This window comes from Manis javanica, chromosome 15 (assembly GCF_040802235.1).
Source record: "Manis javanica isolate MJ-LG chromosome 15, MJ_LKY, whole genome shotgun sequence".
In the NCBI taxonomy this organism is placed as follows: domain Eukaryota; kingdom Metazoa; phylum Chordata; class Mammalia; order Pholidota; family Manidae; genus Manis; species Manis javanica.
The window spans coordinates 77,002,163-77,128,012 of record NC_133170.1 but is presented as its reverse complement, the minus strand read 5'-3'; the positions used below and the strand labels follow the sequence as shown (position 1 = coordinate 77,128,012).

Below are 125,850 nucleotides of genomic sequence, written 5' to 3'. Positions count from 1 at the left end.
GTTACACTAACTGGGCAGACTGGGCATGCCCTCAAGGGGGTTGTCCGTCTTCTTCAGGGTAGTCCTTGTGACAAGTTTCCCACCTGACATTGCTGAGAGAAGCTCATACATTTTAGGGCTAGTTAACAAGCTACACAGTTAGTTTTCAGCTTGACAAGACACTTCTCATTGTCATCATGTCCATTCAGGTTGCTATAACAAAATGCCACAGACTGGGTGGTTTAAACAACAGACATTTATTTCTCCCAGTTCTGGAGACTGGAAAGTCCAAGGTCAGGGTGCCAGCAGCTTTGGTGTCTGCTGAGGGCCCTTGTCCTGGTTTGCAGGTGGCTACTTTCTTACGGTGTCCTCACCTCGTGCAGAGAGAGCTCCTGTCTCTTCCTCTTCTTTTAAAGGCACTAACCCCATCACGAGGGCCGCACCCTCATGTCCGGATCTAATCCTAATTACCCCCAAAGGCCTCACCCCTGTAAGCAAATCACTGAGGATTAGGGCTCCAACACATACATTTTGGGAGGACATAAACGTTCAGTGCCTAGCAGTCCTCGGCCCCCCAAGTCAGCCCATAGCAGATACTTCTCTACCATTAATAATAACAGTGGTGATACCAAAAATAATAATACCCTTGGTCTTTTGTGTATATAGCATAGTACTATGTCCAAGACAAAAACCCCAATAGTGTATTTCAGGATAACCTCAGGCTCTTTTAAAGATGAAGAAACTAAAGCCCAGAGATGCTCGGCCGCTGGCCCCAGGTCACACAGCTGAGTCTAAGTGTGAGTCAGGTTTGCCTGATGCCAGAGGCGCTCTGTACCTCCCTCCCCACCTGCTGAGTGAATGAATGAGTATATCACACCGGGGGGTGTCAACGTGGCAGTAATAACCCTCTGGGTCAGCGGGTCTCTGTTGCGGCAGGCTGCTCTCTGCTGTGCAGGGTACCTCCAGCTTCCGCCCACTAGATGCCCTAACATCTGCTCCTTCCCTCATGTACTTGGAAATCAAAAATACCTCCAGACATTGCTAAATATCCCCAGAGCACAAGAGCCCCCTGATGGAGGGCCATGCTGTCAGAGATTAGGGCGTCCGTTTGGTCTGGATTGAAGGCAGGCTTCCATTGCCCTCATTTAGAAACCACTGGGTTGGATGGTTTTGAAATTTCCTACTTCAGGTCGAAGGGCTCTCAGTGCTCCCTGAAACCACGTACTCCGTGCGTATGGCTATGAGGGCCTGCTCACTCTTTTCTGGGGGGACAATTAACGGTCTCCATGAGATTTTTATGGTGGTCTGAGACCCCCCCGTTCTGTGGCTCCTTCCCAGTCTGATGATTGGACCTTTGAGGTTTTAAGCTCCTCTTTCTCTATTTTTTCTGCCTCCTAGTCATATCTCCCTCCTCAGTTGTCATAACGAAAGGGTCTCAGGTCACCCTTTCCTCAGCACCGTCTCTCCTGGGGGAGGGCCTGTCCCGTCGCCTCCACAGGCTGGGGCAGTGACAAGGGAAGGGGGGCGGGAAGAATTCCTGGAGTCACCGGACTGTGCAGTAGGACCATATTGCTTGGCAGTTGCCATAGGAACCTGTAAACCCGCCTTGCCGCTCAGAACCCAGGGTCTCTGGACGAGCCGGCTCCCAGCTGCTTCCCCAGGGGCAGGCCTGTCCGCACCTTCACCTCACCCGGGGCCTCAGGCCTAAGGGGCTCCTCTTCTCATGGTTGCTGTCTTCTCTTGTCGCTGATGCTGGGGCCATCTTCTCCCTGTTCCTTTGCCAGACCCACCCCTTCCTTCCTGGCTCTGGGCTCATTTCTCTCCCTAGGATGCAGTACAGGGGTTAACTATATGGACTCTGAAGCCAGGCTGCCTGAGTTCAAAGTCCAGGTCCATCATTTCCCAGCTGCATGACCTTGGGAAAATCACTTAACCTCTCTGAGCATCAATTTCCCTGGCTGTAAAGTGGGGAGACCGAGTCTCTGCCTTCCAGGGGTCTGGTGATGGTTCAGTGATGTTATATATGTGAAGCTCCTAGCACAGGGCCCAGCATCCAGTTAGTACTGGATGAATAGTACACCATCATCACCATGAGCAGTTCCCATTTCCTTTTCTCCTCGACCATTGCCCGGGCAGGGAGACGATCCTTCTATCCATTCACTATAAGCTTTGCAAGAGCTAAGAGGCTGGCAGGTGGTGGTAAATGTAACCGATGTATTTGTTCTTTCATTGGCTAAATATTCGCTCATCACCTAGTCTCTGTCTGGAGGCACATGGGAATCTGGAGGAGGAGGCATGGTTTCTTCCCTAATAGAGCTTGTGCCTTGGTAACACAGAGGCAGAGACCCCAAACTACTGATGTGACTGCAAGAATGGCGTGTCAAGCATTGTCATCAAGAAGGTAGAGGAGGAGCTGGTCAGGGGAGGCTGCCTGGAAGAGGAAGAGCCTGCACCCAGCATTAAGGAGGCGAAGACATTAGTCGGATGCAGGTGTTCCAGGTGGAGAGGACAGTATGAACAGAGGCATGAAAAAGGTGAGAACGAGCACACTGTGCGCCCATGGGCTTTGGGCAGTGGTGTGCTGGTTAATACTTAACAACTGGCTCTCCCATCCCCCCCCAAAAAAACAAAAAAAACCAACAAAAAACCCTGCCCAATTTGTACCATTTGCCAGTTTCCACGGTGTAAATACTGTCACCACAGTCAATTTCAAAATGCCAATGTGACATCACTGAACGTGAACTTGAGAAGAGATGTGCACAGTTGGCTCTTGAGAGCCAGTAGGACTGGGCTGCCCCATGCCACTGGCTCTGGGGTCCCAGCAGTGGGTGGGTGGCTGAAAAAAAAGCAGTTCAGCATGACTGCAGATAAAATTCAAGGCATCTCAGGGAAAAACTTAGGTCTGCTTTGGCTGATGACTTGTGGCTTTTCTCTGAGTATCTTTTAATATTCCTTGATTCACTTATTCAGAAAATCCACAAGCATTTCCTTAGCACTTACTGTGTGCCTGGTCCTCACTGACCAGTTCTTGGGATACATAGATGGTGATGCTTGGGAAGCCATGGATGCAGGGATGGTGTCCATCCTTTGTATGCTTCTGCTATCATGGTGCCCAGATTGGCTGGGCTTATCCACAGGTTGATTGTAAACACAGCTTTGCCTCCAGAAAACTCATAGGATCTCTCCTACCCACTCCTGGGCTCCATCTGTTTGGAAATCTGATTCAGAAGGTCTGAAATAAGGTGTGGGCATGCCAAGTTTTGGAAGCCCAGGTAACCGTGATGGTGGGTTGGTTACCTAACTCAGGTCTTGGAAGAGAATGTGGCTCCCGAGTGCCCTCCCCCTTCCCTTTTGTCCCCTGCTTTAGGCCACATACAAGGCTTGCTCCACCCAGATGGACTCTCTCACTTCTGGCTGAATGTTCATTCTCCATAATTGTGTAGCAAACAACTCGGGAATATCCAAAAATCATTTTGTTGCAACAAATTGCATTGCATAATGCCTGTTCATTTCAATTAGCTGTCAGAGGTCTGAAAGAGAGATGCGTGGTCCTGCTCAGATAAATCACCACCTTTCTTTGAAATTGCATTTAAGGCAGCCAGGGTGTGGGTGGTGGATTGAGGGGATAAATATTTTATCGTTTCTTCCTCTTCAGGGTTCTGCCAGTTTGTTCTCGTTTCTGTGTTTCTCCCCCTGCACGCCGGCAGATTGCAGACAGTAAATTTGAGGGGAAATAGTAAACGTGCAAACATGATAAATAAACATGTTGCTTTCACAAGGACTGATATTATCATCCAGATTTACAGCTCTCCGCGCCTGCACGTTTTATTGCATTTGGGGAGAAGCTGAGTGGAGTTTCTGTGTTACATTGATCAACTTTCTGCCCTTCGCCCCCATCACCCCATCTGAGTCATTGAAATATCAACCTAGACTGGGACACAATTCATCTCCCTGGAACTGAATGCATCCTGACAGGAGTTTCCTTTGGGGACAGTTATTTATAGCTACAAAAGCCATCATACTGTGGGGCTCTTGTCACCTCCCTCCTCCTCTCATTTCTCTAAAATTGAATATATTTTTGTTTTCCTGGTGGGAGAAAGTGCCAAATCCATGATTTAAATCGTCCTCTCTTCCTCCGTCTCTCTCTGTGCATCTGTCTCTTTCTCTGCCTCTTTCTCCATGTCTCCATATTCCACTCTCTTCTCTCGTCTACCTTCCAGATGGGCTCTGGATGGGTCTGAGGTTCCAATCCAAGTGTTGTTACCAACTTTTGTGTCACCTGAGCAAATTGCTCCTCTTGTCTGAGCCTCTCACCACCCTCAGAGCTGTGCTTGGTCTCCCGTGTTCCGTGTCTCCAATTTACAGGGAGAATTAAATGAGATATTTATGTATGTCTCCACCTTCCCTTCCCCAGTCCCTCCCCAACTAGATGGCGAACTCTTGGGGACAGGGCGCTGTCAGCCACCATCTTTCCTCCCTCCCTGTCCTGCCCCTCTGCCCACCCCACCCCACCCCTGCCCCATGTCCTCTATCGCAGAGAAAGGACCTCCTCCTGGGGGGTCAGGGGCAAGGCCTTAGTGGCCTCTTTGCCTTCTTCCCATATAAGCCTCTCTCTGACCCCTCAACCCAAAGCGCCAGGCACTGAGCTGGTCTCGGCCAGTGCCCCCTCTCACGGGGACCACTATGGCACTGTCTTGCCCTACTCACTGTCCCCAGGCTTGCCGCCCCCTCCCCCTCCCAGCACTGGCTGCACTAGCTCAGTGGAGCCCGCACGTGCTGCAGATTGATTCTGTTGCTAGGGAAACCACTTCCGTGGTTACCAGCCCGGGTAGCATTTGTCTCACTGTGTCTGGAGCCTGCTGAGTTGCCCCAGCTCTCCAGGCCAATGAGGAAGAGGTGGTGGAAGAGGACAACAGTGTTGGGGCAGGAGTCAAGAAGAAAGGGCGCAAGAGGCAGGCCGAGGGACAGTGCACAGAGGTCAAGAGACAAGATGGAGAAACACTTGCGTAAAGAGGTAGAAATGGTGAAGGAGATAATGATAAAACAAGGGAGAGGGAGGGAGGGGGGAAGAAGACAGACTAGGAAGAAAGAGATTTAATGAGCAGGTGGAGGAAACAAGCCTCAAAGAGGGAAATTGAGACCAGGAGGCAGTGAAAAGAAAAACAGGGAGAAAGGGTGGAGGGATGGGGAGAAAACACCAGTGCAGGGGAGAAAGAGGGAAGGGGAGAGGGGCTGGGCCTCTGGGAGGAGGTGGGCCCCCACAGGACCTGCCCCCACACCCCCTTTGCCTCCCTACCCTTCTCCCCCTCCCACAGCGTCCACCAGGAATACGTGTGCAGCAGATACCAGGAGGAGATCCCAGCCCACAGCAGTTGCTGGGCCCCACCTGCTCTTGAGTCCTGGAGCCCCTGCAGACTGGAGGAAGCCAGGCACGTCCCCTGCACCGGGGGGCCACTGGGCTCAAAGCTCTCCTTCCCCTTCTGTGCCAGGGTGCTGTCACTGTGTGGACAGGACTTTTAGGAGAGGGTGCTGGCTAGCCCAGTTCTGTTACTTCCATGTGACTCAGGCTAGCCGTGGCTAGTGTGTGGGTGCACCAGTGTCCCCCTGCACAGTGGGGTTGATAATAACCTCTGGGTTGACCAGGAGCCCCCCGAATCCTTTTCCTTCTTTGACCCACCGTCATCTCCCCAAAAGCTTTCTGATCACTTACAAGTATCTGCTTGGTACCTGGTAAAATATAAACTCTTCAGGAACAGGGATTTTTATCTGTTTTGTTTCTTTGTAAAATCCTAGAAGCTAGAGCAGAGCCTAGCACACAGTAGGTGCTCCGTAAATACTTCTGAATGAATCCTGCTGCTACCTTGGTTCCTTCTGGGTCTGAAATACAGATCTGATTTAAGATGTTTGCTGAAGTATGATAAACAGGGCAGAGCCTGGCCAAAGAAGAGGGTGCTAAACTGCCCATCTCAGCCCCACCGCTGGCATGGAGGGCTGAGACCCCTTCCCCCCTGCCCTGCAGTGACCTGGGGACGGAGGAGGACAAAGCATAGATCTGAGATCTGAGCAGAGTCCGGGAAAGCCTGAAACCAGAGGCTCTGTGTCTTCTTCCCTTCTAGTCAGGGAGGAATGGATATGCGTTAGAGAAGGAAAGGAAATTGGCAGATTGGTTCAGGGTTCAACATGGCACCAGAGTCCGGGCTCCATCTGAGGTCAGGTAAGGCTCAGGCCAAGGGCCAGGTCAAGGCTCAGAGCGACCGATGTCAGGACTCCTCCAGAGCCAGAACTGGGGCTTGGTCTGCAGATGCAGGCTCAGTCCAGACACTAGCAGTATTTGTTCTCGCAAAGGTCAGGGCTCAGCCTATGACCTCAGCTGGAGTGCCGTCAATGACCAGGGTCAAAACTCACTATGGGTAGGGCCAGACTTGGGACTTTGGCAAGGGTTAAGGTTCAGTGTGGAGCTGGGGTCAGGGATCAGTGTGTGATCAAGATTAGGGCTTAGTTGTGACCCAGGATCAAGACTTCAGGATTGGGGCTCACTCTGTGACCAGGTAAAAGGTGGTTTGAGATTGCGGTCAGAGGTTAGCCTGCGGCCAGGTGAGTCATCGCCGGAGGGGGATTTCTGGAGCTCCCAAGGAGAAACCCCCTGCCCTTGGTCCTGGAACCCCTCATGCTCTCCCCTCTCTGAGCCCTTCCTTCCCCTCCCTACTTCAGAGGGCCCAGGACTCGGGGCAAAGGCCTCCTCCCCTCTCCCTCCCCTCCCTCTGCCTGACTCAGCTGCTAGCCGCCCCCTCCCCCACTGTCCACATGCCAGCGTGGGGACATTGTCCCTCCCCGGCTGGGAACAGCCCCCTCCACAGAAGCCCTTCCTTCTGGCCCCTTGTGCCCTCCCCGGCTTCCCTTCTGCACATACATGTGCACGGCACCGCACACCCAGGACCCTCTTTCTCTCATGCACCAGGCACTCCCAAATCACACAAAAGGGACCGCTCCCCTAGGTGGCCTCTTCCATACCCACGCACATACCAGAGCAGGGACACAGCTCTAGCGGTCCCTTCCTACCCACCCGCCCCCAGTTATCAAGGACGAGGACAACAGACACACTCCTGGTGCATGTGGCTCCCACCCAGGCCAGCCCTTCTCCGTCATGCCCACAGTTCCACCCAGACACATTAGAAATGGGACGGTCGCCACACCAACACAGGGACAGTCTCATGACACAGAAGGGCAGTTGAACACACACAGTTTTACACACAGTCACCCTGACACAAAAGCAGTTATACATCCCAGCACATTCTGTCTGCCTCTCACACACACAGGCACACACCAGAAAAACGTCCTGTACGCAAACTCGCCTTACACAGGAGCAGAGTTATCCTACATGCGGTAGAATTATCAACAAAACTCGCTTTTAATGATGGTGTTGACCTGAGGAATCTTCAAAGGCTTGTGGCCTGAGGTGACCACCAGCAAAGGACTGGCCCAGGTCTCGGACCCGGAGTCCCCCAGGCAGAGCTGACCTTTAAGTGGGAGGGGAGGCCACCCTGTCCCCTGCTTTGTGAAAAGAAAACTAGAAATTAGCCCTGGGGAAACAAACACTGTACAAAATACATTCAGAGCTCCTGGCTGGGCCCTGGGGTGGACCAAATCCTACAGATGAGGGGACCAGGGAAGAGGACCACAGGCCCAAACCCAAGGCCCTTCTCTTTGCATGGCCAGGTTCCAAGGGGTGGAATGTATGAGTCATATTCCTCTTAAAAAAATATATATCTTCACACTCACCTTCTCTGTAATCTCTTGGTTATTTGGGAATGAGCATTTACCTGCACCCCAGGGCTTCCGAGGGGCTGCTCCAGATAGAGTGGCAAAGATCTATACCTATGGCTTTTCCATCTACACGGTGGGAAATAGTGTAGGTGCTAGTGTATGGGCCAGATGTGAAGCCACTGGTATCCACGTGTGGGGAGGAGATGGAGTCTCAGGTCAATGCCTTCTAAGAGATGACCAGTGACTCAAGTCCTTGGCGGGGACGGGGGCCCTCTGGGGTGATGACTCAGCATCCAGGGTGCCCCATTCATCCTGCTCCTTAAAAGGCCCCCAAGGGAGGCTGGCCCTGTTGAACTATGACCAAGGGGAGGTGGATAGTCTGGGAGGGTAGTGGGGTCTCCCTTGGTCATGGCCCCACCTGATTTGGAGCACCCTTGCTCTCACCTGGATAGCAAAGGACCCACTGGCAGGGGGCAGAGGGCAGTGTAAGATCAGCATGTTGGTCCCAGGGCAGAGGTGTCCTTGGGATGCTCATTCATACTCAGATATAGCAAGTGGCCATCCTGGTGGGATAATTTTTGGTGCCTAAAGAACCCTGGAAATGGGATCAAGGGTCCCAAGAGCACTTCCTGGATACTGTGAAGGACGAAAGGGCAGAATTCCAGCCCTAGAGGTGGACAGGCAACTGGGTCATGTCTCCGAAGCATGTGCCCTGGGATGGGCTCCTGCTGCCAGTAACCCCACGGCCCTGTCAATTAGCCCGCTGTGAGCGCCACTGCCCCTCCACCCCACCCAGAACGTCAGAAACCTAGGGCCACAGAGAAACTTCCTAGCGATCTTTCTTCAGACAGAAGTGGCCTAGATCAGCCTGGGTGCCGGGGCTTCCTGGGTGGAGAATGAGGGAAGGCTGTGAATGCTCAGCCCAGAAGGGACAGAGCCTGGGCCACCTTCTTTCCCAAGGGTCCCTTTAGGTCTACATCCAGGTCCTCCACCCCTGTCGTGGGGGCCCCCTGTCTGTGGCACACCCTTTCTCCCACAAGTGGAACCCGAGTGGTGGGGACAGGGGCACAGGAGACAGGAAAGGGCCATGTGGCTGGAACTCCCCAAACCACTGTCCCCTCCATCTCCAAGGGGTGTGTGGGGAGGGTGGGGAGTCCCCGGACAGTCTCTCCCCTTGAGCCTCCTCTGTCATGCAGGAAACTCACTGAAGGCCAACAGCAGCCAAGGGGATGGTCCCCAAACCAAAGAGAGGACAGATGGGGGGCTCCCCTGGGCCCTCAAGTCCCCCACCCGGTCAGGACTCCCAGGGCCCCTTCTCCTGCCACACATCATCTGGGGCAGTAGTCGTCGGGGACGCCCGTGAGGTTCCTCGCTTTGAGGGCTGCATCCACCATCTTGATGTAGGTGGAGATGGCCTTCTGCATGTCCCCCGTATAGGGGTCGTACTCGAGCTTCCGCAGCCCGGAGCGCTTGAAGTTGCCGTCCTTCTGGCCCTCCACGCAGAGCAGCCGGTCCTCCCGGACGGCCACGCCCAGCAGGCGGATCATACGGCCCAGCTGGACGAAGAGGTCCTGCCTCAGGTCCTCGAAGTGCACCACCAGCACCTTCTTGCCAAACTTGAGCCAGTCCAGCGTGTGCGTGGCCCACCACGGGGCGTAGTTCCTCACAAACTCTGGCCACTCTGTGGGGAGACGAGGCAGGGCCCGTCAGGGGTAGGAGGGGCTCAAAGGCCGCAGGTCAGAAGGCGCTGGCCCCCCACCTCAGGGCTGCTGCCCCTGCCTGGAATGTTTCAGCCCTTCTCTTTGGGGACAATGCTTGTCTGGTACTTACTACATGCACAGACTTATATGTAAATGTATGTCTCTGTATTTTTATATTTTAATACATAACTGTTAAAATAGAATAAATATGTTAATATAGCTATCAATTCACTTATTCTTTACAATAACACTATGAGGGCAGGGATTGTCGTTTTTTTCATTTAACAGAAGAGGAAACCAGAGCACAGAGAGGTTGAGTAACTTGCTCAAGGTCACACAGCTAGTAATGGGCAGAGCCACGATTTGAAGCCAAACATCTGGCCTTCAAAGGCTGGGCTTTTAACTGCCAAATTATCCTGGGTAGTAATAGTTAACCTGTGCATAATAGTATCTATCACAGGATGATCATAGGGCCTTTGTACATAAAAGTGGGAAAAGCACATAAAGCTTTTTGGATGGTGCCCTGTACCCACTAGCTGCTCAATAAATGTTGGCTGCTATTGTGCTTATTCCATTTTCAGGTAAGATACCATCCTCCGTGACTCCCCTGTCTCCAGGAGGTGCCTCCTCTGGGTTCTCACACATGCTGTCTCCCCAACACACTGCAGGCTGAGGGCACCATGTAAGTCGGATTATTTATATTGTCATCTTTACGCCTTTCTTTCTCTCTTTACCTTTTATTGAAGTATCACATGCTATTTCGTTTTGCTGCTTGTCTATTACCTTGCCATGGGAAAAATGACATGAGGGATTGTCACCAAAATTGGGGGTGTGTGTATGGCACCGTCCAACTTGAAAACCAGGCTAGAACAAAATGTGGGAAATTCCCTGGGAAGACTTTGAGAAGACCTCAAAGACACAGTCGGCAGGCCCTGGAGCTGCCAAAACCCTACTAGGAGCCAAGCCCTGGCACTGCAGTGGGGTCCTGGAGGATGCTGGGAACACAGACACGGATTTGCAGCCTCCGTCTGAGCCCAGCTGGAGAACCGTGGGGCAGACCCTCCGAAACCCTGAAGCCAGGCCCACTGCTCCTCAGCGGGGCAACACCGCCCTGCACCTCAGGAGGGATATGGTTACCGAATGAGGGTCAGTGAGATTCCCAAGCTAGATGGGAGAGCTCAGCTGGTTCTTAATAACTAAACCCTCACTCTTTGCTGGGTGATGGGTACCCATGATCTCATTTAATCCTGACAACTACCCTGAAAGGAAAGGACTACTCGTTCATCACCAGTGAGGAAACTGAGGCTCTGAGAGGTGAAGTAACCTGCCCAAGGTCACACAGCCAGAAAGCACCATCCAGACCAGGCCTGTCTGATTCCAGGTCCCCATCTTTCCCTGGCTCCAGCAGCCTCACCCCCATTTCCTCCCACTGCCTTAAACTCAGCAGGGGCTCAATAAATGGTTGTTGAACTAAATTGAAAATCCCAACAGCCAGACTGAGATGTGATAAAGGGCTCCTCTTTCTTTGCAGAGCACATCAGAGTCTGTGGTGAGGCTCCTGCTCCCCAGTGCCCCCCTGGAACACCACGGCTGCTTGGGAAGCATTTATGCTGGTGACGAGGATATTTTTTACCCTTAAAATAGATTATTTACAATGGATCAAGCTAATTGGGCCCGCACTGTTATAATGGGTTAAGACCAGATGTATCTGAGTGATTAGAAAAAAATCTAGCATGTGTATAGTCTGTTTTACTTTGTTTTTTTCTTTAGGAATTTCTCCACTTCTAAGTCCTCTCATAGTCTCCCTGATGGCTCAGGACAACTGCTGAGCCCATGACAGAAGCCCCGGTGGCTAGAGATGATGGACACAGAGCTTGGTCACTAAGTAATACACAGATTCGGACTTCTAGGCTTGACCACTTCTGACCATCTCAAGTGTGCACTGCAGGAGGGCTGTCAGGGGTCCTCAAAGAAAAGGAAGGACCAGTTTGCACAGTGGTCAGGGTCCCCCAGATGGTGCCCCTAGCCATGGGTGCAGGTGGGATGGGGATGACAGGGTGTCCTTGCTGATTACAAACCTCCGGGGTGAGAGGGTAATGGCCTGAGCACAGAGTGCCAGGGCTGTGCTGGGCACTCTGTATGCATTATCTCATGCAGTGCTCCCGAGAAGCCCAGACAGCGGGAATTACCAGCTCTGTTTTACACGGAGAAAAGGCTCAGAAGCAGGAAGTCACGTGCCCAAGGCAACAGGGTAGGCAGGACTTGAACCCACGTCTGTCCCAGACTGACCTGGCTCCCACCCTCCTAGCAAACCTTTTAAAAGCTCCTGATCTGATCAGCCCCAACCCTCCTTGCTGCAGACCCTTGTCTCCCATGGCTCACTTCACCTTCAGGTATTGGCTGAGACTTGGGGTCTGTTCACAGATGACCTGAGAGTCAGACGCCAGCATTCAAACCTCAGAAACTCTTTACAGCGGCTGTGTGATCCGGGGACCTTACCGGATCTGCTTGCCCATCTACAAAACGGCAGTTGTGCTAAGACCTGCATCCTCCGCATGCTGTGCAGATGAAATGGAGTAAGATTTGCAAAGACCCTGGCCCCAGGCCTGGGATGCAGAAGGCGCCGATCAGTGTGAGCTGCTGTTACCATCATTCTTGATGTTGGCCCCCAGAGTCACCGAGATGCCCCACTGACCCATCGCCTTGGTCAGAGCTTCCCTCCAACACCACGTGTGACACCCACCCCACCCTCATATGGCAAAGATGCCTCACTTGAATCTCCTAAATTACTGTACTGAGAAGAATAAAAATTAAAAACAAAAGCCCTCAGTTAGCTCAGGATTCCTGGTAATTGATTGCTGCCTTCAGACTGGGTGATAAAGGCATGCTTTGGACCATTGGCAATGAGTGCTGGTTCTGCCAGAACTGTCACACACGTGAGCCTGGCAGGCCATGGGCCGGCCCCTCTTCGCTCCAACTTCTTGTCGACAGGAGGAACTGGGGCCTGATTCATAGCTGAACTGTGCTTAATTCCCTGCGGAATCATTAAACACAGTCTCTCTTTCATTAAAAGGATCCAGGACAATTCACCTTGTATAATCATATCACATAAAACTTTACTTTGGACCCTCTCCAGGGAGACTGTAAAATTAATGTTATGGAACCAAAAGCAGGGAGGGGTGAGGATTGCAAGAGCCTCAATCTAGCTATAAATGGGAGGAGAACCCCGGCAGGATGTGGTAGACACCCTCAGCAGCTGGGCGGATTTGGCTTTTAGCAGGGTGACCCTCACAGAAGCCAAGAGCATCCTAACGCAATGATTCTGAAAACTTTAAAGTGCCCACAAAGATTCTGAGGGAATCTTGTTAAAATGCAGATTCTGATTCAGTAAGGAGGAGGGGGGATGAGGTTCACTTTTCTGAAGACCCCCAGGTGAGCAACAAGGTTCTTAAAGTGGGGTTCGTAAACTGGAGCATGCATCAGAAACATATGGAGAGACTGCAAAAACAGATTGCCAGACCCCCCTCCTGGGGTCTGATTCAGCAGGTCTGGGGCGGGGCTTGGGAACTGCATTTCTAACCAGCTCCCAGGGTTACTGCGGTTGCTGGTGCAAGGTCCCTAAAGCAAAGGTCTCACACTCAAGTGCCTACAGGGGCCAGATGTCAATACGGATGACAGGAATGGTCTGGGTGGAGGCTGTCGAGGTTGGGTTCTTTGGGGAAGGTGCTCAGCCACAGCATTTGAAGACCTAGGCCAGGCCTGGGAGGGGGCACAGGACCCCTATCCCAGACCATGTGGAAGGCTCAGAGTCCCAGTACGAGATGGTGTGTGCTGGAACCCCTCCTGGCCCCTGCCACCTCTAGGCTCCACCTATTCTGACCACGGTGCACCTAAATGACCTTGGCAGGTCCCTGCCTCTCCCAGGGCCTCAGTTTCCCCATTCATACGTAGAGAATGAGTCAGTGGTTCTCAGTATGGCCTGCGCCCTGAGAGCAGCTGGGAGCTTTAAAAAAATCCAGGTTCTGTTCTAGGTATGGTCCAGGGTTGGGCCTGGGCCCTGGGATTCTCCAGCACACTCCAGGGACTGTTGCTGTGCAGCCAGGGCTGAGGACTGCTGGGTTGGGTCCTCTCCAGCTCCACCAGCAGTGTCTGCTCCCAGTGCGCCTGCCAGTTGCATTTTCTTCAGACTTCTCAGCCTGGCCCTGAGCAGTGTTCTTTTTCAGTTATTTTACAAATAAGTAAATCAGAGGCCTCATTACTCCCAGGAACAAGGGAACAAATGTCACTACCTGTCCCAGCTTCCACCCCCTCACTGAGATGGGGAGCAAGGCCAGGAAAGGACAGAGGCTCCCTTGGGTGAACTGGGAACCGAGGGTGCAGTTGGTCAGATAGGCCCAAGGGCTTTAACCAATGACATCAATGTCAAGGGTGTGATCGGTTGTGATTGGTGGATTGCTGAGTTGAGGTCACCCTACCACACTCTGGTCCTCTCTGGGGAGGGGCCAGTGCGTCAGAGCATCTGGAAGCCAGGGTTGGGGAGGCTGGAGGAGTGGGAAGCACCCCCAGGGTTGAGGCTGGATGAGGTAGGGGGCTCATATTTACAGAGCACTTACTGGGGGTCAGGGGCTCTGGGCCGGGTGATTCGCATCCATTGCGGTTCAATCTAATCATTTATCATAATGCCGTGGTTAATGGCATGGGCTCAGGAGCAAGACTAGCTGGGTTCAAACCCCAGCTCTGCTACTTCCTGGAAAAGCTTCACCCCCTTCACTTCTCTGATCTTAGCTTGTCCCATGTACAAAGTGGGATCAAAAACACTCATCAGCGTGACTCTCCATGCAGTGATGGAGATGTGGGATATAGGTGATAATTGATAAGGGACTTTGAGACCCAGGAGGGTTAATTAAAGACACGAGTCAGCAGACGCTGGGTCTGACCTCAAAGCTCTCATCACTAGCCTGGCTGCCACTCTGCACTGGGACAGTGCACCCATACCAGAGTTGACCCTCAGACCCTGATCATATTAATGAAGTTCAGTGATTGGGAACCTACACTGTCACTTCCCAGCTGTGTGACCTGGGGCAAGTCACTTAATTGCTCTGAGCCTCCCAGGCCAGCTCTTGTGAGGGTTCATTGAAATGGTTGCTCTGTAGGGGAGCTCTTAGGAGCTCATAGAGGACCTCATGGCCAATCAGCCATGGACCCCTTAGGCTGGATTCAAATTCTTAGAACCCCAATTATAGAACAACCTTTCCCCAGGGAGTGGTGGAGCTGCGGATAGAACCCAGGGGAACCTGCTTCAGAGGCTATGCCCTTAATCACTGGGCTCTGATGACAGCCTGGCTCACAGAGGCTCACACTTGTGGGTGCGGTGGGATGTGGGAAGCCCACCCGCTCAGATGCGGGCAGAGCAGCTGGAGCCTCACTCCCATGTCCCGGAGGATGCCCTCGTGGACCCCCGGCCAGAGTCAGCACTCCGGTCATTCCATGCCTGCGCGCCAGGTCCCACCCGCACCGCCCCTCCATATAAGTACCTTTGCCCTTCCAGTGGGCATGCGCAGCAAAGCCGATGTGGCCGCCGTACTTGCGGTTGAACTCAGCCATGAGGGCCTTGTAGGGGTTCCGGATGAGCAGGATGGCAGCGTCGAAGGCCTCGATCTCCTTCTGGCCACTCTCGTGTGTCTTGATGCAGATGGTCCTCCCGCTGCGCCAATGGTCTCGCTCACCTTTAAACCCTTCCCACAGCCAGGGGGCGGGGAACATGGCAGTGAGTTTGGGGAAGCAGGAAGTCCGGCCCACGTTTCTCAGCAACCTGAGGAATCCTCCTATGTTCATTCATTCACTCATTCATTTACGCACATATTTACTGAGGACCTACTATGTGCCAGGCACTGTCCTGGGAGCTGGATACATGATGAGTGTTTACTGTATGTTACTGTCCAATGACGATGTTGTATATCTAAAACCAATATAATATTGTGTATCAACTGTACTTCAATTTAAAAAATTTTAAATGTGGGAAAAAATAATTTGTCACAACAACATCCATGAGTCTTAACTGTGTGAGCCAGACATTCAAATAGTGACATAAGGGAACGTAAACTCACTGCCATTGTGAGTGTTCATGCTTAGTTGTCACAAGAGGCCTGACGGGTGATCTGGAGGGTCCCCTTTTGGGTGGAGTCTGTGTCCCCAGCCCATTAATGTTGGGTGTGGCCATATGACTTGCTTTGGCCAGCGGGATGAGGACAGAAGAGGATTTCTGCCGAAGTCTCAAGAGGCACCACATGTTTCTATTTACTCCTTGTGCTCCCGCCACACTGTGAGAAGGCCGTTGGTCCCAGACAGTGAGAGACAGATGGAACAGACATGCATACAACCTACAGTCTGGTGCTGAGTGGCCCTGCTGGTCCACCCGAGATCATGACCTGGTCAGGAAGCATCAGAAAGGTTTTCTGTAGGAAGAAGTGCTTAAGCTGAAAACTGAAGGATGAGGAGGAATTTACTAGCTCAAGAGAGGAGGGAGAGATGGTGGGAAGAGCAAGTGCAAAGGTCTTGTGGCAGGTGGGAGGAAATGTGTCCCATACGAATGAAGCAGGAGAGGGTATGGGGTTGAGATGAGTTCAGGACCAGACCAGAAAAATGAGGTAGCTCTTAAAATGATTTAAACAAAAGAATGGAGGGTCATGATCAGGTTTCCATTTCAAGAGCTGAGGAACTGAGAATTTCTGGGTAGTTGGAGAATGCTTCCATTGCCCCAACTCTGTGCTGGACACTGGTCTGAGCCCTGTACATATATTAGGCAATTCAATCTTCTCGGTCCTACGAGAAATTTTATAGGTAAGGAAACTGAGGCACAGAGAGATCAGATAACTTGCCCAAGTTACAGAGCTAGTGAGAAATAGAGCCAAGACTCAGACCCAAGCCATCCAGGCTCATGAGATGTTCTTTACCAGCAAAGCTTCCTATCTTCATAAGAGTGAAGGCATTTGGATGGTATCTTGAAAGCCAAGTAGAAATGTTATTGTACTAGGCCTTCAAGATATTGGCTGTGTTTCCAGCTCAATGAGTGATCCTGGGCATCATGTCATTGATTTGGGCCTCAGTTACCTTATCTGCAAAATGGGCCCACATAGCTTCTCTTCATAGGGCTGTTTAAGAAATCAATGAGGCACAAGTAAGATTTCAACAAATGGCAGCTAGAGCAGAACACACGATGGGGTGAAACCATGGGCTGAGAAGCCACCTGCCTTATCCAACATTGGAGTAATTTTTTCCCTCCTTGCCCTTCAAAAAGGTTTACAAGGCTTTGCACTTAGCCTTTCAAGGTGGACTAAGGTGAGGCTGGCATAGTGCCTACTCCTGTTCCTGAAGACAGGGGTTCAGAAGATCCAGCCTCCTCTCTACCCTCCAAGGTCACAAAGTCATTTCCTGAGTAGATTCCACCCTGGGATCTGCTAGGTTAAATGATAGGCATTAGTGTCACCTTGCAAATTAGCGCTAGCCCATGCCCACAAGACAATGTTTACCCACAGTCTTTGAGATCCAAGAGAAGCATAGTGTCATGGGACAATGAGGAATGAGAGTTTGGGAGCTTGAGAGAGAGCTTGGGACCCAAAGTTTTACACACAAGGCAGCACTAGATACAATTCCATGTCATGTTATAATGCATTCCCTTGGTACAGCTCTCCACAACATAGGCAAAGGGCTTCCCACCTGTGATTTCATTCACCTGCACCAAAATCCATTTCACCAAGAGCACAGCAATGGGAAAACATAGGCAGAGGGTCCTATGTTTTCCACAGAGTTTCTCCAAGAAGAATAATCAGAAGCATGGCATAGTGGTCAAACTGGTTTAAATCAACTCCATGTGTTGGGAGACCTAAGTCACGCTTCACTTTGTCAACCTAGTGTAGTATTTATTAAGATAAAAAAAGAAAAAGAAAGAAAAACTGTGAACAATGGGAAAGATCTGCTCTAGAGTCCAGATTTTGGTTGCCTGAGGGTCTGCAGGGCACATTAGAAATGTAGGAGGCGGGGAAAATTCCACTGAGCAGCATGCCTCCCAGAGAGAGATGAGTTCTGTGTCTGGGAAGAAGCCTTTGAGAAGCCACACGGAATGAGCTTGCCTGAGGAACAACACATGGCCACTCAGCTGTGCCCTAAGGAGGGCGCTCAAGGTAACTGCAGCAGAATCAGATATGCGAGCTGGGGGCCAGAGTGGAATTGCTGAACGCCACCACCAGGGGGTCCCCTTCCCAATCCTTCCCTGATAATGACCCAGCCCCTCCATTTTAAACCTGTGGAAGATTTAAATCATATTCCTTTGAAGGGTCACCAAAATACCAGCACCTTATCTGGGACACCCACACAACCCCCAGAAACTCTTTGAGGGGGGAACAACTGTTCTAGACTTTGGAGAAATGACCTTGTGGGTTTGGAGCCACATGGAGAACAGGATATATTTTCTCCTTCTTAACCCCTCCAACCCCCAGTATTATGGTTGCCGATGTATTTTGCAGTTTGGGAAAATGAGGTGCAGAGAGGAGCAGTGGCAGAGACTTCGGATTCCTGCATGCCCTGGAGTTTACTGGGGCAGGCAAGGCCCACTCCTGGCTCTGCACATGGACACCTGAGATTTACAAACGGGCAGAGGGACACAGTACAGAGACAACCACATTCTGCAAACCTTCCTGGGTAAGGGGAAGAGAGGGCAGAACTCAGGTGGTACATTCATTCATTCATCCACCCGTCCAGACATTCTCTCCCTACCTCCTTCACTCAACAGTCCCTCATGGGACATGCTGTTGCCAGGATCAGGGAAGAGAAGTTCACAGAAAAGTGGGAGGAAAGTGGGAAAATGGCAGCCATTAGATCTAGGAGGACCCTGGGGGATCACCCACCTAAGACAGCTTGTTCCAGAGGAGGAAATCCCAGTCTCAAGCTTGGGGCACATGCCCCAATTTGTCCAGCTAATGAGTAGCCAGGATGAGCAGGAAACTCTGAAGGACTTCAGTCGCAAGAGTTGCAGGGGGAGGAGCTCATCAGACAGAAACCACCCGGCCCCTCTCCCAGGCCCTCTCACTTCTAATCAATGACCTCCTAGATGTCCCTCCCCACTGTCCTCTTCTCTCCACCACTGTCACTCACTCGGAGGATCCTGAAGCTGCAATGTCCTCCTATCTAATCTCTGTGGCCAGCAGGCGTCTCACAGATGCAGATCTCAGCACAGCACTCTCTGCCTGAAATCCCCCGAGCGCCTTCCTCCCCACCTGCCCACTGCCGCCAGGATGACGTATGTGGTTCTCAGAAGCACATTCCAGGGGCTTCCGCACATCTGGTCCTCTCTGTCACTCCTGACTGACACTCCCAGCCTTCACTTCTCCCGCCATCCAACATTATCAAGCAATTTTCAATCACCAATCATACTCTGTCACTCCTTGTCACATCTCTGCACCCACCATGGACTCTGTGCAGGACTCTCTCCTCTCCTTTTGGGTAAATCCTATGCACCTTCTGCACACACCCTAAGACTGAGTTACAAAATATATGAAGCACCCATCACAGTGCTGGGCCCAATGTGGACATTCAGTAAATGCGCACAGTTATTTGCTACTTTAACTTAGTTATGAACAGTGACATGAGATATTATTCATAATAAAGGCCACGATGAAGGAGTGCCCTGGGTACAAGGAAGATAAAGGAGGATGCCGAGGTCTGCCAGAGACATTGCAAAGGAAGATGTGACCTGTAGCTTGAGGAGCAGGTTGCCAGGCAGATAAGCTAAGCTGAGGGTGGCGGCAGGGACCGGTGGCCCAGGAAGAGGACCCAGCATGTGCAGATGGCTGGGCTGTTTCTGAACCACAAAGAGCTCAATATACCTGGAGTCTGATGTCTGAAAGGGGCCTGCTGCAGAACTGCCTTTCAATGGGAGCACAAACTGGGACCCAGCAGTTAGCCCTCCCTCTAGTACCACGGCTCCCTTCCCTCACCCCACGCTCCAAGACCCACCAGGGTTTGAGGACTTCATTAAGTATCTCTCAGGTGCAAAGGTGTGGGAGGGACCTGGGGATTAGCCAGACTGACTGAGGCTATCGGGGGGCAGGTGGTCCTCTCTCTGCCTGCACCCCACTGCCAGCCCTGAACTCCCAGGGACAGCTCATTGTTACCTGCAAGGGCTTGGGCCACAGGAAGCATTTTTAAGCCCCTAATGAAAGGGCAGCTGTGCTCAAAGCCTCCGCGGCTTGTGACCAGCCCACAAAGCCCTCCCTCTCTGTGGGACTTAAGGAACATTTACACAGCCTGAGCGAGAGGAACTGCCCTGGTGGGCTGGTGTTTTCTCCTATCCTTTCTCTAGTGTGCTCTTTCCTTTAAAAAGCTTAGTAGACACCTCACTCCATTAATTATCAACTCTTGATATTCTTCAAGACTCAAGTATAAAAAACTTAGGGCAAAGACCAATTTTTTGGATTTCTGGAGGTGAGAATACTGGGTTCATGGTCTAGGGTCAGGGCTCTTACTCTGACTTTGCATTCGAATCACCTGGGAAGCTTTATAAAAACATCTCTGCCCCGGCCAGCTCCCCGGACTCTGATGGGGACGGTCTCAGTGCAGCCTGGGCACCAGGGCTTCCAACGCCGCAGATGATGCTGACGTACAGTCAAAGACCAAGTCCCTAGGACTGCAGAGTTGGCTGTCCCGGTTACATGTCATTTTTCAAATGTGTATTTTGTACTATAGCCTCACACACATTATCTTACTATATTTTTTCAAAATTGCTCTGAGTTCAATATTAACATCCCCATATTATAGATGAGGAAACTGAATCTCAGAGAGGTGAACAATCTTGCCCAAGGTCCCATAGCCAATAAGAAACAGAGTTCAGACTGAGAATTTGATCTCCTGACTCCATCTTGAGATTCAATTTCCCTTTCTCTGAAGTTAGGAGGTGGAGTTACATCAGAGATGGTAAATACCTCGCCTGTAGAGCCACTGCTTCCCCTTCCACACCCTCAACAAGCATCACCGCTAGACTAATGTACTTTGTTTTCTGAAGGAGAACAGAGCCTCAGAATCCTTTTTAACCCATCACTCTAAAGCAGAAGTTCATTGGAACTGACACATGAAATGAAACCACTTTCTAGTCCTGAATTCAATGATCCCGAGGGACCCTTATATTTCTAACATTTTAGTAATGCTGCCGCAGCCAGGAGAGTTAGAATGTGGGCCGGCCATGGGATGCATTCTGGTCGGCTTCCCTGTGCCACTGCCCCAGGACAAGCCCGAGGGATCCTGGAACCTGCCTGGGCTCCTTTTGGCAACTCCAAAAAAGCAGATGAGCTGGAGTGGCAAAGGGCCTGAGTACGCCTGGGTTCAAATCCTGGTATAAGCATTTAAAACCCCCAGCTTGGAGTCTTGTACATAAGTGCTCAACAAATGATTGCTTTAAGCCAAAACTAAAAATTAGTAAATATACTAATCCCCACTAAAGTGGGCATTCTAGGGCAGCTCCCTTCCCCTTGCCAGTCCCGGCCTCTGACCTGTCCCTTTTCACTGTCTGGCCTTTTCTCCCTCCCTCTCTGCCTCCCTCTTGTGCCCTCTTGCTTCTCATTCTCGAATGGACACACCCCCTGGCTCTCTCCCTGGGCTGAGGGGATGGCACCCTGGCTGATGGAATTCACAGCCTCCATTTATTGATTACTCACTAGGTGCTAAGCAGTTTAAATGTATCAGCTCATTAACCTGCACAACAACCTCACCAGCTCCACACCATTACCTCTAATTTGTGCATGATGACACAGGATCAGAGAGGTACAGTAACCTGCTCAAAGTCACACAGCCAGGAAGTGGTCCTCAGCTGGTTTGCAGACACAAAGACCCACTGCCAACGGCTGCTCCATATATAGACTCAAAACCCCTTATAATCAGAGTCCCTGCTTCCCTGATGTCCCTTGCCATGCTGGGAGAGGGCTTCATGCCCACCAGGCATTCATCCAAGATTTCCAGTTCCCCAGTAAGAATCCCCGGGGCTTTCTTGCCTGTGTGATGGAGTAATAAGAGCGTGGGCTTTGGGACTGGGAGACACTAGTGTGCAGTCAGCCGTCAGCCTACTGAAAAAACTGTGACTTTGGGTAAGTTCCTTTTCTCCAAGCCTCAGTTTTCCTATCAGGAAAATGGTACCATCACCCTACCTCCCAGGGTTGCTGTGCAGGGCTAATAAAATGAAGCACCTGGAATAGCTCTTGGCACCTAGTAGGTGGCCAAGAGGATGTCTGTAGGAAGTGCTTGGCACACAGTCGGTGCTCCATAAATGCTTTTTGGAAACCAGACTCAGGAAGCACCTCCAGAACACAGCAGTGCTCAGTGAACATCTATCTGTGAATGGAATGAAAATAAAGCACCGGCCCAACAAACATCACTGGCTTAAATGCAAATAAGACACCTGACAAACAGTGTAGATTTTCAAGAAATGTACCCAAAGTGAGCATACTTATGGTACGGCTGTATACAGTGAAGAGCAGCTGGTCAGTACGTGTCTATAGTGAGGTACCTGCACAGAGTAAGCACTCAAGGAATGTCTGTGGTGACCTACATGGAGGGAAGGCACCAGGCGCATAGTAGGTGCTTGATAAAGGTCCATTGCTGAACAGACACATAATGAACAGTCAGTGTTTCTGTGATATAAGTGAAGGGAAGGTACTAAGCATGTAGCAGGTCTTAATACACACGCTGGGGGAAGGGTACACAGAGGGCCTCAGGATGGCTTTTCCCACGCCCTCCCCGCAGGTCCTGCCCACCCCCTTACCACCCCCTCACCTTTGTTGTAGAGAGAGCCATCAAAGTAGTAACTGCCCGTGTAGAAGCCGGTGGCCAGCTCGATGAGGTGGCGAGCCCACGTGTTGCCAGCACCTGGGAAGCTGGCCAGCGCAATGAGTTGCTTGGACTTGATTGGGAGGAATCTTCTGTCCATGCAGCGGTTGTCTGCCGAGGGCAGGGCAGGAACAGGGGTCAGGGGCAAGTGCAGAAGTGATCAGGGTGGGAGTCGCATGCCTGCCACTTCCCAGCCACGTGGCCCGGCGCTCATGAGGGAAGCCCTTCTGGGCCTTAACTCTCCCATCTGTGAAATGGGGTAACAGTTCCTCCCTCACAGGTTTGATGTGAGACTTAAGTGAGATAATGTTTGAAAAGGGACAGACACATAGTGGGGATTCAAAAAAAGTCAAGCTAGGAGGATGTCTTCTCTCCTGCCTCCATTGCCTCCTGGCCCAGTGGGTCATCCTATCTATCGTACCCCACCCTTTCCTCCAGATTAAAACCCTCAAATGGCATCCATTTACATGGGGTACAGTTCAAGGCTCTTACCTTGGACTTCAGGCCTTGCATGGCCTGACCCTCCCATCCTCCCCTCCCCTCTCCACCCCCACCCCCCGCCAGCCACCGGGTGTCCCTTCACTTCCTCCTCTGTGCTCTGCGCCTTCCTGATGCAGCAGCTGCAGCCCCGCTGTTCTCTCCCCTGCCCTGCGTCCTGTCCCCTGTCCCCTTCTGCTGGGCAGGCTGCCTCATTCCCTCCCCTCTGCTGACCTGGGCCCCCCCCCACCGCCTTCCTTCCCGGACTCTGGCTGCCGGCTGCCGTTAGTGTGCGTCCGCCTCCTGCCAACACTTACTGCAACAATAACCCAAAGAACGGCTTCGTCAGGGACCCGGCCCAGACTGCTCTTTGCTGATTCTCCAGCACTTTCCACAATATCTGGCGTACAGTAGGGATAATAAATGTGTCCTGGATGGGCAGATGGAAGGGCAGATGGATGGATGGATGGATGGACGGATGGATGGGTGAATGGATACAATGGGTTGGATGGTTGGGTGAATAGATGGCTTGGTGGATGGACGGATACAGTGGTGGTTGAAAGGATAGGTGGGTAGATGGATACAATGGTGGTTAGATGGGTGGGTGGATAACTATTTATTTTGTAGGATTCTTATGAGGACTGGGATAATACACGTAATATGTTAATACACTAAAGTGTTCAAAATAATAACTGCTATTTTTTCCTAGCCCTCAACTTCCTCACCTATAAAATGGGTTGGGGCAAGTGAGTCCCATTCTGATACTCTGGTTCTCTGGCTTTAGAGAGCCCTCCCTCAGGATGCCTCGACTCTCAGGTCTCATGGAGAGTACATATCTTGGCATCTCCCACTGCAGCCCCTCCTGGAGCTGGGAAGGCGCAGGGGTGACTTCTGTTGGCCCCTAAGATGTAAAGGTAGTTGGGAGCAGGCCCAGTGGAGGGGATTTTGCAGTGGGAAAGGAAGAGGAGAGAAGCCTGGGTTTGGGGGTCTAGCCCTACTTCCTCAACTGGGGCCGATGACCTCAACCCTCACTGATCAGGAAGGGAGAGCAGGCAAGCCCCTCCCTTGCCCCTCGAGCTCACAAGACTGCTCTGCGTCCCACCGCTCCTCCTGCCCTCCCACTACTTCACGGAAGAAAGGGCCACCCCCTGCTGAAGCATCTGGTCCCACCTCCCCCGCTTCCCCAGGCTCCCTGCTCCATGGACTCCCTTCCGCCTCTCTCTCGGCTGGCTTGGCCACAGCATTCAAACATGAGCAGATAGCTCCGTCATTAAGAGGTCCTCACCCGTTCCTATGGCACTCCTGGCAGAGCTGCCCACACTTCCCGTTTCATTTCCTCCTCCTACTTGCTCCCAACCGTTGCCACTCCAGGCTGCCTCTTCTCACTGCACAGAACCAGCTCCTCCTCAAGCCCTAGTGTCACCCACGGTCCAATCTGGCCTCGCCTCACTAGACCACAACAGCATCCCACCCCACCCATCATTCGCCTTTCACGTAATTCCTTCCAAGATTTTATTTGGGTTTTCCCTGTGCTGTATTATCTGCCATTATTGAAGTATTACTAAGCGCCACAATGATTTCTCACAAGGCCTTTCAAGAGAAAAGTTTGAAGTCTTAAATTTAAATTCCTATCTTACCACCTATTTGCTAGGTGACTTCAGAAAAATGAGGGATCTGAGCCTCAGTTTCCTCACCTATAAAATGGGACTATTGACAGCTATCATGTCTTGCTTGGGCTGTCAGCTAGATGAAATTTGAGAAGGTGGATTGAATGTTAGCACAGGATTCCCCCACGATGCGTGCCAATCAACTGTTGCTCTTAGTGTTGTTACTACCAGCCAGAGGGCCAGCTGTCTTCCCAACCACGCCATTTTAATCTGTTTGCTTAGAGGAGAGCAGACTTTGGAAAAAAAATAAACCAACCCTCTGTCTTCATCAAAGCCAAGCAGGCATCTGTGAAAGATTTTCACAGGAACACACTGCAAAAATGAGCTTAGATGTAAAATTTTGTGGAGTATGATGGTTTTATATTTTGAAAGGAGTGCGGATTACCCAGTTGTTACTGAATAGCACACTTAAAATTTGTGCATTTTGCTCTATGTAAATGTTACTTCAAAAATCACAAATGTTGAATTATAATGAATGATATGCACATGGTACTGTAACCATGCTTGCAACTTCCCTTGAAATGCATCAAAAAATAAGAAGCATTGAGGGATGGAGAAATGGAGAGATGTATGATAAAATAAATAAAACAAAATGTTGACAAATGTAAAATCTAGGTGGTGATTATATGGGTGTTTACTGTGTAATTCTTTCAGGGTTTTTATCTGGAGGTTTGACACTTTTTTTCATAATAAAATGTTGGGAAGGAGAAAGAACCTGGTCCCTCGGTTTCCCTGGAAAACATAATTCTCCACTTAAATACCATCTGGGGGGTCAAGACCAACTCTGAAATAATGGCTGTTGTTTTCAGTGCCAAAAATAGTTTATTTGGTGTGCAAGCTTCATAAATCAAAGCAGATGCTGGAGGCAGTATTGTATATTGCTTTGGAATAGTACAGAGCCAGGTTTCAATCCAGGGTTGTCATGGCCTAGCATGTGACATTGAACAAGGCTCTTTATTACCTCTCTGGGCTTGTTTCCTCACCTGTGAAATGGGGCTAATCAACCTTACAGGATTAAATGGATACTATGTGTGAAGTTCCTTTGCAAAATATGTGGAGAAGCTGTGGTTAAGAATGTAGCAGTCTCAGGACCCAGACTGCCTGGGTTCGAATCCCCACTCTGCCCTGCCCTAGCTTTGTGACTCTGGCCTAGCTACTCAACCTCTCTGTGCCAAGTTGACTCATTTGTATATGGTAATGATAACAGCACCTTTATCGCTAGACTGCTGTTGGAGGATTAGACAAGCCAATTCAGTCTGAAGGGCTCAGAGGTTACCTGGCACACAGTAGTGCTCAGTCATTATTTAGTTCCCAGCAGGAACATCAAGGCTTAGCGCACAGTAAGTGCTCAGAAAGTGACAGCTGTGGTGGACCAGGCTGATGGCAACATGATGAATTGTATGACTACCAAACCGCCACAGTGTTAGAGACAACAGCACGTTGTAGAGATGCAGGGGCAGTAAGGGCCTGGGGGCAGTACACTGGGATGGGCAAACTCATCGCTTAGGGGCTCTTTATTTGCTGTTGAAAAAAGCTCCAGTGTCTGTTCTGTCCACGTCCAAGCCATTCATGGTCACGGGGTAACTAATCTGTATATGACTCTCCCTGAGGCTAGACCAACGTTTCCTGAAAACTAACAAATGTTCGTCCTTCATCTTTGGAGTGTAAATGAAGCCAAAAGCTGCTCTTGCTAACCATGTTCCCACTCAATGAGCTCTTAACAGGACTTCAGCTGTCACAAAAGCAGCCACAGCTGTCTGCCACTGGTACCTCTGTCAGACCGAACAGGGCACAAGCGATCGGTGGGACTTCGGCCAGTCCTTTCAGCATCTTTGCGCAAATCAGGAAATGGCACCCTCCCCTTCCTCTGGGCAATGCCATCCAGAGTGCAGGGCATGGCATGCAAAGCTGGCTTTCAGGCATCACTTTCCTTGTAGGTTGTGCCTTGCAGTGCCCAACCTGCCCAACTGTGCATGGTGGCCTGGTTCAGGCTGACGAAGAGGAGGTCTAGCCCCATGGTGTTGTGTTCACTCTCCAGGCTTCAGAGTGTGGGGGTGTTCTTTACACTGTGGGCCAAGGTTTACAGCAGGGGTTTTGGAGTCAGAGACCTAAAAGCAAATCACCCTTGTAGATGTGAAATTGTGGTCAATCTTAACCCCTCTGAGTCTTCTATAAAATGGGGATGATATTGCCAATAGTTTCTCCAAGTGCCACACCCCCCTTCATAAAGCCTTGGTTAGGAGGAATGTTATAAACAGTGGGAACTCAGGCAAGTTCCATAACTGTTCTTAACTGCACAGTTTCTCTACCTGTAAACTGGGTATAGCGGCAGTTCTCACCTCATAGGAGAGCTGAGTGGATGCAGTGAGAAAAGGCAAATGGACTCAATACTAAGTCTGCCTCAAAGGACATCCTTCAGAAATCTTAAGTGCTACCACCACCACAATTGTCATCATCAATCATCACCACCACCACCATCACCACCGTCACTACCACCATCACCACCACCATCACCACCACCATCACCACCACCATCACCACCACCCCACCACCATCACCCCACCATCACCACCACCACCACCACCATCACCATCACCACCACCACCACCATCACCACCATCATCACCACCATCACCAACACCACTATCATCACCACCACCACCACCATCATCACCACCACCACTACCACCACCATCACCACCACCACCACCATCACCATCACCACCACCATCACCACCACCATCACCCCACCACTATCATCACCACCATCACCACCACCACCCCACCATCACCAACACCACTATCATCACCACCATCACCACCACCATCACCCCACCATCACCACCAACACCACTACCACCACCATCACCACCACCATCACCATCATCACAGTCTGGTGGCCCCAAGTAACAGAAGAGGAGATAAGCAGAAGTGTTGGTTCCACTAACAAAGGAAGGAGGATAGAAGTGGAAGAGATGAGTGAGGCAGAGAAAAAGAAAAATTGAGAAATAAAATTATAGACTCCAAGGGAAGGGGCCCTTGGAGGTCACAATCTACATCTTTATTTATAGATGGAGAAACTGAGGTCCAGAGAGGAGAAGTGACTTGCCCAGGACCGTGCAGTGAGTCTGTGTTGGTCACCCAGGTATCCCACACCCATCCTAGATGTCTTCCTGCTCAATCTCATTGCCCCCATCACAGGAAGAGCCACCAAGAAGGTCCTCAGGATGAGGAATAGAGATGGGGGTCCTCAGGACCCCCCACCCCTTGCCTGGAACCCTCCAGGATCTCTGAGCCTGGCCAAGTTCACCAGTCATGCCCTATGCCCTTTGCCCTCTGGCCTGTACAGCATGGCTGTATGGAATGGACTGATGGGGGCACCTCTAAGAGGGAAGCCATGGGGAAAACATCAGGGGCCTCCGGGGGAGGCCTGGCTGACCTTGAACCTGCGTCTGGTACACGATGAAGTAGCTGGGGGTCCCGCAGCTCTCAAACTCCTCCGCGCTGCACTTCTGGGCACAGAGCTGTTCATCCTCTCTCTCGTGGAGGGGAAACCGCGTGGTGGGGAACCCGCAGTGGCAGGCAGTGCCCGCAAGGGCTGCCAGTGGGTACTCCTGGGGATGGAGGGACAGATGGAGAGGAAGAAAGTCGCTGAATCCCAGAATGCCCAGCTCTGTTGGCACAGCAGGGTAGCATTTGGACCATCCCGTCTCTGTCGCTCTCCAAGACCTGAGGATCCCCAAATTTCATTAGCAAACCCTACCTTTATGATTTTGCCCTGTTTGTGTACCTCGTATACTATCATTTTTCTAGTTTTATTGAGATATAATTGACAAATAAAAATACATATTTAAAGGTGTACAACTTGATGTCTGATATATGTATACCTTGTGAAATCACCAACACAATCAAGCTGTTAAACATTCACACCTTGCATAGTTATCGATACCTTTTTCCTTTTCCTGTCCTATTATTTATTTGTTTCCTTTAAGTCAACTCACCTTTTGAAACTTAACTTTCAAAGGAAACTTTATAACACTCCTGCAAGTAGTACTTGTGAGAAGCAGCCCTTCCATGTTTCTATTCTGTAAGTACAAATACTGTAGAAACAATGTCATTAAATTCTAACTAGGCACTCTGTCTGCCAAGAAAGACCCTGAGCCTGGAATCAGCTCCGTTTATCCCGCAAAGGAGAGATTCGTTGAGGGTAAAGAGGGGTTAACAATGAAGCTTTCTCCTGAAGCACTTGAAAAATGAAAAAGAAATGCTTTTCTGATGGTCAAGCAACCCACATGGTAAATCCCCTCAGCCTGACAGTGATATGAAACCCACGCTTTTCTACAGGCTGTCTGAATCTCTTCCTTTAAGACAAAGAAGATAATGTGACCCCTATGAGCTGTCCCGATCTTGGCTGGGAGAGCTGCTCCTAACTGCTTCTATTGTTCTATGGAACAGTTAAGCGGGAGCAAGACGGACCTGAGATTTAGAAGGAAATTCTTGGGTGACTTGAAGTTGCCTGGCTGCCCTTGAACAGCTCCTGGAAGCTTCTTTACAGGGTCTCTAGGGTAGCTCAGAAAGTAGGAGCGTAGATTTGGAGTCAGTCTCAGGTGTCAATCCCAGTTCTACCACTTGCTTGTGCTGTGAGCTTGGGCAAGTGACTTCATCTGTCTGAGCCTTGGTTTTGTCATCTGTGAAATGGGGGTGAAAATTATGCTTAGCCTTGTGAGAGGCAGGCTGTGCAATCCATGGTGCGGAGGGCCGCACGCAGGGAATGGTCAGTAAGCTGCAGCCTCTGTGATGCCATGCCTCTTCCTGAAAGGTGCATCATGGACAAGGAGTCTTGGGAAGACCAAGGGCCAAGCAGGATGCCTCAGGGAAGGTAGGGGCATTCAGGAGTTGGGGTACGGGCTGAGCACCCAGCAGGAGCCCCAGAGCAGGTCCCCAGCAAATGCCAGAATCCTTGAGGATAGAGACCATATCTTGTTGACTTTGCATTCCCAGCACTGAGCACAGGGGCCTAACAAAGTAGGTTCTCATTACATATGATCTGAATGAGTATATGAAATGGGCAACCGCCTTCTTGTGGTGTGGAAAGGGTGGTTCTCTGGTGGCCCCGCACACAATTAGCTCATCTTGAGTGAAGGATGGAGCTCCTCAGACATCACTGACATCCCTAGTTCTGCTGGGCATTGGGGGGCACAAAATGTTTAAGGCAGAGCCCCTGTCCTTACAGAGTTCACCATATGGCTAAGGACGAAGGGTAAACAGTGAACCGTCAAGAATCTCAAGCTGAGAAAAGACCCAGAGATCATCCAGTCCAACTTCTATCCGACACCCAAAGTTCTGCACGCCATGTGTGCCCTGCCTCTGCTTGCACTCCCCCAGTGATGGGGAACTCACTTTGTCCCAGGTCGCATTGTGCTTGCCTTTACCTGGCAATTTTCTACTCATGCTTCTAGGCCCAGATCAAATGTCACTTTCATTCCTGAGCATTCTTCACTATGAGAACAAACACAATTAGCCAGAGAGAGAGAAATTGACCCTGTGTAACTCCTACCCCTCGGATCCATGGGAAAGGGTCACATAACAGAACAGAGCAATGCCTTCCTTCACCCTGGTTGGGCCACTGCTTCTCTGCCAACATCCCTTTCCTCCAGCTGTTCCACACCACTCCTCCCCGCATGCTGTGAGCAGGACCCTGGGCTCACCTTCTCTGTGCAGAGGTCCACGCACTTGTCCACGGACATGTTCGGCATGGCAGCCGTTATGGGCAGGGCCAGGGAGAGGTTGTCAGGCCTGCGGAAGCAGCCTCGGAAGACAGCACTTCCATCTGGAGAGCCAGAGGGAGAAGAAGTAGTCAGATCTAGACAGGCAGAGCTACCTTCCGAAGGGAGCACTTTTAAATTGAAGCCCAGAGAAGGCAAGAGTTTTGCCCAGGGTCACACAGTGAATCAAAGTGGAGATGAATAACCTAGATACTTCAGAGTGTCCTCCTCAACCCTGTGTCTTTGTCAACAGTCCAGGTCACTGAGATGTTGCTGCTGGGCCACATTATCTCTTTTTCTTTGTCAACATCCTGTGTCTTGCCTCCCCATTCTCAACAATGGTAACTCCCCTTTGAGGGAAAAGGAAATGTTTGATGCCAGGGAGGATTCTGATGATCTCAACAGGAGAGTGCTGAGCGTTTGCAGGTCAAGGGAAGCAAAAGGCTCAGGGCTGACCCCTCTCTCCTCACAGCACCAGGGTACCCCCTCTCCCTCCCATCACCCTGGGCTTTAGGGGGAAAAGCCCTGAGCCTCAGTAGTCTCTGCCCGCCTAGTGCTGACCTGCAAGGGTTACCAGGGACTCATCCGTCAGAGGGAGTCCTATTAGGAACCTAATCCAGAAATATCCCAGGCACACAATAGGGAATTTGGAGGCCATTGCTGCCTCAATAGCACCCCTCAAAATAATAGTCAGAGTTATTCTCTGAGGCCAGTTTACTAGAAGCATAACCTGAGACTGTTTAATTGAGAGCATGCTCTAAGGAGAAGGGAGGGGGCAGAACACGGCAGGGAGCAGCTAAGCAAGCATGTGACCTCAGCTGGGTCCCACCTTCAGCCTGGAGAGTACACTGCAGCACAGAGTCAGTTCCACTGTAAGGTAAGGGGCCACCCTTGGCCCTGCGATGCCCTCCCCAGTGGCCGTGGGACCTAACTTCCTGGGAGAGGCTGCTCCTGTTGGGCCAAAAATCATTTTTCACACAAGGGGACAGATGTGAGCTTCTGGCCACAAACAGTCACCATGCCACAAACAGGCCACGGATAGGAAGGGGCATGTAGGTGCCCACCCATTGCACCCACTACACATATCTAAAGATTTATCAGTAGGGATATTCATGGCAGCATTTATTTTCATTAACACGTGAGTGACTAGAAACAGCCTCCGTGTCCAACACCAAGGTATTGGACAAGTAAATCACAGAATGACAGCACAACGGGGTTCTACGGCCCCATTGAGAATAAATGATATTAAAGATCATGTTCGAGAGATGAAGATGCGTTCAATATGTGAGGTTAAATAAAACCTGAGACTATAAAACTCCACAGGTTATAAAATATCAATTTTGTACAAAAATTATCTTTCAATATAAATCTGTAGAGGGACATATCCTATATATTAACAACCATGGTTATCTCTGAATAGTAGGTATGATGGTTAACTTTTATGTCAACTTGGCTAGGCTGTGGTGCCCAGTTATTTGGTCAAGCACTAGTGTAAGTGTTGCTGTGAAGATGTTTTGTAGATGTGATTAATATTTACAATTAGTTGACTTTAGGGAGAATTAAAGATTACCCTTGAGAATGTGGGTGGGCCTCATCTAATCAGTTGAAGGCCTTAACAGCCAAAACAGGTTTCCCAGAGAAGAAGGAACTCTGCCTCAAGACCACCGCAGCATTAACTCTTACCTGAGTTTCCAGCCTGCTGGTCTGCCTTACAGATTTCAGACTAACTAGCTTCCACAATTGCATGAGTCAGTTCCTCATAAATACCTTAATACACATGTATATATAATCCCCATATCCCACTGGTTCTGTTTTTCTGGAGAACTCTGACTGACAGAGTAGGATTATAGGCAAATTTTATTTTCATCTTTTTGTAAAGCTCTTCCCTAACTTTTTCTATAGTGAGTATGTATCTTGTAATGTAACAAAGACAAATTTAAAAATGAGAAATGGCCCCTGTCAAATGTATTGAAAGGCTCATCAGGCCCATTTAAGATGAGGTTCAGTCGGTCTCACCTTCGAGTCGTACATATCTTTCTTGAAGCATAGCTTCTGTGCAAAACAAAGGACACTGTTGATACTGTGCAGCTCAAAACCAGGAACAAAAGAATAAGTGTCATTTACTGAGTACCTACTATGTGTGGCCACTCTGCTGAGAACTTTACTGACATTATCTTATTTTACCTTCTTGAAAACTCTGCAACAAAACATTAACCCTTGGGAAAAAGTGAAGCCAGTTGCAAAGACGGTGCAACTCCATCCGTATCTGTAGCTGAGTCTGTCCTTAATGTCAAACCACTCTTTTAGCATATACGCATGTTTATTTACAGGCAGAGAAAAGGATATGGAGTTACTCCCTGCAAAGAAGGGGGATGGAAGGGGGCAGGGGGTTTAGAAACAGTAATTTAAATTTCAGCTGTTCAAAGCACCCTAGTGATTATTTCTACCTCCTGCACCCAGGAGCGTGAAGTTGCTCATTGTGGACCCAAATCTAGCAAACCGAGGAGTTATCTGGACGTCAACGGCTCATTTCCAGAGCATGCCCGGGTGTGTGCTATTGCCTCCACTTCCCTGTCTCTCCCTCCAGCCCCCGGTGGCGGGGGGTGGGGTCAGGATGCTGCCGACTCACTGTGTGGCCCTCCCGGCCTCTGTTTCCCCACGTGTTAGTGGGAAGGAGGAATTAGACTATGCAGATGCTCTCTGTACAGGACAGCCTTCCACCCCTCAAATGAAGAATTGTTCCACCCCACATGCCACTAGTGTCCCATTGGGGAACATGCGACAGCCTCCCATCCCATGGCCTGCAGTGCTCTGAGGAAGGCCCTGTAAGTAACCCCAAGAAAGATTTGGTGATGCTCAGAGAATGTCCCATACAAGGTGAGGACAGCAAGGGTGTCAGGCATGTGAACTAAAGATTGACAGCAATGAAGCGGAAGCCCCGAAGCAGTGTGGGCAAACCCTCGTGTAACCAGCAAACTCCGATACTGGATGCCAACTCAGGTTGCAGGGTAAAGAGATGCTGGCCTTGAGAAATCAGGGGTCACCCTCTCTCTTTAGACCCTGCTGGCATCTATTGGGCCACCACTGATGCCAGGCTCTGTGAGGGGTGCTTTGGCTCAATTCATCTTCACAACAGTCCTATGGGGTCAATGCCATGACTACCTACACTGCATAAGTGAGAAAACTGAGCTTCAAGGGGGGCTCTCTGACCTCCACCATTACAAAGCAGTCAGACAAGAGTGAGATCGAAGCCAGGTTTCTCTGTCTCCAAAGTCTGCACTTCTTCCAAGAGTAAGGATGCTACTATTATGATTAGATTTTTATGGTAATATCATAATATTGTTATCATTATAGCTTCCATACACTGGTTATGTGCTATCTGCCAGGAACGAGGCTGAGCCGCTTGCACATGTGGCCTTTTTGACCCCTCAAATACCTTTGGGGGTGTAAGGATCCCCATTTTTTCCCAACATTTGGTTATCTCTTGTCTTTCTCTTTTTTTTTTTGGTATCATTAATATACAATTACATGAGCAACACTGTGGTTACTAGATTCCCCTCATTATCAAGTCCCCACCACATACCCCATTACAGTCACTGTCCATCAGCATAGTAAGATGCTGTAGAATCACTACTTGTCTTCTCTGTGTTATACTGCCTCCCCCGTGCCCCCCCTAAATTATGTGTGCTAATCCTAATGCCCTTTTCCCCCTTATCCCTGCCTTCCCACCCACCCTCCCCAGTCCCTTTCCCTTTGGTAACTGTTACTTCATTCTTGGGTTCTGTGAATCTGCTGCTGTTTTGTTCTTTCAGTTTTTGCTTTGTTCTTACACTCCACAGATGAGTGAAATCATTTGTTGTCTTTCTCCACCTGGCTTATTTCATTGAGCATAATACCCTCTAGCTCCATCCATGTTGTTGCAAATGGTAGAATCTGTTTTTTTCTTATGGCTGAGTAATATTCCATTGTGTATATGTACCACATCTTCTTTATCCATTCATCTACTGATGGACACTTAGGTTGCTTCCATTTCTTGGCTATTGTAAATAGTGCTGCCATAAACATAGGGGTGCATCTGTCTTTTTCAAACTGGGCTGCTGCATTCTTAGGGTAAATTCCTAGGAGTGGAATTCCTGGGTCAAATGGTATTTCTATTCTTAGTTTTGTGAGGAACCTCCATACTGCTTTCCACAGTGGCTGAACTAATTTACATTCCCACCAGCAGTGTAGGAGGAGGGTCCCCATTTTTACCGAGGAGGAATCTCAAGGCTCAGAGGGCTGAAACCACTTGACCCAAGTGATCCAACTTATAAGAGGCAGAGCTGAGCCTGGAATCTCAGTCTGAGATCTTTCTACTCTTGATACTATCAAAGACTCTCTGTGTACCAGGTGCTGTGCAAACACTTGCTATATTTCACCCACCTGTTTCCTGCAAGGCAGGCCTCACTCACCCCACTTTACAGAAGGAGAAACGTAGGCCCCAGGGAGGGGGGCGGGGAGGGATTTTCCCAAGGCCACACAGCTGACAAGCAGCAGGGTTTGGATTCCAACCCAGGAATGGCTGAGCTCTGAGTCCCCATGCTCACTGGGCCGTGCCCCTTCAGGAAACCACCTGCAGACCTTGTCTTCGCATTTTCTAAACAGTGTGACATTTATTTTCTCTCTCCTGCCCTTCTCATTCACTCCACTTTTGACTACTAATCACCCATGAAGTCAGGGCTGTCACTCTAGGATATCTGACACTGGAGTCCAATTCTCTTTAAGTGTCCAAAAATACCCGGGTCTTGACCCTGAGTCTCAAGAACTATATTCAAATTGTTAACCTGTCTCTTCCAGGACAGCCTTCCAGCAATCATCCTGTGATCCTTTTGGCTCACAGCTGGGTCCCAGAAGGTTGCTACGGGCAATAGTTTTGGGGTTGAAGCCAAGGGACGCCCTTTCAGGATTGGGCAGTCCTGGGTACATTGTAGGGGTCCGAAGCCTACTTCTCTTATTCTCCTGGATTCCCCTCCCACCACCCAGAGGTGAGGGTGCTGAGAACTGCACAGGGAGGACTGTGCAGCGCACACAGAGCTGTGTTAAAGGGCAAGGGGTGCTCGGGTGCTTGTGGGGTCTGTGCATCAGTAGGGCAGGAGGGGCTGCCCATGAGGGTGGCTGTGAGCCTGGCGGTAGTGAGGGTGTGTTTGGGAGGTGGGACATGTGTGCACAGTGTGTGACAGGGCAGCAGTTTGTGCATGCATGCGTGTGTGTGTGAGACTGTGTTGGTGGTGGTCTGAGTACAGATCTACCTGTTCGGGGGTGTAGATGCCAAGCTCTGAGGCTATAAACGTGGCCCTGTGGATCTGGTTCACGCAAGGGCATATGGGTCTGTCTCTGTGGGAATATAGGACCCTGTGGGGGCAGGTGCCTGTCCTGAGGGTGGACATCTGTATGCGACTGTGTGGTCATGCATGGGACCTCTGTGGGCTGGAGACAGAACCTCAGGTCACCTCTTTGGGTTGCCTGGCAACCACACAGCTGTGAGGAGGGCTTGCTCTCTCCTGGCAGAAGGCCATGCTGAGTTCTGACCAACCTCCCCCCAGACTGCTCAGTGCCACCAGGGGCTGGGCATTTCTCAAAAATCCCCTGAACAGCCAACACCTAGGTTCCAGAAAAAGTGTTTTTTTCCCCAGGCAAGGCCACTTTATGCTTATACCATACAAATGAGTAGCAGGAGGGGTGGGTCCTTCTGCTAGAGGCCGGCCCAGGATGCTGAGAGCCCAGGAACCCTCACACCTGGATCTCACAGGGACACTGCTGGCTTCTCTCCAGGTTCATATCACAGTGGACCTCCCACATGATTCTCTATGCAGGAGTGTGTGTGACGGACCGTGGGCATGTGGGAGAGATGGGGGGCACTTAGGTGGTCTTTGGGGTCACCTGCTGCTAGAAGCCCCCTTGCAGACATGATGTGGAGTAACTGAGGGCACCAGGGCCTCACTCAGGGTCCTGTGAGCCCACATGCTCTTCTTCCGGACCACCTCGGCCATGTGCTCTGTCGAGCGATCGCCCCCAGCTGGGTACCTGTCTCTTGGGCTCCATCTGACATTGAGGCTCCCCTGGCATGTGTCTGCAGATGCTCATGGCATGTGTCTGCAGAGCACCCAGGGGCTCAGGAGAGGCTGCCCCATCCGATGATCCACCAGAAGGCCATGGCACCTGCCTGGACCGACCGGCTAAGGGCGAGCTGCCCTGGCCAAGGAACGGAAGTACCAGCAGCCAACACAGCTGAGCTCTAGTCCTCATCTGCTTCTCCTCCACACAGCGCCTACCCACTGGCAGCTCTTCCCTTTCCCACGGGTTGGCCTCGGCCAAGTTCCCTCTCCTTCTGGAGCCTCAGAGTTCTCATTTCTAAAGTGGAAGCATGAATATTAGGTGGATCATTCCAAGATGGACACGAATGAGCCTTGTGAGCTGCAAGCACAGTGGGAGGGGCAGGCAAAGGCCTGTGGGTCAGTCCGGCTCCTTGCTGGCCTCCTTGAAATGGAATAGCGTGGGAGGAGGAAGCTGGATCCCGGCCCTGGCATCTCTCCATGGGACTTTCTCCTGCTCATGTGCACATCAGGGGGGTCAGACTACACGCGTGAGAAGAGGAAGGAAGACTAGAAACCCAGCTCTGCTGATGTGGGTCTCCCTCTGATATTTAAGCATCTACTAACCAGTCCCTGACCCTCCCAGCTTAGAAAGCAGGGGTTGAGTTGAATGCTTGAAGACCAAATAAGGCGAGGTTTTCAGAAGCATTAAAGGGCCCAAGAAGGATCAGGAGCTACTGCTGTGTCTCCGGTCAAAGTGGGTGCTGAGGTGGGGTGGCGAAGGGGACAGGTCTGGGAAGCTGGTGGCAGGAGTGGTCAAACTTCCTACAGTCCTGCCCTTTCTGTTTTTGGGGAGAAAGCACATGGTTGCAGAGGCTTCATGATTTCCAGTGGCTGGGCTGGACTGCCAGGGATCTGAGGAATGCTCTGGAGGCCATTTCTCTCTGCAGGTTGCTCTCCACTGTGGTTTGGCGATCAGAACACTGAGAATACGCACAGTGGCCCAGACATTTAATCCTCCCACTACCTTCATTTTCTCCATTTGTAAAAATGGGCACCTGGTTCTCCCCACCAGTGGAGAGAAGCTCTATTATCTCTTAAGTCTGCAAGTGACAGAGAAGAGACCAGCCTGGATTCCCCAACCTTCCTAACACTCTCTTGTGACATAAGGAGTTGTGGATTTCCACAGCAGGGGGTCCACACCTCCTGTCTGCATGACACTCTGGTGCTCAGCAGGAAGAGAATGGGTTTTTTAATTAGACAGACCTGGATCAGCCACTTAATTAGCTATGTGACCCTGGGCAGGTGTCTTTCCCTCCTGAGCCCTGGTTTCCTCTTCTGTAAAGGTGGGGGGGTCACCATATCTACCCTGCAAAGGCAGAGAGGAAGCCTGTGAAGTGACACTGGCAGTGCCTGGGTCCCAACCCGGACTGTCACTGTCTTCTCCCGCTCCTTTTTCCATCACTCGTCTGCGAGATGTGAAGGTGGCTGGACCTACACAGAGACGCTGTTGGTTCCCACTTACACGTGCCCCTGGGTCTCACCATCCTGCGTTAGGTTGACAGTGACCTTCAGGAAACACCCAGGACTCTGCCTGAAGGCCTTTGTGGGACAGGCTGGACCTTCCAGGGAGTTAAACTCCCCAAGAGCCACCCCAGCCCACAATGGGTAAGAGTGGGAGGCTCCAAACTAGAGCTTCCTGCCCCTCCAGTGGGACACCTCGGAAGCATGTTTCCACCGTCTCCCAGAGCTCCCTGTGCGGTCAGCCTTCAGTCGTCCCCAGTGGCGACATGCTTTGTAAAGGACCTGGTACTGGCTCCTTCCATCCCGTCTCTCCTCTCCTGTCCCCGACAGGTGCATCCTGGGGTTCCAGCCCAAATAAACCAAGGTTCACATCCTCTCTGGGGAAACTCAGCTTACCCTATCCTGGATCTCTGAGCATTTTTAATCCACAAGGAAAATCCTGCATGGAGTTCAAGGCCATTGCTCTTCACAGCCCATAGTCTGTGAGGCACCCCTGGCAACGTGCAGTACATAGCCCATGGACAATACCCTGAGTAGTGTCTTCCCGATGACCAACACTGACCAAAGGATAACAATGGAAATAACAGCTGTTTGCTGTATGTCACTGGGCTAAGTGTGTTACATATAGCATATCTCACTTAATCTTCATAGCAACCCATAAGGTCCACGATACTGTTATCCTGTTTTGCAGACAGAGACCCTGAGATGTAACAAAGGGCAATTACTTTTCCAGGTCACATAGCTAGTGGGGAGCAGCATTGGGGTTTGACCCCCATCTTGTTTGACATCACATCCTAGTTTCCCACTTGTCTGCTATTCTGCAGGAGGCCTGCCTAATTCTAACATGGTTGGGCTCCAGAGACCCCATGCCTGCCACTTGAATTTCCCAGAAATCCTCTCAGGCCCCACAGTAGGGATCCAAGAATCACAAAGCCCATGCCCCACATTCTGATAATGTCAGCTCTTCATTGCCAAGCCAGCTGGGATGGTGCGTGACCTCAACAGCTTGGGGTTTTTACTAGCAAGAGGCGAGCAGAGCAACTGTTCATCAACTCTCTCTGCTCGGGGTGGATGAAGAACAGCCTGGAACCAGCTGCAAGTATCTCTGAAGTCCTATCATCTCTTTGTTCTGAAGCTTCACAAAAAGGAGGAAAATTTCACCAAACATCAGCTTAAAGGCAGGCGTGGAAGAGTTCTCCTTGGTTTGAAAGAGGCCACCACCCCCTGGGTAATTAGGCCAAGCCTCTACTGCATTAAAGATGCCGGCGAGGAGACAAGGCAGTGAGCTGGGAGCTGTTAGCGGCTACCTATAATCAGAGGAGATTGAATTACACAAAGAACCTAACTATCCAAGGAGAATTGAAACCAGCTATTTTAGGCATCACCAAAGGCTCCAGCAGGCTGCTGGGAATTCAAATAGCTTGAATTGGGTGCTGCTCAGAGGGAACTGGGGAGTTTTCATTTTAGGAAGAAAGAGGTACCAGTACTACTCTGTAACAGGCTCTGTGCTGTGTGCTATCTTGATTTCACCTCACTTGGTGGTCATAGTAATCTTTAAAGGTTGGAACTGTCCCCATTTTACTGATGAGGCACTTGAGGCTCAGGGAGAATAAGTGGGTTAGCCAAAGTTAACACCACAAGTAAGTGACAGAGGTGGGGGGCAGAAACAATGTCTGCCTGGTTTCAAGCCTACATAGCTCCCACAGACTTCTTGGATTTTCCTTAGGGAAGAAGCGCAAACCAATTCTCCTCCATTATGACCATTATGATGCAGAAGAAAAATTTTCTAGCTATTATTTCCTTGGCCCTAAACAGCAGAACTCACGAAGGCCTATATGAATTATGAAAGTCAGGGGTCCCGGGCATATATCAAGGGGAAGGAGAGGGCAGCAGGCCTGGCAAAGAAGGAGCTGGACATGGTTCATGCATCCAATGGGACTTTGCATGATCATGTGAGGCTCCCCTCAGCCAAAGTGGTTAGAATGGAGTATCAGTGAGCACAAAGCACAAGCACTGTATAAAATTCCCCTCCTAACTTTCTAAGACAAAGAATTGCCAGAACTAACAACAGTGCACAAAATCCACTATGTAAATTGTGAACCGTAAGTCAAGAATCTGTTCTTTCAGTGATAATGTAAGCTTCATAATACTTTCACCAAGATAGAAAAAGAAAAGAGAGCAAAAAGTTGGAATCGCAGAAGGGGGGTCTGCCCTCATGGGAGTTTAGGCAGCACTAAAGGGTGATCAGCACCATGGACAGCATCCATTGGCCGGATACATACACATACATTCAGTGTAGTTCCAACCTTGCAAGACTCTTGGTGGCAAATGAAATTTCCTGCACCATCCTATAAAGCCATAATGCTCTCAAGCCACCAGCAGGTCTCTGCTCTCTGGGAGGATAGTTACACTTGCAGACACATTTAGCAAACTGCTGTGTAAAATGTAATCCAACCTAGAAGGAAGTCCATTTCTTGGTTCTTTTGTAACAGGGGCAAAGAGTCCATGTACCTGAGAGACTGTGTCAAGGCAAAATAGCAGGGTGCCTGCAGATGTTTGCTCTGCCAACCTTTTAATGGTCTAGCTACTGTAGGAGAATTCCATGACTTCAGAAACACATAGGCTGGCTCCCTATACAAGGTGGACGCCCTACCAGAGAGGTGCTTGGGAGATAATAAGCCTTCTTTTAATCTCACAAACATTAAGAGTTCTGCACCACTGCTCAGGGAAACACAGTTAGAACACAGTGTTAATACCAACTAATGACTCTACAAATGGAATCTGGTCTCCACCATACTTGTTTCCTGGTGTGTTTGCTCATTTGCCTACCTTATGTAATACACACTAGTGTCACGTATCAGTAACTTGGAAGGCCCCCTTTCTGATTTATCTGTGTATAAATCCGATCCAGGAATGGGAAGCCAAAGGTACCACTGGATCAGCACAAACACTTGGAGATTTCTGTTTTGCCTGGAGTCAGGAAGTAAGGCAGAAAGTGAGATCAGGGGCCATGGAAAGAAGGAGGTAAATTGGATCCAAGGGGTCCTCCCAAAAGAGAAGAGATGAGGTCTAGGATCCAATATAGGAAGTCAAGGTATCTACAGCACTGTAGTGAGTGGGTACCCAAACTAGGAGTCAGAGACCTGGGTTCCAGCCTATGCTCAGTCCCGAAGGAGCACTGTGGCCTTGGAAAAATCATGCCTGCCCATCATTTCCTGAAATTACCTCTAGGCTTTGCACACTGTATTCTTTTTGCCTATATCTCTCTCCAACTGCTTGGTTCCTTGTCTTGAGCCTGGATATCCTCCTCTTCTACACCAGGCAAAATCCTATGCATCTTTCAAGGCCCTAATCAAATAGCCCTCTGCTGTAAAGCGCCCCACCCCCCTACATGGCTGTTCAATTTAGCCATTTCTGTTCTCTAGGCCTCAGTTCCTAAACAAGTAAAATGGGACATTGGCAAGGAAGGTGCTTCTGAGTATTCAACACATGACTTGCTGACCCTGGACTTTTTTGCTCATAGTTGGAATATATGTCTCTCCCTTTCACCTGGAAATCTCCTTAGAATAAGAGTCAGCTCAAATGTTGCTCCTTTGGCTCCTGCAAACAGAGCCCCCACAATCCCTGGTACATAACGCCCATTGCTTGAACAGATCCCACTGGTCTTGGGTGTTTCTCCACCAGATGGTGAGTTCCTTGAAGCAGAGACTGTGCTTTGTTCTCCATTGATCCTCTCCATGCCTAATCCACGTGGGAGCTCATCAAGTGTTTTGGTTCAATGAACAGTACCCACACATTCTCCTCAGAAGTCCCAATTTGACACATTGTTAGCCTCCATCTCCTTATCCAAGCCACCTCCATTCTTATCTCAGCCATAGGAATCTTGAGGTTAAAAAGGCCTCAATTTTCTTCCAGAGCCTTCAAATGAAGGTGCCCCAGCTTATACAGTGACGATTCTGAACAACTGTGGTGGACTTAGAGGATCCAGGACTCCACTCTCAGTAGACATGAATGTGTTCCCCTCCTGGGCCTAAACACAAAGGCTCCTTTCTCAGATGAAACACCACCCTGGGTAATTTTGCTGCTGCAGAGGTGGGCAAGCTGAGGGGTGCCACAGCATTCCTACCAGCCTGAGAGGCTGTCCTCCAGCAACTACCCAAGCCCATCCGTGCCCACAGGGCAAAACATACACTATTATAGCAGAATCTAGTGTCTCTGTGTGCAGAGGCTTTTATATTTCAGCTGATTGAAAAATCTTAGAAGGTCCTGACAGTGTTATTATATCAGGTGATCACAATAGTGTGTGCGTATGTGTGTGTGTGTGTGTGTGTGTGTGTATTTGAGTGAGAGAGAGAATGTCCAGATTATCCAGCCAATCTTATCATTAACCAAAAGACATAAATGTCTAATATCTGGCTAATGACCTACACAGCCTGATTGTTGTCATCTGATTCTTCTCCACTCTCCAGGCTGTTTTAAGGGTAGCTGCTTTCCCTCTAACTTTCCCATGACTCTAAGTCTATCTTGACATAGGCTTATATCATTCAGGAAAACGTTATGTGTAGTTCAGGAAAAGAGCCAGGCCCCGGGTGAGTCAAGAGAAGCTTGAGGCCAGTTTGTGTAGCCAGGCGGCAGAAGAGGTTAAGCAAAAACAAGCTAGTGAGTTTCTAAGAAAATAACTGATAGCAAAACAGAAGGCAGTTAACTGGTTCAGAACAACCAGATTTGAGAATGGGAACAAAAATAACCTGCCCTCACCCCAAAGCTCATATGCTCATTAACATACTAAAAACCACACCCCTTGCGGCCTTGACCGTTCCAAGGCCGAATCAGAACAAAAAGAGGGCCTAGCCCCTTCCTCACCCCAAATCCCCTCCCTGTTCTGAGAAAACCCCACCTCTCCCAGTGAATATTCTACCCCCCGCTTAAACTCCAGCTCTCAGACCACCCAACCCGAACCTCAGCGCGCTGCTCATCTCTGGAGCACACCTGCCTTCCCTCCTTTCATGTTATTAAACTATCCTTTGCCCTGCCTGACCCACTCGTGAATTCTTGATCAGAGTCAGGAACGCTCTTCTGGGTTGAGGTCTCACCTAGGGCAGAGGGAGACCTCCCCGGATTGGATTTCCCAACAACAATCTCTTCAGATGGTCAAATCACCATCAAAATAATGCAAATATTGGCATAAAGAGATCAGTGGTAAAGATGGTAATCTGCCATCAGATGAAAACCTCATTATACTAACGGCCAAACCAGAAACTTGCTGTGTGGACGTTCTCCAGTCGGGGTTTCACACAGCGCCTCTGTCCTCTGCCAGCCAGGCCTTCAGACCTGGATGGACTCAGGCAGCTATGTGTAAGTATATCCATTCGTAGAAATCTGCCCCTCTGCAAAGTAAACTGACAGCACACTCAACGCTACGGCTGAGCAAACCTTAAACTGGGTTCAGAAACATCAGATTTGAAACACAGAACACGCTATCAAGCAAAGCAGCAATAAATTTTTATGTACAATGACATTCCCGTGGAAAAAGCCTTCCTCTACATGCAAACAGGCGGGAACATTCTGCCAAGTCCCTCTGGGTGGGCAGGCCTACATTTTGGGCTGGATTTGTGAGCTCCGCTGAAGTCTAAGGCCTTATTATACAAAGTGTGGTCCAACGGCCAGCAGCCTAGCATCACCTGGCTGCTCCTCAGAAATGCAGATTCCCACCCAATCTGCTGAGTCAGAATCTGCATTTTAACAAGACTTCCACAGGATTCTCTGGCACATTCACACTTGGGAAATGCTGACCCAAGGGTTGGAGACTGGGTCTGAGATTTCTCTTCCACCGTAGGGACTGCATCCTAAGGGTAACCTGGAGATATCTCAGCCTTCCATCTTTTGTCAACGCCATTAGCACTTTTTATAGGTTTGAAGGTCACCTTTAATTTGTGTGACCTTGGACAGATTTACTTAAATTTGTAAAGCCTCAGTTTTCTCAGTGTAAAATGGGTTAAATCACAATGGTAACTGCCTGAAAGGCTATAGGGAAGGCAAAGAAATCAGGCCTGTAGTAGACTTAGCACAGTGCCCTGTACATAGCAGATTGTTGATAAACAGATATTAACTGTTATGAAATATCCAGAGAGGGGACAGTGGAATGGTGTTCACAGAAGAGGGGGCTCCCTTGGAAACTGGAGAGTTTTCCCGGGACTGAAGTCTGGTTGGGTCTGTCTCCCCAGGGAAGTCCAGAGCGAAGAGGTGAACAGACGGTTCCCACTGGGTACACCTGGCATCATGACCAGCATTTTGCAGGCTGTGATTTAACCCCATTTTACACATTTAATCCCCGTCTGTCTCAGTCTTTGTCTCTTTCAAGCCCTGGTTTTGGGGGGTCCTCGAATATAATCAGACCCATTGATAGAAGGAACACTTCCAGGAGAAAGCACTGGTACACAATGAATAAATTCTCCCTGGGAGCATTAAAGATGTAGGCTCTGGAGTTGGGTTTAAGCTGCTTATAAGCTACGTGGCATTGAGTCTCAGTTTCCTCACCTGTAAAATGGGAATAGGGGAATGCTACCGCCAATTTCAAGGGTCATGGTGAGGACTATGTATGCTGTTCCATTTAAGGCACTTAGCAAAGGACAAAGTGCTTGCTGTTGACGCTGTTATAGCCCTCCTCATTCATTAGAGACAATGTGCTTTCAGAAAATCAGGAAGGCCGGCTGGGCGCAGGCTCTAGTCCCCTTTGTCAAGAGGAAGATGTATGAGAAGGAGGCGTGCACTGGGGCAGGAAGCAGCCCAGGAGGGGAGGGAGAGAAGAGGGCAGGTGGGAACCTTCCGAGGAGCTGGAGCACAGAGCTCTATGCGGATGTAGCAGGCGGGGAAGCTGAGGCAGGGCTGTGATGGCCTGGGAGGGTAGCCGAGGCCTTGCGAGTGGTGGGGAGCCAGGATGGGCAAGCGCAGGGTTGCGCGGCCAGGGCCGCCGCCGCTGTGGGAGGAGCTGCGGAGAAGGGCGGGGCAGCGGAGGGGGCGGGGCCAACTCACGTACACCTGCGGGCCGACTCCTGGGCCAGCTGCAGCCGGTAGACGGACAGGCGGTTGGCGCCACCGCACACGCTGGCCCGCTCGCCCTTGCACTCCATGTCGCACTCTGCCTCGCTCACGTTTGTCGCCTGGATCTTGTGCCCGCAGTAGCACTCAGCGCCGAACTCCAGCCCGGCATACAGGTAACCCCTAGGGGAAGGCTGCTGTCAGGCCACCTTGCAGACCACGGGGACAGGGAGACTCACAAAGCGTGGAGACCTGGGGGATCGGAGGGCTCTGGGGACCAGGACCCCCAGGGACCACCCACCTAACGTCTTACACACCCCATCCACCTACCCACATGGACCACAGTGTCCATACTGACATCCACCTGTATACACCTTCAGCATGTGGCACGCACACACCATTCCTGTCCCGTGGTTCCACCACTCTCCTGCTGCTCCCTGTCAAGAGCCGCGAGCCAGTCATAGCTCCAGAATCCAGCGCCTTTATTCCAGGAAACATTCTCCAGGAACAACACCCCCAGGCCCCTTAGGAGGACACTGGAAGGAGGGAAGGAGGCTGGGACGCTCAGGTCCCTTTGGAAGATGTCAAAACCAACATCCAGCCAAGTAGAAAATTCCTTCCCCTAAAACAAAAAAACATCCAGGCACTGCAGCGTTTTCCACTTTTTTCCCCATAGCCACGGAAACCTAAAAAGGACTGTTAGTGGACACGAATTCTGTAAACAGATGAAAAGGTGCTGCTCACTCTGGCTGCAGGGGGTTGGTGTGGAGCAAGGGGCAGAGGACCAGCCCTGCTCAGCTCTCTTGCCCATGGCCGCCTCTTAGGCCAGAACCATGAGGGCTCCTGGGGAGCAGCCTGCCAAATGCTGTTCACAATGCCAGGTGTACCCAGTGGGAACTGTCCGTTCGCCTCTTCACTCTGGACGTCACTGGGGAGACAGACCCAGCCAGACTCATGCCTCCGCTCCTCACACCTCTGCCACTCGGAGCAGCAGGGGTCATTGCCCGATCCAGCCACACGCTCACCTGGGCAGATGCAGCAAAAGCAGCTTAAACTGGCTGGCGTCTTGGTGCCTGAACCCCACCGAAATCCTGGGGCTGAGCCAGCCTTCTTCTTCCTCATCTGTCTCAGTCTTTGTCTCTTTCAAGCCCTGGTTTTGGGGCATCCTCGAATATAATCAGGCCCATGATAGAAGGAGCACTTCCACGAGAAAGGTCCAATGGGTGTTATACCCCAAAGCAAGTGTGGCTTTCTCCTGTTCTCTACCTTGGGTGGCTCTCTGGGGGAACCCAGCCACCGTGAGAGAACATGCCAGCAGCGCCACGGAGAGGCCCCTGTGGTGAGGACTGAGGTCTCCAGCCAACAGCCATGTGAGTGCCTTCCCTGGAGGCGGTTTCCCCAGCCCTGCTCAAGCCCTCAGGTGGCTGTAGGCCCTGCTGGTATCTTGACTGCAACCTCATGAGAGACGCTGAGGCAGAACCATCTGGCTAATTCCACTCCTAAATTCCTAATTCCTGACATTCAGAAACCATGTGAGATAGTAAATCTTTATTTAAAGATGCTGAATTTGGGGGTAATTTGTTACCTGGCAGTGGATAACTTCTATAGAAAGGGAAATGGAGGCAGCCTCAATATCCTTATGGCCACCCCATCAGTCCCTGAGAACACCCCAGACTACTGATCCTAATCTCCTTACTGTCACCTTGCCAGAAGGATCTTTCAAAAAATAAAATCTATCACACCTTTCCACTACCTAAATCCCCTCAGTGGCTTCCATCCAGATAAACTTCCCAATGGCTTAGCGTGGCCTACAAACCCTCGTGTCTGGTTCTTTATCCGAGATGCCCATTAGAATCGGCTGGGGACACAGAGAGTCTAGTTTAACTGGCCTGGGCAGCAAGATTTTAAGTTTTCCAGGTTTTCTCATGTGCTGCTGGGTGTGCAAATCAGAGCAGTGGTGCTCCAGCTGTGGACCCCAGATGGGCAGCATCCATATGGTTCTGGAACTTGTTAAAAATGCAGATTCTTGGGCCCTGCCCCAAACCTGCTGACTCAGAAAGTGGGAGTGGGGTCCACAGTCTGTGTTTTGCAAGACTCCAGGTGCTGCTGATGCGCACTGCAGGCTGAGCACCCCTGGTCTCGGTGATCTGGCTCCCCCTCCCCCTGGTCCCCCCCAGTCGCCTCCTCCTCCTCGCCTCCTGCCTTTCCCCAGAGCCTCTGTCCCCGCCTTGCTCTGCCTGGGATGCTGACTCTGCTCTGCAGGGGTTGGTTTCTGCAGGTCTGCCAGGGCCTGGTTCAAGGGTCCTTCCTAGAGATGCCTCCCTGACCATCCACATACTGCCCCCTCCTGCCGGGCACTCCCCTACCACCCTGTTTTCTTATAGCGAGTACCACTTTTGAAACGATCTTGTTTACTTCTGTATTTCTCTTGGAAATTGCCCCTCTGTCTTCTGCTCTAGAATATAATCTCCATGAGCGCAGTGACCCAGTAGGTCTTGTTTACCTTGCTCATATCCTGGCACAGTGCCAGGCATATGATGGGTATTTAATAAATATTTGTTGAATGAATGTACACCACTCCCCCGACTAACACCCTCCAGTGGCTCCCTATGGCCCATGGCCGATCTAGATGTGATGACGACCCTAAGGTGCCCCCAGGGAGGCAACACTGGTGCCCAGGCCTGGGCCAAGGAGGGCCCCATCCCCACTTGCCAGTCCTTTGGGGTCTTGTCCACTCCTGGAAAGTCAGCTCCCACCCCCAGCGCATATTCTAGTGAAGAACGTCATGTTCTTCCTAGATTAGAGAACACTGTCTGCCCACGCGATCCTCCCCAGGAGGAATACAAGGGATTCCTCTGCTGGGAAACCGTTAAGTACCCGATACCCAGGCTCCCACCTCACACTTCCCACAGAGATCTCACTAGACTCATGCTCACACTCACATCTGTGTGTGCATAAACACCCATTTGTGCTTTTCCCACACACAAGCACAATTCCAGATCCTTACACGTATATTCACAAACTCTCCCTCACACACAGCCCCTACTATTTAAAGATAATTGTGTATTGGTATTAAGCTCACAAACATAACCAGCTCCCTTGCACACCGTATGCTACAAACTCATCACTTATGCCTGGTGGCATACAACTGCATGACACAAATCCCACAGATCAACTCCTGAACCATCCTGCTTATCTGCATGCCTGTGTGCACGTGTGCACGCATCACACACACACACACACACACACACACACACACACCCTTGCATCACTCTTTCCTTGTGGCCACATGCTCATTCTACAACACAGCCTTCCGTGCAAAAGGAAAGAACCCCATAGGCAGGGACCTGAGAAGGAAGGGGTTGGAGATGAATGAAACCCGGGGTGTCAGGGCCCTACCGTTCTGCACAGTTGTCCTGGCAACGGAAGACGGTCATCTTTTTGTAGTCAAAAAAGGACACGCCTCGCAGGGCCCGGCTTTGGGTGTCATCCAGGTAGCAGCCGATGTACTTGGCTTTGGGGAAAGGAGAGAAGTCAGATTTGGCTGAGCACAATGTGAAAAGGGTTTCAGGAGCAACCAGGGTGCCTCTGGCTATGTGGCCTTCTTGACATTTTGGTACTAATCCCTTCCCCTGAGCAAAAAAGCAGAAATAAGAGAGACTGAAAGTCATGTGCAATGGCAGAACCAGATCCACAAGGGTAGTGGAGTCCAGTGGATATGTCTGTGGGACCTGGAGGCCAACAGAGAGGGTGAGGGGACTGTAGCCAGGGTTAAGGTCAAGCTCTTGGGCTGTGCTGGTGACAACTGGGCACCCAGGGACCCAAGCCAGGGTCATTCCCTAGATACCAAGCAGATAAGACCCGTATTAAGACAGCTCTGCAAAGCTGGATGGTTGATAGCATGTAATCATTTCTACAAGCAGCCCTAAAGCATTTATTTTCCCTTGGAAAGGACACTGGGCTTAATATCTCACAGTCCGTTCTCTTCTCTCTCTGGTTTCTTCCAAGCACTGGCCTTGTAACTTTAGCCTAGTTAACCTGAGGCCTAGTTTTCTTCCTAGTGGGAATGAAAATACAATTAAATGATTGCATTGGTTACAACTGAATGATTTTTCTATGTGTTTCTACCACAGTGTCATACGTATTATAGGAAACAAAGTTAAGGTGAGTGGAATAAGAAACTTGCCATTCACGTGCTATCTAAGTACTTTACAGTTTGCCTATATTGTGGGCCAAGGAGAATGCTTTCATCCAAAGGAAAAATTTAAGTTATATAAAACAACCAATTATAAACCATATATTTAGATTTTTTAAAGTAATAAATGTGTCCCTGTACTTCATGGTAAGGAGTAATTCTCACACACAAAGATAGCACTTTACAGTTTATAAAGTCTTTTCCCATATGTTCTTACAATAATTATTTGGACATGCACTTTGCTCAGTGCTGTATACATATTGTCTCATTAAATCTTTACAATGATCCTGCATGACAAGTACTAATATTCCTATTCTATACAGAAGAGGAAACAGGTCCAGAGAGGTTAAGTGACTTGCCCAAGGAAACACAGCTTGTACATGTGGAGCTAGGATTGGACCCAGGCGATCTGGCTCCAGAGACTATGTTTCTGAACTACTACTTGCTTCCTCTTGAATCTGGGGATCTTGGCAATGACCCACGTGATGAGGGAACACTGGCATGCTCGTGCTCCTTCCTCAGCTGACTGAGCAGAGGCCCAGGAAGGTGACATGGCCTGCCGGAAACCTGTAGCTAACTAACTGGTGTCAGAACAAAGTTTAAATCCAGGTCTATCGGACTCCAAACCAGTGCTCTTGCCGTTATTCCACTTGGAAGTAACTGGAGGTTGGACTAAGGATCCAGCCAGCCTTGGAATTAAACAGCTGTCGTATGGAGTGACTACAAAATGCTACATGCCACTTGCTCACTTTCTCTGGTGAGGCTACTATTTAAACTGTGGGCTTCTTGCCGCCCTGGCTGCTGATGGAGAGCAGGACCCAGATGAAGGTGCCAGCCAATTCCCAAGCCTTTGTGCCCCACAGTGCACCCTGCTAAGTGCAGAATTTGTCAGCTCTGCTGGAGATGTGCCTCGACCCTGATCCCCTTGAATCGCTCTTATAAGATAGAGGTGATTTGGTTGACAAAGAACAGTCCATCTTAAAAGAAACATCACCTCCCTGGAGCAGGCACATCAGATGTTGACAGTGTTGCAGAAGCCCACGTCTTGTCATTGTGCTTGTTCAACAATGTATGTCCCTCCTGTCACAGATGGAATCACTGCCCCATGACCTGGGGGCGTGATGCTGGTCACACCTGGGCTGGGCGAGAGAAACTTTCATGGGCCGTGTTGGTGAGGGCTTTACATCAACTTCTGCTCAGTAGTTCCCTAGAGGACAGAGTGTCCAGGGATGCATTATAGGATGGCAGGAGGAGAAAAGAAAAGAGGGAGTAAGAGGGAAGGAGAAAAAGGAGGATGGGAAGGAGGGAGAGGGGATGGGGGGAAGGTGGGTTTCTTTTGGCAGCATGAGGTCTTTGTCATCGGATCAGAAGATTGTGTGAGTGTGTGTGAGTGTGAGCATGTATATGTGGGGTGGGGAGGGAGAAAGGGGGGGAAACCATGCACTGAGAACCTACTATGTGCTACTTTCCTATGGACCATGCCTCATTTTTTAAAAAAACTCAACCCTCGCATCCTCACTAACCCATTTTGCAGATGAGGAAGCTGATCCTATGACTGTTACATCTGCCTGCCTGAAATGCGCCTCTTAGTTTGGGCATATGGTATGTGTCTGACTGGTCACTACTGATGCTACTTCTGTGTTTTCTCTTTTCTAAGTGGAATCTGAAACTATGTCATCTGCCCACATTCCCCCAGCTTGTAAGTGTCTCACTTAAAATGTAAGCCCAGGTCTGTCGTCTGACCGTCTTACACAGTCCACCAGCCGTGAGGGTCTTGACCCAATCCACGCCCAGTGCTGTCTGTTCTGAAGCTGCCCCTTCCCATGCACCTCAGTGAGTCCCAGCTTGGGAAGAGGGCTTCTTGTCCCTTATCAGAGGGACCCACGCCGGGGAGGCCGGGAGAGGGAGGGTCCCTTGGGGGAAGAGCTGGCACTGCACCATAGGTCCTCCTGCCCCAAAGCCTGGCATTTGAAATGCTGTGCCACCCTGCCACCAGGTATCAGGCTGAGGTGTCCCATGCAGCAGGTGCTCAAAGGCTTGTTGGATGACACTTCGTTACCTCATCTGTCGATAGGAGACAGGAAGACATGCGGTCTTTCACTAATGTACTGGAGAAACGTGGGCATGTTGCTCTGTGTGACCTGATGAACAGGCTGAGCTCTGGGAGTCCAGAAAAGGGTATCGAGTCATGCCTATCCCTGGGCACGGGCTGGTGACTCCTTCCCCACCGACCCTTCAGGGTGGGCTGTGGCCAACACACCCAGGGTGTGGCCATGACACCCTGCTGAGCTCATCAGCATGCTTACCGCCTGCCTCCCCTACCCCAGCTACTTCCCCAGGGCCCCATCACATCCCGCCATGACGGCAGAATCTCTGGGAGGAGAGGGGGATGTCAGGTCTGTACCACAGGGACAAAACCGCAGGCCACTTGAGGGTGGATTAATGGCCGAGTTCACACAACTATCAGTCGTCTCTACAGCCATCCAAATATTGCTGAAATGGCAAAGCCACCCCAGCAGGGTTATTTATCTGCCGCACGGAAACCAGCGAGCCGTGAGCCCAGGATGGCGCGCAGGCTTCTGGAGAAGAGCTCTCCTGATGGTGGGTTTTTCTTTCTTTTTTTTTTTTTTTTTTGCTTCCATGAATCCTTTTCAAGAAATTTTGCTCTGCTCGCTAGAGGTAATTTGTTAAAAGGTAACTAACTAAACATGAACTAATTTGTATTCCTCTTATTTATTGTTTGTGAGCAGATTCACAAACAGGAGGCATCACAGTGGACTGGGAGGACAGTTTTGGGGTCTGCTAGGTCTGGGTCACAATCCTGACGCCGCAGGAGCCCTGTGGTATGACAGAAGCTCTCGCAGAGACAGTTCTCCTGCCTGGAAAATAAGAGTAAAAATGTAGAGGTGATGTGGGTTGAATTGTGTTTCCCCTCCAAGAAAGATATGCTGCAGTCCTAATTCCAGGACCTCAGAATGTGACCTTATTTGGAAATAGGATCATTGCAGATGTAATTTGTTAAGTTATGAGGTCATATGGGAGTAGGGGCTGTCCAATCCAATATGACTGGTGTCCTGTAAGGAGATGGCTGGCTGAAAACACAGGGACACAAGCCATGTGGAAATACAGTCAGAGACTGGAGTCGTGCAGCTCTGAACCAGAAAGTGCCAAGGGTTGCTGGTGGCTCCTGAAGTTAGGAGAAGGCCGTGAACAGATCCTCCCTTAGAGTCTTTGAGAGGGCACCCCCTGACAGCACATTAATTTTGGACTTCTGGCCTCCAGAACTGCAAGAGAATGAACTCCTGTTGTTTTAAGCCACCCAGTTCATGGTACTTTGTTACAGCAGCCTCAGCACACTAATGCAAAGGGTATTGTTAAGACGGACTGTAAGTTACATTGAGCCTAGGACTGGGCCTAGCATTGAGTGTAGACTCAAGAAATAATTCCTCTCCTGCTGGGGTCTCCACCATCCTGGATTCTCTGTCCTTTAAGATGACCACTCCAGTGCATGCTAGGTTTCCTGCTCCTGTCTCGGCTTCCCTGGGGTAGAAGAGATGCATCTTTCACTTTGGTTAAGGCCTTCTGAACTGAAGGACTCAGCTCAAATATCTTCTCCCCCAGGAAGGCAGCCATGATACATCCCCCCACCATGACTGAACAGGATCTATCCCTTGGGATCTCAGACCCAAGGGCTTCCACCACTGTAACATTTTCTAAACAATTCCCAAGTACTGTCCATTACTTTTCCTTTTTTTAACCTCCCCATCCCCATTACTTTGTCAAATTAGAAATAATTTAGGCTCACTGTAGAAAAGTTTTAATTAAATGAAAAAGTGTCATAGTGGGAAAAATCAGGACACAGTGTTAGGTACATACATTACACGCTCCAGAAATACATATGTAAAGGGAAAAGCCAGGAAGCCAATACACTAACAGTGTTGACCATGGCTGTGGTTGGATGGTGAGACTCTGGGCCATTTTTATTTTCATCACTCTCTTTTTCCATGGGTTCTAGTTCTCCTATAATGAGCATGGGTGGCTTTGATAATGAGGAAAAATGTTTTTTTAAAATATAAATTTATCTTACTTGCCTGTCTTCTCCAGGGGGCTGTGAATATTCCTTAGAGGGAAAAACTGCTTGAATTACTCCTGTCTCCACCTCCCAGCACAGGGCAAAGTACACAGTAGGTGTGCAATAAATGTGGAATGCATGAATGGAGTTGGAGATTGAATAAGTCAGTGATTAAGAATAAGGGCTTTGGACTCAGCAGAATTGGGTTGGCGTCTGCTCTGCCTCTTAGCAACTGTGTGACAGTGGATGAGTCACTTAACCTCTCTTAGCCTCTGTTTCTTCACCTATGAAAGGGGCTCAAATTCCTACCTAATGCGAGACAGGAAAGAGAGAATGGACACACAGTCCCTGACACAGACCAGATTCTTAATAATCTGCAGAGATTGTATCATCAGTGGGGAGGTGCCCTGCTATCCCTTCCAGCAATGCAAAATCTCCCCGTGTCCTCCTTCATGCCCAGCCCATGCCTCTCTGTAATTTGTTGGGAATAGAAACAGCACAAGCTTTGAAGTCAAACTGGATTTGGCTCCTGGCTGTGCCTCTGAGTATCTGTGTCACCGTAAGCAAGTCACATCACCTCTGTGCACCTCTATTTCTCTTGCAGAATTACAATATTAATAATAATAGCCATCAGGTATTAAGTGCCCACAGTGTGCCTGACTCTGTGCTGCACACTTCCCATGCACTGCAAAGTGAGGTGATGCAGTGGTTCAGGTTCAAGTATAAGACTCAAACCACCTAGGTACACATACTGGTTTAGCCCTTCCTCCAGCTCAGTAACCTTGGGCAAATTACCTAACCTCTCCATGCCTCAGTTTTCTCCCTGCAAGATGGCATTAACAGGTGTCCACCTCATGGGGTTGCTATAAAGCTTATGCGACGTAATAATAGATGTAAAGTGCTTAGAACAGTGTCTGACACTTAGCATACACTTGATTTATCTTACATCACCATCATGACAACCATCTGATGTTAAGTACTTTTTATCTCCCAAAGGAAGCTGAGGCTCAGAAAAGCAAAGTGACCTGCCCAAAGCCGCACAGCCACCAAGTTGCAGGACTGGGATTTGAACCCCGAATGGGGGATATAGAGGATCTAGCAAGGCGACTGCAGGCTCCACCCAGAAGCCTGGGATCAGCTCCCCCACCTTTCCTGGCCCACGATGGGCTCAGAGTCCTTTACAGCCAAAGTCCTGTGTCACTGCATCAAGCAGAGCCCTCACCCGCCTTAGAGAAAAACCAAATGTGTGCAGTGTCAGGTCAGAGAAGCATCTCATTTTTATTAGCATTAATCTAATATGTTGTCTTTCCTTGCAGAACTCTGAATAAGTTAATTAAGGACAGGATGGATTCATGTTTTCTTAATAAAACCATCTGATTCCAAAGATTGCCTGCTGAGATCTTATTTTGGAGTCCACTCTGGGCCCCAGGCTTCCTTCTTATTTTCTTTTCCTTCTCTCTGTACATTTTATAAAAGACATGATTTTCAAGGGCAAGAGGGTTAGCATGGTACAGAATAAGGCTCACATACTTTGGAATTAAATGAAACTTGTTTCAAACCTTAGTTCCTCTATTCACTCCCTGGGTAACCTGGGGTCAGTGACTTCTAAGTTTTAAATTTTCCCATTTGTGAAACAGGATAACAATAGTCTCTAACTTTTTGAGTTGTTGTGATAATTAAATAAGGCAATGAAGTACATATAACATGATCTAGTCCATAATGGTCTTCAATAGATTTTAGCTATTACTACTACTACTATTAACAGCAATTATCAAGTGACCTATTATTATGAATCAAGAGAAATGATAAGCATTTTACATATATCATTCCATTCAAATAATATATGAAAAGCAAATAGGACACTGGCCGGCATGAAGTCGGTGTTGGAAGAATGGTAATAATCACTAGCAGTAGTGGCAGTGGTATTTCATTCTTATAATAAATGGGGGATGTTGTTATTGTATGCATCAGTTATACCACAAGAAATTCATATTCTATCAGAGGATCTTGACAAGTAGAGGTGATTACCGTTCGCACAGGGCTATGATGGGGAGCACAGAGGAAAAACATTTGATCAGGCCTGGAGGGGGTCAGGGACAATTTCCTGGAGGTGAGCTCAGCTGAGACCCTGAGGGAGAGTAGAGCTACTTCTTGGAGGCATTCCAGGCAGAGGGCTGGTCATTCATCTGCCCATCCAATCATTGCATTCATTCAACAAATAGGTACTGAGCACCATCTTCATGTCAGGTGCTGTCCAGGGTGCTGATAAAACAGAGGATCAGGACAAGCAACAACTCTGCCCTTTCCAAGCCAACAGTCTGGTAGGGGAAGCAGACTAGAAGCAAGGAGGCAAACACATAAACGAGATGCTTTCAGATGGTAAGGGCTGTGACAAAAAGAAAACTGGGAATGTGGTTGTGACCAGGTATGAAGTGGGGCTACTTTAGTTAGGACAGTCTAGGAAGGCCACCATGGGAAAGCAATGTATGCCTGGGGACCTGGAGGGAGGGAGCTATGCAAAAATATGGGGAAAGAACATCTCAGATGGAAGTGACTGCCTGTACATAGACCCTGAGGTAGGAACAGATCGGTGTGTTCAAGGAACAGCAAGAAGGATAGTGAGGCAGGGTGTGGGGAAGGAGTGGGGAGGGTGACAGGATGAAGTTGGAGAGGTGGATCACATATAGGAGAGACTCTGGAATGTAGAGGCTTGTGACATACTTCGGGGTTTGCAAAGTACCTGGAAGAGTTTGGAGTAGCTAAGGGCAGATGGAGCTTGCTGAGTGGAGAAGATGGAGAGACAGACTCCATGTCATGATTTCCCCATCAATGTAGCACCGCACACCTCACCACTGCCTACAAGATGAGGTCCATTCCCAAGGCAGATCCATGAGCATTTCTTCCTCACCTCTACGAACCTACTGTGTGCCAGGCTTTGTGCTAGCTGTTTTCATAACCGGTGTCTTGTTGAACACTCAGGAGAAGTCCAGAAGGGAGGAGTTATTATCCCCATTTTATAAATGACAAAACTGATGTGTTTGAAAATGTAGCCACTTGTCTGGGTCACATGGCTGGCTGGAGTGGAACCAGAGTATGAATCCAAGTCTCCCAATCCATCCCTGCCACCTCATGCCTTCTCCTTCACCTCCCTATGAGTGTTCAGTTCTTGAAGAGTCAGAATTCCAGAAAATTCCCGAGAGTGGGAAGGTGGAGACTTCTGGATGGCTCCTGAAACCAGGTGCAGGGTGAAGCAGGGAACAAGCCCTCCAGTCTGATCCTGCTTCCCTCCATGGTGGCTGAAGGGGTTTTCTGCACGTTGAATCACAGCAGAAGTGTGATGTGCGGCAGGAACCCAAAGGCCAGGGAAGTTTTCCTTCTGTCCTGATTGGTGGTGGATCTTCCCAAACCATCTGGCCCAGATTACCAGAATGTCCATTTGTGTTAATCTCATGAATTGCCGGGGGTTGTGGTGTCCTCCCCGGCATGCCGGGGAGGTGAGCAGACATCAGCCGACTCCAGGAGACAGTCATAGAACCAAGCAATCAGGCTAGATGGGTTTGATTTAAATTCCGTCACTGCCACTTACCAGCTGTGCATCCTTAGGGAAGTGCCTTCACTTCTCCAGGCCTCAGTTTCCACATCTGTAAACTGGGCATAGGATCATACTCCTTGCTCAAGTCCATGAATGTAGTAGAAATCAAATCAGATAAAGCATTCACAAAGAAACACCCTTCTTGACTGTGAAAGGCAAAGAAAATATGCCCAGGGCAGGTCGCCCAACTGCCATCACCAAGAGATCCAGCAAGATGGACTGAGAAGTAACGTGGTGGAGCAGAAGCTCTGCCATTTACAAGCTATGTAATCCTGGACTCTTGGGCCTCAGTTTCCTCATCCTTAAAACGGGAATAATAGCACCTTCCACAGAGAGCTGCAGTATTAATACAGGTAATGTGCTTAGAAAAGTACGTGGCACATAGGAAGTGCTCAATAGATGCTAACTGTTTTTACTTTTATGTATATTTAATAAGGACTGAAAGAGGCTGCCAGGTAGGGTCAGATTTTGAGCTCTGACAGACAAGGGTTTCAAATTCAAGCTGGGGTGTTGACAGGTTGTGTGACCGTGGGCAAGCTACTTAATCTCTCTCGGTTCTGTTTGCCCTCTTGAAATGGGGGTGACAGTAAAATCTTTTGCATGTCCCCAGCTGTAACTGTGACGGCCAGTTCCTGTGGAGCACCGAAGCCTGGAGGCTGTTCACGGTACCACCCACCTCCCCTCTCCTAAGCCCACCCCCCTCCTGCCCCTTACCTCGCTCCTCGTCCTTCTCCCGGGAGATCCTCCCCTTGAGGGCTCGGCTCCAGGCTCCTCCGTAGTCGCCCAGCTTGGCTCTCTCGTTCCCATCCTTGCCCCTGAACCAGGGTCCATACCTGCGGGCGACGCTGGAGGCTTCGCCCGGGTCCCGAAGGCCTCTGCCCAGATGCAAGTCACCCAAAAAGGGCAGCTCAGCGCCCTCGGCTGGGGCTCCCGCGGCGGGGTTGGCCTGGTTCTGGGACACGGCGGGCTGGCCCACGAAGCCAGAGTGAAGGAAGACAAGGCTCCCAGCCGTCAGGTAGAGGGCCAGGAAGGTGAAGAAACGGACAGGCTTCCGGCGGAGGTACCGCTGGAATTTGAACCAGAGTTTGGCCATGACGGGATCATTCCGGACTGCTCACCGGGGCTTGGCTGGGCGGCACTCAGGGAGGGGATGGAAGGGCTTCCTTTCCCAAGCGTCCCTTAGGATGGAACCCCTGGGGGTCGTCAGGCTTATTCCCTCCGCGGAGTGATCACCGGGACTAGAGAGGGAGGCCAGGTCCCGTGCTTGGCTGAGGCCAAGACAATGGAGCACAGGTCTCCCCGGCTTTCCCAAGGTCAAGGTGAGCTTCTTTGGGCCATGAAAGGGGCTTTGAGGTTGGGGACACCTAGGAGTTGGTCCCATTTTCCTACATCTTGTTCTTTGCCTCAGAGAGCTCCCAAAGAACTTTGGAAAGAGCAGTTGGGGGAGGATTCCAGGGTCCCCAGGAGCTGCAGTTCACTTCTCACCCTTTCTCGGCACTTTAGGCCTGTCAGGGCTGGATTATCTCACTGAGGGCTGTTTCTGGCCTCCTCCACCGCCGAGGACCAAGCTCGATGTGTCCACCTTGTGGGAACAGAAGCTGGTGGGCTTCCATCTGCTCAAGCATTAGGGCTCAGGGCTGCCACCTGAAAAACAGCACAGAAACGGACGTAAGAAGGTTCCTCCCAGAGGCCTGAGCTCAAAGGTTCTTGAACCTTCTCTAGGGGGATGCAGAGGCCCAGAGAAGGGAAGAAACCAATGGCCAAGAGCACCCAGTAGTGCTGGATAGAAGCCCAGTCCTGAGTCTTCTAGAACACCTGTCTTTTTCTTAAACCAAACTGGGAAGTGGGGGGCTTGAGTCCTATGGGACCCTTGTTTGGGGACAAGTTTGGGGTTCTTAGGCGCCACACTTCCTATATATTTGTCAAATATACCCTCGTTTGTGGGTTACTTCCCAGGTTTTTGCTGAACTGTCTGCTGGATCTGGCTGAATTGGAACCAGATCAAATTCATCCTCCCCCCCCCCACAATAAATTAGTGAGTACCTACTGCGCAGCAAGCATGGGCCCAAGCACTGGAGATAAAGCTGGGAAGCAGAGGGACAAGGTCTCTTCCCTCACAGGGCTCACATTCAGGTGCGAGGAATCAAAGCCACAGCCCCTCTCCTCTATCCAAGGAAGACAAGGAAATGGACTGAAAGCAGGATTATTTAGCAACACATTCACTCACTCAGAATTAACTGAGCATCTACAGTATGCCCAGCTTTGTGCCAAGCCCTCTCCACATACTCATCATATATTCTCCTGGGCATTTTTGTGGGAGGTGACTATTTCCCCATTTTACAGATGAGGCAACTAAGGCCACATAGCCAGTGAGTGGTGGAGTTGAGATTTGAACCCAGAACATTCCAAACGCAAAACCATGGCTCTTAACTACTGCCTTTTGACACTGCCCTTTTTCCATGTGGTCTGGGTATTACTTGGGAATTCAGAGACAGACCCCAAAGCAGCAGCCCATCTCCACTAGTTCTCAATGACCGGTAGAAGCTCACGGTTTGACAGGGTCCATCAGAGTGTGGTCTGAGGAGCATCTGATTCATAATACCTAGGAGCTTGGTTAAGCATGAAGATTCTTGGCCTCTCCAACTAAGGACTTCTGGTTAGGGGAGGGGGGAACCTACAGGTGTAACAAGGTACCCTCGAGTAATTGAGATGGCCACAGAGGGTGAGAACCATGCTTTATGAGTAAACCTTTCTGGTTCATCAGCCAGTGTAAATTAGAAAATTGAAAGAAAATGCCATTGGGCTAATGCTGTTTCATACAACCACCAGCAGGGGGCCTCAGGACACTCTTGGCCAATGCATAGGATTCAATCGGCAGCCAATGGACGATCTGAGAGGTAAGAGCCCCTCCTAATCCAGACAGCAGCGTGGGAGTTTAACTATGGCTCATGGTAATTTCCATCAGTCCTTGACAGGCCATCCTATTCATTCAGGAACTAAGTACTAAGCACCTAATATGCACCTGTTACTGCTCTAAATACTTGAAATAGATAGGTGAACAAAAAAGCCCCAAATCCATGCCCCTGCAGGATCGAACCATCTGTTCATACATCAGTCCTTCCATTTGTCCTTTAATCCATTCATCAGCCACCTAGCTATCCATCTATTAAGTCACAATCCACCCAACCATCCATCATCCATTCCTTAAACCATCCATCAATCCACCTACCTATCCATCCACCATTAATCTGTTCATTAGTCCATCCATCCATCCATCATCTACCCATTCATCTGAACTGTAGCAGCCATCCAGCTCTCGACGCAGCCATTCATCCACCGATCCTTCCATTCACTTAAAAACATGTGTTTCCTGCCTATTATGTGAGTGCTTGGGAAGCAAAAATAAATAATTGAGTCTATTGAGGTAGACAGCAATTTAATCACTATACTGACAGACAGTGATAAATCCTGTAATAGATGTATAAAATATAGAGCAGTAATTAATAACTAATGTGTATTGAGCACTTATTATGTGCCAGTCGCTGCTCTAAACACATACATACTCTGATTTAATCCTCATAACAGTTCTATGAGGGGCATCTCTATTTTACAGAGGAGAGAAATGAGGCTCAGAGAGATTAAGTAACTTGTTCAGAGCCACACAGCTGGTCCATGGAAGCTAGGTTGTGAACCCAGGACTTCTTGACTTCACAGCTTGTATTCCTAACCATGCATCTATTCTGGTCTTGTACCCCTTTGAGAATCTGATGTAAACTACAGATGTATATCCAGAAAAAAGCCCTTGCACACAAGTTTCCAGATGTCAGAGGGTTTGCGGACTCTAGGGTGGGAAGTCCTGGAATAGAGGACCCCAAAAAGGAGAGTCTGCACCTGCCTGGGGGAACCAGAGAGGGCCACCCCAGGAAGGGGTCCTGGAGCAGGCAGCTCTTCTAAAAGGAGTCAAAGTTTTTCAGGTGAAGGAACAGCACATGTGAAGGGCAGGTCGCCGGAGTGGAGGAGCAAAGGAACTTCGAGCAGGGTGGAGATGCAGTTAAGCAGTAGGTAAGGGCCATGCCAGGGGGAACCTTGAATGCCGGGTCAGGAGTCTGCACTGTGTTCTGACTCTGTGCGTGGGGATCCACTGAAGTTTCACTGTCACCCAGATGCTTTAGGAAGACCAATCTTTTGAAAACCTTCAGGCAGTGGGTGGTGGCCACGTGGACCACACACGTGCCAGATGCTTCTGCAGCTGCGTCAGGATGAGAAAAAGACAGCTGCCCTCATGAAGGTGGTCAGGGGGACACCAACCCTTCCAAAGGCATGCAGGCAAGAGCGTGGGCCCTGGAGGTGGACCTGCCTGAGTTCAAATCCTGCCTCTTCCACCCAACCAGCTGTGTGACTGGAGCAAGACACCCCTTCTCACAGACAGAGCCCCCTCACCTGTAACGTGGACAGAAGCATCTTTATATCCCCCAACAAATATATTGCCAGGAGGACTGCATTAAAAATTGCAGGAAGAGTATCTGGCACCAGAGCAGGGCTTCAAGAAAAGCCTCTGCCACCACCACGCTCACAGGCACATGGGCGCAGCCTCAAAGCCACTGGACACAGCAGCACATTTGCATAGAGTCAGCCATGGTTCTGGCGACTGCATTCCCTGTGGCTTTTGTCTCTCTGAGGATATTTCTGGGTCTAGTCCTTTTTTGTTGTTCCCTTCTCATTCTTTTCTACTTCAACACATCTCTCCTCTAAGTGGGTGCCCAATGGGTTTTAAGAGGATAATGAGTTCATTAGAAGCTGGCAGGGAACAGAAAGAGACAGAGGCGCTGGTGATGTGGGAAGTGCAGGGGGCCTGCCGGAGGGGCCTGTGAGGGACTGTGTGGGCAATGCTGCCCGGAGCCACCCACTCCGTCCTGCTGGTGCTGGGAGGTGGGGGGGGGCACCCAGAGGGAGAGCGTCCTAGAATCCGAGCCCATGATACGGGGGGAATCAGGTCGGCTTTCTTGCTGTGTGGGACTAGTGTCTGGTGCCTAGTGAGTGCCCAAGAAACATTGGTGGCCAGTGAGTGGAGAGAATCGGGGACTGGCCACCCTGGGGCATAAACCTACAACCATGGCTCTATGCCATATGCCCAAACCCCCAGTGACAGCCTCAGAGAGCTGCCCACTCAGGGCTCTGCAGAGGCAGTGTCTGACATTTTTGAACTAGCAGGTCTAGGAAGAGTTCAAGTTCAGTGTGATCCCGGGGTTTCAAGGCAAACCACAGTTCCACCTTCCCTAAGGGAGCCCCAAAGCCTTCTCTGCCTCTCAGGCCATCTGTTATTCTCTCCCTGGCCTTAGTCTCTCTGTCTTTGCCTTTCTCTCTCTCTCTCTCCAGACAGAAATTCTGCCCCAAAGGGAACAAGGAAATGAAGCTAACTGCCATTTGCTGCACACCCACTCTGTGCTAGACACTATGTGCAAAGGTTTTACAAATGCATTCTCACAGACTCCTCCCTTTCAGCAACCTGCAAGGGAGGAATGATGGCTGTCCTCAGTCCAGAGATTGTGCATCTACAACCTGGGGTGGGGGTACATGCTGGCCTGCACGAGCCCATTTGCTTCTCTGTCTCCATTTGTTCATTACCTGTTGGAAATAACTGCACTAACATCCTCTCCTGTCAGCTAGAGGAGTCAGACCCAGGCAGGTGACCACACCTCTCTGAGCAGCCATCTATAAAGTACGCTGACCATAGATTCTTCCTCTGGAGTCTTGGGAGGATTCAATGAGATAACCCATATTTCTGGAGTTGGCGCTCACTTAAAGCTGGCTGCAATCGCTTCATCCCCCTTCACTGTACATTCAACCCCAATGAGCCTCGGTGTCCCATTTGTTGAATGTGGTGGTTGATCCCTTCCCTGCCTCCTTGCCAGGCCAATGTGAGTTTCCACAAGGGTGAGGCCAAGAGGCCCCCAGTGCAGGAATGGCAGCTTTTGGTAAATGCAGTGTTGTTTCAGCAGGAGCCTGAGAGTGTCTAAATACAGCCTGTTTTTAGTACCAGAATGAACCTCTGGTGTTGAGCTGCCAAGGAAATGCCCACGAGGGCAGACCTGCCCTGCAGGGAGGGAGAACAGGAGGTGCAGCCCGCCCGGAGGCCGCCTCCACCGGACGGGGTCACAGTGCTCCCCCTTCCAGATTTCAGAGGCACGTGGGTCTGGCTAGAAACCCAGGGGCCTGGGCGGGGGCTGGACCTCTCCCTACAGCCCCCCGAGCTTCAGCAGAGGGTGCAAGCCCAGGGACAAACTGACCCCCTGACCATCCCAGCTTGGCCCAGAAATAGACACTGAGAAACCAGATTTGTGAAAACTGATTTCACAGTTCTGGGTAGGAGACCCCACCTGGGGATCTCCAAGAAATTGGGAGCCCAGGCCAGAGGTGAGATTTTAGTCTTGGCCTAATAATAAAAATGCAGACAATCACCAATATTTCTTTAGCATTTACTATGTGCCAGACACTATGCTGAGCATCTTATTTCCATTGTGCCATTTAATCCCCACTAGAACTCTTTGAGGGGGTTATTAACCATTCTGTACCTCAGTTTCCCCATCCATAAAACAGGGTAAATCACAGCATTTTTCTCATAGGGTTTGTGCAGACTAAATGAGTTAATATATGCAAGTGTCTCCCAAGTGTCACCTCTTACTGTAGAAATTTGTAGACAATATATGTGGTTTTGCCTGCCCAGCGCTCATCTTGGAAAATGGATAAGACCCCATTATCCTTCACAGAGCTTCTCTGCCATATGGCTTGAATGAATTCCCCTCAGCAGTTGCTGCCAGCACTCAAGCCTGTCTCCTGATACATGTGTACATGAATTAATGTAGGGTGTGTATGTACCTAGGAATGAAATTGCTAGATCTCACTGTGTGGGCATTTTATGACTATCCTAAGGAACACCGATTTGTTTTCCAAAGAGGCAGGAGTGACAGCTCCTAGCAGTGTATGAGCGTTCGTTCCTGGTGCTCCAGATCTGCATCAACGCTTCATGTGCTTGGCCTTTTTTTTTTTTCCAGTCTGATAGTTCTGTATGTGGCCCACCCACAGAGTTAACTTCCAAATGCCATCTGGAAGCAGTTTCCATCAATTATTGGTGGGGATTGGTGGATAAATGCCCCAACTCCCTCCTCCCTGATAGAATAACTCCTGGTAGCTGAACTGACAGCGCACCCTCAGGTTTCTTTCCTTCTTTGGCTCTCTTCACTCAGGGAAGGAAAGGAGGCAGTGTGTTCTTCACCTCCTAAATAAACTTGGAATATGTTATGATTTGTTTAACTTTTTCTTATCATTAGACATGTAAAATATTTCCACTTTCCCTCCCTTATTAATAAGGAATACTATGATTAACCTCCTATAGGTAGATCTTTGTCCAGATTCCTGGAAGGCAATATAGAACCTCTCAACAATGATGAGACATAGGCACGATTACACCCATTTTACATAGGAGGAAGCTAGGGCTCATGGAGAGGAAGTGATTCGCCCAAGCACACAGCTAGCCAGAGGTGGAGCGTGAATTCAGGTGCGGAACCACCGAAGTCTCAATGACATGAAGCAGTGGCACACACCAAGCAGACCACCAGCACCGTAGGCCCCCCTTAACCCATTATATCCCTCGGTTCAATCCCAGCCTCAGTGGAAGGATCCTTCCTGATCTTTCTTGGAGATAGAAAACCATCCCGCAAATGCTCCTCCTCCAGGTAAATTAATTAATCAAAGTTCAGCTCCCTTAATCAAAGTTCCTCCTCATCCTTTTTGCTCCTGGACCAGCCTTTTGGCAAGCGAAAGAAGGTATGCAATAGCCCAAGAAATACCATAATACTAGTCTTGTGGCTTTCCCTCATGATCTTTGGGAATCTAGAATTTTATTTAACCCAACTAATCTTACAGAAGAATTATGCATCCCTGCCCACACCCCTCTGGGACACAGTCTCCCACTGGGCTTGTCCATAGTGTCATGATCCCATTGTGTCCTGATGACGGATCTGTTGTGTTGTTTCTACAGTTTCTGGCCACTGTGTTCAAAACTGCAGTGAGTATTTCAGCACAAACACATTTACTACCTGGACCAAAAAAGTGAGATTACTGTATCCAAGATTCTGCCTATCTGTGCATGAGCACACGGGGGAAACTGCACTCTAGGGTCCTAAGTACAGCATGTGCCACTTCCCACACGCTTGCCCACCCCCCAGGAAGAGTCCCTAGAGCTGCAACACTTGCTTCCCTCCGTTCCCAGGACAGGAACTCACCTACTACCACCCAGCACTCACAGCTCACCATCTGTGTCCTTTTTCATTCATCTTTCCCAAAACTCAAGAAAATAAATGAGAAGGCAAAATGCCATTAGCTTAATGGCCTTTAACACCCAGCCATCTGCCATGATGTAATTAAATAAAAAAACCAGAGGGAGCATATGGTGCCCATTATAAATAAATATTAAAAATTTTGTTTCCCTGGGTAATGACTCCAGGGCCTCTTGCTCCACGGGCAAACTTTATGGCCATCTTCTCTTGTTGCAGAGAATCGGGATGGGCCGCGGTGAGTGGAAATAACTGCTGGAGAAGCAACGCGGCCAGATCTAGAGTCAGACATTCCTGGTTTGAACCTGCCTCAGCCACATGGTGGCTGTGTGATCATGACCAAGTGGCCTCTCTAAGACTATTTCCTCACCTGAAAAATTGGGCCAATCTATCCTGCTTTGTTGGGAAGGCATGAGGGTTAAATGAGCTAATTTGTTTAAAATACATAGTACCATAATAATAGCATGTACCATAATTTATTGAACACCTACTATGTGTCAGACACTGTTCTATATATTATTTAATCCTTACAACAATCCTATATGAAAGGTTGCATTCATTCGCCCCATTTTACAGGTAAGAATGCTGAGGTTCAGAGAGGTTAAGTAACCTGTGAAAGGTCACACAGCTAGGAAGTGGTTGAGCAGAGTTCAAACCCAGGCAGTGCAGCTCCAGAGCCTGCCCTCCACTGAGCCTGACACAACAGTTTCTCAATAGATGGTCTTCTGTGCCTCAGCTTCAGTCAGCTAAACAATCTCCCCATTCTTATGACAGTACTATTTGCCCAGACTTCATCTCAGAAAAAGATGATGATTCGACGAGTTCATTGTGATGATTAGCGACCACCAAGGTAAGATGTGAAGATGCATTTTGGGGGCTCCATCTAGTGAGTGAAACCCACTCCCTGCTCAGAGGGGTAAGGTCCCGGTGGCCAGGCTGTCCTTCATGACCCTGCCCACTGGCGTAACTAGTACACCATAACTCAGATATAAAACTGGTCAATCAATTCTTGCCCCCTGGGAACATGGGATTGGAACTGAAACACTCTGACCTCTGCTGGTCACTTGGATGAAGGACCTGTAACTGTCATCACACAGCCAAGGAGCAAAATTTAATCTGCAAAGAGAAGAAGCAAGCAGATGAGTAGAGGAGAGCCTCAGAGGAGCCATGAAAGCCTTGGGTTCCTGACTTGCGGAGAGCCATGTGCCAGCACTGAATGGGACAACATGCCTACTTTTCTTACCAGGCTGTTGGGTTTCCAGCAGAGTCTCAAAAACAGTTAGCTACAGGAGAATATATTCATAAATGACATACCTGATAAGGGGTTGACATCCGAATTATATAAAGAGCTCATGCACCTCAACAAACCAAAAGCAAATAAGCCAATTAAAAAATGGGCAGAGGAGCCGAACAGACACTTCTCCAAAGAAGAAATTCAGATGGTCAACAGGCACATGAAAAGATGCTCCACATCACTAATCATCAGAGAAATGCAAATTAAAACCACAATGAGATATCACCTCATATCAGTTAGAATGGCCACCATCCAAAAGACAAACAACAACAAACGTTGGTGAGGTTGTGGAGAAAGGGGAACCCTCCTACACTGCTGGTGGGAATGCAAATTAGTTCAACCATTATGGAAAGCAGTATGGAGGTTCCTCAAAAGGCTCAAAATAGAAATACCGTTTGACCCAGGAATTCCACTTCTAGGAATTTACCCTAAGAATGCAGCAGCCCAGTTTGCAAAAGACAGATGCACCCCTATGTTTATCGCAGCACTATTTACAATAGCCAAGAAATGGAAACAACCTAAGGGTCCATCAGTAGATGAATGCATAAAGAAGATGAGGTACATATACACAATGGAATATTATTCAGCCATAAGAAGAAAACAAATCCTACCATTTGCAACAACATGGATGGAGCTAGAGGGTATTATGCTCAGTGAAATAAGCCAGGCAGAGAAAGACAAGTATCAAATGATTTCACTCATCTGTAGAGTATAAGAACAAAGAAAAAACTGAAGGAACAAAACAGCAGCAGACTCACAGAACCCAAGAATGGACTAACAGTTACCAAAGGGAAAGGGATTGGGGAGGATGGGTGGGAAGGGAGGAATAAGAGGTGAAAAGGGTCATTACGATTAGCACGCATAATATAGGGGGTGGGACACGGGGAAGGCAGTATAACACAGAGAAGACAAGTAATGATTCTATAGCATATTACTATGCTGATGGACAGTGACTGTAATGGGGTATGTGGTGGGGACTTGATAATAGGGGAAGTCTAGTAACCATAATATTGTTCATGTAATTATACATTAATGATAGCAAAAAAATACAAAATAGTTAGCTACAGTTAGTCTTCAAAAGCAACTCTACAAAACTTAACATACTCTTAACCATTTGATCCAGAAGTCACGCTGCTTGGTCTTTACCCAAAGGAAATGAAAACTTAATATCTGTACAAAACCCTGCACATCAATGTTTGTAGCAGCTTTATGCGTAATTGCCAAAACCTGGAAGCAACCAAGATGTCCTTCAGTAGGTGAATGGATAAACTGTGATACATCTAGATGATGGAATATTATGCAGTGCTGAAAAGAAATGAGCTACCAAGCCATGAAAAGACATGGAGGAAACTGAAATGCAGATTGTGACATGAAAGAGGCCAGTCGGATAAGGCTGCATGCTGTAGGATTCTGACTTGGTGACATTCTGGAAAAGACAAAACTAGGGAGACAGCTAAAAGATCAGTGGTTGCCAGGGGCTAGCATGGAGGGACGGATGAATAGGTGGAGCAGAGAGGATTTTTAGGGCAGGGAAAGTATTCTGTAGAATACTGTAGCGGTGGGTATGTGACATTTATTTGTTCAAACCCAAGGAACATACAACGCCAAGAATCAACCCAAATGTAAACCATGGACTTTGGTGATTCCGATGTGTCAATGTAGGTTCGTCGATTTTAACAAATGTCCCACTGTCATGGGGGATGTTAATAATGGGGAGAGGCTGTGCAAGTGGGGACAGGGGGTATAGGGGAACTCTCTGCTTGCTGTTCATTTTGCTATGAACCTAAATAACTGCTCTAAAAATAAAGTGTATTAAAAAGGGTTGGGGGGCAATCACCTACTTGAAAAGTCTGGGACACACTAGAGTAGATGTCAGTGAACCATCCAAAATCAGTGGGGAGGGAGGACAGAGTTGCAGAAAGGGACAGTGTCGGGGAGAGGGGATAAAGGGGTGACATGACAGCTCCCCCTGTCCAGCGGTTTGATGATGGGGGCCGAAGGCACAGGTCACCCAGTCCACAGGCCTTCCCTGTCAGGCAGCTGCCTGCCCTCCTCTGAGCCCAGGTGGCTTTCCTCCCCAATAGGGACTGCTGAAGAAAGGCCCTAAATCCTATCATTAAGCCGTCTGGCGTCATCCTTCTCCACCAGGAGTTGCACAGTCTTGGGTCAATTAGTGTGCGTTTGCATAGAGCTCCTGAATAGGTTGCTAATTGTCTGGGGGAGATAATGGATGGCTCTGCTGGTTTTGGGCAGAATGTTTGCCCACAGGGGGAGACCTACAGAGGGTGGCAGAGGAAAGGCAGGAAGGAAGGAGGAAAGGGAAGCTGGGGGAAGGGAGGAACTATTACTGATTCCTATGCAGGAAGAAGTATTATTTTATGAACTTTGCTTTAGGGGTGTGTGTGTACTGGATCCTAATGTAAAATGTATTTCTCACTATAGGTCCAATAAAATTATTTGAAAATGCTAGTGATGGAGCCTACCAAGGGAGAACCACTTGGGGTTTTAGTGGTGACAGAAGGACCCACTGAGAAAACAGCATTTGGGCGGAGACCTGAAAAATGGCAAGGAGCAGCCATGGGGAGATCTGTAGCAAGAAGGTCCGGGCAGAGAGGACACAGTGCAGACTGGGAAGTGGCAAAGGCCCCAGGACATCCCCAAATGGGAATGGGTGGCATGGAGAGAGGGGGGCTGGAGTGGACCCCACCCTGCACGGGCAGGAGAATGTGGGGGTGGCGGGTGGGTTGGGGGATTCTGCTCAAGGCTAGTTCTGAACTGCAGTGCAACACCCACCTATTTCCTAGGGCAGCATACCATGAGGAGGCAGAGGGGAAGAAGGCTTCTGTCTAAGGACCCTTCCTGGCCCAGTGGGCCATGGCCATGACCTGGTGGCTCTCAGAGGTTGAGCTGGGGTCAGGAGCTGTATGTTGGCTGGCAGAGCTGATAAGAGGCTGAAGTCCCGGCAGGGGACAGTGGTGGCTGCAGGATGTCTCTCTGGGTGGGGCTCAGGGCAAAGCTCTGGCTGGCAGGGTAGGCTCAAGGCCTCACCTGACACTGCCAAGGGCGCAGGGCACTTAGATGAGGTCAGAACATCCGATATGACAAACTATGACCTCAGCTAAACTGGCCGCCGCCTGTTTTGGTAGGCCCCACAGCTAAGAAAGTTTTTGTATTTTTGAAGGGTTATGAAGAAGAAAGATAATCCTCAGCAGCAGCAGAATGCATGTGGGCTGCCAAGGCTAAAATATTACTATCTGGCTCTTTTCAGAAAGGTTTGCCAGCCTTGGTATTTATCAGCAATGGAGGCTGATGGAGAGGGGCTTAGGGCCATCGAGGAAGTCGCCCTGTCCTTCCCCAGAGCTCAAAGACCACCCTCCCGGCTCTCAGCCACTTCCTTGGAGCAAGTGACAAAGAGCTGGAAGGAAGTCTGGAGATCCTTTGCCTAGAGAAACAGCCTCCTTTTACAGATGGGAAACTGAGGCCCAGAGAAATGCAAATGAAGTGACCCCCTGCAACTCTGGGAGGAAAGTGTTCCCAGCCCAGGTGAATAAACCTAAGAAGCTGAAATCAGTCAAGGGGGAGAAAACCTTTTATTTGGAGGCCTGGTTCGCTGCCTTAGCTGCCACTCTTGCTTACACGTTTCTCCAGCTGCGGCTCCCTCTCCCCTGTTTCTCTCCCTTCTGGGTTCCTGCTCACCTCTCCACCCACCCCTTGTAAACACCTATTGATATGGAGATGGACTAAGGCCAGGCGAGAGATTCTGGAAATATTGCAATTTTATCCACACCCACATCCACTGGAAATGCCTCACATGGACCTGGATCCAAAGTAAGTGTTCAATAAGTTTTAACTATTATTTTCATTATTGTTACTATTATTATTAGGATATAATAGAATCATAGAGTGCAAAGGGCCTTTAGCAACCCGCTGATATGCTCTGATATTTCACAGCAGAGGAATATGGGGCTCAGAGAGGCTGAAGAGTTGCCCAAGGTCACAGAGGGGCCAGGGCTGAGCTGGTTCCAGGACCAGGACTGCGGCCCTGAAGCTTTCTTTCCAGTGCACACACTGCTCCCTGCCAGGCCCATCACCACCTGCCCCGAACACCCAGGGAACAGCCACTTGCTGGCTCCACACTGGCTGTGGCAGATTAAGCTCTAATTTAGGAACAGTGACAGCTCCTATTAGCAGTTCTTCCCCAAAGAGGAATTTTCCACCAGAAGTTTCCCTACCCCAAATCACCAAAGCCCAGACTTTATGCCCAAGCCAGGGTGTATGCATGTGTCAGTATAGATGTGTGTGTGTGGGTGTCTGTTGGAGGGGGTCTCTGTGCCCCACGCCTGGCTGCACAGGTTAAATTCCCTTCCCTCACAGAGCACCCAGCATCCTTTGAGGGGCCGCCAGCCCCTGCAACCAGCACAAGGCAGGACTAAGAGGTGAACTCACAGCCCATCAAAGCTGCAGGGAGGACACTTCACAATCCCCAGGCCAGTGTCCTCTTTGACAGACGGGAAAACTGAGGCCCAAAAGGGATGGTGGAGGGACTCCACACGGTCATCCAGTGACTCTAACCAGACCCGGGTCTCTTGGACCCAGCCTTAAGCCTTGGCACCTTCCGGGGAAGGAAGGAGAATGAATGAACTGCTATGTACTGCATACCTACTATGTGCCAGGCCCTTCCATTTACACGGTGTCACTGACTTTCCCCAGTGCCTCTACATGGCAGGTTGGTTTTATTCTCACTGTACAGATGAGGCATTTGAGGTCAGGGAGGTCAGCTTTCCAGAAGGCAGAGCTGGTGAGCAGCAGAGCAAGGCTCCAACTTAAGCGGGTCTGACTCTAGAACCTTGATTATAACCACTAGTGACACTTGCTCCTGCTGCAGTGCCATCCTCTGACCCTGGAGCCTTCCTCCAAGGAGTCTGCTCAGCAAGCCAGGGCCCCTGCCAATGCCGCTCAGCTGGGACCGAGGGAAATGAGACGGCTCTAGAAGGCACAGGGGGCCCCAGGGATACCTTTACCATGGCCTTCAGTGGCCCACGGAGTTCTGGCACCCAACAGACATGCCCACTCCCATGAGGGCGACCACTCTAGACACTGACCAATACTTCAGCCCTTGGCTCAGCATCTGGAGACTATCGAGAAGGTGCCATGTGACCACACGTGTGCACATGCAGCAGACACACACGTGTACTCTGGAATCCCCATTTAGAGCACATGGCTGGAACCCCTCAATCCACTTCACAAATAAAAAACAGCAGAAACTATGTGACTTGGCCAAGAAACATGGTTAATGTTGCAGGTAAAACGAGAAACTGAAGCTTCTCATTCTGACCAAATACGGTTTCTAATTCCTGGGATTGTCAAGAGAATACATGGGGACAGGTCTTCAAGAGTCTAGACCAGAGTTTCCCAGCCTCGGCAGCACCGACGCTTGAATGGGATGCAGGGGCTGGGAGGCCATGTGGTGCAGTGTGGGATGTTAACACTGCACGCCGGGCCTCTACCTACTAGATGCCAGGATCAGTCCCCACCCCCCACTGAGTCGCGACAATGAAAAATGACCCTAGACATTGTCCTAGACCTTGCCCTTGTGAATACACAGAAGGGCACCACTCTTGAACCCGTCTGACTCCAGATTTACAAAGTTGTAGTTCCTGATTTTAGAGCTCAGTTCTAATATTTTATCCTACTGCTCTGTCATAAGATTCTATCCTAAGGTTCCACACTGGGACCCTGACTTCCAGCATTCTATGCCAGGGTACCAGGGTCAGTTTCAGTGTTGGCAGTTCTCTGATTTCTGATATTCTTTCCTAAGCCCCTAAGGTCCCATCTTCTCCCATATCACGGCTGAAATTCTCCCTGGGAGACAGCCATGCTTCAGTGCCTTCCAGTGAATGCGCCCATGAATTATATATTTTCCGTCATCTCTGAATTGCTCAGCAATTACGGAACGCCAAGGGTCAGCTGCCGAGAGCAAGAGCCTTCCCTTCAGCAGGGAAAAGTGGCAACTCACCAATGTACTTAAAGACGTTACCTCCTGCGGGGTAGGTGTAGGAGTGATATTTTTTTCATTCTGTGTATCTGTATTTTCTTTTTCCACAGTTGGCTATGGTTTAAAGGAAGAGATGGAGAGAGGGCGAGTTTCTGATGTCGATTACACACTTGGGCTGGAATCTTGGCTCCATCACTTACTAGGTGAGGTAGTCACTTCCCTCCCGAAGCCACAGGCTTCTCATGCCTAACATGGGGTGTTGGAGACAATGCAGGCAGCCATGGCTGAAGGCACATGGCTTCTGGAATGTGCTGGAGTCATCCAAGTCCTTGCTCAGGTCTGTCACTTTATATCTCAGGGCCTGGGGAGGGCGTGTCCCTTCTCTGAGCCTCCATTTTCCCAACCCATAAAACAGGCAAACCCACGCCACTTCTCCAGGCCCCCACAGGCATCTGGCCCAAGCAGGCGAGCCTTACTATTACTGCCCCCACGCCAGGGCGCTGGCAGGCACAGAGCCAGGCTGGGAGGGACTGGGGCAGAAATTAGCACCAAGGCAGCACCTTATCTCTCAATTTATTTGTGATTCTTCTAAAAGAGAGGCCTCCCCAGCGCCAATACTAATAGGTCATTGTCATCATGGTGTCTTTAAATTTAGATGAATAACCCCACGCAAACACACATCCACCCACCAACCCCCAGGAATAAATCCGCGGGTGGGAGGGAGGGAGGTCTGTCTCCTCACATCCCGGGAGGGAGGGGCAGGTGGGGGAGCTGGCGTGGGGCTGGGGCCGCAGCAGTTGGCCCCCGGGGACAAGGAGGCTCCTCCCCTCCCTGCCCCCAGTGCTGGGTGGCAAGTCAGGACCCTCAGATGCCCAGCCTGGGGGGCTCATGGGCAAGGTAGTACAATGAAGGTCAGTACTTGATTGACCACCAAGGGCAGTGGGTTTGAATCTGAATAGCCCCCAAGGCTGGGGTGGACATCCTGAGGGCAACTCACAGCCTCTCTGAGCTAGGGTTCCTCCTCTGTAAAGGGAGTGTCTGCAGGGCCCCTACTGTGGGCCTGTGACCTATGCAGACCCTGGGGCCCCTCCCTTGGTTTCATTCTCTGCCGTTACTATCTTGAACTTCTTAGGAAGGTTTGAACAAGGGGCATTTGCATGTTGCACTCGGTCGTGCAATTTATGGAGCTGGTCCTGAGTGGCGGTGAAGTTGGACGAGGCTTGTGATGAAAAGTCCCAGCCCTGGGCAGGGCGCCTGGTGGAGACTCAACCCTGCCTCTTCCCCTCCCACCATTCAGGCTTGTTCTTTGACTTTGTGGCCCAGGGTAAGTAGATTACCCTCTCTGCGCCTTCTGTTTCTCCTTTGTAAAACACAAAAACAAAAATGTCCTTAAATTTTCTTCTGGCTCCTACTTACTGCCACCTCCCCACCCAAAGTACAATTCACTCATTCATTCAACAAACACTCACTGAGTGCCAGCCAGCCACCTGCCAAGCCAAGGTTTGCCCCATGGGCCTGGCCCGAACCAGGGGACCTATCCATGGTGGGTTTATCCTGTGCAAACTTCACAAATGCCTCATCTCTGGGGAAAATTTCTCTTTCCTCACCTCAAAAGACTTCTGCTCAAATCCATGGAAGCCCAGTGTTCTCCTCTGAACCCCAGTCTGGGGCTGTTGCTGTTTCATTTCTTCACCTCTTCATGAGGTTATTTATTAGCTTTTTAAAATTTTGGGGTCTGTGTTGGTTGCAAGCACTAACAGTAACAATTTCTCTTGTTGAGCTTCCAGACCTCGACATGAATAATTTCTAATGTTCACAGTAACTTTGTAAGGTGGGGGCTATTCTCCCCATCACACAGATGAGAAACTGAAGCTCAGATAGGTCAAGGGACTTGCTCAAGGTCAGAAAACTCACAGATGGCCAAGCTGGGATTTCAACCCAGGTCTGTGTGGCCCCAAAGGGCTTTTGGTGACACTTTTGTACAGAAGTTTATCTCCCCCAAGGGCACATGTGCCGTGGGCCCTGCCTTAGTCTTCCCCTCATCTCTGGGGCTGCCTCACAGCTTGAGCCATGACATCTTCCAGCCACTCCTGGTTGAGTATCTGGAGCACACCTTTCCTGAATCCCAAGTGCAAATACCAGCCCCTCCAGACAGAGGGGGGCCTTTCCTGTGCTACTTACACAGCAAGTTGGTCCCTGAAGTCTCCTGAATCAGAAGAGGAAAACATTCAGAACCAGACAAAGACACTGGCCATGAGATGACTGGGACATGAGATGAAGCTTCAGGTCCCATGTGGGATCTGATGTGGCCTTTGGATCCCATCCAGGGACCAGAGTTTAGAACCTTCCTGTCTGGGGAATTAGTGATTACAAGAGGCCGGGAGAAATCTCAGTGTAAATCCTAGCACCACCATCAGGCCCCATGAGACATAGGGCATATTGAGGAGCCTTTCTGAACCTCAGTTTCCCCATGTTCAAATGGACAGTAAGTCCCTCAGAGGTGATTGTGAGGATTAAATGAGTGATATCTTGTAATAGCACTAGAGAGGATTTTCTACTTGCTATTATGGGTTGTATTGTGCCCCCCAAATTCCTGTGCTAAAGCCCTAGCCCCCAGTACCTCTAATGTGACCTTATTTGGAGATGGGGTCTTCAAAAAGGCAATCAAGTTAAAATGAGGTCTAATCTAACATGACTGGTATCCTTGTAAGAAGAAATTTGGGTAGGGACAGGTATAGAGGGAAGATGCTGTAATACCCAGGGAGGAGACAGCGCCGCACAAGCCCAGGAGAGGGGCCTGGAGCCCGTGCTCCCCACGTGCCCGGCCCTCAGAAGGAACCCACCCTCCCGACACCTTCCTTCTGGAATTCCAGCCTCCAGAACTGTGATGATACAGCGACAGTAAGTTTCTGTTGTTTAATCCACTGGAGCACCGCAGATATTTCTTATATTTTGTTTGTTTTACTAATGAGAGAATTTAATACAGACTGGTAGAAATGTAACCATATTAAATGCCCAGGTCATTGGAATCTCCCCTCTGTGCACACTCATGTGACCCCACTCAGATCAAGATACAAAACATTCCCTTCAGCCCTGGAGGACCCCTCCTGCTTCCCACAGCTGGTCCCCCCTCTCCAGTGGCAATCCCTGCTGTAATTTCTATCAACATGCAACAATTTTGCATGTTTGAGCCTCATAAGTGGCTGAACAATGTTAACAGAGGAAGCCAGACTTTAAACATTTAACTCAAATGAGCTTCATTTAAAAAAAATCCTGAAAAAAGGCACTATGATTATCTCCATTGTACAGATGAGGAGTCAGAGGACCAGAGAGGCTCAATAACTTGCCCCAGATCACACAGCCACAGTGTAGGTGGCAGAGCCAGGATATGAACCAGAACTGGTAGTCTGGCTCTACTCACTGTATTTACTGCCTTTATAATACACAGTAAATGCCCCATAAATATGACCATGGTGATTTCTGCCAAGCCAAGTACGTATTTTTTTCTGTAAATCATATCATATATATATATATATACACACACACACATATATACTTTACATATATAGCATATATACTATACATATATATAACAAATACACTTTATATAGCATAACCATTGGTAAATACTAGCACTGCCCCTTTTCCAGAAGGAAACAGAAGCCGCTCAGAGCAGATGAGATGCACAGCCAAGGTCACAGGGCTAGTGAATAGCAGAGCTGGGTTGGAGTGTGGCTGCTTGCGGAGTTCATGCTTTTAACCACTGACTTCCCCTGCCCCCTGCCCACTTCTGCTAAGAGGCAGCACCAGACCTCCGAACCTGCAGAATTCAAAAACCTGTACTTTCATTGAAACCATAATGAGATGTCACAGCACTCCCACGAGAAGGGTCAAATATATAACCCAAGACACCAAGAGCCAGCGAGGATGTAGAGCACCTGCAACCCTCATCCATCAATGAGAGTGTGGGAATACAGAAGGGTAGGCAGCCACTTTGGAAAAAAGTCTGATGATTTCTTATAAAATTAAACATCCACTTACCATACAATCCAGCAATCCTGCTAAGTATTTGCCCAAGAGAGATGAGAACCCATGTGTGCACAAAACCTGTATGCAAATGTTTATTGCAGGTTTACTGTAACTGCCCAAAATGAATCCACCCAAATGTTCTTCAAGGTGAATGGACAAATCATGGTGCCACCATACAAGGAATATTACTCAGCCATAAAAAAGGATGAACAATGATGGTACAGCAGCGCTGATGAACCTCAAAGGCATTATGCTGAGTGAAAGAAGCTAGACTCTGAAGCCTAAGTGATTCCATTTATACGACATTCTAGACAAGGCCAAAGGAAAACAGACTGGTGGTTGCTGCGGGCTAGGATCGGGGGTAAAGACTGACTACACAGAGGGATTTTCAAGGGTCATGGAACTGTTGTATATCTTGATTCTGGTGGTAGTTACATGGCTGAATGGGTTTGTTAAAACTTGTAGAACTATAAACTACAATGGGAGGATTTTACTGTAGGTAAATTATACTCAATAAAAACACTAAAAAAAAACCCTACAAGCAACCCCATTGTGGTTTTTCCTGCTATTCCAGCTGAGCCCAAAGGAAGGGATGCTGCTTCCAAGAGAATCGACACCTGCTCACTTGCCATCCCAGGCCCTGGGATGCTCACCTGGAGGGAAGGGAGGGTTCAGCCCGGCAGGGACAGCTCCCATGAGCACCCCGGTTCCCACATGACCCTCATCTCATCGTCTGCTCTGCTCCAAGAGCAGAAACAGTCAGGGTTATTTTTGCTTTGAGAAGTACCAGCCACAGGGTACTTTCTCCACAGGCAGCCGCCACCCCCTGCTGTGTTTACATAAAAACACGTTTGCACAGGATTTTGTTTTTGCATTTGCCTCAGCGGCCTGGATTCCATTAAATGTAGGGAGGCCTGATTATCAGGTTGGAAGCAGCTGATGGGAGAGAGCAATTGGAGGTGGGGGATGCAGGCACATGTTTCTCCCAGTCCCGCAGAGCCCTGGGGTATCTGTGCAGGGGCGACAAAGTGTGTGTGCACCAGCGTCCCAGCCTCGGCACTACTGCCCTTTCAAAGGGAGGGCTGCCTCACACACCGCAGGATGTTTAGAAGCATCCTTGGCTTCTGCCTAGCAACACCCCTCCACCTGTGTGACAAATCAAAAACGTTTGCAGGTATTGTCAAATGTCTTGGGGGGGCGTGGCAAAAGTGCCCCTAGTTAAGAACCACCAGCTCAACACAGATACACACACACACACACACACACACTCAGGCCAGCATCCCTCTACCTCCCAAGACCCACCTGAAGAGAGAGAGCGTGACTGCCTTTTTCACCTCTGGATCCCTGGCTCTTCCCACACCACCAGACACATTCACATTTTAGAGGTTCAAAGACACTCTGTGGTTGGAGCTAACCGTGGAGGCAGGGGAGACACGGCCGATGGTCAGCAGCTGCCTTTGTTCAGAGACCACTGTCCAGCACTCGGACTCTGGCCACCATGTGTGGATCGGTACCATGTGTCAGTCTGTGGCTGTTCCCACATCCCCTCTCCCAGCCCTGGGATCGGGGCCCCCAATCATCCCCATTTTACAGATGGGCACTCAGCTAGTGGGTGGTGGAGCTCGGATCTGAGCCAAGAAACATCTGCCTCCAGGGTCCAGTCTCCTAATTATCACACGCTACTTCAGGCAGCTGCAGCCTTAAATGTTTCTTAAGGACGAGATGGGGAATAAATAGTGACAAAGACTCTCTCCTTAACCAATCTCTACTCAGGCTCCCCAGAATTCTTCTTGAAGTAGGCGTCTCTGCATTGTCCAATTTTAGCAAGAAATTTTAGCAGGTTCAGTCAGTTTAGCAGAATCCCCATCCGGCATATCTGAAATCTAATTGGGTTTCTCATTCTCTGCCAGCCCCCAAGTGATGTCTGCTCATCTGGCCTGCCTGCAGCCTGAATCCTGTTAGGTTGAGTTAGCCACAGTCCCCCCTTACTCCTGATGTTTCCTGATGTTTTAGTAATCTTCCATCCATTAACCCCTGACACTGTTTTCTAGCTATAAATTCCCACTTACCCACGCTGTATTCAAAGTTGAGTTCATTCTATCCTGACCTCTCTTTCCCCTCCTGCAATAGTTCTGAATAAAACCTGTTTTTATCACTCTAACTACTGCCCAGCTGTGAATATTCTTTAACAATAGAGCCAGACCCATGTATCTACACACATGGGGAGAGAATGTGGTTGAAAAGCAGAGAAACTGCCTAGATAAATATGGCAAGGAGTTTGGGCTTTGGTGCAAGACAGACCAGAGTCCAAACCCTGCTTGGCCACTAACCAGCTCTGTGAACTTGAGCAAGTGACTGGGTCTTGGTTTTGTCATCTGTAAAATGGGGACAAGGACAAAACAGCCCCTGATTTTTGTAAAGATTAAGTAAGGTAATGATGTTAACCTGCTTATTGGGGCCTGAAAAATAGCCCACGTGTAATAAATATCAGTTGGATGGGCGCACACAGCTGGCTTTGAGGTGAACGGCTCCGCTAAGGTGGAAACCAAAGGTAGATGTGGTTTACATCAGATCTCAGCAAGGCAGGGGTATCTGATCCCCGGTGGGTCCCCACCACATACACACCCAGTGAGCCAGAAGGTGCCTTTTCCCCAGTGGCCTCCTGCCCCTCTGACCAGACCAAACAAAGGCCCACTGTGTGTGCTGACCAAGACAGGCTGCCGGGCTGGCTAAGAGGCCCACTCAGGCCCTGCTAGGTAGGCATCAGAAGGCTGCTGACCCTTTGCAATCTACAGAGCCGAATTCAGCATCCTGTGACCCCTTCTCAACAGACATGCTGAACACAGGCAACTCTGAGCTGGCCTCGGCTGAGACTGCCCTTGTGCGAGCCCCTGAGAGGCACTAGTGTCCCTCCCAGGCCTGACCTAGGGGCAAGACAAAGGCCCCCTCCCCACCCCCGGCTGTTAGCGTTAGAAGCTTTGGCTTCTCCACGTTAATTCAAGAGCACCCACAGCTCCTGCTGAGCAGCTGAGGAGCCCTCTGGGACCTCTTTTCAATGGCAAACAGTAATTTGCAAACGCTCACAAGGCAAGGAGCAGACGATGGCACAGCTGAGGCGCAGCTGGCCTTTCTCACAGTCCAGGGCCTGCGGGGCCACTTGGAGACCAGCAGCTGCTCCTGGCTGGTGGGAGGGCCTGGGGGGAACCAGCTGGGGCTTTTACAGTGAAGGGGCACATGTGGGTCATGCCTGGTGTATTTGTGTCCTTGGGCTACTACAAATCACCAAAACTGGGTGGCTTAAAACAACAGAAGTCTATCCTCCCACAGCTCTGGAGGCCGGAAGTCCAAAACCAAAGTGTTGGCAAAGTGTTCCTTCTGGAGGCCCTGTGGGAAAATCTGTTCCGTGCCTCCCTCCTGGCAGTGTCCAGCATTTGTTGGCTTGTAGACGCATCACTCCAATCTCTCTCCATTACTGTTCTCTCTCTGTGTGTGTGTCCCTGTTTTCCTTTCATTTAGGGACACCAGCCATTGGATTAGGGCCTACTCCATTCCCGATGGCCTCATCTCAACTAATTATACCTATTTCCAAATAAGGTCCAATTCTGTGTTTCCTGATCAACATGAATTTGGGGGGACACTTCAGTATACACTGTACTGAATTCCACTTCCGTCACTTGCAGCTGTGTAATGATAGTCAAGTGACTTTACCTCTCTGATCCTGTTTCCTCATCTTTAAATATTTTAAAGATAATTTGAAGATTGTTACAATGATTAGATATGATGATACAGTACAGCAAGTGGTCATGAGCACAGACCTGGAGCCAGATAACTTGACACCTACTTGCTGTGTGACCTTGGACACATAGCCTAACCTCTCTGGTCATCTCTTCCTTTGTTCATAAGACAAGGAGATTGAAAGAGATCAAGATCCTCCTCCCCCTCCCATAGTCCCAGTTTCTTAAAGGTCCCTGAAGACACTCTAGGGGTTCATGGGACCTCAGGATTTCCAAAACCCTAGAAATCATACCCTGATCCTCAACAATGGTACAAGTCTGCTTTTTGGCTGGAAATGGATTGACTCAGTGCTAGAGTTCATTCTCTCTCAAGATAAACAGGATTCTTTTCAATAATTATCATTGTCTCTGATGAGGTTTTTTTTTTTAATTTAGTGAAAAAAAATCTTATTTAAAATCATGCAGTTTGTTTAAGAAGCAAAAATCTTTCTCAACACAGAAGAGACCAATAATCACAAGACAGTTCTTGGAACTGAAGAGGCGTGGGCTCCATGGGTTAGATGATACCAGCTAACAATAAATACTAACTGCTCAAGTTATGGAACACTCACTCGATGCCAGCCAACCCTGCCATCCACATCATCTCTCATTTACCCACTGAAAACCTATGAGGCAGGTACTCTTATCTCCTTTATTTTGGGGTTGAGAAGACAGGCCCAGAGAGGGGCCAGTCACACTGCCCATTAGTGGCTAAGTGAGATCTGAATTCAGGTCTGTTTGACTCCAGAGCTGAAACTCTTAAGTAACCAGTCAAACTGCCTCAGTCGACTATGAGCTCTAGAACAGGAAATGTAATGTGAGCTATCTGCATAACTTAGAATGTTCTAGCAGCCATGTTAAAAAAAGTAAAAACAGGTGAACTTTGTTTTAATAATATATTTACTTTAACCCAGCTTATCTAAAATATTGTCATTTCAATATAAAACATTATTAATGAGATCTTTCATATTCTCTTTTTCATACAAAAGATCCCAAATCAAGAAGCATTACAGTTGCCCCTCTGTGGCCTCCTTCCATGGGAGGGAGGGAACTGAACACCTGTGCCTCTGGCATCCTCCACACCAGTCCGGGTACCAGAGCCCAACAGCTCCCGCCTCCTCCCGCCTTAGCCCACCCCCGGCCCTGTGGGCGGCTCAGGCCACTCCAGATGAGGCCCTCCCTGGGCTGACTGAACCCAGCTTGCTCCGAGCTGACCTGGGCTCCCCATGGATCGGAAATAGCCCTGCAGAGATGACAAAGACAGCTGCTGCAAGCCAACAGGCCTAGCTTTAAACCCCAGCTCAGCGTTCCTAGCTGGAACTTGTCCACTGTCCCTTAAAACTGGGGTCATCACAATACCTCCTTCTTCACAAGGTTGACAAGAGGGTCAGAGGAGGGCCTGTAAGACTTGCTTTTCTCTCTTGAACATTTATGAACATTATGTTGGACGCTGAGTATGGACAGACAAGTGGTATTTTTATTCCATTTTACAGATGCGGAAACAGAAGCTCTGAAAGATGGAATCACTTGCCCAGCATCACCCGACCAGCAAATGACAGGTTCAACAACAACAGACCCTTCTCATAGGGTGGAGTTGTGAGGATGAAATGGATGAGTACATAAATTAAAGCACTTAGATGAGTTCTGGGCACAGAGTGTCCTGTAGATTTTTGCTCTCCTCATCCCATTATCACCATGGCCATTGTCACTGACCTTACATCACCAACGTCACTGCCATTATCATCATCATAAGCTCCATCATCAATTACATCATCATGTCCATCATCGTCATCACCATCAATTACATCATTGACATGTCCATCATCATTGCATCAATTATGTCATCGACATGCCCATCATCATTGTCATCACCATCAGTTATGTCATCGACATGCCCGTCATCACCACAGTCATCACCATCTGACATCATCATCATGGATGCTGTCGTTGTCATCCTCCTCACCATCTTCTGCTTCCCCATGTGTGTGGTGAGCACAAAGCACAGTGTTGGGCACAGAGTTGCTTCTTAATCTGAGCAAGTTCCTCAATCTTAGCCAAGCAGTAAATTGTGTTAACTCCAACCAATCACACACACACACACACACACACACACACACACACACAGATAAAGGGAAGGCTGACAGATGATTCTTGTTTGGAAAACACACGCACACACATTGGCCTACACCCAGGATATTTTCTTTGGCCAAAGGACACTGCCAGCACACAGCTCTGAGAATGCCTTTGGGGAGACACCCACCGCAGGTCCTGTGGGGTTTATTTTATCCTTCCCAGTACAAGAAGGCTCAGGGAGTGCAGTCTCCACCTTTGGCTTCCTGGCCACCCACAGAGGAAGCTGCCAAGTGAAATAACCTCCCTTGGGTCTTTAATGGTCTGCTCAAACAGAGGGGACGTTGTTTGGGGCATTTTATTTATTTATTGTCAGCTCTACTGCCAGCCAAGTTTATACAGAGTCACTGTAGGTCAAGCTCTGGGCAGAACCAAAGACGCCCTCTCGTCTGCCTTTCCTCTCACCCGGGGAGGTAGCCTCTCCATGACTCCTTCCGTGCCCTCCATCCCTGGCCCAGGACAACTTACCCAGCCCAGTGGCCTACTCCACCCCCACTCTGCTCTCCCGTGATCTCTAATGAAGCCAGCAGCACCATGCTGATCGGATTTATGCACAGACATTGGCGTGTCAGCAGCATCTTCCTGAATCTCCAGGCTCTGGGTGGCTGGGAACTGGAGAGAGGGCAGAATGGAATTTCAAAAAAGGGAAATAATTTTAGCACCACTCAAATCCTAATGCAGGAAGCCTCCCACTCTCAGTTTACACCGGCCTTTCAAAGTTGACATTTCTAGTGAGACCTGGGAACTAGCCGAATTGTGCAATTCTGGGCTCCCCGTAGAGCTAAGGGTATTCCCTAGAACATGCTGAACAAGGACACTTAGTCCACAGATTTTACTGAGCACCTACCATATGCCAGGCACAGCGCTAGGTCATGAGGCAGAGGAGAGAATATAAAACCCCAGTTCCATGGATCTTACATAAGGGAGCAGAAACTTGATTTCACTACCTTGATATGCCATCTGGATTTCAGAATCATCACTACTTTAAGCTAGTGTTCACTGACCCCAGCCCTGTGTTACATGCTTACATAAATAATCATTGCACTATTACTGCAACGATTCCAAGAGATAGGAACTACTCACATGATCCCCATTGGACAGACGAGACAACAGAGGCACAGGGGGGTTGATAAACTTGCCCCCAAGTCGTTCATTGAGAAACTGGGAGAACTGGGACTTGAACCTGGGAGCCTAAAGCTATGGATACACAGAGGAGCATCCAACTCAGTCCTGGGGAGAGAAATCAGGCTGTGGCCTGAGCGATGCATAGGGGGTGCACAGTGAAGGAGCCGGGGGAGGAGGAAAGGACACTCTGGGGAGACAGACAGTCACCAGGGGTAAGTGACATACTTGAGGGCTCTAGGTCAAAAGTGGCAGAGCATGTGACCAAGCCCTAGGACTTCTGCCTCCAGGCCCATGCTGCTACTCCTGTTCTATACCCTTGACCTCATGAGCCCTGCTCTCTAACCAGCTAAGCTAAACCAGGGCTCAGCAGGAGCCCAAAATAGATACAGCTTCCAGGCAAAATAAGGGCAAGTCAATCCTGCCCCATTCATCACTCTGACTAGGCCAGCCTTATTTTCAGGCAACTTGGCACTGGGAACAAGTTGAGGGAGAAAGACAGAGAGAAAGAGAGAGAAAGAGAAATGGGGTGTGGGTAGGTGCTCTTTCAATCCTGTTGCATTGCTAAGTTTCTGATAGAAAATCTTATCATTCTTTGTCTGAGAAAGGTGCCAAGACATTGGTTGATTGCACCTTCCTTTCTTCCAGCACAAATATGCTGCAGAAGCCACATCTCCTCCAGCCAGTGTGCTTTGAGGAGGACTGACCTCATACTCAGCTCCAAAAATGGGTGAGGACAGGTCTAAACCAATCAGCATAGCCCATCTCCCTCTCCCACCAGGTGAATGGTTCAGGAACAGGGAGGCGATTAATTAGAACCAGTAAGACTGGCTGGGAGAAAGAGAGAGGTTTTATTTCTTATGGATTAGGGCATCTAGGAGAAGTGAGCTTGGGTTCCTGGGAATATCTTGTTACTATCAGAGAACCAAAGACTAAGGGAAGGTAGAGATGCAGTGAAACTTAGATCTGATGGTCTTTGTTTGAGCCTGGATCAAGCCAAACCTGAAGCAGGTTTGTAGATTTGGATGTCAGTGAGCCAAAATTATTCTCTTTAGGAACCACTTGAATTGTGTTTCTGTCAATTTTCAACATTAAAAGTCTTATCTGAGTCAAAGCTGCTGCAGGAGTCTCCACCAGGTTTGTGAACACCCGTGGTCTGGGCTGTGGGAAGGAGAAATCTGTGATGGAATTGAAATTGGGAAGGAAGAGTTTTCTGAGACAAGGATTTGGGATAATCATGAGTCCAAGGGGCAGAATCAGCTCTGCAGAGAATTTAAATGCAACCCATGTTTTCCTTAATAAAGAATAATAGTAGTTTTGTCTAGTAACTATCTGGCTATTGTCTTTCGTGCATTATGTAATCCAATTATTCTTATCACCTGATAAAGTAAGGATGAATATTCCCATTTACAGATGAGAAAACTGAGACCCAGATAGTTGTGGCATACCTAAGACACAGAGTGAGCAGACAGCAAACTGGACTTGGGACCAGGTGGGTCTGACAGGGGCGCCCCTGACCCTAACACATCACCACCCTCCAACAGCAGGGGCATTGGGAAGATCCTGCTGACCTCCAGTGGATGGGACTCAACGTCCACCCATGAGCAGATGACCAAGTGTGTGAATTCCACCAGGACATTTTCTCCATTTAACCTTGGCAGGATCCCAAGGGCAATACACACTCTCCCAGAATGGCGGAGAACTTAGGCTGGGAATAGGAGCCCCAACAGATCCACAGTGCAGGAGTGTCCTGCATGTTTACTACCACTGCCAGCTACAAGATTCATGAGCTGTCCCCATCATGATGATAGCAAGATCAGGGCCATTTAATGGGTACCTCACAGGCCTCCCAGGAGGCTATGAGAACCCCACTGCACAAATAAGGAAGCTGAGGCTCAGAGAGGTTAAGTCACTGATCTAATATCACAGAGCGAGTACAGGTCTCAGACAAAGGAGGCTTTTCAGGACTCCGGTGTTTTCCAAAGTGTAGAACCAGCCTTGGCATGAGGTAAGAATCCAGCATTAAATAACATGCAATCACGAAATGAGCAAGCTCCTTCCTTTCCATTTTCTTTACTCTTTGATTACATCAAGAAGAAAATCTCTTTGGTGCTAATAGGTCTTTAACGCTTCCGTAATGCTCCCAACCACAGAGACAGACCTCAGGCTCAGAGCCCCAGGCCGGTCACAGTATCTGGCTAGAATTGATCAACCTTGTTATGTTTTTGTAGTGTTTTTAGTTATTTATTTTTTTTACTGCTATTTAGGGAAAGTCACACTGATTTCATATTTGCAGCTAAGTTAACTTCTCCAGCAGTAAAAAAGTTAAGTCAGTTCCAAGAAAAATAAGCGAACGTGGTAAAAGTCAGAAAGGAAGGTGGTGTGCTGAGTTCTGTTTGGGTTGGGAGATGTCTCCACCACGTGCTCAGCCAAATCCCTACTTTCTGGCTCATGGCTCAGCAGGGGGAGAGGATCCAGCATAGGAAGAACAGGCCCAAGTGGCACGGCAGGTGGGTCCGTCTTCCCTCCCCATCCCCTGCCACGTCCCGCCTGCCCCAACCCCCAGGGTCACGTGATGCTGTCCTGGTCTGCAGCGTGAGGGCCCCTTGGGCCTTCTTGTCTTAGACTCCTGGTTATCAGCCCACCACGGAGACAGAGGAGGAATCCTCTGGCGAGAAAGCAATATGGCAGAGAAGACACTCCCAGGCTGGAGAAGCCGCGGTACCCACGGACACCACACGCCCAGCTGCCCCGTGATCCCACTATTCTGCTCCCAGGCATACGCCTCCAAGACACGTACCTACCAGGAGACTCTTACAAGGACGTTCCTAGCAGCTCCGTTCGTTACGGCCCTAAGCTGGGGAAACAGCCCACGTGTCCTTAACAGGAGTGGATGAAAACAGAACAAAGATGGAATGAACGGCTGACACAAGGCACAAGGTAGGCAAATCTCAGACTTAATGTGAAGCGGAGGAACATGCACAAAAGACAAGACACTGCATGATGCCATTTATGTGAAGTTCAAGGACAGACAAACTAATCCTTGGTGACAGAAATCAGAACGGTGGGCTGCCTTTGAGAGAGTGCAATTAGGAGAGAGCACAGAGGAACTTTCTGGGATGATGAGAATGTTTTGCACCTTGACCTTGCCAATGGTTACCTATTCTATACATTTGTAAATGTGTACTGATATTTTCCTTTACTGTATGTAAGTTGAACTTCAATAAAAAGATTTTTAATCCCCATCTCCCAAAGATTTGGGATTTAACAATACTATAAACAAATGAAAGACAATTAGTCTTAATGGTGATGCCAACCACTCCCTCACTGTGCCGAGTTACGGAGAAGACGGTAAGCCCACCAGGATGCCACGTAGGCTAGCACTGATGTCAGCATGTACCGTTCATTCATCCAGTACCGCTCGGAAACCACTCTGTTGTTCTTTCAGCACCTTTTCTTTTTTCTCTCCGTTTAGTGTATTCACTTCCTATTGCTGCAATAATAAATTAACCACAAACTCAGATGCTTAAAACAACACAAATTTATTCTTTGTGGTCAGAAGTGTAAAATGACAGTGTCAGCAGGGCCAGCTCTTCTGAAGGCCCTGGGGGAGCACCCATCTCCTGGCTTCTCCAGCTTTAAGAGAGCCGCTGGCATTCCTGGCTCCTGGCCCCTGGCCACTGCCAGCATCACACCAACCTTTTCTGCCATACATCTCCTTTTCTGGCACTGACCCTCCTGCCTCCCTCTTACAAGGGCCCTTGGGATGGCCTTGGACCCTCCCAGATAATCCAGGATCATCTCCCCACCTAAAGATCCTTAATATAATCACATCTGCAAAGTGCCTTTTGCCATGTCAGGTAGCATATTCACAGATTCAAGGGATTAGAACGTGGACATCTTTAGGGAGTGGGGAGTATTCAACCAATTTGACTTAGAAAGAACGGCATAGACATTTTAAGAGAATAGATTCTGAGATCAGGTCAGAGCCACCTGGCTTTGCTGCCCTGCCTATACAGTGGGGCGTCACTACACTCCCTGTGGGTTGCCAGGGAGTTAGCGTGGAGCCTGGTACACTGGAAAAGCTTGTTAAATAGCCTGTGTAGTCTGTGTTCAATGAATGGATTAAAAAAGCCACCTACTATGTGCTGGCACTTTGCTCCCCATCTATCAGACCCCAGAACACTTCAGAAATGTTTCTGCAGGGCCCCCGGGTCTGGGCAGAACTTCCCTGGAGAGGAGAAAGTGGGGCCTGGCCCCCAGCCCCTCCACAAAGTGGAGGAAGTGTGTCCTTCAGGAAGCCAGGTGGGGCCTGAGCGTCCTCCCCAGCAGGGAATACACGTCCTAGCTTCTCTGGTGGCTGCCTGTTGTTGATCCCAGATGGAATTTCCTTGGCACTTAGGGAAAAACAGATGCTGAGATGCGAAACAAAATAGCTTTTTCTCTCTTTTCCCCAAAAGCAGAGTTTAGCTCACAAATGTGCAGGGCACACTGATTAAGCTGAAACGAGAGTGGTGCAAGCCCTGGGAACCAAGAATGTCACTTTCGCCCAAGTGTGAAGCAGGTTGAAGGCGGTGAGGTCCTCCTAGCCCGTTTTCCAAGGTGCATACACTTGATTACCCCATCATGGATCTGAAGAGGATTTGTGATATTTTCCCCTTATCTTCCCCTGGGAATGGCAGATTTCCAAGAGCTTGGGGAGCAATGTGGGGCTGCAAGGGACAAGCCCAAAGGAGGCAATGGGAGCAATGTGCCAACATCCCCTTCATGCCTGGGGCAGAATCTGAGACCACCTCTGCCCTCCTTTTCTGTCCTCACCAGAGCACCAAGGTCACGGGCAGGGGTAAGCATGGGCCGTCTGTGTTTGCCTCCATTTCTGCCACTTGGCTTCTGTATGACCTCGGGCAAGCAACTTCTTCCCTCTGTGAGCCTCAGTCTCCTCCTCTGTCAAGTGAGGAGGATGGCGATGACAGCACAGGGGCCATAGTGAGAGTCTGAGAAGACAGGTTTTAGGAACATGCAATGAGCTTTGCACACAAGGGCTCCTCATTCTGATCAGGTGGTGTGTTCATTGTTCATATACAGAACTGAAAGTTCCCAAGAGGGAAAGTGACTTACCCAAGTCACACAGCCCCACGTGTAAGAAGACATCTCCCAGCTCCGACCCACTATCAGCTACCCAGGAACCACAGGGCGGAGCATACTAGGAATTGTGACAACAGGCACCACGCCATGGCTGTTCGGCCTGCGCCAGGCTCTGTGCTGAGCTGTGTATTCGCTTCCTAGGGTTGCCGACAAAGGGCCGCAAGCTGGGTGGCTTCCACAACATAAATTTATTCTCTCACAGTTCTGGAGGCTGGGAAGCCCAAGAAGCAAGGAGTAGGCAGGGTCGTCTCCTCCTGAGGCTGTGAAGGAGAATCTGACCCCGGCCCCTCTGCTAGATTCTGGTGACTGGGAGGCAATCATTGGTGTTCTCTGGAGTACAAAAGCGGCACTCATCTGTCTTCGTGCTCACATGGCGCTTTCCCTGTGCATGTGTTTGAGTCCAAATTCCCCCTTTTTGTAAGAACAACAGTCATACTGGGTTAGGGACCCACCCTACTCCAGTAAGAATGAATACATCCGCAATAACCCCATTTCCAAATAAGGTCACATTTGGAGGTACCAGGGATTAAATTTCAACATATGAATTTGGGGGAACACAAGTCAACCCCTAAAAGCCCCTAACTGCATTACGACATTGTCTTGTAACAGCTCTGCAAGGTAGATTGGAATTAATATTTCCATTTTACAGATGAAGAAATTGAGGCTCAGAGAGGCAAGAAACCCAAGGTCGCACCCAGCACGTGTGCAGTGGTGGTACCAAGATTTGAATATCAGACTGCACAACTCCAGACTCTGTTCTCTTTAGCACACACCTGATTGCCTCCCTAGATGTGCTTCATTCTTAATAACCCGGGGAGGTGGGTTCTGTTCTTAGCACCCCTTTACAGATGAGGAAACTGAGGCTCAGAGAGAGAATGGGACAAAGCTGAGGATTGCACAGCCCATCAGGAGCAGAGCTGGGATTTGAATCCAGGCAGCTGCCTCCCAAGTTTGGGTTCTTGAGCATTTCACCACTCTGTTGGGAATCCTGGGTTCACTACCTGCTACAGTGTAACACAGTATATATCACAGCATATCATGTAGCATATCACATCACATCCAGCTACAGAGTACCCAGGAAAGGATGCAAAGCAAGCTCTGCGCACCCCACACCTCAGGCTCTTGAGTGAGTCCTTAGAACACCCCTGCCCGGCCCCACCCAGCCCACCAGCCATCCTCCTGCAGAACCCACAGTGGCTCAGTGTCACTTTAGGTCTTGAAAGCAGCTAATTCTCGCGGCTTCCAAAGGCCCAGCAGCCCTCAGCCCTGGTCCAGCCAAGCTTCTAAATTAACTATGACTCTCTAATGAGCTGCAGCTCTCGTGTTTCCACGCTCATCTCCTGTCTCCACTAAGGCCCCAGGCAGAGCCCCAGCCAGGCAAATTCCCTGTGCTCAGGGCAGGGGGCCCCTCAGGAGTCCGTGCGGCCTGAAACCCCCAGCAATACTGAACCCTTGGAGTCTGTTGCCTGCTGGGAGCAGTTTGTATTGGAAAAAAGTCAACCCTGACAAAAAACAGTGATGGTAAGAATCTCCCTCCTATGCCTGGGTTCCCTGGAGAAAGATGCTTCAGTGGCCTCCGGGGACTCTCGGGGGCAGGGAGACTGGATTCTTCACTTGGCTGACCCAGCTCCTAGTCCAAGAGGAATAATAAGAGTCCCATACGGTCGGGCAGTCCCAAGAAGTTTGCGTAAGGCTTGCACCACCACTAGCTCATTTATTCAACAGGACAGTCATTCATCACTCAGTGACAGTTTGTTGAGCACCTACTGTGCGCCAGGCATTGTGCAGCAGATGCAGAGACAAGCAAGACAGAGCCCCTGCTTCCCTGGAACTCGTGATGGAGTGGCCAGAGGCAACTGTAGTACTGTGGAACCCCAGCATGGCCACTTTCCCCTTCCTCCATGGCTTTTTTGTCTGTAAAATGGGCACAGAAGTAGGTCCGTCCCAGAGGTGTTGTGAGGACTGAACGGGTTAAATATGAGAAAGGGGCTTAGGACAGAGTCAGATACACAGAAGGTATGTTGACGATTATCATCATCAGAGCTGCTATGGGGAAACAGAGGCTAAGGAGGGCTGGCTCGGCAGTGAGGCGTCAAGAGCTCCGCCTGAGAAGAAGATGATGTCATATTAAGAAAAGGAAATCAGGTGGTGGGAACAGCAGAGGCAAAATTCGGAGGTGGAAGGGGCTCCATCAGCTTCAGGCACAGAGGAGGCTAAGAGAGTGGTGTGTGGTGAGTTTCTGTTTTATTCTAGGGCAACAGGGAGCCATGGAATGTCCCTGATGGTCAGAGTTGTGTTTCAGGAAGAACTCTGGGTGCAGTGTGGAGGGTGTTCCAGGAATCCAGAGCTGGGCCGGAATAGGGAGGCTGGCAGTGAGGGCGCAAGCAAGAAACATACAAAAGGTAACTGATGGGATGTTAAGGGCAGGAACGGGGTCTGTCTTGCCCACTGCTGTGTCTCCAGTGCCTAGAACGGTGCCTGGTATGTAGTAGGTGCTCAGCAAATATTTCTGGATTGAATAAATATGGAGGGAGAAGGGAAGGGCTTGAGTATAACTTGGGCAGGTGGCAGAACTTTAGATGGGGAGGGACACAGGGCTGGAAGAGGAGATAGAAATAGAGAGGATCTGCTGGGATATGACAACCTCATTTATTCTCCTGTGAGTTACCACTGCCACCTTCTCTTTTCTCTTCCATCCAGAGATGTAAATGGAAACTCAGAGAGACAAAGCAACTTGCCGAAGATCACACAGCACAGAAGGGGCAGATATTGGACTCTGCATCTAGTGTTCTTTTGACCACTTCTCAGCCTGTCCTGGAGGCCCTAAGCATGAGGACCACAGAGAGGCCTGTTGTACTGGGGAAGGAGGGAGCATGATCCTACCAGCCAGGTTGCATTTCACGGCTTAGAGATGGAGATTTTTCTCCAAAGTAAAACCTTGCAGCCAAGTTAAAGGTCTTCATTTGTGGCTGGTGTCTCAGCAGTGCTCTGGCCTTGAACCTCCCAGAGTCTGCCTGTGCACCAGCCATCACTACCCCACCTCCCACCACTGCAGGGGCAATTTAATCTTTGGGTGTCCAGTTTCCAGCCACACTGCAGGATGGAGGCCAGCAGGCTGAACTTGTATTAGTAAGGTGAACTGCAGCATTAGCACAAATTACTGACCCAGAGTTACGGAAGCCACTGAAGGACTTTGTGAGGACCCCATGCCAGGGCCCAAGCCTCAGGACAACTGGGAGGTTCAGGCTGAATAGAGCACAGATGAAACCTGCAGAGTACAGATGTTGCCTGACCTTGTTTCATCGCACACAGCCCTGCTGCTGGGTGTTTGCATGGCTTCAGATGAGCCTCCCACAGGTTACGGGATCATTTTCCGGGGAATTAATTTGAGTTTGATTTTCCTGTATGTTTCTCTCCTCCCCGTGTCAAGCAGGTGTCCAGGCTTCTTGTGACACTTGGCCTCAGGGGTATATATGCACGCAGGGAAGGAAACAGAAGCTGCTCACAAATCAGAGGCTGTTCTAGTCTTTGTAGGAAGCCAAAGCAGGGTCGTAAACTCAAATGCCTACAGGGCCAAGGAAAGGAGTGGGGGACACATGAATGCTGATGTGGAAGAAGGAACAGAAGGACCCGCACCCCCCTCACTACCCAGTTTCAGCCCAGAGCTACCTGGGATATCCCATTTTTTCAAGAGATATGGGACATCTGGGATTTTATATAAAATATTCCACTGTTATAATCTTGGAAGCTAAGTTAATTAATTTTAAAAATATGGAAAAGGCAAAACTAGGGAGACAGTAAAAAAAAAATCCCCGGTTGCCAGGGCTTGGGAGGAGGAAATGGAGAAATGGAGCACGGGGGATTTTTAGGGCAAGGAAACTATCTCTGCACGATACTGCTATGGTGGACATGTCACTATACATGTGTCCCAGCTCAGAATATTCAACACAGAGTGAGCCCCAGTGTAAACTATGGGCTTTAGGTAGTAATAATGTATCAATATTGGCTCATCAATTGTAACAAATAACCACATTCATACCAGACATTAATCATAGAGGAAGCTGGGGAGGGTGGGTCAAGAGCAGGCTTGGAAGGGTATGTGGGAATTCTCTGTACTTTCTGCTCAATTTTTCTGTAAGCCTAAAAACACCCCCACCCCAAATAAAGTCTATTGGTTAAACAAATAAACAAGCAACCACAAGCTAAAGTGAAACATCTGGGGGCCTCATTCAATCTTACAACTGTGTTGCAAACTGTGTTGAAAGCTCACCGAAAAGCCTGCGAAGAGGACCTGCCGAGGTGACAAAGTGATTTCCCCGTCACAGGGAACAGGACAGGTTGCAGGGACGTCCTAGCAGTACCAGAGGGCAGTCGGTGGACCTTGATGAGTACCAGGCTGGATGCCAGCTTCCAGACCTGTAGGAAACTTGCAGGGTGGGTGAATGGCATTTCATGGTGACCACGTGCACAGGGTTAGTCCCTGGGGATACCTATCCATGCAGAAGTGAGGGAGCCCCAGTAATGACAAAAACTAAGGTTCTTGCAACCCAGTAGAGGCTCCAAGTCTAATCTGGATTCATTTAAAGAAAGAAAGTTGTTATTTCTGGTACATCTGAACTTGTGCATTTAAATAGATTCCTTGATACCCACCACCCACACCTGTCCGCCTCAACGCAATTCAGCAGGCTGTCAAACCAGTTGGTAAATGTGCGGGTTTGATTTCAATCCATTCTTAGAAAGGCTCTGTTCAAATCCAACCAGAAATCCACTGAACCCTCTACCACTCCAGCTTACCGAGAAACTAACACCTACAAGGTATCTACAATGTACCAGCCACTTCACGAGTACTGTTTTCAAGAGTTTTAACAGTAGTTACTCTGGTTCGGGTGCTCTAGGTGCTGAGCTAGCAGGTTTGGTTAGCCTGTGAGTGACTCATCGCCCAGAGGAGGGACCAGCTCAGAGATACTGCATGTCTGTCCCGAGGTTACCCGGTGGTAAGGGGCAGAGACGGGCGTGCACCCACCCAGCACACGCTCCTCCATCTCTTTGTAATGAATCAAACATACTGCCTTCTTTTTCTGTCCATCTGACAGTCTTTTCCTACACACTGCACAGGCAATTAACAACTACATTTTTGTTCACGTGGGACTTTTCAGAGCTTTGGCAAGCATTTAGGAACCATCTTAAAAATGGTTTCAAAATATTACATTTGAACAGTATTTGAATTGTACCAGAGAGCCTGTTGGTGGGGAATGGTGGGGGATGATGTGGTACAGAGGAGTCAGTGTGTATTTCAGAGACCCCAACACGCCTCCTTATATACAGGGTCTCCAGCGGTTCCCTACACGCCCTGTATGGCCCGGGAGGGACATGTGCTCTTTCCAGATCATCTACATCTTCCCCAGACAACATGGGAGGCAAGATAATAACAATAGTAGCAGTTTTGGTTGTTAATATTTATAGAGCACTGTGTGCCAGGCATTGGACTGGGCACTTGCATAGATTATCTCATTTAAATTCCAGCACAAACATATGACTTCAGTTCTATTATTATTCCCATTGTACAGATAAGAACAGTAAAGGCTCAGACAGGTAAGTAACTTTCCCAGTTAGGCAGCTCCTAAGTGGCGTATCTGGGCTTTGAACCCGGGTCTGTCTGATTCACAGAGCCCACACGCTCGCAACTAGGTTTTCTGGGGGCTTCTAGTCATACAAAGGGTGTCAGTAAGCGTTGACCTCCTGGGACTCTCACGCATATCATACTGCATTTTCCTCTGTTGTTCTGAAGAAAATGGACCCTTCGACAACCAGATAATCTGTGGAGTATTTCAGGCCTGGTGCGATGGCTGCAAGGGTGAAACAACTCAGTCCCCCCATGAAGAGCCAGGAAGGACGTGTGCACGCAGCAGTGGGTAAGGCCTGGGAAGGGCGAGCAACGCTGGCCCTGGAGGCCAGGGTGGACCCCATGGTGCCTCTAACAGGACCTCAGACTGCAGGCATCCATGACAAGACTTGCCTGCCCCGTGTGTCAGTCTCTCATTACTGATGGGCCAACGGGCTAATAGCAAAACCATAGCATGTCGGAGCTAGACAGGACCTGAGGAGGCAGCCCCCTCGTGTACATGGGGAAACTGAGGCCCCGGGAGAGAATGAGTCTTGGCCAGTGTCACGGAGCAGATTCAGAACCCAGACCCAGGTCTCCTCCCTCTGCAGTCAGAACTCTTCCCTGATGAACCGTGTGTGTCAACCTGACCGTGCAGTGGGGCACCCAGGCCTGTCGTCACACATCCTTCTGGGGATGCCCGTGAGGGTGCTTCTGGGTGAGATTAACATTAGAATCAGTAGACTGGGGAAAGCGGGCTGCCCTTCCCAGCGTGGCTGAAGCTCATCTAATCCTTTGGAGGCATGAAGAGAACAAAAAGGTAGCGTGAGGGAGAATCTGTCCTCTCTGCCCGTCTCTGAGGTGGCAGCTCTTGGGCCTGCAGACTGGCACCCAGACTGCAACACACACCATCAGATCTCCTGGGAACCCAGCTTGCCGCCTGCAGTTCTTGGGACTTCTCAGCTGCCATAACTGCATGAGCCAAGTCTTCATAATGAACCTCTCTCAGTCTGTCTCGGTCTGTCTCCATCTCATGCATGCTCTCTCTCTCTCTCTTTCTTACATTTATAAATATATCCTATTGGTCCTGTTTCTCTTCTTAAGAACCCTGACTAATGCAATCGCTCTGCAGGAAGCAGGATGTCTGCCATTCAGGCAACATACCTGCCTTGAATGTGGCGATCCAGAGCTCTCCGCTGTGTGGGACGCACATACTCACAGTATTCCACAAGGCACTTTTAGGTAGTTGGTTCCCTATCAATTTTTCTTAAAATGTCAGTAGTTATGTAATTATTTTAATGGGAATAGAGAACGTATAAGTGAACACCAAACCTCGGTTTTATGAGTTATCATTTAGGATAGAGATGAGTAGCATAGGTGATGTAAGATGCATTTAAAGGCAGACGTGCAGCTCTGGGGAAATTCTTCAGGGTCTATCAAGAAGTGCTGGAGTTTCGGAACATGATTAATCCAGAAAAGAGACGTTAGTGGAGAGGATCTTGAATTCTTGGGCACAGCAAGGGGAAGATACTGCCCCTGTGAGAAGATTCTTAGAACCCTTTGGTGGTGGACAGGCTGGTGGCCTCCAAAGAGGCCCACGTCCTAATCTTCAGAACCTGGGACTCTGTTTCCTCACAGGCAAAAGGGACTTTGCAAATGGATTAAGAGTTTCAAGATGGGGACATTGTCCTGGATTATCCCATGGGCTCCATATCACAAGGGTCCTTGTAAGAGGGAGGCAGAAAAATCAGTTGGAGATGTGACAACAGCAGAGGGCGGAGTGACACGGTCCCTGGCTTGGAAGATGGAAGCAGGGGTCATGAGCCAAGGAGTGCAGGCAGTTTCCAGAAGCTGGCAAAGGCAAGGGAACGGTTTTCCGCTAGAGTCTGCCGACACCTTGATTCCAGTCCAGTAACTCACTTTGGACTGTGACCTGCAGAACTGTAAGCGAATGAGCATGTGCTGTTTTAAGCTATTCAGTTGGTGGTAATTTGTTAGAACAGCAATAGGAAACTAATCTACCCTTTAGCGTCTATCTCTAAGGGGCCACTTTTGTACCTGGAGGACTCCAGGGGGCCCTCCACTCTCCCTTGAGTGCCTCTGCCTTTCCTCCTTCAGTAATGACAGGAATACCTTCAGCCTACTGCTGCCACTGTGTGTTGAGCAGCACGCTTCACCTAGACGGAGGGAAGCCTTCTGGAATTGAGGCAGGCAGCAGCTCCACCCGTGTACCTGCTCTCTGCCTAGGGTGTGGTCTGCATGGACATCAGTCCGGGTCTGGCTTCCACTTGAGTTTGGCCAGTAGGAGGCAGGAGATGGAGAACTGGGTAGAGTATGGTCAGGGCCTTCTTTCTCCAGCACACCTCCTCTGGGGGGCCACCAGGATTGGCTGAGCCCTTCTACTAAAGACCACAGTTACTGCAGGGGGCTCTCTCCACCCAGCTACTTTCTGCAGGTTCCTGTCCTTGCTCCTTCCCCTTGGCTTTTCAGGACTAGCAGAGGTAACAGCTCCCCTCTGCTACTAACTGTACAGGCCTGCACCTTCCCTTGCAGTTCGCTCCCATCACCAACCCCCATCATCAAACTCTCATCCACTGCCCAACGTGAGTGAGTCATAGCTTCCTGCCAGGCTCCTGAACGATACTGCAGATGATGTAAACAAGACACAGACAGGTTAAGTTATTTGTCCAAAGCCAAGAATCAGGCAGAGGGGGGCCAGCGCGGGGTCTGCCCAAAACCCTGGGTTAGAGGTTGCCATGGTAGCCTGTGGCTATAGGGCTTCAGAGAGTCGAGGGATCAGATGTAGCATTTTCCCAGTTGATGTCATTGCCAACAGCTAATGCTTTGGAGCTTTAGAATACAAACCCCACGTCCCTGCTTCTTTTAAAAGAGAAAATGAAATAGCACTGTTCCAAGTGCTTTTGTATGTTAACTCATTTAATCCTCATAATAACCTTACAAAATACATACCAGCATTAACCCCATTTTCAATAGGGGGAAACTGAGCCACAGAGATAAAACCGCTTGTCTGAGGTTACTCTGCCAGCAAGTGGAAGAGCTGGCATCTGAACCTAGCTCATTACCAGCTGGTAAACTGAGCCGTGAGATTTGGCATGGACTCCCCAGGTTGCCAGGGTCTGCGACAGACCTGCCTGGTTTCACCCGCCTGGCCCCGGAGGGCATGCAAGTTTGCAGCCCCTTCCCTGGGCTCTTCTCTTTCTCCAGGAGGAAGCCCAAGCCCTCCCCTGGGGCTCCGGGGACAGGCCCATCTCATTCCTGGGCGTCAGCTTGACCACAGCACAGACTCGGCCGCTGAGCAGGGGACTTAGGCCGTCATCCCGATCGCAGCTCGCAGTGAAAAGGCCCAGCCGCGGCTCCCTTGCCCAGCCCCGGTGGCGCTCCAAGCCAACCCTGGATTTCTCCAGTCACGTCGTGGATTTCTGATGGCATCCAGCGCCTGGCTGGAGCCGGCGGGAGCCCGTCGTTCCCAGCCCTGTGCCCAGAAACACAGAGCCCTTGTTCTTCTGGCCCCGCCCTGCCTGGTCAGGAGGGACCCCTGCCTTGGCTTCCTGGAATGGGGCTTCTAACTTTGCCCTTCCGGGGGCACCGTCCCCTATCAGTCCGCCAACGGGGAAAACAAGCCAAGCAGAGGCACTTTCTAAAAAAATCTCTGAAATCAGAGCTCACCGGGCCTCGTTCTCCCAGCGCACGGCCTTCAGAGTAGGTAGTTTTGCTGGATTTTTTCCTCTTGTTTTCCTATCCACTCCTCCCTCGGTTTCTGCTTCTACGCATCCCAGGGAGGAGAGTCCAGCTAAATGCCCTCATTGTGAGGGTAACTGAGCGCCCCAGATGCCTTGAGGTGGGTCCAGGAGGGCAGTGAGGCCGTCAAAGGGGACAGACAGCCCTCTTCTCCCAGGGCAGTCCTCCCAGTCTGGCCCCTGGGTGGCAGGAGGAGGGCGGGGACACAATGAAGGGAGCACCAAGAAAGGGCTGCTTGCACCCATGGGAGGGCAAGGCGGTTTCTAGAAAAAAAGATGAGAAGCTGAAAAGAGAGATGAATTGGCCATTAGCCTCATCTCCCCAACACCCAGAAAGTAGAGAAAGACCTGGATTAGTCCCAGAGCCGCCTCAGTGGAGTCCCCAGCGAGCAGGTGGTCACAATATTTATGTGGTGCCTTGGTGCACAAGGCATTCTGGGAGATGCCTGGGAGGGCCACATACAGGGGGCAGCCAGCAGAGGGGAGCCTGGATTCTAATCTTGACTTCCATTCCAACTGGCTAGGTGCTTTGGCAAGTTCCTTTCCCCCTGGGCATCGGTTTCCCATACAAAGTGAGAGGGTGGGTCCAGATAATCTTAGCTCATCCACTTCTGACCAGGAAACTCTAATGAGTTCGAGATGGATGATGGGGATGGTGGCACACTGGGAATGCACTTAACACCACTGAACCATATATGTAAAGACGGCTAAGACGGCAAATTTTTTTGCTATGTGCATCTTACCAAAAAAAAATTTTAATGGGAAAAAAAGTTAAGACAACAAATTTTATGTGTATTTTACCAAAATAAAAAATACTGAGAATAAAGGATAAAAAAATTTTCTAATGGATTTATTATCTAGTATGTGGCTAACACCCTTCAAAGAAGGTGGCAGGCAAATATAACAGTTCTTGCCTTAAAGGGAACATGTTTTCCTCAGGGAAGGGGATTTTTTTAAATCCAAGGCTCTGTAAACTACACTGAGAAGGTCAAATCCCAAATTCAGCTACCTGCTTTTGTAAGTAATGTAAATAAAGTTTTGTTTGGAATGTTAAAAGCAAAACAAAAGGAAAGAAACTATATGTAGGGCGTGGTGTACCTCGTTTGTCACCTACGCTACCCCAGCTCACTCCCTGCTCCAGCTAACAGGACCCCTCTCTTTGGGAAGGGGTAGGGATTTGCCAGTTACCAGGGAATGTGTTTTGATCCGTCCAGGCCAGAGGGTCTTAACTGGCTGCGGTTTTGCCTCCCCACCCAGACATGTGGCAATGCCTGGGGACATTTTTTGGTCATCAAATTCAGGGGCAGATGCTCCTGGCATCAGATGCTGCTCAATCTCCCACGATGTATACAGGACAGTCACCCGCAACCAAGAATGATTTGGCCCCAAATGGCAACAGGGCCGAGGTTGGAACAAACCACTGCAGATGGTAGGTGGGTGATCAGACCAACAGATGCAGCTGTGGAACCTCAGAATCCTAGGAGGTGACCCATGAAGACAGGGAAGGACACTGGGCCCTGAGAGCCCCTGAATTTAAGAAGAAACTCAGGTCAAAGGAAGGTTTGAGAAGCGGGACAAGGGCCAGACTGCCCAGGGCAGCTGAGTCACGGCTCCAACAAGGGGCTTTTCTTCCAGAGCTTTTCTCAGAAGTCAGCCCAGGGTGTCCACTTGGCCTGGCTGCCCTGGGCCACAGCCACCACTCATGCTGGGCTTGGGGTCTGACTTCCAACAGGGGGGCAGCATGTGCTGCTTCTGAACCCAGGGTTAGGAAGAGGTCGGCAGAGCGGGTGTCAAAGGAGAGGCCAAGGTGAGGCCCCGAATGCATTCCCAGCCATGTCCTGAGCACCTGCTGCACACCCGGGCCCCGTCCGGCTCCCTCCTGCATCACCGGCTCCCTTCTCCCCTTCCTTCCAAGCTCCAGCCAGGCACAGCACAGACATACGATACTCCACCTCCCCCAGTGCTTCCCGCAGCCCAGAATACCCTCCACCCTCCTCCCTTTCCCTGCTAGATTCCCACTCAGCCTCCCCATCCCGATCTCTGAGACCCCCAGAAATGAACTGAGTCTCCTTCCTACATGTCCTTGACATCATGTATTGAAAATCTGGCTGGAGCAGAAGGAATGCAGAGTTAAGAACACAGCATTTGGCTCGGCCGCCCACTGCCTGACCCTGAGCACAATAATAATCCTTTTTTATTATTATTGCCATCATTAGCCTAGTGATTAAGAGCATGAACTCTTGGGCCAGGCAGCCTGGCTCCAAACCACGATTCCACCTTTTACTATGCATGGGACCTTGGTCAAGTTGCCTGACCTCACTGTGCCTCCACGTCCTGGTGTGTAAAATGGGAGCAATAATAGTTCTGCATCCTCTGGTTGTTGGGATCATTACATGGGACTATGTATATAAAGGGCTGAGGATTCCACCTGCCGCACAGTAGGTGCTTAGTAAGTACTTACTGAATTTCCACATAAGGAGTGCATAACCTACCGGAGAGGAACACCATCAGCTGGGGATACACACAGAGATACCTAAGATACTCTGACCTCCAGGGAGTACCCACCTGCCTCTCCAGGAAGGCTGGGCCTCAGCTTCCTCATCTGTACAGTGGGGCTATCAGAGGACTTTTCTCATGAGCTTGGGGGCCAGGCTGGCAAAGCTCAGGCAGTGTTGGTGCCTATTTAGTGCTTCCATGCCAGGCCTACTGGGGGAGCTGCCACAGACTGCGAGGGAGAAGGGGATAAAATGTGGGGAAATTAAATTAAAAAATAACTGCAAAGCTGCTGCTATAATCAGCTCCCATTCTGGGGTTGAATTAAGCTAACCAGGTATTGCTGCCAGGTATTCACCCTGCGTGCAGATCTGCTGTAATCCCCACCCCCATCCTCAGCCCAGTCCCTGACCCTGCCACTGGGCCCCAGAGATCAAAGAAAAGGAGGAAAAGGTTTCACGGACCCCGGGGGGCTTTGTGAGTTTTACAGGGTCTCCTGCAGGACAGTATGTAGCAGCAGCCTTGATAATTAACGTGTCAGTGGGAATCCTCTGGTCATTTCTCCTTAGCAGACAGAAGGGCCAGAAAAGCCCCTTTGAGGGGATGCCATTATCTGAAGTGGTATGGGGAGAGCTTGTGCCTCCTTGACCCCAGCTTAGAAGTGAGCTTCAGACTCCTGAGTCAGACAGGCGTACTCCACTCAGGGCTGTGTGACTCTGGGCAACTCAGTCCACCTCTCTGATCCTCAGTCTCCACTGGTAAAAATGGGATGATGATAGTAATCTCATGATGTTGTCCATGGCTTTAATGAGGCAATCTGTCCAAAGCACAGTGCCTGGCATGTAGCAAGTGCTCAATAAAAGGCAATCATCATTATATGATGATATCTGAACCTTGAAAAGACTCTGAACTTGGTTTCTAAAGCCTGGTCCTATCACCTATTATGCTGAGAGTTTTTACTCACATCACTTAACTTCTCTGACCCTCCTCTGTCGTAGGATGAAAGGAATTTGAGTCCTGGAGAGGATAACGAAGAGCCCTGGGATCATCACCCTAACATGACACTACCTCTATTCATTGATCGAGTCTATCACTTGACTATCTCCCAAACCTTTCCCTTCCACACGATCCTCGCAGGCCCCCACCATCTCACACACATTCATTCATTCCATCAACAAACATTCCGTGAGGACCACTGGGAGCCAGGCTATACACTCGGGGGACGGGGGACAGTAGAGAATGACCCAAACACCCCAGCCCTCCTGGGACTTGCCCTCCAGTGCAGGACTTCTCTATGGGGAGTGATGTTGCCCCTACCCCTTCCAGGGACATTTGCCAATGTCCGCAGACCCTCTTTTTGGTTGTCACAACCTGGGGAGGAGGTGCTACTGGCACCTAGTGGGTGGAAGCCAGGGGTGCTGCTCAAGACCCTACAATGCACAGGGCAGTCCCCACAGCAGAGAATGACCTGGCCCAAAACGTCAGCAGCACCTGGGTTGGAAGACACTGTTCTAGGGGGAAGTAGCAGAGAGTGAATAATGTCAGTCAGTCACATGGGAGAGCAGAGGTGATAAGAGCTATGGAGGAAAAGCAGAGTAGGAGACAGGATGCCAGGAACAGGGATGGAGGAGGCAAGAAGTGGTTGGATTTATGGAAGATCTTATTTGGGAAAGAGAGGAAGAAAGGAGTCAAGATGGCTCCAGGGCTTGGGCCTGAGCACCTGGAAGGTATGAGCATCCCTACCAGATGGGCTCCTTATATCCACTTTAACCCCTCCTCCGCTGCCAGTCCCTGGGCATGATCCATACCAGGAGCACCCAGGGCAACTTTAAACAGAAATCTGGCACCTCCATTTCCCTTTTCTAACCCAACCCCCAGGGGTTCCAAATGCTCCGTGGGTCTCCCATGACATGACCTCTTGTCATCTCCCTAACCCTGCTCACCTCCACCCTACAGCCACAGCGTGCCAGGCTTGCTCCTCTCTCCCCTATTAGGACCACTGCCTTTCTGCCCCCACTTTCATTCTTGCCTAACCCTACTCCTTTGAAGGTCTCAATTTAGATGCCACCTCCTCCAGGAAGTCTTCCCGGACACCCTCCACTGGGCTTTCCCCATCAAAGCGCTGATCTGCTGCCTCCTCCCTCAGGCTGTGAGCTCTGTGAGAGCAGGCACCACAGGTGTATAGCTCACCATGAACCAGCTGTCCAGCTTTGCTTGGGACTGAGAGGTTCCCAGGATGCTTAGACTTTCAGTGCTAAAACTGGGGAGATCCCAGGCAAGCCAAATGTGGCGGACTGATGCTTAGGAGGGTCTAATCCAGGGGGAGCTCAGTTCATACTGTTAAATGAACGGTGAGTGGGAATTCGGAAATGTTTCCTAATGGATGGATAAGCTCATCACCAAGGAGTTAATAATCCAACCATTAGGCAGAGTTCTGAAAGCCCCAGGACCCCAACCCCCATCCATCCTGAATTGAGCTCCAAAGTCCAATAAAAACCACTATGTTTCTCCTCTCCAGCCTGGGCCCAGGTTCAAGAGCAGGGTCCAACCCTGCCCTCCTGTCTGCACAGGAGGGGAAGTGTGGGCCATGGGAGAGTCCAAAGTCCTAGTTCTCCAGGACCCAGAGGCCAGCCCACCCTAGGCAGGGCACTCAGCTGCCCCACCTAGAAGCCCATGTCCTATTCTTATTCCTGCCCCAGCCCTGTCACCTGACCCTCCACCCAGGACAGCTTATCTCCCTGTCTTTGGGTAGCCTGCAAAACTAGAAACTTGAAAACACTTCTCGGGTTCTATTTGTCTCTTTTGTATTTTGCATTTTCTTTTTTCTAGGGCAATCAACCCTCCATCCTTATCATATTCTAAAAAAAGGGGCTAATTGTGTCCCTCAGGCCCGGTGGTCTCTGTGCCAAGACAAAAGCTGCTTGGGTTGATTTTGCACATGTTTTAATATGAAGCCTGGGAAGCTTACATGACTGAAGGGCACACCCCACACCAGAAGCGATCTTTTGCTCTAGACAAAGAGAGCAACTTGGCTTAAAACAGGCTGACAGAGGGTGTTCTCTGTGCATAGGCCAAAATGACTGGTCTGGGGTTGGAGGGGGTTCCCCCAGAGGTAATTATCTAAGGAGACACTGGGGATCTTTCCATGGGACCCATAACCCACATACAGAAGAAAACACAAAACAAAGATGTATAATTTGATGAATTATTACTGAACAATGAACACACCCTCACATTCTAGGTCAAGTCACAGAACACGGCCAGCACCCCAAGGCCGGGCCCCCCAGGAGGGAACCAGCATGCTGACCACTATAGCTACTTCTTTCCTCTTTTCTTTATGTTTCACCCTAAGTGTATAGGCGGCCCTAAACACTATAGCTTCTATTTCAAGATTTTTATAACTATAATTATATAGCATATACTCTTTTGTGTCTGGGTTTTTTGCTTGGTGTTATTTTTGTGCAATCCACCCTCTCACGGCATGTAGCGGTAATGTGTTCATTCTCACTGCTGTGTGCTATTCCATTTTACTTGTCTGTGGAACTTCATTTTACTTGTCTAATTCTACCATAATGGACATTTGGATAGTTTCTGTCTTTTTCACTATTATGAGTAAATATGACTGTATGTATATTTTTTATACATATTTATATATTGTATATATGTGAATATATATCCTTACTTCTATTGGGTCTCAAAGGGGAATAGCAGATTAGAGGCTATATCAAGCACTGTAGTAAATACTGCCTGATAGAGCCCGGACAGGAGTACCGCCTTTTTGAATAAGCTCACCTGCCATCTCAGAGAGACCTAGGTTTCATCTTACTTAGGCTGCAAGCATTCTCCGGAGGACATGTCAGCAAGCCACAAGCCCACCTTTCCTCTGACCCATCCCCTCAAAAGCCTACCAAAAAACCTGGCTCTTAAAAAGCCTCTTAGCCTGTAAGAGACACCTTCTCTGTTCTGCTCACCAGATCAGATAGGTCCCTGGTTTAGCAATAAACCTGCGTGGACTGTTGAGTTCATGTCCCTTCTTTTCCTTTTACTGCCAAGTAGGTTTCCAAGTACTATGAAGGTCCTCAGGCCCCCTTCTAAATTTGGGTTAGTAACCACAACTTTTTGCTGTATGCATGTGGCAGGCTTGGAGTGTGAGCATGGGAAGGGAGTTAAATGGTTCTCTGATCCCCACACCCCACCCAAAGCATGAAGCAGGTTAGTGAAATCATCATACAGTGTTACTATCACAAATACTGAAGGGACTAAAGAGATGATATGGAAATAAATATAAGTTAAAAAGTAGAAAATAAAATAAAAAGAGATGATATGGAACTTAGAGAGCTCACAGTGGGAAAAGCTGACCTGGCCCAGGGGAGCCCCACCCAGAGGAATTCTCAGAAGTAGTGCTTCACTCAAGATCTGAAGGAGGAGTTGCATTAACCAGGTGAGGAGGGATGGAGGCAGAGAAGGAAGCATGCCGGGCAGATGGCACAGCATGTGCAAAGGCCCTGAGGTGGAAGGAAGCAAAGTGGTTTAAGGAGCCAAGGGGCACTGGGAGTGGGGTGGGGATCCCAGAAAGGTGAAGAAATTCCCAAGGTGACACAACAAGTTAAGTAGCAGAGCTGGATCTAGACCCCACTGCTAAGGGGCCCTTGGTGCTATTAGGTTTGTGTGAATGCAACAATTCCCTTAGAAGATAGGGCCCCTCACAAGAGGCAGAGCCTCTGGATTCAGGCAGGATGGAGTTGAAATGATGGCTCTGCCTCGTCCTGGCTGTATAACCGTGGCAGGTCCCTTCACCGCTCAGACCCTCAGGGTTCTCATTTGTAAACAAGAGGACAGTGCTGGTAAAGCCACCAGCCTCAGGGCTGCCACAAGTAGAAAAGGGGCTGTGCTTGGAAATGGCCTGGCACAGACTGAGTGATCAGGCTGCTGGGACTGGAGCTTTGCAGGACGAGCCAAGCTTTGTTGAGTACCTACCAAATGCCCAACATCTCCTGCAGGGCAGGAGCTCTCAAGATCCCTATGTTGCAGTGGAGAAAGCAGACTTAGAGAGGATAAGTGACCTGCCCTCAGTCACACAGCAGAGCGGGAGAGCCAGGATCGAACCCTCCCTCACCTGGAGGGATGGCAGCTGATTTACCTCCTCAGCTTCTGCAGAGTTTTATCCCAGCAAATCAATAGTATGAAGCAGGAAATCAGAGAGAACATTAATAACCTCAGGCAGCAAAGCGAACTGCTTCTAAGCGTCTGTTCTCGCTGAATTCCATCCCCGGAGCCTGTTACAAATGGTACAGCTCAGAAACAAGGTCCTTCCGTGGCCATCCGAGGGATGCATGCAGCACACGACCCTGGTTTCTAGAACAATCAGCTGGTGTGTCCTCTGAGGTCATCTGCAACATGAGCTTTCCACAGTTCAGACAGAACGCGCTCCGCGTCCCTGTCCCGGGGGAGACCTGACCTGACAACACCCGTCCGATTGAGCTCACAGACACGCTTGTCTGGTCTGTCCTGTATTTTTAAATTGCCCAGATTGGTGGTCAACATTTACAGTCCGGTGAATTTTGCATAAAACCTTGTAACTCCCTTGGAAAAAAAACAATTGAGAGATGTAGCTCAGGGCTCAGTTCTCTCAGGAAGACGGTGGGCGGGGACGGGGAACGAGGGCCCCTGGCGGACGGACACCTGGCCTCTGGTTCATTACCGTGTCTCTCTTCTCCCTCCCTCCTTAAGGATCTGCCAGCCTGAGGGGGTGTCTGGGTTTGCAACCCCTCCCTGCATCCTTTGAGCCATCACAGCTTTTAGCTGGCTAAGTGACCCATGAGGGGGCTTGGTAAAGACAGTGGGCAACCCAAGCTGGAGGGCAAGTGACAGGGCCAAGGCCCACAGTGGTCAGTGGGATGTCCAGGATGCGTCTTCCGGTTGTGTGCACCTCCCGGTGCCCTGAATACTTGCAGAGCCCCCGCTGGGCCTGTGTTAACACCCCCGCGATAATCAGTCCCAGAGTGGTAGCAACAGCCCGTCAGGGCGCTGCACACTGAGGTCCGTGCAGAGTCCCTCCCATGTCGGATCTCATTTCAGGACCAGACAGGTCATCTAAGTCTGAGCAGCATTCACTTCCCCTTCTTCGTTAACTGGGTCCAGGGTTGGTCACATGACCCCGATCTGATCAAACAGCATAGCACATTCCCCTGGCCACGGTGATTGGTTCCAGGAGGCCCCAGGGCTCAATTCCAGGACTTGCTGGAACTGGGCTTGCAGCCAACACAAAGGAAGCTACTGATGGGCATTTGTGCCCAGAAGATGGTCAGAGCCAGCCTGAGAAGGACGCCCACACAGGAAAAAGGAGAGTCCAAAGACTGGGAGGGAGGGGGAGAGAGCGAGCCGAGGGTGGGTGAGCTGTGACACCATCGAGCTCCTGGATCCAGCCACGCCTGATGACAGATGCTAGTTACGTGAGCCAACATGTTCCCTTTTATGCCTGAGAATAAGAGTGGAATGACATTTAAGTTGGATCTTCTGTCTCTCACAACCAAAGGAATGCTGATGAATACAAAAATGATTATTATTTCCATTTTACATGAGTAATTGGAGCTTAGGGGTTTGAAGTAAATTAGCCAAGGCCACACGGCTGTGAATTGGTAGCACTTGAATCCGAGCAAGATTTTTCCTTTAATCTAAAGCAGGTAGAATCTTGATCACTTTTGGGGCTGTCTCTCTGCCTCTAGGAGCTGAGAGTTGGGGATTTGAGAAACAGCATATGTGCAGGGCTGCTGGTATGTTGTGGTGTGTTGGGGAGGCCAGGAAAGGAGGAGGGGAGGCTGCGTTTAGCTGAAGTATATAATTATTATTTAAATCAGTTCTGATGCCATAAGGAGAAAAATCAAAGCTTTCTGTGGCATTTCCCCAGTGCCATTTTTAATTCTATCTTATCAAAACATGGCTGGGATTTGTTTTCCAAAAGGAAAAAAAACTCCTTTGATTAAAAAAAAAGTTCTCTAATAAAAGTTAAAATAACCCACAGGCCATCAGGTGACAATGGAAGGCAGGCGGGGGCATTTTAGCAACTTGAAGCAGATTAAATAACTAATTTGTTGACCCTTTTCCAAAGCTCACCTCTCCCCTGGAAAGCCGTGTTTTGCATACAAGGCGAAAACCCTGAAGTCCTCACTGCCCGCTCGCTCAGCTTCTTCTTTGTTGGGATTTCAATGGGCTCCCACCTCACGTGGGGGTGCAGTTTCTTGTTGCTGTGACTAGGGTTTAATGGACTCATTTCACTCTTTGTACTTAAAATCTTTGCAAGGCTTCCCGCTGCTGGAAGGATAAAGAGCAGAACACATATGGGGCCCATAAGGCCCTGAGGAGTGTCCACTTGCATTGTGTACCAGCACCTCACCATCCCCAAAGCTCCATGTCTATGTCATTGCTTCACGTGAGTCCTTCCCACCCCAGGGCCTTTGCACATGCTGTTTTAACTATCTTCCATCCTTCTTAAACTGGTTAATTCCACTCATCCTTCAGATCCCAGCTCATCTGTCTCTTTCTTGAGGCAGCTTTCCTTTCAATTGCCCTACTTTATGCACTCCCAGTTTTCCCTTCTTTCCTGGCAGTTACTTTAAATTATAATTATGAGAAGAATGATATCTTGTTGAACAAGCAAATGCGTGAACCTCAATGGATGTGTGCATGGTCTCAGCAGGCCATGGATTCTCTCAACAGCTGGAGTCTTCCCTTTGCTGTGTCAGCCCAGGTTCTCCCATCTTGTCTCAGAATCAGCTTGCACATCCACCTTTGGATGTGCATGACTGGGGATGAGACCATGCAGTGAGGAGAACAGCACGTGGGTACTAGAGTCAGACACAGGTTTAAGTCCCAGTTCTGTCCCTTTACTGCGCTTCTCTAGACTTTAACTTTATTTATTTACTTATTGGTAAAAATATTCAGTTGACCCTTCAATGATGCAGGGGCTGGGGCACTGACCCCCACACAGTTGAAAATCCAGGTATAACTTTTGACTCCTCAAAAACTTAACTACTAATAGTCTACTGTTGACCAGAAGCTTTACCAATAATATAAGTGGTTGATTAATATGTCTTTTGTGTGTTAGATGTATTATATACTGTATTCTTACAATATAGTGAGTTAGAGAAAATGAAGTATCTTTTCAAATTGTTGCAAATCTCCCCCCAAAATTTCCAATATATTTATTGAAAAAAAGTCCACATATAAGTGGACCCATGCCATTCAAACCCATGTTGTTCAAGGGTCAACATAAAACATAACATAAAACTTACCACTGTAACCATTTTAAAGCACACAGGGCAGTGGCATTAAGTTCATTCACACTATCCTGTAACTATCACCCCTATCCAGCTCCAGAACTTTCTCATCTCCCCCAAGTGAAACTCTGCACCCATTAAACACTAACTCCCCATCCCCTTCTCCCAGCCCCTGCCAACCTCTATTTGACTTTCAGTCTCTATGAAACTGATTACTCTAGGGACCTCCTATAAGCAGAATCATATGGTATTTATCTTTCTGTGACTACTTGTTTTGCTCAGCATAATGCGCTCAAGGTTCCTTTATGCTGTTACATGTGTCAGAATTCCCTTCCTTTTTTAAGGCTGAATGCTATTCCATTATGTGCACAGACCACCCTTGTTTGTCCATTCACCATTCCTTCAGGGATGGCTGGGTTGCTTCCCCATTTCAGCTGCTGTGAATAGTGCTGCTATGAATACAGCTTGAACCCTTAAGTGGAGAATGGTGGCAACATAGCGTCTTCCTCAGATACTATACCTGAGGTGTTATAAGGACCAATGAATGAAAAGGCAAAATGGGCAGCTCACACTTCTTAGCATGTAATAAGCACTTGTATCATAGTAAGTCAGGGACCAACAGGCAATGGATGGGTCACCCCAACTGGGTGACCAAGGAGTGTTTTGAGTCAGGGGGAGGGGGTGGGAAGCCACCAGGGCTGGTGCAGCACCTGAGGGATAGAAACAGGAGAGCCATTACCACCTGCAGGCCAGGAGCTGGTTCTGGAACTCAGAGAAGGCTTCTGAACACGGCGGACCCCAGCAGGGGCTGTCGGGAGATAGTACCTCTGTCAGACTGCTGTAGCTTCCTCACAGCCCTCCCTCATCACTATCTAAATTTATGCTGCTCAGTTATTCATTTATCATTTCTTGTTCTAATACCCATTCCCCAAATCGCCCCCAAAAACAGGGCTTCAATGCTCTCTGTCCAATGCTCCACCCCCAAACCTAGTGAGACCTCAGCACACAGTAGGTGCTCAGTAAATAAACAGGCCTGGTGCACAGTACACATGCAGTAAGTATGTGTTGAGTGAATGAATGTGCAGTGGTTTGTTCGCTTATTCCCTGTGGGTGGCCAAATAATTCACTCCCAGAGATGTCCCTGTCCTAATTCCTGGAACCTGTGAATCTGTCACTTGCTATGGTAAAACGGACAGCAGATGTCACTAAGTTAAGGATCTTGACATGGGAAAATTATCTTGGATCATCTGCGTGGGTCCACTGTCATCACAAGGGTTCTTATAAGAAAGAGGCAGGATGGGGAGGGGAGGGAAAAGGGGGGAAAAGGGGCATTACAATCAGCACACATAATGTGGGGGGGGCATGCAGAGGGCTGTGCAACACTGAGAAGACAAGTCATGACTCTATAGCATCTTGCTACACTGATGGACAGTGACTGTAATGGGGTACACGGGGGGGACTTGATAATGGGAGGAGTCTAGTAACCATAATGTTGCTCATGTAATTTTACATTAATGGTACCAAAATTTTAAAAAATTGATTTATTCATTAAAAAAAAGAGAAAGAGCAGGAGCTCCAAGTCAGGAGTGAAGATGCGGTGACAGCAGCAGAGGTCAAAGGGATGCAGGGCTGGGAGCCGAGGTGTGTGGGTGACCTCCAGATGACAGAAGAGGCCCAGAAATGGATTGTCCCCAAAAGCCTCCAGCAGGAATGCAACCTGATGACCATTATAGACTTCTGATCTCCAGAACTATTAAGGTAATGAATGTGTATTGTTTTATTCCCTGAGTTTGTGGTCATTTGTCAGAGCAGCAACAGGAAGCGAACACACTCACAAGGGAAACCAGCACGAGATATAAGGGGCCGTGGGACCTGTCACGGATCAGGATGTAGAAGGCCAGGTCCTCCCTAGTCTCAGCTCTGCCACCAACTCTGTGTGACCTCTGGCAAGTCCAGGGGGTGGGCAAGAAGGCCGACTGGCTGGATTTAGTTACTAAATATTCAGAGCAACCCCAGAAGAAGGCACTATTATTATCACCCTCATTTTATAGATGAGCAAACTGAGGCACATGCCTTCCTTATGTTATTTCCTAAGGTGGTAAACCGAGGGTACTGTCTTTAGCCCAAGACCCAAGAACTGTGGGGCTCAGATACAAGTAGGACCTGCCTGCCTGATGGTGCCAGGTGTAGGATACTCATTCATTCATTCATTCATTCGCTCCACAAACACTGACTGAGCACCTACTATGTGCCCATCCTGTCCCGGTTGCAGGGACACAGCCCTGAATGTGAAGCAGGCTTTTCCCTCCTGAGGCAGGTATCCAGGTGCCTCCTCCATCTTCCTAGAGGGCATCTCCACCCAGCCCCACCCAGTTGGAGTCACCTTCCAGGGCCCAGCAGAGAAACTGGAGGCTCCGGTGTGAAGCAGGCATCAAGAAAGGGGTGTTGGATATATGAACATGCTTTTGAATGGAAGAGGACGCTCAAGTCCAAAGAGAAAAGTTACTGCAGATGCCCCAGCTGGTTTGAGGAAGATGCAGAGATTGGCAGCTTCATCTCCACCCTGGTATGAACAGAAGCCCATGGCTATTTCAGTACTAGGAGGAATCTAAGTTGTGCCCACTTGAGAAAAATCACTTCCCTTCTGGCACAGATGATCATCGTTGTGTGCGTAGTATCCGTCGGGCATTTATCTCATTGAATCCCTGTCGCAACCCTTTATGGGGGCATTATCATTTCCACTTTACAGATGGGGAAACAGAGGCACAGGGAGCTCAAGCAACTCACTGAAGATCACTCAGCCTGTAAGTGACAAAGCTGAGAGGTGAACACGAGCCCATTCAACTCCCAAGTCCATGATCGCAGTGCTGCACTCCTGAATCAAACCAGAGTGAGATGGGCTACTACTGTTCCGGTCCACCTACTGAACCTGTATGGGGTCCCTGCTATGCTTCTCTGCAGCTGTGGCGTCTACAGCAGGCTGGCTCTTGACCCAGCTGGACCCCAATGCCCTGTCCTGGTGGTGAGCCCTCCTGCATGCAAGCCATCGGACAGTCAGAGCCCCACTTCTTAGAGCTCTCTGTAGCCTCGTTTCTGCAGGTGACTGCCTCCCTTGTCAGATACAGAAGATGGAAGCAAATGTCGCGAGCCAGGCACCCAGCAGTGGCGTCTCGTTTGCAGCTGTGGTTTATCAGATGAGAATACTGAGGCCAGAGATTGAACCACTGGCGGTTCTTACGTGGCCAGCATCTGAACTCAGATTTGCCTGACTTCAAACAATGTTTATTTCTTAAGTCCCTACCATGTGCCAGAAACCTTTCTAGGGGCAGGAAGATGTCATTTACGGAAAACTGTGAACAATGAAGAGTTCCACCTAAGTGAATTTTCAGAGCACCGAGGCGTCATGCACGGAAACACTTAGCCATGGCATTGAAACACTTCATCTGACGAAATTATCCCTTGCCCTTCGCCCTGCCTGCTGAATGGGGTTTAACTGCTTCGTAGGCTATCGGGAGGGCAGGACCATCTTTGCTGTTTTACAGTACAGCTCACTGTTACCTTGGTCCATAATTGGCTACATTGTTCTATAATATTTAGATGAACACAAACTACAGAGATGAGGGGATCATTTGACCTCTGCACTAAATTCTCCTCAGCTGTTATTTTTTGTTTTCCTTCTTATTTTCAATGTCTCTTCATCTGTGCCCTGTTCTCAGACTGTCGCTGTTGCTCCTGGCGGCCCCAAGCGCTTTCTCTAACACCCTGCACACTTCTCTCTGATTTGCACCCTCTACAGGCCGAGAAAGCAGATCACTGAGTGCGTCAGAACGGCAGGCGACGTAAGAGTAACAGGCTCTGAGTGAAGACACCATAGCTCTTTCCTGATATGGATACCAAGGCAATTAAATGGGACCACTTTCTTTTTTTGCCTTTTATACAAACGGCTTGCAGTTATTAAGGCGAAACACTTAAGAGCTTTGTGAAAAGGAAGGTTTGATCATTCCAGAGATTCTGGACTTTCTCCTGGTCCCACAAGGCAGGCATTCAAACTGCAAAGAGCCCAGGCCACCTCCTTATAGTTCCTCATGGCAAAGGTCATGTGGGGGTCCAGGGATTTTCCTTGAACCTGCAAAGCCAGAGCCCGGGGCACACAGCCCTGGTGGCCCAGCCCCACTTGAGTTGTTCGCCATCCACTGTCCTAGAGGGCACCCTCCAGCAGCTCCCCAAGTCGGGCACGCCACCCAGACTGTAGCATGGCCGACAGACCCATGTTTGCCTTCATCACGCCTGTAAGGACGGACCCAGGTCTGGATCATGTCACTCGCACATTAACAAATGAGAGGGAAGGAAAGGAAACCTTCCTCCGAGGGGTTCCTGACACAGTGCATCACCTCCACTTGGGAGAGACAGTGGAGCCTCTACAGCAAGGGGAGGCGGCAGGAGGGGTGGCTGAGCACACAGGTTTTGGGGTCAGAGAGACCTGGCTCAAATCCCAGCTCTGCCACTCGCTGGCTGTGGGACCCCAGACAAGTGAATGAACCTCTCTGAGAGTCAGTGTCCTCCCCTGTAAAGTGGAGACCAGAGTCTCTTAATTCACAGGACAGTGATAAGGACTCAGTGAGTGAAGGGAAGGGAAGCTCTGATCACAATGTCTGTCATCACCCTGCGAACAGAAGCCATGATAATGACAATGGTGATGACACCCATTAACCTCCTGTCATCATCAGGAGCCATCAGTGGGTAGGGTCCTGCAAGACCCCTCCGGAGCAGAGGCCAACATATGTTAAGGCTTTGGGGCTAATTCAATTAAAAAAGAAAATGGGACCATACAAGGCCAGACTGGAAAAGTTTTTAGCAAGTACATATAATTCCTCTCCCATTCTACAGATGGGAAAACTGAGGCCCCAGGAAAGGAAGTGACTTATCCAAGGCCACTAAATTGTTATGGGAAATACTGAAAAAACCTGGACTGGATCACTGATAGAAGAACCAAGCGGCACTCGGAGGTCTTGGGGTGTTGAGGTTTATTTTACACGGGCGGGCTCAGAGGGGAGTAATCTCCCTAAAGTCTGAGCCCCGAACAAAGGCAAAGGGAGCAATATATATCTTTGTGCTTCTGTATCTGTAATGTTTCTACGTGCACAGCAAGCAAGCAGGCAAGGGGGAGAGAGTTTAGGGAGTGAGTGCCTGGCAGAGCGGGGAGTGATGGGGTGGGGGAAGTTAAGGGAGGGTTGTTGTTGTTCCTGTCAAGGACGGGGAGATAGAGGGGAGCCACCTGGGCTAGACTGCTGTCCTTGTAAACTGCTGTCCTTGTAAGTTTTTCTCTATCAAAATCAACAGGTGGCAGAACAGGGACCCAGATTTCTTCACTTCCCGTCAGGGGCTCTTCTCTTTGCAGTCTTAGGACAACACAGAGAATTTAAAGGGATCAGCAAACACTATAACATTTAGAAGCTGAGCTAGAAACTTGAACCTCTAGCTGTGGGAAGTATTCTGGGTCAGACCCTCCTGCTGCCCGGCACTCTGGGATGCATCTGTTGGTGCAAGGGCTGGGAGAGGGCACAGCTGCCCTCCCAGACTTCCAGGCATTTAGACTTTAGTAACCTGCTTCCCACTGGCTGGGTGGCCTCAGGATGCGTCTTCCCTTCTCTGGGTCTGCATCTCCCCATCTAAGAAGTCCCCCAGCTCACAAAGTCTCTGGAGTCCCTGCTCCTTTTCTGACCCCTCAGGGCCGCACCTATGGATGGATGTAAGCCCCCCCACATCATCGGATCACAGTGACTGAACCAAGTGTACTGAATTCTTGTCTTATCCCTCTCGGCCAAGGCCCAGGACACTGGCTGGGCTTTTTAGCTCAGGGGTCAGCAAATTTTTCTGTAAAGGATCAGATAGTGAATATTTTAGGCTTTGCAAGCCATATGGACTCTGTCACAACTACTCAACTCGGCAGTTGTAGCCAAAGACGATATGTAAATTAATGTGTGTGACTCTGTCCCAAGAAAACTCTATTTACAACAGCAGTGGGCCAGATCTGGCCTATGAGCCACAGTTTACCAAGCCCTGTCCTTGCTAATCTTTAATCACTCCATGCTGGGTCTGACACCTCCTCTCGATCTAGGTACTTTCTCTGGTTTGTGTAGGACCCTCCCGATTTTAGCACTAAATCTTACATCCTGAGAACCCTTTGTTTCAGAAAAAGCAAGATGGATGTCACTCTATCTGGGATCCCATGACCCCTGGTTTCTCCCACCTCAGGACTACTCTGGCTGTGACACTGAACTGCCTCCTCCAGAAGGGGAGGAAGAGGGGAAAAGCATGGGAGGAAGAAGGGCTACTGTTTACTGTGATTTCCACTGCGTGAAGGGCTTTATCAACGTGACATTTGATCGTCCAACAACCCAGGGGGGTGAGCCTGCTCCCAGGAAGGGTCAAGGCTGGGCTGGATCCCAGTCTGATCTACCTCCAGAACACAGGTTCTCCTGCTTCCTCTCGAGACTGTAAGCTCCTTGCAGTCTCTTCATTGCCAGTCCTCTGTCTCTTCATTGCCGGGTAGAGACTATGACACTTAAAAGATTCTAAGCAAATGCTTATTATCAGCAAACACTGATGCTGAATGAATACGTAACTAAGTGAATGAGCAAATCTCCCCACATCCCAACAGACACTTACTTCCCACTTCTGTGACATGAGTCATTCCCGTTTATCCAACCTGCAGGTGAGTTAAGAGGAAAATACCACATGTATGCTACGACATCATTACATCAAACATGCCCACTGGCACTGGGAAGGCAATATGACATCAGGGTTAAAAACAAGGTCTCTGTCATCAATTGATCTGGGTGCAAATCCCCGGTATACCTCTTCTGGGCTGTGTGACTGGAGCAAGCCAATTCACTGCTCTGAGCCTCACAAGTAACAGACGACAATCCTAACAGAAACTACCTCCAAGGGTTATTGTGAATAACGTGATATATATAAAGCCCCTGGCATGGTGGATGGTATCTGGTAAACATTTTGTAAACATTATTGTTGTTGTTGTTGTTATTATTATTCCTGTAGATGTTGAGATGAGCAGAAAGCAAGGTAGGAAGAGGGCTAGCCATCGTGAGAAGTACAGGTGTTCATCACGCAGCTCTGAATGAGTACCAGGGGTCACACAAGAGAAGGAAATACAGACTTCTGGCAACTGCATCAGTTAGCTTTCCCCACAATAATGGTGCGTAACAAGCAATCCCCAAAGCCCAGTGACACAATGGGGAGCCTTTAGTCAGCTAGCCTGTTTGTGGCCAGCCAGAGCTTGGCTGAGCGAGGCTTGTCCCAGCCAGGGCAGAAACATGCAAGGTCCTCTGAGACCTGAGCTTGGAATGGACGCACAGTTATTTCCACCTCCTCCAATGGCCAAAGCACGACATGTGACCAAACCCAAAGTGAGGAGCCACCTGCTGCCCTTGGGCGAGGATGGCAAAGTTGCACAACTAAGAGCATGGCTACAGGGGGGAGAAGGCATCGGGTCCAGCGGCGCCGCTATCCCAACATCCAAATACCAGCCAGATCTTGGAATTGGACCCACACTGGCCCTGCCTTCCCTGTCCTGCCCTCCCCCACCAGCTTCCTCATCAGCTCTTGGTCAAAATCAGGAAGAGCCTCCAAGTGGTGACACTTGGAATCAGTGAGGACCCCGTCCCCATCTTCCCAACATCTGGGCCTGCTCCGGGGAGCCATTAATCTCGGGCAATTTCTCTTCTCACTTGATTTGTTTATTTAAGGAAAACAAGTTACTCCTAATTAGAAACACGGCTGTCGAGATGTTCAGTACATCCTGGGCTGCCTATTTTCAGACCTTCTGCCTAAAAGTATACCTGTGCTCTTAACATCTGTGAGCTGGCTTGATAACTGCCTTAAGTGCAGGCTTCTGGTGAGAGAGACCTGGGGTGTCGTGGGGGCTGAGGGAGTCGGGCGCAGGAAAATACCCAAGGCTTCAGAGCAAAGACACTTGGAAAAATGAGCATGCGAAATCACGACAACCCGCTCAGAGCCGGCATCGACTGCTGGGTCAACATGCAGAACACAGCTCAGACCTGAAGAGCAGGGTGAAGAGTAGTTTTAAAGGTTCAGAGATATTTTCTGTTTGGAAGCTCTCGGCAGTGTTTACACACACACACACACACACACACACACACACCAAACTTTACACCCTTACCCTGTGGACACTCAGACACCCCCCAAGAGAAGTGCATGCTCAGAAACACACACAGGCACTAATACCAGACATGTACAAAAGTTGCACCACCCTACAGAGAGGCAACCATGCTCAGAAACACACTCAGACACCAGGAGACAATGCAAGAAAATGCAACGCAACACCCCAGATACACACACTGAGCAGCTCACTCACACCAGGTGATGCGCACTAATGTTACACCACAATACCCCAAAACACATTCAGAGACACTCACGTGCATGTGGAGATACACTCAAATGTATACTGCAACCAACACACACCAGTACTCAGAAACACACACACACACATAATCAAGTGTGCAATGCTACACATAGGCACAATGTGAAACATACGTGGCACGTAAAACACAAAAAGTTTATGCTGCAATATGCACAGGTATATACCCACAGAAACACACATATACACAGAGATGCAACAAATATACCATCTAACACTCACATACACACGTGCTCAGAAACCTCCACCTATTTACCCAGAGATACTCACAAACATTACACAAGAAACAGGTGCACATGTACACAGAGACTAGCAGGTGTACAAGCTATACACACAGAGGCACACGGACACAAACATACCATGAAAAACATGTAGACAGATATGCCTGTAAGTGCATACCACAAGTTCACACACACGTGTATACTTACACACACTGCAGGCACTCATAAGTGCCCACACAGACATGCACAGGCAGTTCATTCAGCTACTAAAGCATAGCCAGGCACAGCTGCACAGCTCAAATACAGGTATGACTACACAGACTGTCAGAACACATGGGTGCAGCTGGGCCTCCACACACCTGCCTGCTCACAGACATCCATCTGACTCACATGCACCCAGCTGCTGAGTGTTCACAAGTGCACACACATATCCACACTCACTCTGGCTCACACAGCACACATTTCCTTGCAAACACACACACACACACACACACACACTCCATTTAAATGCATGGGCATGAAATCTCACAAGTACATACATTGACACTATTCATATGTGTGTGCACACATTTAAGGTTTTTATGTAAATCATACTCACATGAGCACATGTATACAAACCTACATGAGAATACACACCTTCACACACATGCGTCCACACACACAACCACCTCCTACTCTAAAAGGAAAGCAAACTGTTCATTTTCTGAGTCTTAAAGTCAAGTCCATGGGCTGAGCTGGCACATGGCAGAGCCGTCCCTGCCCTAGTCCCTGTGCTTCATGCCCATGAACTCACTCCATGTCAGCTGGAATGAAGCTTGTCTTCCCCACCAGCAGTTCAGCATAGATCCAAGGGAACCCAAGTTTGGGGAGGGACATAATGTTCCAAGCTTCAGAACTACTCAAAAAGAAATAAGACTAACCAATGTAATATCTTCCCCTACAGTCTCAGCCACCCTCCTCCCCCACCCCACCACACACACGCACGCACACACTCTGCACCTTCCCTAGCGTGGCTGTTCCTGCAGGAACAGAGCCTCATCTGCTCAGATGGCTTCAGCAGACTGGGTGCCCCATACCCAGACACACTGATCTTTGCCCTGGATCCTTACACAGCTGCAAAGTTGAAGCTATGGAGACAGCCTACCTCCACCTTCTGTTGTCATGGCGACTCAGCCACTGGGTGCATCCAGCCCTCCCTGACCACCCTGGGTTCCTCTCCAAGAGCTGTGGTCCAGCAGAGCTGTTATGAGGAAGCAGCACGGGGGTGGGGACTGCAGGTGTCAGGTGATTGGAGAGAACAAGGGCCCTGCCCCCAGTCAAGGATCACCTGGGGCTCAGGCGGGATGGGCCAGTCTTCCGGGGGTAAACTGCACCCAGATGCCCATGCACGAGACCCCACAACAGGCAGCCCTGCTGCTCTGTCCGTGGAGCTCCAGTTTTCGTGATTCTACACTATGCGCTTTCCATGCACCGCCTCAGTGCCCCCAACACCCTTCTAAAGGAGGAACTGTGAACTCCCCATCTTCCAGTGGCAGGAGGGAGGTTTGGAGGGTGACATGACTGGTCAAACTCAGATGCATCTGAGTCCTAGGTCTCTTCCAACACAAAATTACATCACCTCCTGGGATTTAAAAAATCTCATCTGTGACAATCACTCAGGGCCATAGAGTGTCTGAAATGGAACATCTGAGGATACATGAAATCTCTTCATTTTGCAGAAGCACCAACTGGGGCCCAGAGAAGTCTAGCAAGTTGTCCAAAGTCACACAGCAAATCCTGAGCAGATTTGAAGCTCAACTTCCTGACCCAGAGATGAGGTTTCCCCAGGACATCAAGCACTGGCCTCTGACACCCTGGACGAACCCCTGGGTCTCAGCAACTTAGGGATGCAGCTCCTAGCCTGGCCCCAGGTCAGAAGCCCAAGCAAGGGCAAGAGGCCCTTAGGCTCCCACCTCATGTCTCAAGAACTGTCCAAGAACCACACGGCAATGCTATTCCCCAGAGGCAGGCACTCAGCCCGAGCGGGTGACTATGGGATCAGAGGAACATTTCCAACCTTCAGGCCATGGCCAGGAGCACCTCCACAGCCTGCTCCACTAACCAACCAGTCCATCCAGATGACCCCAGACATAGGCTGGAACCCCAGCAAGGAGGCACGAGGCCACCTAGGAGGCTGTGACCACAGGGGTGGCTCCAAAATGATCCTCAGAGACCAGGTGGCCTTTTTGGAGCACGCTTTTCATTAGATGGAAAAATATCTGGCCAAACTCATGAGCTATGTGCTGGGCTGGGCAGGGCCTCTAAGGGCCTGGAGAGTGGGAGACCCAAGCACATCCCTAAAGCTAGAGGTGAAAATGCCAGGAGCCCCTATCCAGCTGTGCATTCCAGCCCATTCTCTGACAGAGTGTGTACCGCCCCAGGCTCTAACCTGAATGGTCTCACTGAGTGGCCCAGGAAACTTCCCCCAAATCTTTTGCTCATCTAAGTTGCTGCAGGTAATAGGAGGTGAGCCCTGCCTCTCCTAGTGGCTCTGCCAAGGAGGGGGGTCAGCTCCCGTGATGACACGGAGGCTGCTGGAAAAGCTTAGATGGAGGCCATCTGGCTGAGTGAGTCCCCCTGTCCCCAGTGTACACACACACACACACACACCAGAATGCACATAAGCAAGGCTGCAAAGCCCTGGACACAAAGCCCACCACCTGGGTAGCCTTGGGTGCTGGCTCCCAACACCAGGGAACCTTCTTCACCAGAGTATCACCCCCAACAGGCACCTTGTAAAGCCCACTTGAAAATATGACCAGCTCCTCCCTCAGAACTCTGAACTGGCCGAGAAGGGGGTGAATCAGGAGTCAAATTAAAGGTGCCCACTGCCCTCCCCCTGGCACAGCACAACCTGAGAAGCCATCAAGTGCTTGACTTTGGGGGCCCACGGGGATGTCCAGAGGAGAGACGCCTGGATGAGTCAGAATGTCCCACCCTTGCCAGAGGAGAGAAAGTTTGTCATTTACCCAAAGCTGGGCTGTCACGGGTTCTTTACTTACAGGGCTCTGAGCACTGAACCCCCAGCCTGTGGGGAAGCGGCAGGAACTGGAAGCTCAGATGGGGGCAGGAATCGTTTTTGCACCAGCTTGGCGCCCCGCTTCCTTGCAGAGCCCTCACCCCCGCCCCAGATCCCCCAGCCCTTACCTGAGGGTCTCCGCCACTTGCAAACTGCTAGCGGAGCCTAGCAGGCGCCCGGGGTCTCTGCGACTCCCGCGTCCCGCTCGGCGCGCCCGCTCTGTGGGCACCTTCCCAGCTGCCAGCTGCTGCAGTGGCTTCAAGGAAAGCCGAGTCCGGATTTCCTTCCTCGTCGCCAAGGCTCCTCCAGCCGTACGCGGGGGCTATTTCTCCCGGGCTGGTGCAAGGGACATCCTCCGCGCCTCCAGCGGGAAAGTGGGAGAGCGTGCGTCCTGGATTGCAGCAGCGGCGACAGCGGTGGCCGGGGACGAGGAGGCGTTGGCGACGCCAGCCGGCGAGCTGGGGAGGCGGGCGGAGGCGAGAAGTGAAAGCCGGGCTCCGGCGAGCCTGGCGCGCGCGCGGGCTGGCGGCACTGCGGGTGCCCCGTGGCGCGGCGAGGCCCCGCGCAGGCACCCGCCCCGGGCTGCGGCGGGTGCGGGGCTCCGGCCGCCTCCTCCGCCGCCCCGCTCGCTCCCCTGGGCTGCACGACTCCAGCCCCAGCTCCCCGCGCCGCCGCCGCCAGCAGCAGCACGCCTCAGCCCGGCGCGCTCCTCCACGGAGCCACAGCACTGCCTACCGCTTAACTCCTTGCATGCCGCCCGGCCCTCCCGCAGCCTCCCGGGGAGCGGGGCAGACCGTGACGGGCCTGCTGCGGAGCTCGGGCCTGGGCGGCAGCTTCCGAACCTCCGTTTTCTCGTCTGTAAAATGGGCTCTACACACCCACATCCTAGGGTTATTCCGAGACCAAACTGAGCCAATTGCGCGAAGTGCCCAGCTGCGGGTATTGCATAAGCACTCAATAAATGGCACGGTATTTGCTGCAGCTGCTGCTGTGCACGAGGCTTAGCACATGCCTCACAAATAGTAAACACCCAATAAAGGGCTGTCTGGGTTTTTGTGTTTAGTTTGTTGTTTTGACAAGCAATGGGTTTAAGCTGTGTGACATCTGACTGTTCACTTCTCCTCTCCGAGCCTGTGTCAGAAGATTTCCTCCAAGCTCTGTGACTTTGGATAAGTCTTGGCACCCTTCCGAACCTCTGTATCTTCGTCTGTAAAGTGAAGACGATAGATAATGCTCACCTTCAGTGGGCCTCCAGTGAATCTCTGGGAAAGGAGCCCGTCTCATAAAGGAGCTGCCACTGAGTGAGAGCCTCCCAAGTGCCAGGCACCTGGCCATGTGCTTCAAACACATCATCTCAAGTCATTGAAACAACCCTAGGAGGCAGCTAGTTCCATCCATTTCTCACATCAGAGAACTGGGGCCCAGAGAGGTTATGAGGGTCAACCAGGTTAGCACAGCTAGGAAGTAGCAGAACTGGGATCTGTACCCTGAACTTCCTGATTCCAAACAGGTATCTGTTAAGCTTGGGGCTCAAGGAGAAGCTCTAAAGTAGCCATTAGTAGACTAGTCTTTGTAGATCTGCTTTTCTTTTATTAAAGCACACTGTTTTCCCAATTATAATATTAATTCTTGTCTAATGTAGATATTTCAGAAAATACTGGAAACTATGAAGAAAAGCAAATCAACCCTATTCCCATCACCCAGAGGTAAGGATTATGAACATCTTGATGTGCTGATTCCTTACAATCTTTTTTCTGTATCTACATGTCAAAGCAGTTGGCACAAAGGGAATCATCCCATGGATGTGATCCTGTATCAGGCGATATGGACGGCCTGCCAAGAGCAATTCAGAAGGCTGTTGTTCGGGCTAGACCCCTACTCCAATACCACCTGATGCAGTTATCCTCCTGGCCTCAAAGAAAGCCCAGGTGTGGCGGGGTGTGTGTGTGTGCATCTCACCACCTGGTCCCCATTTGGCAAGCCCTGCTCTGCTGATTTCCCTCTTCAGACCCCCAACCCCCATCCTGAGTGTCCCTCCTGGAAGACCAAATCATTCACTTTCCCTGGAGTATAGCGACTACCATGTCACACATATCATCTAACCCGCCCCAAACCTCACTCACTCCCCAGGGCATCCCCAGAGTGCCAGCCCCAGGGAGATGGAAGCAGTAGTAGAAAATGGGTCTAAAAGGTCCAGGCAACCTGAGTTTAAATCCTGGCTCTGTCCTGGGCAGCTGCTTCCTCTCAGAGCCTCTGTTCCATGGTATGGCATGGGGATATAGAGAACACCAGCCTCCTGGAGTCGTGAGGATTACACGAAATAAAGACAAGCAGATACTCAGTTAATAGCAGCTGTTGCTTTTTAGTAAAGGAGAAGTAATATGAATCATATTAATATTGATTGCCAACATTTCTTGAGTCCTTAGTAAGTGACAGGCACAGCTCCCACTGATTCCTATCAACCACTTTAGGTGATAGGTATTACCATGAATCCATTTAAAGATGGGGAAACTGAGGCCCAAAGAGATGAAGTCATTTGTCCCAGGGAACCCAGCAAGTTCATGGCAAAACTTGGATTAGACCCCAGCTCTCTGGCCCCCGCCCAGTCACCAGCACTACTCCAAACGGCACACCCTGCACCTTCCCGCCCCGACTCATAAGCCTCTTACTCTGTCCTGGGGACAGACTGCTTCAAGGAGAGGCCTGGGGAATGACACCTGGCTAAGGAGCCTACCAGAGGTTGGTGGGGGGCCGAGGGGGGTGCTACTGACCTCTAGCTGCCCCCAGTCCATCTCCACTTCTCCCTGCCCCTCTCTGATCCCCTTTAGGAATGAGAATTGGGACCCTCCTGGAAAGGAGAGGCCCAGGCTTGAAATCAAGCAGGTGAGTCTGGGGTGCAGGCCAGCGTCCTTGGGTTGGTCACTCGACCCTTCATATCTGCTCCATCATCCATGAAAGGACTAACAGTGTCTTATCTGTGTGGATAAAATGAGAGTTCCTGTGGCCGGATTCTCACCTGGCCCTGGTTGACTAGCTCACTGCACACCCACAGGCAATACATGGCTGTTGACTCTATATAAACAGCTCTGCCCAGTGCTCTGGACACAACATGGTGGCAGGGCTGCAAGGCTGCAGGAGAGCAGAGCAGAGGCTGGAGTGGTGGCAGCGCCGAGGACAGAGGCCCAGAGGACAGCTGTGCGGGACTTCTGTGCAGACAGTGGGGCCCAGAAGCAGAGACCAGCTTGCTGCCTGCAGACTCGCTCTGAGTGAATGGGATTCTAGTGACTGACCTGCCACCTGGAAATAAAGTTGGGTATAACCCTTTCACCCCAAGAACGTTTTGCTGTCAATTTCTTTGGTCACATTGAATCCATAGTGAACTTGCCCGGGACTGAAATCCATTGGCAAGACACCTGCCTGCTTTGTAGTGTTGCTGGGAAAATTATAGATTGGAAAGCCCCTTGGGAGTGGCAAAATCTGTGCAAATGTAACAATGATGTTATAATCATTACTGTCATCATCATATAAGCATGTAAGAGCAGGGCATGGTGGCATCTTGTACCTGTTAAAGTGAAATCTCTGGAGACAAGTCTGTCCTTCCCAAGTGGATATCCAGTTGACCCAGAACCATTTATTGAAAGAACTTTCCGTCACTGCTCTCTGGTGCCACCTTTGTCACAAAGCATGTGCACCCAGTGTGTGGGCTGGCTGCATCTTTTTCTCTCCTTGCCTAATGTTTGGAGTTGCCGGGCTCTCCACAAACACTGGTTAGCCCCATTGCTGGCCTCTGAAACTAAGAGATTGTGATTAGCTGTAAAATATAAGTAGTAAAGTGGTAGGAATTTCGTCTAAAACCTACACATGGTCAATTTTCGTAGGAAGGAAGGTAGTCGGCTTCCTTTAGACTCAACCACTGGACAAACTCACTTTTGCTGAGGACTTTCTCTGCTCGCTGCTTATCCTGCCATCACTCGTGTTTCGGGTTTCTGAGAGGAACCTCATCCTGTCTCCACGCCTTCCATTTCAGCTCAGAATTTTATTGGTTCTGGCCCTACTCTGCTGCAGGACCCACAGAGGAAAGAGAAAAAAAAATAAAGTGATCTTTGAAATAAACGCTAAAGATCAAAACAGTCTGAAAGAAGACAGTTTCCCAGCATAAGATCAGGTAATACCTCCAAGTTACATTTTTAAAGCAATTCACTAACCCATACATCACCGTCATTTGAACCACGCTGTCTAAAAATAGGATTTGCTCTAATTTCCTGAGTAGCTGATGCAAACGGAGAAGATATGAGAGTAGTGAGCAGGCTGCGCTGGGCAGTAAGTAACTTCCCTTGGATGGTACTTTTCTAAAATGGAAAGGAGGGGACTTGTCTCCAGAAATGTCAGGCAGACACTGGCAGAGCGCAGAGGGTTAAGATAAAGGCGCTGGCGTCAGCTGGACCTGGAGTGGAGCCCCTGCCGGGCCAGCTCTTTGCTGGGTGGCCTTGAGTCAATTCATTAACCTCTGGGCCTCATCATCTAAAATATGGAAATCTTCTAAAAATTGGAAAAAATAAGTAGTCCCAACCTTGAGGATTTTGCAAGGACTTAGGCAGGCATAGACAGACTGTTCACCACGGAGCTGCTGTACGTGTGTCCTGCACAGGAGCCCTGGCCTATTACCATAACAGTTCTGGGTGGAGAGGAAAAATCTAAGGCGACGTGAGGCCGCCACCCGCTCAGCGCTGCCAACAGAATTCCGAAATTCAAGCATGCACGTTGCCCAGAGTCAGATGATTTTCAGGCACCGAACAACTGACTCACACATCACTGCTGACGTTGAAGAGAGAATGAGGTTGGGAAGAGGGGCTCTCAGAGGTCACTGTGGCTTTCTCCCCCAGTACAGATGCCCAGGGTGGGCTGCTCACTCTCTCCACACCCTGCATTTCTGTTTCCTGAGTGGAGTCTCTCTCTGCCTCCCCCGGCTCCACCTTCAGAGCCCAGCTGTGCTTCCAGCATCCCCCATCCCACCTAGTAGTGTCTGCCATAGTAGTGCAAACTGCCAGAGATCAAGATCTCCCCAAAGAGCAAGAGTTTTTTTTTTTTTTTACCACTTCTCTGCCCCCCAGCCCCCCTCAGTTCCCAGTACAGTGCATGGCACATAGTAGGTTATCTTAGTCTGTTTTGGCTTCTCTAACAACAAATACTGGAGACTGGGTGACTTACAAACAACACACACAGTTCTCGCTGTGCATTTATTTGTTTATCACAGTTCTGGAGGTCTCAAAATCTAAGGTCAAGGTGCCAGTAGAGTTGGTGTCTGGAGAGAGCTGCTTGCCGGTTCATAGACGGCTATCTTGCTGTGTCCTCACGCAGTGGAAGGGGTGAGGGGTTTCTCTAGGGTCTTATTTAGAAGGGCACTAGTCCCGTTTGTGGGTGCTCCACCCTCATGACCTCATCACCTGCC

General features: G+C 49.7%; 1 protein-coding gene and 2 long non-coding RNA genes across 10 annotated transcripts; 2 read left to right on the top strand and 1 right to left on the bottom strand.

Moving 5' to 3' along the window:
- Positions 1 to 7,368: 7,368 nt before the first annotated feature.
- WSCD2 (WSC domain containing 2) lies at positions 7,369 to 121,342 on the bottom strand. Of its 4 annotated transcripts, none has more exons than XM_037004324.2 (10): positions 120,530 to 121,342; positions 82,737 to 82,880; positions 57,429 to 58,358; positions 48,255 to 48,369; positions 44,854 to 45,038; positions 30,166 to 30,287; positions 27,897 to 28,071; positions 22,260 to 22,424; positions 14,978 to 15,178; positions 7,369 to 9,424 (listed from the first exon to the last, which is right to left on the bottom strand). In XM_037004324.2, the coding sequence occupies exons 3-10, from the start codon at positions 57,805 to 57,807 to the stop codon at positions 9,072 to 9,074; spliced, it is 1,695 nt and encodes a 564-aa protein (XP_036860219.2). In that variant the 5' UTR covers positions 57,808 to 58,358; positions 82,737 to 82,880; positions 120,530 to 121,342; the 3' UTR covers positions 7,369 to 9,071. The 4 variants fall into 4 exon arrangements, with proteins under 4 accessions (XP_036860219.2, XP_073080071.1, XP_036860218.2 ...); XM_073223970.1 differs by lacking the exon at positions 82,737 to 82,880 and having other exon boundaries at positions 120,530 to 120,859; positions 121,137 to 121,342; XM_037004323.2 differs by lacking the exon at positions 82,737 to 82,880.
- Positions 44,893 to 57,368, top strand: LOC140846634 (uncharacterized). Of its 2 annotated transcripts, XR_012125967.1 has the most exons (6): positions 44,893 to 45,031; positions 50,585 to 50,652; positions 51,125 to 51,228; positions 51,530 to 51,651; positions 53,155 to 53,238; positions 54,119 to 57,368. It is a non-coding gene; the product is annotated as an uncharacterized lncRNA (long non-coding RNA). The 2 variants fall into 2 exon arrangements; XR_012125966.1 differs by having other exon boundaries at positions 51,530 to 57,368.
- LOC108387474 (uncharacterized) lies at positions 69,492 to 77,399 on the top strand. Of its 4 annotated transcripts, none has more exons than XR_001850822.3 (4): positions 69,492 to 70,169; positions 72,447 to 72,539; positions 75,063 to 75,237; positions 76,467 to 77,399. It is a non-coding gene; the product is annotated as an uncharacterized lncRNA (long non-coding RNA). The 4 variants fall into 4 exon arrangements; XR_001850820.3 differs by having other exon boundaries at positions 76,135 to 77,399; XR_012125725.1 differs by having other exon boundaries at positions 75,098 to 77,399.
- Positions 121,343 to 125,850: the final 4,508 nt, after the last annotated feature.

Coding starts and splice junctions, on each gene's coding strand:
- WSCD2 (XM_037004324.2), bottom strand. CDS start 57,807: ATGGCCAAACTCTGGTTCAAATTCCAGCGGTACCTCCGCCGGAAGCCT. Junction 30,288..44,853: donor CCAGGAGTCGGCCCGCAGGT/GTACGTGAGTTG, acceptor CTGGCTCTCCAG/ATGGAAGTGCTGTCTTCCGA. Junction 9,425..14,977: donor TGCCCACTGGAAGGGCAAAG/GTACTTATATGG, acceptor GTCTCCCCACAG/AGTGGCCAGAGTTTGTGAGG.